Source organism: Phasianus colchicus, chromosome 5, assembly GCF_987193195.1.
Source record: "Phasianus colchicus chromosome 5, bPhaCol1.hap1.1, whole genome shotgun sequence".
In the NCBI taxonomy this organism is placed as follows: Eukaryota; Metazoa; Chordata; class Aves; order Galliformes; family Phasianidae; genus Phasianus; species Phasianus colchicus.
In genome coordinates, this window is record NC_143440.1 from 53,171,388 (window position 1) to 53,298,119 (window position 126,732).

The 126,732-nt window shown below is 43.6% G+C and overlaps 4 protein-coding genes across 23 annotated transcripts in view; 1 reads left to right on the plus strand and 3 right to left on the minus strand.

Annotated features, from left to right (window-relative positions):
* The window catches only part of CLBA1 (clathrin binding box of aftiphilin containing 1), a 16,195-nt gene extending 10,498 nt beyond the window's left edge, over positions 1-5,697 (plus strand). For 4 of the 10 annotated variants that reach the window (XM_090141751.1, XM_090141747.1, XM_090141752.1 and 1 more), the window contains 4 exons: positions 244-392; positions 1,374-1,503; positions 2,604-2,717; positions 4,106-5,688. In XM_090141751.1, the coding sequence (XP_089997877.1) occupies positions 244-392; positions 1,374-1,503; positions 2,604-2,717; positions 4,106-4,273 (561 nt within the window). In that variant the 3' untranslated portion in view covers positions 4,274-5,688. Of the gene's footprint in view, positions 1-243; positions 393-1,373; positions 1,504-2,603; positions 2,718-4,105 lie in introns of all 10 variants that reach the window. The other 6 variants (XM_090141754.1, XM_090141756.1, XM_090141753.1 and 3 more) reach the window with 4 other exon arrangements.
* A 1,732-nt stretch (positions 5,698-7,429) lies between these two features.
* LOC116236782 (SERTA domain-containing protein 2-like) lies at positions 7,430-22,568 on the minus strand. Of its 2 annotated transcripts, none has more exons than XM_090141759.1 (3): positions 22,423-22,568; positions 18,588-18,707; positions 7,430-12,058 (listed from the first exon to the last, which is right to left on the minus strand). In XM_090141759.1, the coding sequence occupies exon 3, from the start codon at positions 12,052-12,054 to the stop codon at positions 11,203-11,205; it is 852 nt and encodes a 283-aa protein (XP_089997885.1). In that variant the 5' UTR covers positions 12,055-12,058; positions 18,588-18,707; positions 22,423-22,568; the 3' UTR covers positions 7,430-11,202. The 2 variants fall into 2 exon arrangements, with proteins under 2 accessions (XP_089997885.1, XP_031461416.2); XM_031605556.2 differs by lacking the exon at positions 22,423-22,568 and adding an exon at positions 21,059-21,285.
* A 4,165-nt stretch (positions 22,569-26,733) lies between these two features.
* CDCA4 (cell division cycle associated 4) lies at positions 26,734-34,485 on the minus strand. 9 transcript variants are annotated; one of them, XM_031605557.2, is made up of 4 exons: positions 34,331-34,485; positions 31,028-31,108; positions 28,878-29,168; positions 26,734-28,733 (listed from the first exon to the last, which is right to left on the minus strand). In XM_031605557.2, the coding sequence occupies exons 2-4, from the start codon at positions 31,064-31,066 to the stop codon at positions 27,978-27,980; spliced, it is 1,086 nt and encodes a 361-aa protein (XP_031461417.1). In that variant the 5' UTR covers positions 31,067-31,108; positions 34,331-34,485; the 3' UTR covers positions 26,734-27,977. The 9 variants fall into 9 exon arrangements, with proteins under 9 accessions (XP_031461417.1, XP_031461418.1, XP_031461421.1 ...); XM_031605558.2 differs by lacking the exon at positions 34,331-34,485 and adding an exon at positions 34,113-34,229; XM_031605561.2 differs by lacking the exon at positions 34,331-34,485 and adding an exon at positions 33,605-34,089.
* Positions 34,486-46,154: 11,669 nt separating this feature from the next.
* Positions 46,155-121,170, minus strand: GPR132 (G protein-coupled receptor 132). Of its 2 annotated transcripts, XM_090141760.1 has the most exons (3): positions 120,905-121,170; positions 61,971-62,282; positions 46,155-49,991 (listed from the first exon to the last, which is right to left on the minus strand). In XM_090141760.1, the coding sequence occupies exon 3, from the start codon at positions 49,962-49,964 to the stop codon at positions 48,852-48,854; it is 1,113 nt and encodes a 370-aa protein (XP_089997886.1). In that variant the 5' UTR covers positions 49,965-49,991; positions 61,971-62,282; positions 120,905-121,170; the 3' UTR covers positions 46,155-48,851. The 2 variants fall into 2 exon arrangements, with proteins under 2 accessions (XP_089997886.1, XP_031461427.1); XM_031605567.2 differs by lacking the exon at positions 120,905-121,170 and having other exon boundaries at positions 61,971-62,816.
* Between the last annotated feature and the right edge of the window lie 5,562 nt (positions 121,171-126,732).

Here is a 126,732-nt window from a genome sequence, read left to right on the forward strand (position 1 = left end):
AAAGCAGTCCATAACGTAGCAGCTGTGACATTACAGAGGAAGGTTCATCAGAAACTCTTGGATTCTTGCTTTTCCTCCTCTAATCATAAGTAAATAATCAAAGCACTGAACTATGGGCTCAGTCCCCCTGTGTTATTAATATTAATACAGATTTTAAAAGCAGTTAATAATACAATCAGTGGAAACATCGTTCTGTTGCATGTTGTGGGGTTGCTAACATGGAATGAAACTCTTTTTTTCTAGGCAGACCTCTGCTATGAGGGTATATTTAAGTCAGGCTTTCCAGAAGTCCTTGTATTGCAGTCCAGCGAGAGCATAAGAAGCCTGGATCAAGTACTTGGTGTGAATAATGAAGATGTTGGGATTCCTGAACTTACAAATAATCAACTTTGGTAATGAGTTTACTGAGGAACTTTTTTTTTTCTGACTAATCAAACAATTATGTTGTTTATAATTTAAATATTTGTGGTACTGGCAGCAAACTTAAGAACCATTTTAATCACGGTGCTCCTTCAGTGTGTAGATCTTACCAATTATGTATTGTGCTGGTCAAGGAAATGGATTATGTTTCAGCCATGGGAAAGCAAGTTAGGGAATATATCAGAAGTACAAATTTCTGCTCAGAGTTTTTCCTGTTGTCGGTGCTCCTTCTTATGACTCAGCTTCTGGAATGCCAGAGCAGCCAGCAGGCAGCCTGTTCTTCCTGTTTGCTTGTCCTTTCTTTACAACACATCTGACTCAATTCTCCATCATCTGAAGTAGGAGCGTTGCTGCTCCTTCTGCTGACAACCCACGCCTTTTTTTTCCCTCCCCACTTCTCCCAGGTGGTGACCACTTTTCACATTAAAGTAGATTTTCTTCAGAAGCTGTGGTGCATCCGACTTCTTTCCTGGGGTTGTGGTAATGGCAGTTAGTATCGCTTAGCTTACTCTTAGGATGGCTGGAATGGTCTGTGTTTTGTAGTATGTATGTGTCCAGATCAGGTATCAGCAAGTTAAATAGTAGCAAGCTGCAGCAGTGAAGTATGACTGACATGGAGGAGAAAGGTCTGAGGGATGGATTATGCAAAGTAGAAAATTAATAGGGCTGAACTCTGTACCCACCTTACAGAAGCGATTGATTTGTATGAATTGTGGGTGTGTAACAAACTCGGACATATGCTTCTACTGCACTTCTTCTCTGAGAATATATGTTGGCTGTTTCCATTAATTATCATGGAAATTTATTAGTGTGTTGGGTTGATACTTAGAACGAATGTAGAAATAGCTTTAAGATAAAGGTAGGCTAGTACACAACTGCATGTACAGAAAGAATTACATGTCTGCTGGAAACTTTGCATGCCATCTAACCTCAACTTGTGTTTTCTTTCCTAGCATTGATTCTGGAAACATATGGAGAACTCTTAGAGACTTAGATAATACCTCCAGATTAAGACATCTCTGGAGTAAATCTCATTGCCAAGAAAATCTCCTGAATGTTCTTGGAATAGATGCAAATCAAACGGTAATTGAACAAAGGTCTGCCAGTATGCCAGTATAAACCTTTGGTTGCGGGTTGGATTTTATGTAAGCTATACATGCAGACACATGAGGAACAAGATCTGGATGAGTCGTAAGTTTCTTTAAAGAGAGGCTTTTCAAATGATGGTCTCACATTTTCTCATCATTGTGTGTCAGTAAGGATGAAATTGTGTAGGGATCAAATTTTGATCATCTTTACGCTGAGGTCTCAGTTCTGTGGCACCTGTTGCATTAGGTAGTATGTTCAGCTTCAGGTATGAATGTAGAAATAGCTTTCAGATGTGTGCGTACTGAATGGTCTTTTCTTCCTCGGAGCATGAAAAAGATGGTGGTCTCTAATATCTTTCTGTTAAGTGAAAATTGGATTTGAATCAGTGAGGCTGCTAAAGTAATCTCTGGGTGTTTTTATTGCATATGAACTGGAAGTGTGTTTTCACTTCCCTTTTCCTCAGAAGATTCCATCTGTTTTTGCAAGACTTGAGAGGAATATATTTTAAATTGAAACAAGAACAAACTATCAATATTGAAAATCTCAAATGTCTCTGTTTAATCTCTTGTTTTGGGAAGATAAAGGCATGGGGGATGGTTTAGTATTCAACCTGGTTATTTAGATGGCATGAATCAGTTGTTTGTGCTTCTCAGAGTAACTATTCCAGTTGATGATTTCATTGCCATGATGTGGTGCTTTGTGCAATTCTGAATTGCAGGAGTCATCTAGCAGGAGGAAATGGAAGACATTTCTCCAACACTCTAACTTCCCCTCCTGTCCTTTCCTTGCCCATCGACATGTTTGCATTGTGTTGCTTTTAACAATACTGATTTCTCAGATATTTTCTAGTTTAGGCTAGGGCTGATTTTATTCAGAAATACTTTAATTTTGAAATTACAATTTTTGAATTTTAAGTCATGATTTGGTTCGCATGTATGGGTCTCTTTTTTGCCAATGAATTCTTTCAGTGCCAGGGAAGGATGACAAATACAGCTTCAGAAAGTAGAATTTGGTGTTGTTATTTGAGAGGAAACTTCTCTTTAGATTAAGATCAGATAGTCATTAGTAAAGAAAATGTAAATTTGCTTTCTTAGGACTTTCCGGAGAGCCAGAATGACATTACTGAGGAATCAAATGCTAAAGATAATGAAGACTTCAGATTTGATGGGTTCTGTATTAATAACTGCAAAGCACTGATCCAGACCAAGGTAAGAACTGCTCTAAACATAAGTACCTGAGGGAAGCACGCAGCATATTTTACATGCTCATCTGTGCTGCAGTCAGCTGTTAGAGCATATGTGCTGGCTTAACAGCTCAGTCCTGATAGGACTGTATGTATGAACAGTTGTATTTCGCTCATCAAAACCCATTTGACTGCTTCAGAAAAGGTAAAACATAACATTCCAAATGCAAAACAATATAATATGGAGGATGCTGAAACGTGAGGTTATTTGCTAAGCAACCTGGTCTGCTGGTCAAACTATTTACTGGGTGGGAGGGGGCAACAATACCTAAGATACTGTCAGGGTGTATGTCAGAAAATGACAGAAGAAAATTAGTGTGTTAAAGGATCGACATGATGAACATTGAGGGAAGCTTGCGGCTTGCTTCTAAGATGCATTGCAAGGGAGACACAAGAAACAAAGTTCATTGTAAAGAAATTGCATTTGAGCTTACGTTTCACATATTCAGAAACATTCAGATTTGGTTTCTCTGCTGTAGGAGAAAACAGGAACTATCTAAAGAGGAAGGTAGAACTGATGTTAACAATTTCAGGGATATTTTTAAGTTTTGTTACAGAACATACAGAGAAACAAAAGTGGGAATTGTTTTCTGTGCATTTGCCTTCAATCAAGCAGGCATTTATAAGCTCAGTTTCCTTCATTCAGTGCAACCTGGAAGGACAAATCTGTCATTCTGCATTTCTTTAAAAAAAAAATTAAATTAATCAGTTGCATTCTGTTTTTACCAAAGTGTTTGGGATCAGCATTCTAACCTAAATTCCCATCTTCAACACAGAATTAACTTAAGCAATTGCTGTTGCACTTTGAGGCACATTTTCATTGCCACGTTTTATTTCATTTACTGTACTGGATGCTGTATGCTCTTCTGTACTTAGGAGATGTTAGGATGTAGGATTCAGAAAGGAAATCAGAAGAGACCTTTGAATGTGTTCCTTCCTAATTCAGTTCTGCAGGGACGCGTGCTTGGAACTTTGTTAAATACAGAGGGAGAGTTTATGAAAAGAAGTGGTTCAAGGTGAATTCAGGAATAGTAGAAGTAGAAAGATTCATGATACAACATTAAGGTAAATAGAGAAATTATTCTGAAGGGAAAGAACAAGCCTTGCTGCTTGGTGTCTCACTGAAGCTTATTAGAAAATGTAACTTGCTTGCCCTAATTTGGAAGCAAGTTAATTCATACAGTGAGATCTTTTCCATTTACTTTGCTAGCTGTGTCCTTTTTAAAAATGTGGTTTTTTTTTTTCCTTTATGCTGATTTTATGAAATCTGTCTTAAAATCAGATTGAAATATGCAACGTGATTAAGTTAATGTAGCATAGAAAACATTAACTTACTTTTAATTCTTCACTCAGCTTTCTGTATCGCCAGATTCCAGGCAGGATCAGCTTTTCACCTGTAACCTCTTTCTGAAAACCACATCATCAGATGGGAACATGCAATATATAACACTCCCAAGGAAGAAGCACATTTTCAGTACACCCAGCCTAAACATGAAATTTTTCAACAGCGATGTTTGTTGAACCAAATGGACTTTTTAATTGTTTTCCTTCTTTTTGAACTGAATGCATTTTCTTACTGGCTTTGTACTGGTGGCTGCAGATGTTCATTAGGAAATTAACTATTACTGTACAGGAGGTACCTAAAGCCACAGTATTAGAAGGAATTTATCCCATCTACTTATGAAGTCAAAGGGTGGAATTTTGTCCTGAGAGGTTTTGCTGCTGATTCATCTTTCTTACAGTAAATCCAGCTGCAATCACACTTCAAAGATCCTCTGGACTGCTCTCTGGAATTACTGACCTTTAAGGCCTTAAAGCCTCTGATGAAAAACCTGGTTTCCCTGCCAAAACCTGAGCATACCTCAAGTGTGTTGTGAAGTGACACCATCTCTTCTGTTTGGTCCAATCTGAATCGGCTGAGATCTGCTATTTTGCCACTGCTTAGCACAATGAAATGAGCCTTCTGCAACCTGTGGCTTTCATTGGGGTTGAGGAAGGTAGAGCTTGTGTGTGTTGTGAGAGCCTGCTGTGGTAATACAGGTAGTCAATGGCACGATCGGATTCAAAATGTTTTGTCCTGGCATTGGTTGCTAACTGAAATAAATTGCATCTCTGAAGCTGATTGTGTCAGGGCCTCTTGGATTCGTTCAGCACACATACCACGTATAATCCTGCTTGCCACAGCTTAACAGCAGGACTTGTACTGCAGTGCTGTAAACCATGTCCCTAAACCTGTTGAAGTTTACTGTTCTAGCCCCTCTCAGTATGGGAGAACTTTGTCCAACTTTTTTTTAAATTAGTTGTTAACTCATTCAAGCTCATCCTAAGAATGCAACACGGAGCAAACTCTGATATTCCTGAGCTAAGTTGGTTCATTAATGATGTGTCTTCTCTACTCTTGGAATTAAGAATACCACACAGTACCAGCAGACTCCAATTCTTCATCCAGCAAACTGTTCAGCAGGGCAATTACAGTTGCTCTAACTTAGTAAAGCATATGATACCTCAATGCTATTAGCATGAAACAAACTGTACAGTGGTCCTCTGTAAACAGTAACAGAGCCTTTGGAAAAGTGCTGTTTGAAAGCAGGCAGCTCAGCAGTTTCCTATCCTCTCAAAAGAAGTTCTGCAGGGCTGGGCTGAAGGCTCCAACTGCATTCAGCAGCAGGGTGAGCTTTAGCACCTAACCCTGATTTGAAATCAGTCTGAATTTCCCCTGTAAGTCTTTCAGAGAGCATAAAGGTGTATTCAGTGGTTTGTAGTAATAAACTCAGTAAATAATAGCAAATTGCCAATAAGTTGAGAATGTAAATCTGAGGTTGGTATTGAAAACAATTATGAGAATAAAATCTCATTATTTCAGAGAAGCAGGGCCCTGAAGAGGGTCCTTGAGAGGGCATTTTTTAGTTTGTTACTGTTATCTTTTTGCAGGCTTTGCTTTCACTGGCATTAGATCGATGTATCAAAGAATTTTTGCACCATTCCCGCAGGGGAAGGGTGAATACATAACACCTCAGTCACAGAAGCAGTCTTGCAGCCCTGCCTAAGGGACTGGGAAAGGGAAATTTCAGCCCTATATAATTTGATTCAGCATGGAAAAAACTACTGGGCTTCCACAGATGATGGTCTCTGTTTCAGCTTTTTCTTTTTTTGGACAGATGTTCTGGGCTACCTGAGCACTGCAGCACATGACAGGTGAGAGAAGACCTGTGACTCCTATCTTCAGTCTGAACTCATTTATTCAAAGAAAAGGACTCACAGATAGGAAATTGTAAAGCAATTCAATTCAGCATCAAGTTTGTGGAGTCCCAGCTGCCTGCATCAAAACTAGGACACAATCTATTTGGGGGATGCTCACACAGAAAGGGAGACAGGCCTCTCTAAACTTGTTAGTGGATCATTTTCAGCTGCAGACCAGCCTTGCCTTCTATTCTTATCTTTGGAAACAAGGGGTGACGGAAAAAACCCTATGATGCGTTTTGCACAAATACTCACTGTTCACTTCCTTTTGTCATTTCCTTGTTGCCTTCTCGGGCATGAAGCCAAGCCTGCTAACAATTGCCACTCACCAACTCCTGAAATACACAATTGTATGAAGTAGGAGCAGGTGTTCGTTCTGTGAAAATGATACAGGGAGGAAAAGCTTTGCAACTTAGCGTGTTTTAAGCTACAAATTTCATCACTTCCAATCTTACTTTTGAGCTCCCAACAGTGAAATACTCTAGTTTTTGATGATCTAAACAACTTGTCACTCTACTCTGTGTTTGTGAAAGATAAATACCACGGAACTTAGCATTTGCTCATGGTTTTGAAAAGATGAAAACTAAAGCAAGGTGAGAGTTTTACATTGCAGAGCTGGACTGAAATGCATTTTTCTTCCTGTTTGAAACTAGAGGGAAAATACATCCATAGAACAAAGTTCTACAAAGTTCAAATTAGCACTGTGGTTACAGAAATGGTTCCTCTATAGAAGGAAAGTTGTCTACAGTTTTGAGTAAAATAGAACAAAAAAAATCCAATCCCATTGTGAAAGACTGAAAACATTTCAATGATCCTCTGTTCAAAGCTGTAATCTCTTAGGGACCCTTATTCCAACAATCAATCCTTAGAGTTGAACAGAGCAGAGAGGCACGGTTTTGGGACGTTCTGTCTTTGAAGCATTATATTCCTATGGTAGACCTTATTTTTAAAAGTCCAAATTAAAATACATATAATTTGATAACATAAACAGCAATCCAGACCTTAGTATGAGTACACCTAAGTATTGGTGAGTATACTGTACACCCTCCATGTTAAAAAAGCTTTAGATGCTGATCTTGATCACTATAGATTTGTCTTCATATGAGGGTGCTCCTGCCCATTGGCCATCCTTGAGGCCCTACTCTAAACTCACTCCAAAATGCTGCAGAGTCAGAGGTGAACACAGATTACAGCATTTATAATATACAGCATTTACAGATTGGCCTTAGGAGTGAACATGGGAGTAGCCCACCAATACTTACTCCTATTCCAGTTAAAACAGCAGAGAAAATATGACTAAAAATAAGCTGCATTCAAATTAAATGTTAAAACCCCAAAGCCACTGTGAATTTGAGTTTACCTTGATAGAGTGAAGGGGGAAAAAAAAAAAAAAAGGCAAAAAACCCCACAACCATCCAGCTCAGCTTAAGTGCCAAAGCACAGCCAGTCCAGAACTTTGGCTCCGAGTGCTCTCTGAGTCCTAATGAGGGAAAAATGTATGGAATGAAGGTTACAGATTTTTTTTTTTTTTTCACTAAAGGCAAGATACTGATGAATACTAGGATATTAGGTAAATACCTGAAAGCCAAACAACTGCCCATTTCCACAAATGCTTGGTTTAGTAATACGTACTTCACTGACACACTGCTGCATCTTAATAGCTTAACTCTCCTAATACTGCTTTTTAATAGCTCAAAATTAGTTTGGGAACTAATTATAATTCATTTTCCTTGCAGAACTCATGCATAGGTTACCTTCTTGTGTGTACTTCCCTGTTGTGTGAGCTGGAAATTACTCTTGTTCCATCTCCCAGTACACAGAACATTGATCCAATCAGAGCATTCCGAGTATTGCCTACACCTCCCCTGCCAGCCATGCTATACCAGCACTGTGCATCATGTTGAAGCCAGATCCTTCAGAGTGGCTAAAACCGAGGTAAGCAAACAGAGAAACCACACTACATTTGAAGTCTCAGCGTGATCTGATCCCCTCATTTTCTTAATATGCTGCACTACTGTACCTTCATGAAGGAAGCTTTCCTATTAGTAAGTTTCAGGACCCATCACATGAGCGGGTCTGTGCTGCTGCAATGCTCTCACAGCCAAAAACACATTTCTGGGAAGTCACCTCCAGACTCACGTTGTTCAGGCTGTGCTCAGTAGCCTTTGTGGCCACAGGCAGGAGGAGTGCCTCACATATAAGCTGCAGTCAGTGCTCTACCATTAAGATGAGGGATCCCCACTCTTCTGCAGTGAACTTCATTTTAGTGGTTGACAACAGGAAGAGAACAGAGAACTTTAAACTTGAAGTCACTGGTGTAAACTGCAGTAGAGACCTATGGAAAAACATCACACTTTGAAAGGAGATGGATCAATGAAGAGTGGCAAGGTCATTCATTTATAAAAGAAATACTGAAGACTTCAAAATATAAATGGTTAAACTGCAAAACTGTGGCTTTTATTTCCAAACATACAATAAATAGGTCCACCACAACTAGCCTCTAACTTCATTTTACATGGAAGGATTTTAAAATTAGTTTGTGCATATTTAAAAAAAAAATAATAATAATCAAACTTCCCTTTGCACATAATTCCATACATAACCCAACGGCATTACATACCAGCTTACGGTCTTGGCACTGTGATGCAAGCAACCAATTAGAAACAGAGCTTTGTGGCAACAGATTGAACAGAAATCACATTTTGTACTGTTGATGAAACGTACCAACAATTTAATCTATGTCTGAAGTGTACAAAAAACTTTTAGCATGTAAATGCTGAAAAGCAAGTCTCCCTATGGGGACTGCAAGGTAAGCAGATTTATTAACTGTTTGCTATTTGCTACATGATATAATTTTCATACCAAAATACCTTTACTGCATAGTAACATTCCATATTTTCAAATGCAAGAAGAAATTAAATGCAGTCTTTTCGCTTTATTCCTCATCGCTGAATTTAAAGACATTTTTAACCATAACTCTGCTTCATCACAGTGCAGAAGGCCCTTAATATTTCAAGGATTTATTCAGGCATATCTTTAATACAAAAGTAGAGGCTGAGGAAAAGCCAGAGTAGTCTATACACAATGCACAATCTGTGTACATTCTGAAGCTGTACCTCTTCAAGAACTACTTAAACACTCTTCAAACAAATCCCTTTATCCAAAAATTCAAAATACTTTAGATCAGAAGTTTTATATTAGAATCAATACATTATATGCATATAAATACATTTATACCCTTCGGTTGCTGAACAACCCAGATGGCTGTGAGGATGTGACCTGAACTGGTTCTCCACTGGTCTGGGATACCAAACTGTATTGGCAGCTCACTGTTAACCCAAACAGTCACAGTAAGAAATGGAGATCTTTGCACAAGGTAGGTGTGCTACAGCATCAGTTAAGACTAAAAATAGTAGGTGACATCCTGGCACCTTCAGCAGGGCCAGGGCTCCAACTTTTGAGATGCAACACCTGGGCAGTGTTTTCTTTCTCTGCATATGCCCCGTTCATTTAGAGTCCCAGCAGAACAAAAACAAAACGAACAAAAAATAAAACCAAAGCAAAGCTTTTACCACTACAAAATTTCTTATGAGACAGGTGCTGCAGCTTTCAAGAGTAAAGTAAAAGTTCTGTCATTAAAAAAAACAAACAAAACTCCCCCCTCCCCCCCAAAAAACCCAACCACTAGTGTGCAAGTGTGTACGTCAGAAGACAACAGCAAGGATCAAATACAGACCTCAGTTCAAGCTGAAACACGGTAGCCAAACTGCCTTACAGAAAAATAGCTCTCACTGCAAATCTCATCTTCAATTAACGAGTGCGCTTATATATACTTATATACACACCTGCCACACGCACACAAACCCCTGCTTCCCCCATCCTTCAGTACAATCTGCAGCATAATCATCATTAGCAACCGCCAGAACGCTTTGGAAGCACACAGGCAGCCCCTGAGCTCACACAGCACCGCCTCGTCGCGAGCGTTTCAGGAGCATTCAGACCAGCACTGGTGCAGTGAGAAGCGTTCTCAACTTTGTCTCTCAAAGGATACAGCAAGGTTGACTCTTCGAGTATCCTCCAAAGGTGCTAGAAGTTTTAAGTTTGAAGCGTTTCTTTCTACAATGCCAGGTATACAAACGTGGATCTCTTTTAAATAATATTGCACATAAAAATCATCTTAAACTTCGTAGTGAAAGCAAGGTTGGAGGACAGTGTTTCCCAAAACAGATTAAAAAAGCTACCTGTACATATTAAGTTTTAATTTAAAGAACGCCAAGATTATTCAAAATCTAAGCACATAATACTGACAGAAAAATGTTAAATTGCACAATCTACATATAAATTACATTTGTAAATACTTAAAAGTTTTTAAACATCGAATACCCTTGATTTCACCAATCAGCTGGGTCACTGTCAGAGGATCAGCTCGATGAGTTAGAAGTACTTTCCCCCAGAAAAAAAATAGAAACAAAAAGATCTGCAGTCTTAGACGAAGCACTGGAAAGAGTTAAAGCATTTCAGCTCAGAGGTAGTGCTAAACACATCCAACTAGAAGTCCATTATATCTGAACTATGATGAAATAACGTAGTAAAATGTAGAAAGACTATAAAATTTACAAAAATAAATAGTTCTGAATGCTTTAGAAAATGCAAGAGACTTTGTTGACAAGTGTCTTGATCTGCTTTTCCAACCAAAAGAAAGCAAAGCGTTGTCTCATTTTTAAAATATACCCATCTCTAGTAATGTGTCTGCATCCATTCAATCCAACTACGCAACTTGACGTATGCTGACGTGGCATAGACTCTGATATTAAAAATAAAGTGGAGGCTTTGTAAAAGATCATCCCATATGAAATTTGTTTTGCATGTAAATTCTTCTGACAAATTAAAAATTGCACATAAAAAAGTTTATTGAAAGAGGCATGAGGGGTGATAAGGGTATGTGCCTATTGTTCCACATGTACCCTGGAGGGAAAAAAAGATGATTGCACAGTTCTGATAAATAAATATTTCTTAAAAAAAAAAAAGAAAAAAGAAAAAAGGACCACCACCTTCCAGGTTTATAAGTTTTGGAATTATCTAGGAAACCTCACTACAGACAAGTTATTTTTAGCTGTGTTTTAAATAATTCTTTACAACGTTTCCAGTGGCTTTTATCCTGAAACCAAATGAAAGCGGCAGTCAAAAAGTATCTTTGGGTAAAACAAATATCAGGATCCAACCAGAATCTCCATGATGTGGTCCAACTCACTCAGATCTGTTCTACATATTTGAATGTTGTTTGCCGAAGAAGAATTACAAGTTGGAAAGCTCTTCAATGGTTCTTCTGTAGCAAGAGGTGGTGGTCTGGGTGGCATCAGCGGGGGGCAGCAGAAGTCTGAATCATACATTGAAGTATCTATATCTTCAAAAATGTCATCTATTGCCAGATCCTTCAAGTAGCTGGTTGAATTGGAAATCTCAAAGGAACCAAACACGCATTCGGCTCCCTTCAAATCCTGTCTATCATCTTCTAGTTTTAGACCGGGATTTTCTGGAAACTTTGGCTGGTCGTCTCCAGTAGGAACCAGACAAGTAGGTGGGCTTATATCTTCTACAAAGTCTAAATCCTTCAGAATAGATGAAATAGCAGATGACATATCATCATCTGAAACTATCAGCAGGCTATTTTCAATCGGGTCCTCTGCAGACCTCAAGTCACAACAGTTAGACTCTTGCTGACTAATACCTGAAGGCAGTTGTAGGGAAATCCCAGATGACTCCATCCCTGTGTAGCTGGGAGAACTAGGAGTAATGCCAGTGCAGACGGTAATTGCCTGCTGATTACTCTCTTGTCTCATTTCCTCTTGAATTTGCCGCACTGTGTTGGCTATGAGGACAGAGCGGTGCAAGTTCGGTTCCACCAGCATTTTGTAAGTCTGTAGCTTGGTGAGGCACATGTTAAGCACCAGCTGCCTCTTAACTGGATATGGCAGATTTCGACTGGAATCGAAGGCACTAGAGAGACCAGCCATGTTCTCCTCATAGTCACTCAGTTTGCGTTTTAGGCCTCTCCCCAACATGAACCTGAAAGAGAAGAACTCTGAATTAACCTTGAGCAACATGGTCATCTCTGTAAGATCTCAACAGCCACTTTCAGAATTCCACAACCATCAATTTACCAGCTGACTTAAAATTGTAATGCTGTAAAAACACTGAAAGACAGTACAAAATCCTATACAAGATAATTTAATTCAGAAGATGCACCTTCCAACTGCACTGTTTCACAACATTTTTTCAAAGGAGAAAACATTAGAAATAGAGTAACTGCTGTCCAAAAAAGCAGCCTAAGAACTTCCAATTCCTATTTTTAATGTTTACTTTCAACTCTACTATGAGAATAATGAGAATAAGAACTTCATAGGTTGTCTGTGTTTTTTAACCTCTACCATTAAAATTACACAGCATATGAGATTCATTAATGAAGTTTAAAGCCTTACATCCGTATGAAATGAAATAGTTGCTCAGCAGTTTAACTAAGGGATGAGAGAAAATTTGACAGTGTCTCAGGGCTCGTGGACACCAGTTCACAACCTGCTACTAACCTAATTCTATGGATATCCAGCAGGAGTCTTTCACACAGAATTTTAGCAGTGAGCAGTAAACACTGGTAAAATACTGATTACACACATCTTGATGTGCTCAAGGAATACAGGGACCTCACTCCCAAACAATTTAAAAAATTAAGCAATTATACATTAGACACTCAGTGGCAGATTAAGGACAGATCCTGAACATACAAAAATCCAGACACTGCACAGGGCCTCCCAACTTCCTTTTCATGTGAGCACTGGGCACTGCCAGCAGCAGCTCAGCTGATGGCTGCAGCTGCCAGGTGCTAGACTTTTGGGAACAAGGAGATGGCAGCAGGATAAAGCCTCTTTTACTTGTGGGATTTCTCCAGATTTGCAGGAAGCAATGCAGGACTCCATGGCTACGTTCATGTGCCTGGACAAGGCTGCTGGAGAACTTGGCTCCTCTGGAGGAACAGAAAATGAGCAGGCAGTGTATGCTTCTCAGTTAGAAATGCACGTAAAACAGCGAGTAGAGCAGTTTATGTTTACAACTTCTAAATCATACCTACAGTTTCTGGGACACACGTAGGTAAGGTAAGCTTGTTGTAAGAATGTATTTTTGCTTAATGGGTAAGTAGCTTGAAAAATAAACACAATTAGCTATCACTTTTGCTATTAAAACAATATTAAGTGAATCTTTCACTTCTTGCAATTCTACCAAAGCTGCAATTTTTCTAAGCTTAAAATGTGAGTTTAAACTTTGTAAACTTAAAAATGTGTTCTACTCTGATTTTTTTCTGCCAAACTGCCAGAGCAGCAGCTGAACCTCTTGATAAAAATGAGGTGTCTGAATGCTGTGTGCCTACTTACATGCCCACACTGCCCCCAGCCCTGCATCCCATCTGAAGCAGAGCCAGGCAGTACTGAGCACTCAGCTACAACAAAATCAGCACCAATCCACATACAAAGTTCAAGTGCCAAACATTAAAAGGGAATGTCCACGTACACGTGATAGGCACTGCCTGTTAAACTATCAGCAATACTGCCTGCAACTGGTAACATCACACACAAACCAAGGGAAACTACAAGTTACACAGGCCCTTAGAATAAAATTGTTAGTAGGTATGCCAGTGCATGGCATACTGTGAAGAAATAGCATCTGCCTATCAGTGAAAAATCACGGAAATCACTAACTCTCCATTTTAAATAGCATTTAAGGTTGTGCAACCTAAGGCATGCCCACATACCCTTCCTGTAAGGAACAAAAGCATACATCAAACCAGCTCTGTGTCTCCTAAGCACCATCCTTCCCACACACCACACATTAGCTGTGTTGGGTTCCCTCCCCTCCCCCCCCCTCTACTCAAGCAGATCAAAATTCCTATTGCCAAAGGAACAAAATACAGAGCACGCATGGAACAGCGATTCTGATGGTTCATACATTCAGAATACTTGGTTTTGCCACTTTACAGCTGTTAGCAATCTTAACCTCTAACATCTCACACGTGTTAGTGTTTCAATTCTGTAAGCAAGCTTAAAGAGCATGCAAACGTGCACGAGGACACGTCATTTCACAGAACAACTTAAACCCAAATGTTTAACATTTCAAGTCATACAGTAGGCTAGACTAAATATTTTATGCTCCTATAGGAGACACCCTCCTTTCCCTTCATAAAGAACTGCCCTACAGTATTCCTGACATATGTAACAAAGCTTGGGTCTGACAGTACTTTGAACTATAAGAACTAAGTGCAAGAAACAGTATTTAGTCCAATTTCAAGTGTTTCTATTTTACAGACTCCCCATTCTCCAGATGTTGCAAAAGCTGTTTGTTTGAGGGTTTTTTTTTGTGGGAGTTTTCTGTTTATTATTATTTAAATATACTCCTATCTTACATTTCATTAATTCTGCCTGATCAGTTTGATTTTTGCCTAATTGCAAGGATGCTCAAGTCTGGCAAATAAAAAACAGTGCCACCAGTACAACGGATTTAGAAGTGACCAGTGGCATGGTTGCTACAGGAGACATGAAATTTCTTGTCAAACATACTCAGTTGCTGACCTACAAAAGATACAGAGTCCCTTTGTTACCAGCTAATCCACATTTTATCAGGTCTTTTGCTTTACATTTTAGCATAAGAATTTCTGACAGGGTCATATTCTTAACAAACTGCTCCATACTCGCATGCAATTTGTCCTCTTGTAGCACTGTGTGTTTAAACAGTGTGTTTAAACCCCAAACCAAAAATCACAACCAAACACCCTTTTATGATAGCACTGTAAGCCACTCTTTCCCTCAACATTAAGAAAAAGTTCAACGATCCAACTTTTAGAATCTTTTGTTATGGGGAAAAAAACACAGAAGTACAATAAGGAACACAGCATCTCAACAAATTTTCTGGTGTTTTCTCATCCTCTCTCATTACAGTAATGCAAACAGAGCCACAGACCATTTAGGGCAAAATACTCTTTAACTGAAGTTATTCTGTGGAAAAGAAAACAGAATGAATTCAATGTTTAGGAGTGCCAAACTCTCCATCTATGCCACCCATAGAAATTCTGCCCCTGACAGCATGCTCCTCATTTACTTTCAGTTCCACGGAGTCCATTTAATAGAAACTCCTCCCTGCTAAGAAGAGCAGAAGCCTCCATGCTCTGTAATCCTACACTGTACCCAAGTTGGAAAAAAACTTGGAGGGAAGAGGCACGTTATGGGTTGGCAGATCTGCAGAGAACAGCAAACACACAGGCCTGCTCAGAGCTTGCAGTTACTCAGAAGAAACATTCCAGGCTACCAAGAAAAATTCACATTGCAACGTGTCGCAGACAATGCAGGACTCGTGCCACCATTTCAGATGAAAAACACAGCTCCATCTGTCACGGGGTCTGAGAGTGCAGTGCAGCTGCCACTGACACATGGTTAGGAAGTGCAGCTGGAAACAGCCACAAAGAACACAGCACGTGAAAACTCTCCATTACTTCTATGTAAGCAAACTACCAATACATTTCTTCTTCACCTTCCCAAAACATTATAAGAGCGAGGTGAGCAACACGTAGAACGTGGAACTGCCCAGAGCTTTAATTTTTAGACAAGAGAAGAAAAGTTTCAAAAAATGAGTACATAAAAGCTGCCTGGCAAATCAAAATTGCATGAACACAAACTCGTCATGCAGAAAAGCAGCACTGCAGTTAACTACACAAGAATTACTGCTACCACTAAGTAGGTTTAAATGCCTAGATCACCAATAGAGTGCTTGGCCTGCACCACGCAGGAGGTCCAAATTATTTCCTCATCACCAGTCACTTCTGGCTTCTCTTCTGAGGTTATCATTAAATTCAAACTTGCTTAATTCTTCACATGCAGACAGTGTTAAGTTTTTCAGCCTTAATCTGTCTTGGGTGATAAATGACTGTTTCTCGTGAGAGAAATATTAGATTTGAACAGATGTAAGCACCTCCTAAGTGAAAGTTGCCTGCCTAGTTTCCAGTAGGACAACTGTACTACCTTGAATTTACATCAAAATTAGAGACTCCTCACTATTTATAATTTAGGTAATTCTCTTTAAAAGTCTTCTTCAGCTCATAACCATCCAAAACACCAAACGTACAGCCAGCATGAAATCTCTTTGGATTGCAGACTTCTGATAATGACCAACTAAAGCTGACTGATAACATGGTTTCCTGCCCTCCTTCCACAGGCACATGCCACAAGCATGCATCCATCTACAGGAAACACAAAGGAAGACAAACATCCCCACAGCCAATGGAAATCTCCCGGAACTATCCAACGTTTGCTGCATGCTGGTTCTAATGATACCTTTCTCCTACCACATGTATGTTTGAGCACAGGCAACACAATTTCATTAAGTTTTAATTAAGTGGTGGGTGGCGTCTTGGCTAGTATTGCATCTATCAGAAGCTGCAAAGGAAAAAGGTAAGACTGAAGGTACAGTTAACAGCGTAAATCCTTCCCCCCCATCTGGACTTAACACTGATCACTTCAACACGACTTACGTAACACAGTAAGCTGTCAACAGACTACACAGGGCAGCCTATCCGAGCTGCTGGAGATCCCCACACAGCCACATCCTGGCTGCGACTGAAAATTAAGAGGAAGCAGGGGCAGGAGGATTAAATGTCTTAAAAGATGGGAGAGTACGAAAGTAACCCAGACGAGAATACACTTTTAAAACACACAAAGATGTATTTAAGTCCCCCCCTCCCCGCCCTACCCCGTTTTAGCCAAGATGAGTAACTGCTAGAGGTGGCTAAAAATGTACATATAGGGAGGAGTGCAGTCCTACCAGCTTACTCCCATACCTAAAGTCCTATGTAACAGTCTCTTTACAGGAGTTAGAAATGACCAGAACAGAGCTGCTCAAAGGGAGAACTGAGGTCAACTTTGGGTCATGAAATCCTGATGTATAACACCAAAGTCTTTCTGCTACTACTCTGCCAACCAGAACACAAAACCAAGACATGCCACTGTTCAGACTTAAAAAAACCAACCAAACAACAAAAAATAGAACACCCCACACATGGTTGCACCTAGCATCTTTTCCTGTATTCAGAAAATAAAAATAGGCTGAAAAGTATTCATTAATTAAGAATAGGAAAGTAGTGAGAGGAAGACTGAGCTAAGCACAGAATTACTTTGTGGAATTCATAACCTTCCCACTGTCCTTTCACTATTTGTGGAAATGGAACAAATATCTACTGTACAGTAATATTTTAGGGACTGAAATTATGTTTACAAAGCACTTATGAGCAAGTTTTACTTTTATTTAGAATTTAGATGAAGGCAACCTCCCATCTATTTATATTATGTCTAATTATGTCTAATACTAATTCCTACATTTGGAGGACATCTTCCTAAGTTCCCTACTCCCTTCTTTGGTGCTGATAAGAGCTTTGCTTTAAAAGCTACACCACACTATCTAAGTTTCAGGGCACAACATTTCACTCCGGACAAGATGACCTTCCACTGTGATGTACATTTTCCCCAAGGTACAAACATGCAGCTCTGGAAGATTTACAACAATAAATAAAACACATTCTTAGCAACTGCTATCTTCCACTACAGATAATATAGATGTACTCAGACATTACTACTGTTAAGCAAATAAAATTCTTCATACTTAAGGAAAACCCAACAACTAAACAAAAAAAACCCACCAGCATTACTCTCCTCTTCACTTGTGACTGCAGCTCCACATACACAAGCAAAGCTTACAGGTGTGTATTTTTAATGAGAAAGAATCTAACAGATATTTTTCAGGAGTGTGGAGTGTGGTTTTTTTTTTTTTTTTTGGTTGGTTGGCTTTTCAGGCTTTTTTTTAAGCAGGAAGAAAGGCCTGGAATCATTTAAACTGGAGATCAATAGTAGATGGTAAGAGTAACACCTGATCAAGAGTTACTAAATCAACAAATTCCTAAAATAAAACTAGAACATAATTAAATGAGAACACACATGAAACCTAACAAGAGACAAACAACCACGGTTCCACCTAAGGAGAAAGGACTGGGGAGGCAAATGATCCTTAGAACTTCCAATGTGAGGACAAATCACTAATCAAGTGAATAATTATCAATCCTCTTTTCTTACATGATCTTTTACTTCAAATAGAGATACTGAATGTATTCACCTATTTAATACTGACATATTATAGGGTGATAGTGATCTAGATGTAGATCCATTAATAACAAAAGTTACAGCTTATTACCTATGTCAAATCTGCACCCCTAAATAAAGCCTTAAGCACTTCAGTTTATACTGTATCATCACAAAATCACAGAATGGCCTGGGGTGAAAAGAACCACAATGATCATCTAGTTTCAACGCCCTTGCTATGTGCAGGGTCACTAACCACCAGACCAGGCTGCCCAGAGCCACATCCAGCCTGGCCTTGAAATAAATATACTCCAATTTTAAACTTTATTATTCAGTTTACCATTCTAGCCCACAAAAACAATACCTACAGCTGATTATCAGAACATGGGATGTGCTCAGAAGGTAAGATTTAAAAATATACAAGCAGATACCCTTAGAAAAGAGAGAGGAGTCCAGGCAGGAAGATTCTGGATTTTGCATAAAGTGTGGTCATCCAAAGAGCCTCCAGCTATTCAGGGGTCCAGGCCATCCACAGAGGTAGGATGATGTGACTTAAAGGGAAAAACATGAAAAAAAAAAAATTAATTAATTGCTATGATATTTTTAAACCAGAAATATTAAGATCGCAAATCAATAGAGCTATTTGAATGATTGTACTAAATCCTACTAAAGAAATGAAAATGAAATAGAAAAAAAAAACAGGAGTTCATAAATGCACTGCAGTACAAGGACCTGGTAGTTCCACTTACAAACATGTGAAATGTGAAAATTATGTATTCTTCTATGAAATGACAGAAGAGTACTGATCCTCCACATGTTGGGCTTTTGGGTAAGAACATGCATGCACTGGTACTTCTTCAGGTTACTGAACAATGACTTCCAATTGCAGTAATATGAGAAATCACACATCAGGAGAATTGTGAAGTACATTTCAGAATTAAACCCTAACTTTTACAGGCTGCAAAATGATATCAGTTGTTATGGAATGCCCTGATTCCTCTCATTTTCAGCACAAACAGAACCACTGCAAGTAGATAACAGGCAGGATGCCCAGGGACTGCATGTAATCAGCACAGCATTTTCATCAGAACCCTGATAAAGCAACATCTGCAGTTTGCCAACAGACCACACGGATTAAATCATGGATTAGACCAAAGACTGGAAATTCAGGGGGACATGAAAAGGCTGAAGTGACAATGATCTGAGGAAGAGGCTGGGACATGCAGACGGAATTGTATGATTTGTGTTCTTGTGGTTTCAGCTCCACCTGGAGAACCCAAGTTCCTTAGTTTCAAGATGTAATGCCCTTATGACGGCTGGCAGCCTACTCTCTGCACTGTACTTAACGTGCTTGTGTGTATGCACACATACGTACAGATGCCCACCACAGCATTCCAACTACTTCACAAAGTCACCACAAGATCCAAGATCAGTTTTATCCAGATGATCACAAAGGACTGTATTGAAAGAATAACAGTTCATATGCTACTTAACTCTGCTTGAAATAATACATAGTGAAAGCTGGTATTATATTTAACCAGACAGAACAGTAAATGTGATTTTAGACAGCGACTCCTAGCCTGATGTTACCAAAGGGCTCTTCCATTCACAGGTTCTTGGAAGTGAAAAAGTGCAGTGAAACAGCAGAGAGGTGCTCGTGGCTGATAACGCTGCATGTAACCTCAGTAATAAGTACAGCAATACTGCCCTCCTACTTCTAGAAGCTGACTTCCTTATGAAGGAAGGTTTGGGCCGGAAGGGACCATTAAGATCATGCAGTTCCAACCCCCTGCTATGGGCAGGGACACCCCCCTCTAGAGCAGGTTGCTCACAGCCCCATCCCGCCTGGCCTCGAATGCTTCCAGGGACAGGGCATCCACAGCCTCTCTTGGCAACCTGTTCCAGTGAATCATGAGAAGACCAACATTATTTGTCTCATTTTTTTAGTTACTTATAAGTCATAGTCTTTTTCTTGTTCCGCTGCAAGAACAACAGCTTAAAAGGTCAACGTGGTGATCTACTGAGGTGTAGCTGCTAAGTCATGAGGGGTGGGGGGAGAACATTCACTGACTGCATTTTCTACACACCAAAGATGAAAGGACAAATGTTTCAGAGTGCAAAATCTTTTCAGTATTAAACATCCCTTTAAAAAAAAGCTAACAAATGTGCCGCAACATCTAAAAGTTTTGGATTCAAGATAAGAAAGGCCCAGAGCTCTGCCCGCTGTATTTCAGAAGCCCGACCTTTTGCTGGAAGGAGCCGGAGTCCAAGGAGTTATCAAATTTAACTCTTTTATTCCGCACTTTAAAGAGCCCCTTTAACGTTAACCGCTGAGGTTACAGCTGCACGATCTCACGGAGCGGCAGCACGGAGGGAAGGTTGGCGGGTTCAGATCTTACAACACGTAGCAAAGGAGCGGCACGCAGCGCGCACAGCAGCCGCACGGCGGGCGCTCGGAGCCGGGCGCACAGCGGTCAGGGCTCCCGCACGGCCCGGGCCCCGCCACCATTTGGCCTTTGTGGCAGCAGGCGGGAGCCGCGCCGTTACTTCCTGCACCTCCCCCCGGCCGTAACCGGAGCCGCCCCCGGGCTCCCCGAGCTGCGAAAAGTTGCACTCCTCCCCCTTCCTGCCGCCGGCGGACCCCGAGCGGCTAATTATAACTGCGCGGCCAACTTCCAGCCCCAGGCCCGGCGGCGGCCCGCTCCGACCCCTCGCCCCGCGCCCGCCCGGCTCCCCTCCGGGCCCGCCGCGCCCCGCCGCCCGTCCCTCGCGCCCCCCTCGCGGGGCTCAGACCGAGCGCCCCAACCCCCCCCCCCCGCACGGTCGTTACGCCCCCTTACGGCGCCTCCCCCAGCCCCTCGGGCCGCCGCCCGGCTCTGCCCTGCCCTGCCCGGCGCCTCACCTGGCAGCGGAGCGGCCGTCCCCGTTCCGTCGCCGCCTGCCTGCCTGCCTGCCGTGCCCTCCCGCGCCTGCCGGCCGGGCTCCCTTCGGCGGGGCTGGGACTCCGACCGGGAGGAGGCGCCACCCCCGCCGGGCCCCGGCAGCCTCCGCTCCGCCCTTCCCTCCGCCCGCGGCACCCACAGCGGTGGCGGCGGGGAGGAGTGTGTGGGGGGGGGGAGGTGGAACGCCGCGCGCACGGCGCCCGCCAGCTGGCCGCCTCCCTATTGGCCAGCGGCCGTCACAACCTGCCCAGCAACCATTTTCTCACTGGTCCGCGAGCCCGGAGGGGGTTGGGCTCCGGCTGGCCCCGCGGCGCCGCCCAATGAGACAGCCGGAAGAGCTGAAGTGGGCGGGACTCTTCGCAGGCTTCGCCCAATCGCGAGGCGGGCGCCGCTGAGTCCCCCCCACCCACCCGTCTCCCGGCGCGGCGCTCCGGGTGCCGCGGGCGGAGGGCGGGGGGACGGGAGGGCAGGCAGGCAGGCACGGGGCGGCACGCGGCACGGCTGCACGCCTCGCTCCCCGCGGAGAGCGCCGGGCTCCGCCCGCAGCGCTGGGACCCGGCCGGAGCCGTACCGCGCCGCCAGGCTCCGCGCGGACCCCGCATCTCTGCCCTCCTTTTATTGCTCTTACTAAACCTAAATAAAGTACAATTAAATAAAGTCGCTGACCGAAATCGCCCTGTTTAAAGGAGGGGCTCCCACAGCTGCGTCCGCCTCGGCCCGCTGATAACGCTGCGTCAAACGCTGCGAAACACGTTTTCACTTCAATTTCTGTCTCCCTTTACAAACGAGAGCTTTTTGGCCACGCTCACAGCCCTTTTCTATTTGCTCTCCGTGAGCGTTTGGGTAATCAAGTGACAGCGGCACGGCGCTTGTGCAAGGCCGATTTCAACACCTGACTTCCACGTAGCGATGGGTTGGGGCCGTCGTCAGCCCCAGCAGGGCCACCTGAAATCCCAACGGCCCGGCCCAGGCCAACCCCACAGGGCCACGGGGCCTCCTTCCATTCCCCACCCCCATTCACGACCTAACGTTGACAGAAGCCCGTATTTTCTCTAGGGATAGCACGTCTTACAAGTCCTCTGCGCTCTCCCATTTTACTTGAAACCCAAAGGCAAACAGAAGACTTAAGAACATGAATTTTTTATGATTCAAACGCGGCCTTTCAGTCTGACTCCTCTCCCAGCACACGGCAGGACGCTGCTCTCACAAGCGGCGTTGTGGCTTTCACACTCAATTCTGCAGGAGGCAGAAAAACCACACCCCAAACCCGGGTTCTGTATGTAACACGCCTGAAAGGAGCGCTGGGCTCCGCTCCCCCGCTTACCTTAGCGCTAGGCTGCTAGTTGGTAACAGCCCCAGAAGGCAGGAACTGATGCAGACTGCTTTCCTATGGATTTACGTCTGTGATTAATTGACCCTGCGTCTAATGCTCTAATTGAAGTTGGTCTTCTGCCTGGAAACTGAAAAATGGCTCTATCTTATCCCAGTTACTGGAGTCAGCACAATAGTTTTCTTCTGGTCTCTCTTTCACCCGCACACTTCTCCACGAGGCAACTACAAGACCTGGTTGCAATTAATGAGCTAATTGAAGGGGAATTGCAGAACAATCACGGTATGCTGTACTTCCACGGCAAAGCGAGGAAGAAGAGTGCACCAAGCCTCGTGAGTTTCACCATCTCTTTCTGTTGGTTACGCCTCTATGAGCTACTAATTAACCATATATTTAATGCCGGTCCAAAAAAGAAAAAAAAAAAAAAGCAGAACGGTAGAAAGTTGTGCTTGCAAACACACATTACACATTATTGAAGATTTTAAGTAAACCATGATTCTGTTTTGCCACAAAGAACAGCTAGAAGTGCCTTCTCCCTTTCAAGCAAAGCAGAGGCGCGGAAGCAAACATTTCTGGGCACAAAAGTGAATTTGCTCTAAGTGCTGTTTTTCTCCTGTGAGTATTAAACTCTTCTGGTGTTTTTTAAACAATATAAGCCACTCTTCCTTAGAGTCTTGTTTTGGAAGCTTGCACAATCAGAGACTGAAATTACATTTTCTTGATCTCCAAAACTTGTCTGTGAGGGGCACATGAGAATTGCAATACACTGCTCCTTTGTTGTAACACTTACTCCTGCAGTACTTACTTGCTGCTTCCCACATGCTCCTAGGGGACTTCCAAGTACAGCCTACATGTTCTTACAATTTCTTTTTAATTCTGTTTTTGCAAGAAGTCATGTAATCACCTGTATCTTCAATTATTCTTCCCTAAAAAGATGACAGCTGGAATTACTGCCTGTTTTCCCTGCAGTGGAAAGCTGCCCCTAGCTATATATTTTCCCGTTGACAAGTTGGTCGTGCATCAACATTTACCACAATAATTTTTCAGGTCATAAAGCACTCATTTTTAGCAGAATCTTAGTTAAGCAAAGGAATAATTGTATTAAAAAAAAAAAAAAAAAAAAAAAAGCTACAATTCAGACAAAATATTGCTTATTTTCCACTGACTATATAAAGAAGTCAAGCCACTACATGCAACTGAAATATATCTTCCTTGGTAACCTGAACTATCCAGTGATTTTCAGCTCTTTTTGGAACTTCCTTGAAAAAAATAGAAAAAAAAATTGTTGTTTTGTAAGAGACACCTAAAGGAGCTGGAATAAACCCTGCGAGACCTTATTGTTGAATTTTTAAGATGTACACTTCATTGCTATGGAGTATTGGAGATAAGTTGGTGTTTTGGTACTTTTAGTATTAATCATGTTTCCTATACCGTGAAATCACACTCATTTAGGAATTGATGAGCAATCAAAATTTGTCATGATCAATCATGTTTTTTTTGCATAAGGGACTATACATCCCAGGCCTGAGACATAAGCATACTTTCACTCTGAACGCAACTCACTTTTGAAAGTGTCAGCATAAGACAGGATGTTTTTTTCACACTGCCTTTTGACCAAGTTTGTTTGGTTACATGGGAACATACATCAGCAGTCATACACTCGCATCAATATCCTGAGACATGAGACATCCATAATGGACTGATAATTACAGTATAAAACTGTACTATCAAGCAGTTTACAGTAATGCTTTTTGAAATGCCTGCTAAACCAGTCTAGACCTGAGACTTCAAGAAATGACCAAAGGACAGCCTCCAGCACAAGTGAGTGCACAAACTCCTGTCTGAGTCCCTAACCTGCTAAAGGATGAAATCCACAGCTGTTGCTGTACCTTTCAGACAATCTGCAATGGCAGTTTTCATCCAAATAAACGATCCCCTCCTTGTTTATCAGATTTGTCCTTTATGCAAACATGGCTACATTCAGAGAACTATACCAAATCTTTTCCAAAATAAATTCACAGAGCTGTGGAAGAGAAAGGGGTTAAGAAATAAAAATAGCAAAGTGGTAAGCAAGCCATCTCAGCCTCAATTCTCACACATCTTGCTGAATGCCCTGACTCCAGAAGCTCCGCATATCCTGGGTTTTCTTGAAAGAGGAGACACAAAACTACATATAAAGAGGCAGCGGGGACAGATATTCAGGGTTACCTGAGAAGGGAGCAGATGTGTGTTAGCTAGGAAGTACTTTCTTTTATGCTAGTCTAAAGCAGAGTTATGTCATTCAGACAAACAGCTTACTTTGAGACAGCACAACTGTCATGCAAGTTTTGTGACTCTTTTCCCTAGGGAGAAATAAAAGAAAGAGGCCACAAGAAATGGTAGGAGAACCTTAAAGAAGCCTTAACAGAGGTTCAATTAATTTCCATCTATATGTAGAAATTAAGAAAATTGCCATCAGCAAGTATTACATTTGTAATAAGAATTCACAAAAAAGAAAGCAATTTAAAGTTCACCAACTTACAGGCACTCTGTCATCCCTGCTCTCTTTCTTTATCAGGGAGGAATACAGAGCACAATATTTTATTAACCTTTATGTGAAGCATATTTAACTATGACCTATTTGGACTAACAAAGAAATGACAATATGAGCACGAAAATAAAATTAGCTTTTTTATAAAAGAAGTGAAGCTACAGAACGAGCAGCAGTTAGTGTGAGGCATATCAAAAAGCAATAGGCTGACTGTACACTGACTTGCAAAGTCAGAGCAGCTCTACGTACACATCTGCAGAGTGACTGTGCAAGTTTCAGCAAAACAAATTCTTAGACCTGCTCAATGCTTGAGCCAAGACATCAGACATGTAAGGGCACATAAGATTTGGCATAAGTCTTAAGAACATAATAAAGCAGAATATATATTTCTGTTTAAAATAGTTAACGACATAACCACATACTTACCTAATACCATTCCTGTTAAGCCAAGCAGTCTCTACAAATTACTCTTTGCTGAGTATGGCCTCCCCAGCAGAGGAATGCAGCTGACTACATGTTTGGTGCAATCATTCATATATGTGTGTATTTGACACACACAGTGTAAAAGCCATGAACACTCACACCAATTCCCACCTCATACACAAAGACTGAAGCGTACTGAAGAGGAAAGGGGAAAAAAACTAAATATCTAAACTTGTAATTTCTCATTTAACAAAAGAACGGAAGGGGAAAAGGAACAGCGGGGTACATCCACAGTTATGCAGTACTTGGAGCTTTGAACCACCAGAGTTCAGAGCAGTTTGGGGGAACTTTCCAGAGGTATGGAAGATATTCATTTATTCAACTCATCACTCCTGTTCTATTTTTAAAACTTTGAAGCAGTCTGACTACTTTATTCTAAGGCATCTGCTGTCTATCCAGATAGAAAAGCATCAAGCATATTTTCTTGAGGATTCATCATTTTAGAAGTAATTTCCTATACTGTAACACTGACAAATAAAACAGACTATTCTTTCCCTGGGAGATATGATAGTTACATCAATATTTGTACCCTCTTGGACTACAATATTATACTACCACATCTTTCAGTTATTGGTGACGTCTCTATTGTTTAAGATGTCCAGTAGTACTCTGTGTTTCTTAGGTCCAGCTGTATTACAGATTGAAATTGCCAAGTGTCTATATGGTGTTTCGTATTTAATATGGCTATTAATGAAGATTTAATTGAGGAAGCAATGTTTGACTACTACAGCAAGTAAAGATTAATATGAATTCTGCTATCAAGTCTGAATAATTTAGCAAGTGATGTCATTTTTCCCCCAAACCAGATGCTTCTGAATCACTTGTTGAAAACCTAAGCAGTGTATTCTTGCAGAGGTGACACCAGAATACCCTTCACATCCTCCTGCCCTCACCTTCTCTGCTTTGGGGACGTTTGAGAATCTGAAAAAGGCAGTATGCAGTAAGATCACTTGTAAGAAAGTATAGGCTGACAGGTACAGAAATGCATTCTCTTCAAATTCAGTGACGAGCTGGATTCAAATCTACAGAAAAATGACTAAGTGGTGTATGTCTTCCTCTTGGCTAAAACATTCCAGAAACAAATCAAACAATCTTCTCCCCATTGCCTACCTCGCTGCTCGGTCAGGCCTCTTGCCACATTTTATCTTTTGCAACAAAATCATAAAGTGTATATACTTTGTATCCTTCCCCTCACTTCTTCCCTCCACCCCAGAAAAAGTCTCATAACAATACACTTCATTATGTACACTCACATGAATGTGAGTATTTGAAGAAAAGAACACCATCCCATGTTGTATTATCTTTTGTTATTTAAAAAAAAAAAAAGCAAGAGGAAACTCATTTAAGAGTGGAGCATACTAATCATGACAAAACATGGAGACATACCAGTTGAGATTTAAAGGCCGCTAGTAACACTTTTTGTAGTAATTAGTGCAAGATAGTTAACTCATATAAACAAATATTTGATGGTAGATTTCAGCGACAAACAATTCACTTGATGACATTTACATATAAATACACATAAATAAAATCCTATGTAATTTAGGTTTGTAGTTAAGAAAAAATACGGTCTGAAATGAATTAAATGTTATTGTCTCTAGTTGGATCAGAGCTCTTCCTCTAATGACAACCAAGTATATGGGGTATAAAAAGCATAATAGTACAATTCTCAATTTAGTAAAGTACTACTCTATAAAACAGAATCATGAAAACAGCTCTTACATTTTAATGTAAAGTATAAAATTGTATATTTACATTTACATACACTTTACTGAACTACATCGGGTAGCTCACAGTAAAAAAAAAAAAAAATCCCTTTTTGAAAACCTTTCAAAAAATACATCAACTGCAGATATGATCAAAAGTTGCTAAGTTAGCAGCTGACACAACATCTGTAGTAAAAATATATTTTAGGAAAATACCTGGAAAATTCTAAACACCAATAAACACTTTAAAACTATCTTTAAAGTAAAAAAATGTAGCAAAAACCAGAAGAAGCTAGCTAGAATAATGGGAACTATTGCATACTGCTCTTTAAGAGCCATGTAGCGACTTAGAACAGAAGCAGCAAATATTATAGGAGTTATGTGGTGTAGCAAAGTGGAAACTGGAGGAAAATGGGAAGCCAGTTATCCAACTTCTCACTGTGTTTGTTACCGTTTTCAGTGGGAGAACGATAAAAAAAAAAAAGAAGGATGAGAGAATCCTTCTCACTAAGCATATCCTCTGTCAAAGGCTAGAACAAATTTGTAGAAGTAACCCAAATTTGAAAGCCTTGGACCACATACTTAAAAACATTTACCGTATCTACTTACAGTTCAGTGGACAAGAGATTGGATCATTACACTACAAGTTGCAGGTTAACTTCAGGAGTTAACGCTATTTTGCAATATGAAGTGCTTTTTTAATATATATATCTATATAATATATAGATATTTGTAAAATACATGTGCAGATTTGATAGAACAAACTGTGGAAATAGCTTTCTTGAGTCTTTTTTTCCATTAACAGATCTTTATCTCCTACACAAGGAGTTTCAGGATTCAACAAGGATTTCTACAATATGATCAAGCTCGTTAAGATCAGATTTACAATTAGAGCTAGAAGTTGTAGCTGTTGGAGAAGGAAACGGTTCTAGCCCATCACAGTGTCCCATTTTTGTGTTGCTCATCATGCCTGTTAACATAGTATCAAGATCATAGTAAGAATTGTCAACTTCTGAAAACAGGTCTTCAACTGAATTAGGACTTTTGTTCTCCAGTGTCTCAAATATTTGATCTAATGATTTTTGAAAATTTCCTTTATTTTCTTGTGAATTCTCCATTTCCCACACATTACTTTGCAGGTTTCTTAGAGCTTGCACTGAAGAGGCTGTTGACATAGTTTCTGAACTATCTTGTGCCTGGTCACCCTCAAAGTCTTTACTGAAAGTACTGTAACCTGGAACATGCTTTCCCTCAGCTTGCTCCCTAGATGAGCGACAGAGGATATCTGTTGAAACAAGGCGATCCACGGATGCCTGGCCTGTATTCTGCATATTTATCATCTGCCAAGTCCCATCTTGGGTCATTTCCTCTTGGATCTGGCGTACCGTGTTGGCTATAAGTACCGAACGACAAAGGTTAGGTTCGACCAGCATGTGACACAGCTGAAGTTTAACCAAGGACATATCTAAAAGTGACTGTCGCTGAAGATTATATGAAGGAATAGCCTTAATACCAGCCAGAGTTCCTTCAATATCTTCTTCGCCATCAAAACATTTTCTTTTCAGTCCTCGCATAAACATTGTGTCCTGTTAAAAAAAAAATAATTAAAAAAAATATTGTACAACATAAACAGCTCAATAGACAGAAAAACAAAAGACTAAAAAAGTAAACCGAAACAGAAAAACTAAACAGCAAATTCTTTGAAGATAAAAACATCAGAATTATCATACCAGGTTATAGAATGGCCATTGTGGTACAACAGGGGTCAGGAACACATGGACAGGGTCCCAAAGACGACACTCAGGAACCAGGAGTGAGCAGGTCCATGAGTCATGGCTTCGCAGAGAGGCACCTGAGAGAGGCAGGGGCTCCCAGCTCCTGGTTCCCATTAAATGCCAAACTTGATGGAAGTCAGGAGCCGCTGCTCTGCACAGAAGCGACCATCTCAACACTTGTATTTCACCTACTGGAGAGGCAGTTTCTCCTCGCTCCTCCTCAGTTTCTACTGGCATGCTTAACCTCTAATTTTGGAAATAAAAATACAACCTGGCACACCATCTTTTAAATATATGACCCCTGTGGAAAACCAATATGCCTAATGTAGTAACAAAAAGAAGAAAGATATATCTCACAGACGGTGTACTAGAAAAGGTTAAGTTTAGTCACTTGGGGTGTAACACAGATTCAGTTCATATAACTCAAGCATTCCTTCATGTGCCCTTAGTCAAGTGAGTAAATGAATAGCTCAGTTGCAATATGAATTGTGCAATTCCAATAAGGACAGACTCATCCTCTGTATGGGCTTCTGTACTTCTTTCCCAACTGACTATTAAAAAACTCTTGTATTCTTACTTTATGTTCACTAGCTAAAATGATTGGAGCACATGCAGGCTTCTGATTATTTACCTCTAAAAAATCACCTGCAGAATTAACCAAGATATGAATTTCAAGCAGCAGCTCCCAGATTGTCATCTGAATTGCACCGGTTTTTATAGCAGTGTTCCAAACAAGTGAAGTAGTAAGCTGACCTCTTCAAACACAGTAACTGTAAATGCAATAGATGTCGCTTCACTTAGTCTTACAAAAGTTAGGATGCAAAAAAAAGCCAGCACCTAATCTTCATATTTATGCACCTTTATTATGTCCCTTTCAAGTCTTCTCAGAGTTCTTTACCTAACATTTTGGGAATTTTATACACTGTGATTCAAATAGAATGACATTTTTCAGCTCAAAGCTGATAAGACCAAACCGCTATTGCTGCAGTATGGTTTATTCTGCTTCTCTTGGTAAAGCCTAATCTCTACCTTGCTTTTTGGTAGCTACTGAATGGTTCACATGTTTTCAGAGAGATCTCTTTCAGCTTTTTCAGCCTTAGTAAAAATGCATCCAAGTGAGACTACATTGCTCCTTTTATCGTACATTACACTCTTATCGACTCTGAAAATGTGAAGCTAGAACAGAAGCTACATAAACATTTGCTCTACCTCTGTGCAACACTTCTCACGTTGCTGTCCGTATCTAGAAATTAACATTTTATTGAATTTGCTGTCTCTTGAAGACTTCCTTCCAGAGGAGGCTCTTTAAAAATCACAATGCACACAGAATACAGTATAGAACATGTGAACTTTGTCTTAAGGTCATGATTAACAGGCTTCTAAAAAGCTACATACGGACTACCAGTCTATTAAATGCTTTTCAAGTTTCATTCTAAAGTTTTTTCCTGTAACTCAACATATCTGTATTATTTCCAATTTAAAAAAACAAAAAAAACAACCTGAGTTCCTACTTGATAGTGCCTTTTCCAGACCTTTAGGCATTAAAACTTTTTATCTGGTTATATCCTGTATTATTTTTTATGTAATGTTATTTACAATGTTTACACATACACACCCTGTGTGAAACAACCTCTAGGAAACACCTTTTGTGCCTAATGATCATACAGGGTTGGTTATGTCATCAGACTTTAAATGCTCCACACAGAGTTTCAAATTTATGTTCATTTCAACTTCTTTTCTTGTAAAAGAATAATAAAACTGTAATTGAATGTTAACCTGATTTTTAACCATCTACTGCTTGACAATTAAATACCTTCTAAGGCACACCAATGGAATTAATGAATGTAGCACAGAACTTGAAAACATCAGTACATCACACATGCAAGTTGGTATAAGACCAACAAAAAAAACAACAAAATTCTTAATTCTTATTCTAAAGCATTTCACAGAATTCACTGGAATTTTCAATCACTTTTGCCATTATAATATTTACTTCTAATAGGTACCTTACATCACAAAAACAGCAGTTCTTTGTCATCTTGTTTCTGAATCTGCGCAAAATACTAAAAGATTGCTGTTTCATGTAAGGAGGAAAAGCTACATACCAGTAATTGTGCTTGATGTAGTCCTTCCTCTTCTCCCATGCTACTGAGCAAGAGTCCATACAGTAACAGTTAGGGCAGCACCTACCAAATACCAGGAAGCAAGGCATCAGGCAAGTACAGGAGATGCACAGCAAAACCATTTCCCATTTCAAAAACGTACACAGCTCTACTTTTTCAATTGCTTCAGCATCTCTATCCTCACAGCACTCCCGTGACACTATAAAACCCGATTTACAACTGAAACACAAAGGTGATTTGCTGAACAATATGCACGGAATCTGTGATAGGAGAAGGAAACTGCCAATTTAAGTCCAAGTCCTGGGCTATTACGCTGACCTTTGGACCAGCCTCCCCCTTATCCCTGTGCCTTTGCCATTTAAAGAGCAAACAAAATCTTTAGCCATCATCTGAAAAGCATAAATGTGTAGCAAGGCATAATGAAAACAAGTTTATCACAAAAGCTTGCAGTTTTCATCTTTGTCGTACAGAACCATACATCTCCACAGCATCTACAGGAAAAGAATATGCATGCACAAGTATAAAACCAAAAGAGCAAAGGTGGGGAGGATTTTCCTTTAGCAGCAGCGCAGAAACCTCATGACTAAGATTTTCTTTGCAAAATGACAAAAATGAAAGTAATGACAGTAATGAAATTGTTTTAGCTAGGAAGGCTGAGTTTTCAAAACATATTCGAGGCAAAACAAGATCGAATATACCAAACACAACTATCAAATACATACAAGAATTCCTTTAACAACTAAAGCAAAAAAGAATGCCATTTTAATGGGCTACAAATACCTTATAGGAAAAAACATGAATACAATTCTGCTACTGTTCTAGACATGTCTGACTGTACAAGTCAGTTCAGTGTCTGCAACTGAAGTTGACCTAGAAAATAAGTAAATTAACTGGATGCATATGTACACCTTTGTTTTCTGTTGTGGCTGGTAATTAAAATTGTTGAAAAAGCACTTGTTTTTGAAACAGGGGAGAGGGGAAGAGATAGTTGACAAAGGCCTTTTTTTTTTTTTTTTTTGGCAGAAAGCCATCGGTTTTTCTCCAGGGGTTGCATACTAAAATATTGGATTAAAAAAGCCGCCACAAATCTTTTGACACAACCCCAAAATAATACGACTCAAGCACTGTCACATCACAAAAACTATTTCAGCCAACTCATTCTCTTACAGACTGAGTTAACAGCAGAGTTCGAGAGATGGTGGTGAGGCACCTGAACTACAGCTCCAGTGAGACATCACAGCATCTAGTCACTATTCCTCATTTCTATCAATCACCTCATAATGCTATAGAAGTTCTGAAGCTTTTGCTCCCTGGGTATATTCTCAGCCCATTCTGTAAATGAAATGCAGGCTCTCCACACAGTAACCATTTGAATCTCTGAACAGATGCTTTGGGTAAGTGACAAGGACAAAGCTTTTCCCATGCAAAATAAACAAACAAAAATGCAACTGCAGGTAGAGATGCTACAGTCATGAGAACAATAAATGAAAAGATTTTCTAGTGCTATTTTGGATATTAGACAGTTTTAGAGGAAGAGAGCATGGCCGTTTGCCTGCTGGAATGATATGGGAGGGGACCCTTGATGAGAACACCTGGAGAAAAACCACTGTGACATCCACAAATGAAAGAACACCAGGGATGCTGGCAGATCAGTCTAGCCTGTGACTTTAGCAAATTAAAAGAAGGACACAGTTTTCCCATGCAATGTGTTAGTAAGACCTGCTACATGTGATTCTACGTTCTTGCCTACAGCAATAAACAAACCACACAGACCTCTGCTAGCATAAATGTACTGAAGAACTTGTCCATCATAGCAACTATTTCTTCAGATTCTCTTCCCTGTCCAATGAGTGTGCCTCAGAACCTAAGTTCTTAGTAATTTTTTAACCTTAATAGCCACAATCAAATTCAATTAAAACCTTGCACATAAACAGCCGCCCCCTGACTTTTCTGCACCATCTCCAACAAGTACTCATCTCAGGAGAATGCTAACCTTAAAATCGAATTAATTAAAATGCTAAGTATGCTTCTCAATTGATTTACATATTAATGTACTCAAAAAGGTATCAGCTGTTACATAAAACCTCCTGGTACATGCCCACAGGATTGCTGCTGCTCTGGATGCAAGGTGTTCCAAGTCCCCCCCCGCTTTCAGGCAGGATTTGCCTCTATTCAAGAGGCAATATCTGGACTGGCTGTATCCTATCATCTCCCTTCTGCTGCTGCTACCTCACAAGTCGAAACCTACTGTGCCAAAACCTTAACTGTTGTTTGAAACAGCTGTAGGAAAGAAGTTGTCAAGGAGACAACGTCTATTTGTAGGGTAACTAAGTATGAAAAAAGGGGGAGCTGCGTGGCTTTTTGTTTGCTGGAATAGTAGTGCAGGAAACACAGTGCTATGTCATTCACAAAAAATGCTGCTTTTGAGTTTGTGACAAACTCCCAGCCTGCTTTACAAATAAGGTGCTTGAAACCTGATCCAATTCTTGCTGGAGCATCAGCTTACACATTCCAGAACCACATTCAGATGGAGGTGGTAACACCCCGCAAAAGGCATACCGGCTGCTTCAGAGCAAGGCATTTTCTAACAGTCGAGCTAACAGAGAAGAAGGTGATTCTGGCACCGTTCGCTTTTAGGAGGAAGCGGACATAAGACGCGTAAATCCGAAGAGAAGCTGGAAAGGCAGCGACTCCTTTTCGGGCCCGAATCCAGGGTGGGCTCCCAGGGCGGGGAACACCCCGACGGGCCCGAGACAAAGGCAGGAGGAAGGCGCTGGGGCCGGACGCCCCCGGGGCAGCACGCGAGGGCTGCGGGAAGGGAGCCAGGGCGGCGGGGACGGGGAAGGCGGCGGCGGAGGCGTGCCCGGGGCGGGGAGCGAGCGCGGGCGCACGCAGGCGAGGGAGGGAGCGCGGCGGGGGCCGAGGCGGGGCCGAGCATCGGTGCGTGCGCTCGGGGGGAGCCGGGGGAGGGCCCGAGGAACCGCGCGACGGTGAGAGGGCGGCGTAGGAAGGGAAGGGGCCGAGGAGGAGGTGGCCCCGCCGGGGAAGGGCCCTCAGGGGCTCTCACCCGCTTCCCGAGGAACCGCGTGCGCGGCGGCCGACGGACGCCCGTTCGTCGGCGTCCCGCGCTCCCGGCGAACCGCCCGCCGCCATTTTGGATCCGCTCCCTCCCCCGCGGGCTCCGCCGGCCCCGACCCCCGCCCGCCCCCTCCCCGCGTACAGCCCCGCGGGACGGAGAGCGGGCGGCGCCGCGGCCCCGCACCCCGCTCGGCTTTCCCCGCTCACCGCTCCACTGCCGCCGCCGTCGCCTCCCAGCGCAGGAGCCCGGCTCCCGCCTCGGCGCTCGCTCCGCGCTTGAGGGAAGGGGCGTGGCCAACCGTAGCGCCCGGCCCCGCCCCCCTCGCCCGCCATCTTATTGTCAAAGCCCACAAAGGATCTCGCTCCCCGCCCCCGCCCTGCCGCCGGGGGCGGGGCTTTGGCCTCGGGCCACGCCCACGACGCAGCCGCAGGTCTCTATTGGCTACCGCCGAACCGCGCAGACGGCGCTCGCCTTTGCGATTGGTCGCGCCGTCGCCGCGGCACCCAGCCGCCCCCGCCCCTCAGGCGCCGCGCACGGGAGGCTGCACGGTTGCCGCAGCGCCGGGCCCTTCCCCTCGGCCGTGAGAGGCTGGGAGGCGGGGGCTGAGGCGGAGCCCCCATTTCAAACGGCAGCCAAAGCCCCGCGGCGCGGCTGGGCTCCCGGCCACGGGCTCCGGCGGGAACAGGTTGAGACCTGGCCCGGCGGCAGCCCGCGGGGCCCTCGCTCTGGGAGGAGCTCCGCCCCCGGGCCGCGCCGCCCCCGCCGGGCCGCTCCGCGCCGCCGCTTCCCTCTGGGCTGAGAGTCCGCGACGCCTCCCGCCCCCGCAGCCCGCGGGGTGCCAGGCCTCGTGACTCCATTAGCAAGGCCTGTGGCATTTCCTGTCTGAGCCTCGCAGGCGGAGGACGGGCAGGCCGCTTCCCTCGGGCGGGGAAGGATGGAGCCCGGTGTCCCGGCAGCTCCGACCTTCGTCTGGAGCGAACGGCCCAACGCTTTGGACGCCTCTCGCGCTGGCTTGGTGCTGCGGCACATCTGCAAGCGCTTAGCCCCAGCGCTCAGCTGCTTTCCCGGCCCTGTCAGCAGCCAGGAGGGGGGGAGTGAGCTCGTCCTGGCTCCAGCCGCTCGGCACCGGCAACTGCGGCCGAAGGTTGGGCAACGAAAAGCTCTGCGGCCCCGGGGAGAGAAGAGAAATGGAGAGAAAGAGGGGGCTGGGGAGCAGAAAGTGGGCCTGGGAGTGAGTCGGTAGGGAGGGCTGTGAAACAGCTGAGAGCTGCAACTCGGTAGGAGAAAGCAGGAGAAAATAGTGCTTGTACAAGCAAGGTCGCTTTTGGGATGAGATCTGTTAGGAAGTGCATTATCTCCCCATGTTTTTTATGGTTTCTCATACAGCACATTGTGACACCACGATGCAAATGCACACGTGAAGACTTTGAAAGAGCAATACAGCAAAGAGGAGTGTTCCCCTGCTCTTCATCTCAACACTGACTTTTTCTAGATCAGCTGTGATGAATTCAGTATGTAATCTCACTTTAAGTCCTGCACAAGCCCTTGAGCCTTTCTGTTGTTCCCTGCAGGATCTCTGCCATAGAAAAGTGTGGTGGTACTGCTTGGACTGGTGGTAGCATCACCTCCATATCCCCTCTTTCTTTTTTCCTCTTTTAGCTACAATGAGAGTATCTCAACTTTTCCCCCAATAAATTCCCCAGGGAAATGAAGGAAGAACCATTGAAATAAGAGGATAGCTGATAGATTAAAAGGCCTACGTTGTTTGAAAAGGAGAACTATGGAAAGGTTCTCAGTGCTTTCTTTGAAAAGCTGAGAAAACTTCTGCATGCTTAGGCAAGATATTACAAGATTTGATTACTCACAGGAGAAAACAACTCTTGCATCTCGCATATGTGAAACATAACTTGACAAGTCAGAAGGGAAATATCTGGACACACTGATGCAAAACAATACAGACCAAAGTATTTACTAGAAAGCAATCTCTGATAGTACTAAGATAGTATTATAAAGAAAATAAATCAATTGTAACCACAGTGTGATAAAGATATCAATTTTTAGCTACATGCTGATGTTTTCTATCGACCTACTGGTTTCAGTAAACTGAATGTTAATGCCAGAGTTAAAAAGAGCAAGTGATAAATGCTAGTTGAGAAAGCTGTGTCAGCACATGAAACCTTAGCAGGTAAAGTAGTCTGCAAGCAAAAGCAGAACTGGTGCATAGCAGTTGGAGACAAAGCACAGAGCAAAACTGGAAATAAATGTCTACTGAACAATCTGATCAGGAAGCTGAAATGAAGATGGGAACTGCTATTAAAAAAAAGAAAAAATAATTCTACTGGCTTGAAATGGCAGGTGATGAAAAGCAAAAGGTATTCAGAGCTGCTGGAGTAATGTGAGAGCTTACACCTGGTGAGACACTGTGGTGAGCTGCTTGCTGATGTAATGACTACCATGTATGACAGGAGAAAATGATGCAAACCAGCTCAGCACATCTCTCATTGGAAAGTGGATCAGCACTGGCACCCGGCAGAAACTTCAGAATGGTAGACGTGAGGAAATATAGAAGCCCTGGCAGCCCTCTGAAACTGTAACCGTGTAGTTTAACCACAGTAGGCTTCACTGTGGCCTCACTGAGCTGGACCATGATACAGGTTCATCTTTAGCATGCCGCCCTGACCCCCCATTCCTCAGCTTGGCACACAGATGCAGGACAGACCCGGCTTCAGTCCGCGTGAGCCGCACGTGCACACCGGCTGTGCCCATGCCACTGCTCAGCGGCTGCCGGAGCCGTGCTGGCAGTCGGCCCTGGCTGTCCCCAGCCCTCTGCTCCAGCCAACAGCCAGCTCTCCCAGGGCCTCCTTCCCTGGCACTGCTTGGTACCGGCTGCGTGAGCTGCGTGCCGTGCTGCTCTGCAGGCAGCCGCTGACCCTCCCAGCCCCCTTCCCGTGCTGGGCTGCGCTTGATGCCTCCCGAGCTTTGCTGCTCCTTTCTCAGAGCCCCTGCTGGGCTGGCCAGACTTTCACACATCAGCAGTGACGGGAAGGCTGCTGTAGAGTTGGACAGTGTTTATAAAACCGCAGGAATTAATAGGAACTCAATGGCTGAGAGCAGGGCTGAATCTGTGCTTTTAAAGACAAAAAAAAAAAAAAAGTGTGATTTCCAGTTTATTTGTGCAGCCTTGAGCTTTGCAAAGGATCTCAGATGTGACATTTCCACACTGCAGATGATTCTAAAAAATGTGTTTTTATAATAGTTTTAAAGGGTCAATGCTGTTACTACTTATGTAGGTGAACCTGCATTAGCAAGGAGTTGGACTAAATGATCTCCAGAGGTCCCTTCTAACCCCTACAGTTCTGTGACTGTAGAACAAGAGACAGAAATCCATGCAGAATGAAGTTCCTCACTTCTGTTGGGTCACTGTGCTGGTATGATTTCTAGCCCACAGAAATGTCTTCCCAAGAGAATGTTTCATTTGCACTGACAGTCACTGTCTCTCTCTGGGTGTTTGTACGGGGCTTACTTCCGTGTTTCTCAACCAGTGGGTTGCATGGCTGCAGATAAAGAGGTTAGGAAAGTCAGTCATGAGGTTGCTTAAGCTTTGAAGCAAATAGTTTAAGAGAGATAGGAGTGAGTCCTGTCCCAGGCCCAAAACTGTGACGACAATGAAGCATTTTCCACTACCCTGCTGTGTGGCTGCAGCATTTTCTGTCTCTCCTTCTGGGGCCCTGGGGGCCAGAAAGCTGGGCGAGGAGAGCAGGAAAATGTGCGCTTGCACTGCCGGTGCTGGGAGCCAAGCAGACATGAGTCAGCCTTGAGCTGGAAGCTGTGCAGCTGTCGTCAGTGCAGTGCTGCTGCCGAGCCCTGTCGGGAGGCAAGGTGTGCTCATCCAGCTCCGTGCTGCACCAGCAAGACCCTGTGTGGTTGGGGAAGAGTTTGGGCTGTGATTCAAAACTGGGACAAAGCTTGCTTGCCTCTGCCTGCCAAAGACAACGTGGACGTGCTCTGAGTCTGCGTTGTTTCTCTCATAATAAATGTTTGATTAAAGCTTGTAAGTTCCGTGTGTCTTTCTTTAATTTGGCTCAGGAGTAGGGCAGGAGGCCCATCTGTAATATACAGTTTCCTTTAAGCCCAACCTGGCGAATTCTGACTACCTTTGAAATAAGCAGCATTGCAAAACAGTCCTGAGTGCTTCTGCAGACGAGCACATTCCTGCAGCAGAGCTCAGCCTAGAACTCCAGGAGCAGATGGAAGAAAGGCTAAGGAAGATAATTAAATGTGGCTGTTCCCTGAGAAGTAAGCCTGTTGTAGGAGCTCAGCTGAGCCCTGTAAGCCAGATACAGGCTACAGCCTCACTTTGTGCAGTCTGCAGTTACAGCACTCCAACTTTTGTAAAGTCACAGAATCAGTAGAATTGGAAGCAACCTTTAAAGGTGGTCTGATCCAACTCCCCTGCAATAACAGGGACACCTACAGCTCAATCAGGTGTTCAAAGCCCTGTCCAACCTGACCTTGAATGTCTAAAGTGTCTGTTTCCTTCTTTCTTATAGACTTCCTTTAGATACTGAAAGGCTGAGAAGGTCTAAGAGAAAGTGTTTTCATGTTACTGTTGTGTGTTAATGTGTGGAACACAAAATGTGGCCAGAAGTTCTGCTCAGCCTTCAGTAAAGTCTTTGTCACTGCCCTGAGCCTGGAGAGCTGTTACCTCTGTCTGTAGTAGGGGGGTGAACAAGGAATGGGGTCATTCAGTGCCTGTGGAACAAACATGGAGTTTGGAGTGAGTGAGTGAGGAGGAAGAGGAGAATATATCTGAACTGTGCATTGATGAGCTAAATGTAGCTTGATGTTGGGTGATAGTGACACTGGCATCAAGTATTAGTGGTTTTGAAAATGAGCATAGTAGTCAGAGCACTCATCGCATCAACTATTACATGCACCAGCCAACAGGTACTTGACGAGGGCAGCGTTTGCTGTGTTGGCTCAGCTGTTGAACCACTGAGGAGCTGTAGCAGGCAGGTGATGGGAGGGAGGGTGTGTGGCTGTCAGCGTGAGCTGTGGCGAAGCAAATCCATTCCTAGGCAGAAATTTGTCTGCCTCAGGCCACCAGCCTCAGGCCTTAGGTTCTGATCTGTCTACAAGAAGGCCAGGAAGATTAGGAATTACATGAACCAAGAAATGAGCAGAGATTGAGATAAAAAGAACTTTAGCAGGCTCAGTTGGGATAAAACAAGGAGAAATGATTTCAAACTGAAAAAAGGCAGATTTAGACTGGGTATAAGGAAAAGGTCTTTTATTACTATAAGGGTGCTGAGGCACTGGCATGTGTTGCTCATAGAGGTGGTGTATGCCCTGTCCCTGCAGATACTCAGTCAGGCTGGATGTGGCTCTGAGCACCTGATGGAGCTGTAGGTGTCCCTGTTCATTGCAGAGAAGCCAGATTATATGGTCTTTAAAGGTCCCTTCCAACTCAACTGATTCTATGATTCCGTGGTCTGACTACGAAACCCTATGTGCTAAAACCACCACCACTGTTATCAGCTAGTAGCTCTCTGGAACTGATAACAAATTGTTAAGAAGAGGTATTAACGTGTTCCGACTGCAGGAAATAGGGAAAGGAGAGGAGAGGAGAGGAAAGGAGAGGAGAGGAGAGGAGAGGAGAGGAGAGGAGAGGAGAGGAAAACAGAAAACTGTTAGGCTCATACTAGTCTGCAGACTCTTTTAGCCTGCCTTTCTAACATGGTCATATTGGACTTAAGAGCTCTTCACAGAAAACTTTAAAAGTTAGTAGCCATCAGTTTCCTCTGCTGATCAAAAAGATGAGAAAGATAGAGTGCCTTAGTATTACATTACTTGTCGGTGGTCCTCAGCCACCAAGACGTCACAAAATAAAAGGAAGTGTCTTCATCAAGATTTGCATCTGTCAGCTGGTTCAGAGGAAGTGATTTCAGCAGTGGGTGGTATGCAAAACTACACAAGCTGAAGGAATGACAAACTGAGATGTTCCAGCCATAAAACACGAGTAATGCATGTTATATGCAGGAGGCAGCAATAATACATGCTTCATGTTGGTGGTAGAATATTTGCAGTAGGAACAAAACACAGATGATGAAAGTTTTCCAAAAAAGAGACTTTCAAAGTGATACCTAGCAAGGTAGCACTACTGTGATAGAAACCTTTATGGCAAAGCTCAGTGCTTTGTATCAAACAGCAGAAGTCTCCAAGTTTTGCAGTAGCAGTCAGCAAAAATAGATTTTAAAGTGCTGAATGCTGTTTGGGGTTTTATTTTAAGGCTTCTGAGCCCCCTTCTGGATTATCATGGCAGTTATGCTCCATGTGTGTGAGGGGCAAGATTGTTTTGCTGTTGCAAACAACAAATAGGTGTGCTCTTCTCATAACTGGAGCAGCACACCTATTTACTTTGTAACAGGGATTTTATTTTAAACATACATTTTGGAAATTTGAATTACATGTTGTCTGGTGCTGCCTAAAATATGTTCCATATCTATGCATAAATACCATGGAATATGACAGTTGCTATAGTAACTAAGCATCTACTATTAAATAGCACCCCAAGCTCATAAAACACGTGCAGCCTGTCACTACACAAGGTATTCCTGTCTTTGCAGCAGGCTAAGTACCATATTTTCTTCTTGGAGTTAGCCTGATACTGATGATGTGTTTGTGCTGTGCATATGAAGGTCTTTTCTTCTTCACTAGCTCTACCTTCCTTTGAAAACTGCAGCTACTGTAGGAACAAAATAGCCTGAAGCAGTTGCAAGCTGAAGAAGTTAATGAATAATTCCTTTTTCAGATATTCTTGAACACACGTTAGAGGATGGCTTTCAGATCCTTCAGGTCAGATTTGAGGCTTGCACCTTTGCTGTTCTGCATCTTTTGATATGGTAGTGTTATTCTCTTGGAATCAGCCTTTTGGGAGGCATTGTGCTCTTGTGAGAATTCGTGTCCCTGAAAATTACAGTGACAACGGGAAACCAATTTCTGCAGTATTGGCAAACCGGAGAGTTATGGTTGAAGAGCATGGGTAGAACTAACAGAACTTTTTAGAGTATTTAGCTCAGTTTGCCTTGTAGTTTTGAGGCATTTGGCTTAGTTCTGCTAGATGGGACCCCAATAACAACCATTAACAGCATTCGTAGTCTAACATTTTCCAAAACAGACATGGGATTTTCCTCTGGCCAACAATTACTAAGGATAGTAGAACTCTAGAGGTAAGAGAGCTGTGGATAAGCCGGTTCAGAAGTAGTGCTTTATCTGCAAGTTAAATTGACCCTTCCCTGACTGGGAGAGTAAATGAAGGCTGTGATATATGCTCAGATTGTTTCCCAATTTTGCTCTATAGTCTAGTGAATTGATAGGTTAAACTGTAAAACATTCTATATCCACAAATTATTGCCAATGTTGATTTGATGGTGGCTTATCTGAATTTCAGTCTGTAAGAAAAAAATACATCTTAAATTAAATAAGAAGATAACAATTATAGTTTAGAAAGGGTATCCAAAGATGAACATACAATGTACATGAACTCATGAACTAGGGCATGGAAAGTCATATTTAAAATGTAATTTTTTAGCTTTTTTTTTTTTTCTTTCCTAAGGGAATGCTTGTGAATGCCTGTCTGACTTATCTGGTTAAGGGGTTAACTCAATTAGAGTCATGAGCATGAACACAGATAAGAGGCTGTGAGCAAGTCTCCTTCTCTGCTCTGGGTCCTGTGCCTTGATGGGAATGACAGCCCTGACTTTGTAGCAATAAAGGAATGTTAACTCACGTCTCCTGCTGCTCTATCAGTAGCCAGTGACAGCCCAGCAATCATTTCAAAATGTCTTAGGTTAACAGAGTAATACATGTTTAATTGGCCTTACTTAATGTGACTAACAAACACCACCGAGTGCCAGTTGATGTGCAATAAAGGCACAGGAGCTGCGTGGAGCAGCAGTGCAGGGCAATGCACAGCAGTGCACACACAGAGGGGCTCCTGAGGCTTTGCTCACAGCACGCTGGGTGTGCAAGTACTGCAGCAGCCGGCTCAGCTGAGTGCAGGAGGTGGTGCATTTCCCTCTGACCCTAACATCATCTCCAGGGAATCATGGGCAGATCCTGGCAAACCCCATCGCCCTCTATTTTTTATCGTTTGATGCAAGGCTCTGTTCTTTTCTTTGCATGATATTTCTTGTTTTCACTTCTGTTTTATGCTTCTCCTTTTTCTTTCTGTACATAGCTACCATTTGAATATGGATTTGTGTTTCTGCCATAGCTGGGTAAGCACCATGACCCTTTCTTTTTTTCTTTCTCTGAAGTCCACCACGGCCAGCAGGGCAAATAGGTGAGAGTGTGGTGCCCTCTGGTGCCTGCACTGAGCTCCTGGAGAAAAAGCAGCTGGTGCATGGAAAGGATGTGGGTTTGAATTGTACAATGCAACAAACCTGGCCAAAATAATAAAAACCGGAACTATAGAAAAGAGAATTAAATCTCGGTGTCATTTCTGAAATCAGAAACTCCTGCTGCGTGGATCGTAGTAGAGCAGTAGGCTCATGATCCGGGGTTGACTGATGTGTTGATTGTTGGAGTATGTTGGGTATAGAAGCTTTTCTTCATGTTAGCCAATTTGACCCGTGATGATGAAACAATAACAAGTCAGGATTATACATTAACATGGCTTTATGTTATAATGGATACGTCCAAGCTATATTTCTACATCAAAAATATTTCCTCTGAATCCAGGTGGTTTAAAATTGATATGAAATGGAAACCCAGGCCAGCAAAAAAACCTTCAGATTTGCATTCAATTCATGGTAGGAATGCTGATTTCATACATTTGGTTTAACTTTGTTTTGATTTATTTTTAATGGTTTTTGGTATCTCCAGAGAATACAATGCTTTTCTGGGATATTTGCTTTTACGGTATCATTTTTCATCTTGGAATTTGACTAAGAGGTTCTAGTATCTGAAACTGAAAGGCAAGAAACCAAAGAGACAAAGATTTAATACAGTTTCTAGCTTTTAGTGAAGGAGGAGTGTTTCTGGCTGGAAGAGTGAGTGACTTGTCCCCGAATGAAGCAAACAGGGCCCACAGCTCTCCTCAGAGCAGGTGGTGCTGTAAGATCACAAATCTTCAATTCTGCTTTTCTGGAGCACTGAAGTTAACCTGCTGCCCCTTCCTACCTCCACAAATCTTTTCCATTATTACCTTATTACCTTTCAGAATTTCCTTTACAGTTCAGTGTACAAAGAAAGTTCCCCCATCCCTCTCTTTTCTTTGTTTCTGACAGGAACTTTAGGTTCATTCTTGGCTTAGCTCTGATCTTCTGCCTTTTGTTGAGGGGCCATTCCCACAGTAAGTCAAGAAAGCAAGAAGTAAGTCATATCCCTGAGATTCTTTTTTAATTTAAAGCATATTTTTCTTCCTTTTTGCACACAGCAATATGCATTCAGTCTGAGTTCAGCTTGAGAAGTATGTTTCTTATCTTTGGGACACAGCTATTACTACAAGTAATGAAGTTAAGCACATCATTCCATCAAGAGCTGTGGACTATTAGTTTTCATAAGCTTTACTTTGCTTCAGAAAGATATGAAGAAAATAATTAGAAGTAGACAGGAACCATACATGCAGCTAAATGGAAAATTACAGGACTTTTTAAATACCTTATCAAATGTCCTGTATACAACATACTGTGTAGTCACTGGTAAGTGGCAGGCATACAGTAACAAAATCTACCTGTAGTGGGTAGTGTCATCCCAGTCCTGCCCTCACTATATTTAAGAAAACCAAAAAAAGCAGCCCTGAATCAACCAAATGAGTGCTGTTGCCTCAAGCACATTGTTGTTAGATTGTCAGAGAGACATGTCAGAAATCTGCTGCTAGGAAAGTGCTTCCCAACCTACAAAAACTTTTCTAGGAAGGAAGGATCTCAAGAGAGGCAGTGTCCACATGGATAGATCTTAAAGCACTGAGGATTTTAAAGATAATTACCAGCAATCTGCCATATACGTAAACAGCAAGTGCAATTAGCATTACTGATGGAGAGATGCTACAAGCCTTGTGAGTGCTTGGCCTTGAGTATTTTCAGTCTGGACAACAACTCTATGGATCTGTGCTACTAACTTTCTCTTACCTTCAGGAGACAGCCAAACTCTAAACTCCAAAGCATCCTATTAAGGATCAATCCCTGTGAAATCCCCAAGGGTCTAGCAACCATGTCACTAGCAGGGGGGTTAAAGTTAAATGGACGTCCTCTTTTTTTTTCTTTTTTTTTTTCTTCCCTGAAGCTTACGAATAAACAGAAGCAATTACAGAGCTTCAAAGCTGTCTCTGAAAGTGCTGACTCAGTAGAATTTGTGTTTCAGTCGCTTATAATCACCTCCACACAGCTCACTGCCCCTCTGCAGTCAGCACTGACTATGCATACATCACGCACCTGATCACTCTTTCTAGTATCTCATGCAGGGGCTGTGTTTTAAGGAGGCAGACAATGCTCAAGGGAAGAAGTGTTCCATTTTACAGAAGGAGAACTGTGATTCAGACTGAAGAATTTGTAAGCAACAGTTTTGAATACGTAGGTATTTGCATACTTGTTCAGAACATCTGTGACTTCAGGTTTACAAGGCTTTTCAGGACTTTGTATATCATACAACATCCTTTTCCCACACTTCTCTTTAATTCTTCACCTCCCTCAAGAAAGCATTTCAAGACAGACCTTTGAACATGCAAGAGATGCTTTGTGCTCATAGATTGTGATGTACGTGCCCCACTACAGACTGAGGCTGCCAAACAGGATGGGTTGTCTGATGGTGTACTGAGAAGGCATATTCTGCGGTTGCTCGTGCAGACAATATACATATGATGTTCTGTGAAATTCTTACCACATAACTTATTGCCCCTCCTCAGCAGACTTTCTATCTGCCTACAAGGCTGTTTTTTTTTTTTTTTCTTTTTTTTTTTCTTGATTATCTCTGAGCATTTCTTACAGATGGAGTAAGAGGGTGAGACCCTAGAATTTATCAGTGATCTGAAACACAGAGATGAGACGTGAGTTTAGAGTCCTGTCTTACTAATGGCTCTTGAGAACAGCAACTAACATCAATTACCAGGACATCAGCGTTAGCCTAATTTGGGATAACAGATTTCCCTTTGTTATTCACATTCCTTTCACCTGAGAACTGCCTGTCAGGAGGCCTCACTGCATCCCTGGTGCAAACAGAATACAAGAAGCGCCCTCTCCTGTGCAAAGCTTAATTGTGCAGGGAATGAGAAGGAACTCTGGGACGTAAAGCACCGCAAAAAAGAATAAAAGAGGTGGAGAGGTCAGGTATGTATGATACCCTCATCTCCAGACACAACTTGCAGAAGCCGTGCTGGAAGTTGCTGCTGCCCATATGCTTCCTTTGCGCACCAAAGAGGTTCCAAATGCGACTGCACTTCTCTGATACAATCCCCCCACCCTTATTTGTTCCATGAAAATAAGATAGACAGGCAACTTTGCCTTATTTTTCTCTATAGAGGACATTTCCTAAAAGACCTATCCCACAGCACGACCTGTAGGACAGCAATTCGGTCTTGATGTGAAAATATAACAGCTTGAAACCTTGGTTCTAAGTTAGGTTTCGTCACTCGCTACCAAAACTTTGACATTGAGTTGTACGTGATAGCAGGGACTGAATGAGAGCAGCTGCAGGGCCACCAGCTGCAGATGAAACTTTGTCACGCTTAGAGTCTGACTTTATTCATATCTGTGTTTGCCTGTTTTACAGAGGAAGAATAATTGTGTTTGTGAAGCAAAATTTAATATTGAGCATATTGAATATTTCTTAGAGAGTAATGGAGAATTCTAAGTGAGTTATTGCCAGCAAAGATGTAATGCAGCATTTGTAGAATTGATGAGTAAACAAAAAGATATATTATATGCAAAAGCTAGTTTGTCCAGCTCTAGTTGATATCCAGAAATTACTCACTTTATGCTTAAAACAATCAGCAATCCACTCATATCCCAAGTACACTAGGAATGTCTGAGAGACAGAAGTAAAATCATCTTTTATTATCTTGGATGACAGCAACAGGAGGTGAGGGAAAGGCATGGAGCTGTGTCAGGGGAGGGTCAGCTGGGGGTTAGGGAAAGGCTGTGCCCCAGAGGGCAGTGGGCATGGAACAGGCTGCCCAGGGCAGTGGGCACAACCCTGAGTGCTGGAGCTCAGGGAGCGCTGGGACACCTAACCCTAATCCATACAATCAGTTGACCTTTCAGATCTGTTCTGACATAAGTAATGTTATTTAATAGGTCTCCAGCAGGTATCTCAGCATTGAGATCCTTCCTTTATGATATACCATGTAACAAAACAGTGAGCTCATATGCTTCAGTTTGTGGCGTGGGAGCAGAGCACTCAGTGTATCTGATGGGCTGCTCTGACGATGTGGAAATAACATTTCTTGGTGTCTTCACCTGGCCCCTGTAATCCCTTCAGTATTCTGTCACAGGATAAATTAGATTGGAAAGGATCTCTGGGGATTGTGTAGGTCATCTTCAAAGTCACATCAGGTTGCAGAAGAGTTTATTTCAGAGTGTATCAGAACAATGATTCTCCAAGGACTTATATTAAGAGAAGATGCACAATGATACAGTAATTTGGAAAGGCAACTGTATTAGACAAGGCAAAAGGATTACTGATGTTGTGTCAGATCTTGCTAATTCCTGTCCCCTGCATCGATGGCACTGGACTCCAATATTGTTTGATTTAAATACACTTGCTTTTTCTCACACGAAAAGTATCAGAGAGATTTCTAAAATCTTCAGGTTGAATATCCGATTTGCAACCATTTCATTCAGCTCAGAAGTCTGAAGTCCGTCTCTTTGGTTTCTTCCAAATTCACTGCCATTGTTCACCAAAGTTTTACATGTAGGCTGTGAAAATCCTGAGGCTGCGGCAGTTTGCATACGTGTCTTCAGAGATTAATCAGCAACCCTCTGGCTGACTGCGGCTGATCTGAGCAACGCCTGCTGCTGATTTTCTTAGTAATACAAAGCTTGATTTTCAGCAAAGTTACAGATATTCAGCACTCTCCTTTTTACCTCAGAGCGTTTGAGCTCTGAGATGCACGTGAAAATAGAAAATTACAATTTGTTAATTAACATCACAACACAATTTCACATTTTTTCCAAGAAACAATCTTCTATTACATTCAGAACTGTGTGATCTCCCTTTGAAAAGACAAACATTTCATAGGAAGATGTCAGAGGACTCATTAAATAATACAAAAATTAAATAAGTCATAAATACAATAGCTTGAGGAAATGCCATTTGGGAACAATACTTCTTCCCCAAAGTGTGTAAGAATGAAGTATAACATGCAGAAATATCTAGCACAATTTTAAAATATTAACAAATACTTAAAGTAGCCTTGACTATTATTAGTTCAATTCAGAAATATGGATATTAATGCCAGTTTTAAACTGAAATACTGAAATACAACATTGCAGATAAAGCAGAATGGCACTATGGAATACTTTAGAAACTCGTACTGAAATAAACATGCAGTTGGTTCACTACTTTTGTGATGTTTTATTTTGGTCGCATAAAAATATGAGAAGGTTTTTAGATAAGTCTTGCCAGGTGGTAGAGTTAGATGCTTCTTATTTTGTGATTTCTAGTTTGAAGGTACAGGATACTGCCATCAGTAGTTTATACACAGCAAAAATGAGGCAGAAACAACGAAATCTGCCCAGCACAGTCTCAGTGTGCACAACCAGTGTGTCTCATCCACGAGGAGAAGGCATTGTGTTCTCCATGCTGCCATCCTTCCCTGCCAGAAAGGCTTCCTTGGCAGAAAGGCTACACTCTTGTATAGATCCTGCACACTAAAATCCAGATTGATACAGAGAGGGGAGCATTACCGTAGTCAGAAATGAAACACAAGTTCAACAAATATTTGGAGATGGCATAAAAACAGTCACCGATTCCACCTGAAAATGCCTACATTTTCTAAACATTTCAGTGCATTCCAGAGTTAGCAACAAAACGAGGAAAATCTACCAACTGTAAAATATCAAGCAGTAGAAGGGTACATTTTTAAGCATTTCAAGACTGTTTGGTGCTGTTTCCTGACGAGTACTGTGGAAGTACCGTTTGTACACTTTAGCAGACACTGCTTTGCCCTTTACTCAGTACATGCAAGGTAGACTAAACTGCATACTGAAGCATTAGGAACATTTTCAAGGCTCATGAAAGACTTCCTCATTTTTTACATTTTCCACTGGTTAACCACAAACTTTAACAACAGGATACATGCATGAGAATCTGAACGTGTACCTCCTGAACCTAGTGATTTTAACCAGAAGAATGGGCCTCACGTTGTTCTTCCAGGTTGGGTGTTTCTTTTTTGTTCAGCTCAGAAGAAGAAACTGATTCTCATTTTGTAAGAGTCCAAAAAATAAGCTTTGAGTCAAAGTTGATTTCACAGTTTATTCCACATGTTCTTCACAAAGCAAGGTTTTCACTGATGGTACTGATGGGCAAACCTCGTAGAAGGAGAGAAACAGAAATAAGAAGTAACGTTCCCATAATGTTTTCAAGGAGTTGCTGGCCCACGTACTGCAAAAAAACCCACAACCCTTCCTTTGGACATCAGCATGTAAATATTTGTGTGCTGCACTGTGCAGTCTGCAACTCACATTGAGAACTTCTTTGCTGTCAGCAGCCAGCTGCAGCCGCAAACTGCTAGCTACCACCTTCTGGGTCTTTGCTATTGTGACTGCATACGGTCTCCTGCACGTGTGATGAACTTGCTATCTCTTTGTTTTCTTCCCCTAATACTCCTTCTTGTGATTCTTTCTGCATTTTCAATTTGCTACTGTCAGTCTTATGATTAATGGATGAGTTGAGCCTGGATGAGTTTGATTTCCACCTTCTCAGGCTTCTGTAGAAATCTTTCCTGACGTTTTCACTAGTCAGCACATAGATGATTGGATCAGCAATGCCATTTGCAGTTGATAAACACAGAAACACTGTAAAAACTGAATATATACTTTTTTCAAATGGACACGAGCAATCCTGATGAAACATAAAGTATATGGCTCTTATTAGGAGTACCACATGGTAGGGAGCAAAGCACATCAGGAAAATGACAATGATGGCAATTGCCAGATACTTCACTTTGGCTTTCTGGTGACAAGTCACACTGTCACTTGTTTTTGTTCTTTGGAAAATTTTGTAGTTGGTGAAAATGAGAATTGTGAAAGGTATGACAAATCCAAATAGGAATCTGGCAAAGCTGAAAGAAGCCAGTGTTTTGTCAAGGGGTAAGGTCTCAAAGCAGTTATTGTTATGTATACTATCCATTTTAAATATTGGACTGTGGATTATTGCAACCACAGCAACAAGAAAACACACTATTATGATTGCCTTTTTGCGTCCTCTTCTCCCTCTTGATTCCAGAGCATACACCAGTGCCACATAACGATCCAGAGAAATACAGCATAAAAGCAGAATGCTGATGTATATGTTGCAGAAAAATATGAATCCCGTTAATTTGCAAACCTGTTCACCCATAGTCCAGTGGTGATCATGTTGCACATAGATAATCCAGAGAGGCAAGGTACTTAAATACATCAGATCACACAATGACAAACTGAAAATGTAGATGGCAATTGCATTATTCCTTTGGATTTGTACAAATGCGAGCAGGGAAGTCAAGCAATTTGCTGGAAGACCAATGGCAAAAACAATGCTGTAAACAGCAATTAGAAGTATCTTGCTGTCTTTGTAGGGAATGTCTAGGCAAATAGTGGAGTTATCCTTTTCAATTGTGGCACAGGCTGCATGATCCCCCATTATTTTTTTTTTCCCAGCTGGTGTTTTCTGTGAATCAGAAGACAAGATGGAAAGTTAGTATTTGCATCAATTCAAAGTGTGTCAGTAAAGGCTGCAGTCCCACAGATGCTAGGGCATGGCGGGGTGCTTGTCTTAATCCACCTAAGAGAGGAGAGTTTTCCAAGTCCTCCTGGTGTCCTCCCCAGGGAGCCAGGTTGCAGTTAGTTCCAGGAAAAAGGATCTTTATTCACAAGGAATTTATTGACTATACCATGCCTATCCACTAAGATGGGGTAGTGGGGACCGACCCTAAACCAGGCCGCCTAATAAATAGGACAGAGCTGATGATCAGTTACTAAAATCACTTTGCAGAGGAAATTAAGGGCATTAATCTTCTTTTTTTTTTTTCTTCCCAAACTCAATAGTAAAAAATGCAAACTATAGAGATTTCAGAGATGGGCTTGTAGAAGAACTTAACATTTCTGATCAGATGGGCGAACATCTGAACTGGGTGGAGGCAGTTTTGTGTCAAAAACTACCCAGCATACAGGAAGCAGAGTGTGTACTCTGGCTGCTGGTGTGTACTCACATATAATTCACACCTCTCTCCTCTTGATGAATAGCTGCAGATGAAGAACACAAACTTGTAGTGCTGTACAACATTCACCATTGTAATTCGACGGAACTGCCTACCACACCTATTTGATAGCTCTCAGAAAAAAAAAAAAAAAAGGCAGGAAATAAGGGTAGTTAAAGGAAGTAAACAAGGGAAGAACGTTTGCACTTTTAAGAAGTGGAGGTGAAGAAAATGAATGTTCCTTAAGCAGGAGTGGCTACTAAAAATACCACCTTTCCAAGGCAACCATGCACGAGAGAAGACCTGGCAGTTGATTAATGTAGAGCTAGGAGAAGCATTTCTTGCAAAGTGACGTGATGATTTCCACACTGAAATGTCCAATTGACTGAAGAGAGAAACATGGAATATGCCCCAATGGAATTGAATTGTCTTAAAAATTGTACTTGTATTTATGAAAGTTTCCATCGCATAATATACTTCATAAAAAGAGATCTTGCCTGGACTAATCCTTTGAACATTCACTTATGGGATGGACACCTACTCCAATCAGGTAACTGCCAAGAGCAGATGCGCTGATAGAAGTTGAGTCCTATCACCCTGAGGATGGGCGTGTGCCTTCCTGATCCACTCTGCGTGAGCCATTTTTCAACCTGTGCTCATACAGGGAAGAAGGTACCTTTTGTCAGCCTATGAACATTTATTTGTTGTTTGCTTGGTCCAGTCTCAAGAAGACCTAGGGGAAGCAGTCTGCTCCCAGTTCAGTGAGGACCTAGATTGTCTCATGCATCTCTGGCAGGGTGGATAAGCTGGTGGGGCCTTTCTTTCCCCTCCCTGGGATGTCAGAAGCAGCTCTACTCTGAATGCCTAACAGAATGCCTACCATTCAAGTCTGAGGGGCATTCAGGTTCCCTGACTTAGTTTAGTTACTGTAGGATGAGTACGGTATGAGAAAACCAACACAGGGTGCAGTAGGCTGTGCAGTCCTCCCAGCTGTGAAATGCTAGCCATAGCCATAAGCACCAGGAGAGATTCTCCTGGTCCATGACAGGAGGTGCTCATTTGCTACAAGTACCCAAACACAGTCAGAGCCTACTCAATGACAGCAGCTTCTGACTGAAGACTCATTCCCAATCCTGGCAAGAAGGCAGATATGGCAGAAGCAACGGTACCTGTCATTCCCAGCACTGGTGGCAGAGAAAACTTTTTCTCAGGGTGACATTTGGAATAGGGATTCTGTATGCAGACAAACTGAGAAAGCACTGCTGGTGTGGAAGAAGTATAACGGAGTGTGCGACCATGCTCTGTGACTACCTTCCACTTCCTCTTATGGCAAACCACGCTCTGCTTGCTTGCTGACATGTTGATGAGGTTAGCAAGTGGTTGCCTCACTAGTTGGGCCAAAGTACCCTGTTGCTGCCAAGTGATGGAGGGCCACATCTCTCCTTGTCTGAGAGCTGGGTCATCTGGAACCCAATGGATATATTCAGGTCCTCTCAAGGAGCCCTTAGCTTCAAATGCCCCAGCTTAAGGATGACTGAAGAATGGGATCCTCACTGCTGTGTGTGGGAAAGACGGCACAGTACTCAGCTGGGCTGTTGCAAAGTTTTTAAATTTATTTCCCTTTTTTGCTAGCAATGAAAGTGTTCTCATAGCTAGTATCATAGCTAGTATCAATATAGAAAACTGGTAGTTGTAAGAGATGGTAGTGACATTAGGTTTTTCTGCCTCTACCACCCTTGGTCAATGAGACCACAGACCTTACCCAGGCCACAAACCAAACAATTGCATAGAAGGATAAAAATGTGTTTTGACTTCTGGGTCAGCAGAGATTCTGTGCCAGATCTCACCTGGCATGTGACATAGGAGAGCTTATCCTCTGCTTATGTCCAACCAGTATGAGACCTCCAGGAACCCACGTAACACAAAGGCTCCTTGGAGACCTCCCCTTCCAAAGTGAAGCAGAGCAGATGAATGAAACTGGTTCATAATGGAAATAGTAACAGTCAACTTGAGTATGTGGCACTGTTGCATGCTGTCTCAGCTACAGACCAACAGTCTACCCTAAGAGTGTTGCACACAAAACCTTTCAGAGAGATTGAAGGTGTGTTCTCCTCTCCTCAGGCTTCACATGTGTTTCTTGGCTCTCTACTTGTGTTCAAACACTCCTTCTTGTACTTCCTACACCTGTTCAGTGCTGGCTGTGCAAAGCCCTGCTTCCCCCAGAGGTACCTGCCTTAACAGTGAGCAGCAGCAATGGTACAGAGCAGAAAGTTGCAGGCTTACTCCATAGACATATGGTTTCCAAAGGAGACTTATTCTGTAGACACAACTCCTATCGTTTCTTTCTCTTGCTTCCTTCCTTAGCCTCCTCTCTTCCCACTCTGCTCCTCCCTTTCTTCATGTCCAACACTCCAGGGTTCTTGGGTCTCTGGCCTCCTCCTGCATCCTTCATATGTATATACACACACGCATATATATGTATGTATGCCAGAAGAGGTTCAGGTTGGATATTAGGAAAAATTTCTTCTCAGAAAGAATGGTTGGGCACTGACACTGGCTGCCCAGAGAGGTGGTGGAGTCACCATCCTTGGAGGCATTCAAGAACCATGAAGATCACAGAATCATAGAGTGACTTGGGGTTGGAAGGGACCCCTAGGATCATCAAGTTCCAAAGCCTCTGCTACAGACAGGGCCACCAACCTTCAGATCTGGTACTAGACCAGGTGGAACTGGGGGACATGGTTTAGTGAGCAATACTTGTGACTGGTGGACACTTGGACTAGATAATCTTAGAGGTCTTTTCCAACCTTAATGATTCTATGATTCTGTGAAAATTATCATTACTGTCATTATATACATACGTAAATAAAATTATCACGACTGTTATTTCCTGTTCCATCTTAGTAAATAGACTGTATCTCAACCCACGAGTTTTAATTCTCTTTTTTTCCTGTGATTCTCTCCTCCATCCCACGGGCAGGGGGCATGAGGAAAAAGCTGTGTTGCATTCAGCTGTATGCCGGGTTAAACCACAGCACTGCTTACTCTCTGCATGGCAGTCTGCCGCAGGAAGGCCTGTGGGTGCTGCTTGGGGCAGGAAGAGGCACGAAGCCTGGTCCCAACACCTCCCTTCCGCACCAGCCAGACAGCAATGGGAGGCAAGGTTCTGCCTCCAGACTACATCTCTTTCCTGTGTCTGGCTCCTGCAAGTGAGCCTCAGAAAGGAGTTCTGTGTGACTTTTTAAAGTTGCCTGCATCAGGCACACTTTTCCTTTCTCGGTTTGTCAGCATATTGGGTTGAGGAGATCGACACTCTCGGCAGCCAGCTGCCAGCCACCAGGTCTTGACAAACAAAGAGCACAAATCTATGCTTACAGAGAAAAAGCATGTGCTTGGTGTTTCTGGCCAAGGCCTGGGCTGTCAATGATGAAGCCTGGATCTTTCCCAGCAGCAGTGCTTCCTACTGTAGCCCCAGGCCAGGAGGCAGGAGGGGAAGGAGGCCATTTGCTCCACTCCTTCCCTTCCTCCTGTTTCTCAGCTCCACCTGGAGCAGCCTTCCAGCCCTGAGCGACACATCCAGCTCAGTCCTGAATCTAGCAATGCTGTTCAGCTCTCTAGGCCTGGGGAGGGGCTTCCTTCTCAAACTAAAGATCAGAAAGCAGCACTTGGCAGCCAGTTAACGAATATTCTCCCTGTAATGTTGACTCTTATCTGCCCTGTAGCTTTCAGCTGTGCCGATCCTGTCCAAAGTAGTTGTCCTCACCTTTCTGCAACAGCAGTGATTCTGCTTGGGCTCACCATCCACCAAAACGTATTACACTGGATCATGGTTTTGTTTTGATTCAACAGCTCAACATATATTTAGCAGCACGCTGGGGCTTCTTGCTCTCAGAGACTCAAGAGCAAGACTCAAACCGCAGTCAGCACATGTATGCTTCTCACCTTCCTTTAAGATTTGTAAAACATCTCATCTTCCTTGTTTGCTGAAAGAACAGAGACAACATCTCTGACTTGCAAAGCATCTAAACACAAATCACAGTAAAATAGGATAATGCACTACGGAAGACTTGCTATGCTCCTGCCCTGAATTTGCCCTCTTTCTTGGATGTCTGCTGTTGGCCTAGGTTATACATTATATATAGGTTATATATATGTTAGAGCAGGTAGATCTCCTGTAGAGTTTAACACCTGCTAAACAAATGGATCATTAAATTTCTTACTCCTGAAATGTAGTGCCTACCTGTGCTAATGTATTGAGATCTTACATAGAGAAGATCCTAGAAGAAGGTAGAAGGAAATGCTCAAGATAAAAAGCGTGTGGACAAATAAGGCAAACTGGATGTGAAATCCCACTTTCTTGAAGTGTGGTGAGAAAGCAGCAGATGTGTCTTGCTGCATGCCCACTCAGTGGGACAACAAAACCGTATTAGATGTTGCCTACTCTTCCTTCACTCTGTCTTTGATCCACTGCACCTTGCATTTCTCCTGGCTGGCAGTCTAGGTTTACCAGAGGGAATGGAAAGAAAAGGTTCTCAGGCCTTTCTAAAGAGCAGCAGATTTCAGTTCGAACACCAGACTGATTAAATTCAATCTAGGAATCAGATCTCCTGTCTTGTGGGCAGGGATGACAGCACTGTCATGCAGGGGATGGACACCTGTGTGGTGGTGATCTGTCCTCTTCCCTACCGAGCATGAGGGAGCATTAAAGTCTCCTACAGAGATGCTCCACACAGCTCATGGGAGATGAGGCCATGAATCTGGGATGCCGTGAGGATGTGGTTTCACATCACAGCCACAATAGAGCAGCTTGGCTCTCATTGTTTTATTCTCCGCCTTGTCCCTGACCAGTACATCGTCTGACCCTGCAGTGAATACGTGCATAGTGGTAAGCTAGCAGAAAATGTGTCCCCTTTCTTATCTGGGTCAGCTGACCACTGGTTTATCTTTCTGAATTGGTTGATCAAAGTCACAGCAACACCAAGGCTGGTGTGAGGCCATTGGTAGTTGCAAGTGGTCAGGAGCAGAGCAGACAGAGCCAGAGGAGGTGTGAGACAGCAGCTTAATCTGGATGTGAACTGTACCCTCCATCAGCCACCAGAGATGCTCCTGGTCCTTGCAGTTGTCTTATTGCTTTAGCAGATTTAAAGACCTTCGCTTTAAATCTTCACAGGAATCTGGCCCTGTATGAAATGGAAAAGGATCCTGGGAGGTGTGGAAACTTGACCAGCTTCACTTGAGGGCTGCTGCTGCACATCCAGGCTAGTTTTGTCAATATCTGATCTTCCCTAAAGAGTCTGAAGTGTTTTTGCTAACATTGAGATGTAAAGAGGGAAGTGAAAACAAGGGAGAAAGTAAAAGGCTTTCTTTTGCAGTTGTCTGATGTTTATTAGCTATTCATGTAAAACTGTTTTGATTCCCAACAGAGAAGTGATAAAAACAACCACTATTAGGAAAAGAGAAAATGTCAGATAGAAGAGGAGGAAGTAGAAAAAAGCACAACAGTTGAGTAAAGCAGTGGTGAAAAGGCTCTGGATTAATTCACCTTAGGTACAGAAGGACAGAAGAGAAAAAAGGAGACAGTGAAATCTATAACGAGTACAGGTACCTCAGCTGAGCATGATATTTATCTGTTTTTCCTTTTCTAACCATTTTCTAATCATCCTTCTATGCCAAGGTTTATTGTCAAAGCTGAGAATTTTGAAAGGCTTATGTGGACATTAAGAACAAGGTAATATCTCTGTTAACTAATGCTGGTTAAAATAAGCTGTAGAGCATTTGTAGACTACTGCCACTGAAAATAGTCTCAGAGAGGAAGCAGCACAACCTTGGGATTATTTATACAGCCTTGGTTCATACTGCAGATACAAGAGGTCTTGAAAAAAAAATAGAAGATATTCATCATCTGCTATTCAAAAGGAGCAACTGTTCCTAGCGAGAGGAAGGTGTTTGATTTACCTCATGATACTCTCAGCAACTAGATGTTTTAAATACGTGTGCAGAGGCATGTGAGTTTACATATACTCACATATCTACTTCCTTATGTGTATTATTTTGCCCAAATAAGCTGTTGTGGGGACAATTAAGTGAAACAGTCCCATAATTCAAGTGGATGAAGGACCTGGCTTGGAATTGTGATCCTTCCATAAACAGGGCATTCTGGGCTTGTGTTACGTTGCCTGGTGAGGGACCGTAGATGAAAAAACAATGTCAGGAAGATAGACATGCAAATGAAAGCTCCAGCTACAGGGTTTAAAACCACTTCATTCAAGGCAGTAGGTAAAACCATGTGCACTTCATACGAGGTGATGGGTGACTGGGTTAATAGGGGAAGCTGAAAAACAGACTTCAATTCCCCTATACTGATCAAGTTTTCTTCCCAGTTTTAAATCTGAGGTCATGAATAATGATTTTGGGAACTTCATAACCAGTGACTGAGAAAAGTCCTCCTTGAGAGCATCAGAGAATGGCTTTTGCAGAGCAGATTTATTCTACAACACCTACTAGATTGTCTAGAACCACAGTTCTAGACAGAGACATTAGATTGTCTCTGACCACAGTCAGAGGAATTGATTCAGTTTGGAGAGCCATCAGAACCCCAGAAATACTGTCATAAATTTGAGGATGAACTACAAAGCCAGTCAGGTCAAAAGGTTGAAGGAAGGTTCAAGGTTGTGGAGCAGATGTAGTGAGAGTGAACAACTGAGAACAACCCCAAGACTGCAAGTTTTGTACTTCTGATTCACACCTTTCCCTGACAAGAAACCAGAAAGCATTTGTGCCTGATATCTCCATGAAGCTAGAACAGATCTAACACATAACCTTGGTGGCAGAGGCTATTCAAATAAGACTTCCCTTACTTAAGTGATCCATGTAAAAATTGAGCAGGTAACACCTCCTTGCTACTTCATGCTGAAATTATCAAATCTTGGAAGAATTGAGAGGGGATTCCCATGTGCAGCTTATTCGGAACCCCCTTGAAAGCTCCTGGATGTTCAGAACAGCCAGGTGCCTTCAAATTTGACACTGAGGTCTTATACAAAGATGAATACTGCTCTGGGTTCTTAAAAAAATAGGCTGGTATACCAAAGAGTTGGCATTGGTGGTATTGTGGCCATGTGAAGCCATTATGACTGCTACAGGCTGCCTTAAGCTTCCTATTGTGCTGCTCTGCTTTGAGGCCCAGATGGTTCATGAGGTCCATTTTCCAAGCCTCAGCACAATAATCTTTGCTCTCTCCTCCTAGCTCTTCAATGCTCTTTGCTTACATACTGGGCCTCTTTCCCATTTCTTGGGTGGGTATCCAAGAGATGATGCAAGAACGATGACAAGTATCCCACTGCACTGTCACCTTCTCATCTTAGGATCTCAGTACTTATGGATGCCTTCCTCCTTCTTCTGAGCCTCAGTTAACTAGGCCTGAATGCAGAAGACTCCTGCCAACACCTCCATTGCCATGCCTATGGCTTATGGTAGCCTGTAGCTGGCACCCATCTTCTGTGCTGTTGGCCTCTCAACACTGAGGCCAGGCTCTGTCCTCCATTGCAGATCAGGTCAGATCCTGCCAGCCTGTCATCACCTGGGTCTGTTTTTCTTTAAATATGATCTGTGCATTGCCATGGTTTGCATTTGCCTTTCACCAACTTGCTGTTGCTTTCCCCACCTCTGTCCCGAGTCAATCAGTGATTTGCAATCCTGCTGACCTAGGAGATCTGCAGCTGGTAATTTGTACCTCCTCTGTCATTCAAGCTCCCTGGGAAACCAGAGGATGCTGACTGGCCACTGTCACCAGGCAGTAATATGTGAAAAGAATATTTATTCATAACCAAAGACATCTCCTGCTCAAACTCATAAATGCACAAGCTTCCCCTCTTCCTGCTCTGATATCTCCATTGTCATAGGTTGTCCCTGCATCCCAAAAATGTCTGTCTCTTTCATCCCTCTGAAATTCTCCAGTCTGAGCACAGCAAGGTAGTGCTAAAAAGAATGAGTAGGTAGTATGACTTATCTCTGCCAGTAGTAGGAGAACACATAGACAGTGTTCAGCTTACAACCTCATGATGCTGTGTGGGATTTAGTGATCTTGGCCCTGCCCTTGTGCGTCTGCACAGGAACCACTTGTGGGAGCTGCACTGGTGCTGGTAAAAGAGACTAAAGGGGAAAACTAGAGCAATGCCCAGAATAATTTTGTGACCTGCTAGATTTGGGGTCACTGACAAATTGCTTGTCTCTGGGAATTCTAGCTAGTTTCTGCTCAGAAGTTTTTTACTTTAGCTGAAGTGAATGTGTCTCAGCAGGTGGGATTTGCAAAGCTTCATGAAAACCACAGTGCTTTCTATTCTTGAAACAACGCTATTTTTAACAGAAAACTTAAAAATGGTACTCAGAGCTCAGACATCAATATTTCCTCCTTTTCCCTTTACCCTGAAACTCATTTTCTTTGTTCCTTCTTGTTCTATGGTTCACTCTCAACTAATTGGAGAACTACTGATTTCCCTTTTTTGCCAAATGGGTCATCTCCTGTAGAGCTAGCTCATGTACCCATGACAGGGTTTTCCTCTTAAGACTTAAGTTATAGCACCAAAACTGTCGTGCTCAAAAATTCCTCATTGCATCTGTGTGCATCTCTGATGTGTTTGTGAGCTCATTCTTCTCTCTGCTAAATCTCCTATTGTGTTTTGTCCATTACCTCAGCTGCCATTTCTTCCAACCCTTTGTACATCTCATTAATGGCTAACCCTTTGAGCATCTCATCTCAGGGCTGGGAACCTTACACTGGAATGCATGTGAAAACACTGGCTACTAAATATTCCCCACAGTGTCCTTTTTTATGGATAGGGAAATCATGCATTTTTTCCAATAGATCATATTCTGAATTTCCCACTTCTCTTCATCCTTGTCACTCCAGTGAGACCCTACTTGCCTATGCAATAATATAACACACTTTACTTTCCACATATGAGACTCAATACCGAACCCTCTGTGTTTATGGACTTCAGGTCCACAGTGTGATATTTGTTTCCTGGAGAATATTTTTGTCATATGCTCTGCTCCACCAAAAGCATCAACAATGGCTGAACCTTAGATGTGTCTGACAGCGTGCATCTGCACTGAACCCTGCTATAAAAATAGTCATAATTCATGAAATTGGATAAGATTCTGTCAAACCTGATGTGCTTTACAGAAGACATCTGTAAAGATTATGGGATTTCTGCCCAAATGATCCTTGACTACTTCCTCCTCCAATGCTTTGATATATTTCCAGCACAGGAGACGTTGTTAAGAAAAATACTGTCCCTTATGTACGACGTCCCCAAAGTGATTTAAAGCAGTGATTTTTCACATAGTGAGGCACATTCATGGAGGAGGCAGTAACATGTGACAGAGGGACATGAGGAGGTGTCCCATCTGCTAAACCCAACCCCAGGAACCTTAGAGACAACGGCAATGTAGAGATATTCAGATGCTTTTGGATAGGCCACCACATCTGCACAGGGAAGGAAAGGGGCTTAAGTCAGGTGGGAATGGAATAACACATATCAGTTTCAGCACAGAACTGCTCATTGCTTTAGCTAACTACACCCCATAACGCACTGAAAACACAAAGAGTATCAAGAGAAGGCAAACAAAACTGGAGCTTTTCTGAGCTCAGGCTGCAGTCATGAACATCGGCCACAGAAATTTGTCCTCCTGTTGCTGCAGCTGTCACTCCAGCCATGCTGCTGCTGCATTGGCACCACAACTGCTAACATGATCCCCACAAATCATGGCTGAGTTTTGCCATTGCAGCCAGAGAGACCTGAAACATTGCCCTTGACAGCAACGCTACCTGTGTGCTCGTGATGAGGCTCTAAATTAAGTTTCCCCCTAAGAGGCATGGAAAATGCAGAACCTGAAAGAGTCATCTGCAGTTTCAGGCAGAAACCTCTACAGAAGAGGTGCTCAATTCATACTCTGTTTAAGTGCAGTGTCATTTGTACAGACTATGGAAAAGTCCTCAGTAGAAAACAAGCCTTGCCTATTAGCTGTGAAAGAGCAGAAAAAGAGTCTTTTCTTCAAATGAAGTTATTGGAAGCTGAGGAACTGCTTGTATGGATGTGGTGTTTGGTCTAAATAAGATCACAGGAAAAATAGGTTAAAACTAAGTCTTAACTAAGGTTAAAACGCACATTGGTCTATGGCAGAGTATCAAGATTTACATCAAAATTTCCATGGGAGCCTGTATCCATAACTTGTGGTGTTTTCTCTTGCAACATAAAGGAAAAGAACACCTGGAGAGAGTTACCAGAAAGATGAAAAGCAACCAGGAAGACTCTATGAGAAACTAAATCTGGGAAACAAAGTTCAGTTTGATCTAGTCAATAGGACAGCCTGGCACTAGGATGCTCACCCTTTGCTAAATGTGATTTGGCATAGGAAAGATCCACTCAGACTTCAAAATCTCTCAGAGCAAAATTGATTTCCCTTCAAGTCTTACAGAGAGGAGCTCAAACTGATTCATTCTGCCCACATGCCAACATGGTGTCAACTGTTACCAACTTGTGACTTAATCAGAAAATTTGTGGTCTCCTTAATGCTGCAGCTTCACTAAATGCAATGGCAGAGCAGCTTTCATTTCAAAGCAAGAGAACAACACTGAGCCTGATCTCAGCATTTTTAGTGCCTCAGGAAAATAAGGCAAATCTCAAAATATTTATTGGAAAAAGAATTATGTCAAAGTTTTGTGAGTTAATTTTAAAATACGCTTAAAAATAACTTAAGGCTTTATACTGTTCTCTGAACACTATTGGTTCCACTCCAGACTGGGGTCGTCTTTTAAAAATAATCTTTATTCATCATCTTGATATTTCTGTGTGCCAGCAATCAGCAGAACTGTGTAAATAGGAGATGGAGAAAAGAAAGAAAGTTTGTATACCTGATCAGTCACTATATATCAGCAGATAAACATGATAAAATGCCTGTCCTGCTTTTCTGTCTGAGAAAGAATGAGAGGAAGGTCTGGGTGTGAATTCTGGTCTACCAAAAGAAGCCCAGCAATGACGATGGTGCTATTGGCATTTCTAAAGTAATTCAGAATTTATGCCTCATGCACTGCAGTGACCATCAAATCTCAGCAGCCTGGATCCTACCACAATATTTCAGTCTTACTTATCACTTATTTCTGATTGGAACTAATTCTTTTTGTACGAAAGGACTGCGTTTTGTTTAGGAAAGGAAATCTGTAAGGATAACAGGTAGCAAATAGCAAAGACTCCATTAACTGCAGTGAACTCTAACTAATACAGACCCAACAGAACTTTATCATATCAATCACATGGAGTTTTAGGCTGTGAAACATCAACAAAATCTACATCTCTGAAATACAAATGCACAGTATGGAGAAGCAGCAACAAAGCAAAGAAAGCAAAACGCTGCTGAGCTGAAGCCTTGTCTCAGTGCCAGCAATCACTTACTTCTTTTCTGTTCCCTGGCTTTCACAGAGAAGATGGTAAGGCGCTCTGACCCGTGCTGTACTCACAGGCTGCTCTGTAGGGACTTCAGGAAGTTGCCTATGATACTGCGTAGTCATAAGAGTCATGGGCTTAAAGAAAGTACACTGCTGATGACTTCATCAGGGCGCAAGTGTCACTTGTAGTTAGGTGCAAGGTTACAGACAGTGAGTGGAATCCCCTAGCCTTTAGAGTCTTGGTCGTGTCATTACTTGAGGTCGTTGTAAAGAGGCTTCTACAGTAACTGCACTGGGAAGTTCTGCTCCTGAAAATATCCTGAAAGACAAGAGGTAGAATAAACTATTTACTACTTACTGTAAGTAGAGGACATCAGAAAGGGGAAAATACAAATGGTCAGGACAGAAAAATGTGGCATTGGTGGGAAGCTAAAGGAATAAATAGCATGATGCTTGTGGGTCTGTGTCAGCACAGCCCCCGGATTGAGGGCTGCGACATTTCTACTGATCAGAGCACACAGATCATGGGAGTTTCTACAACGCTGCTGCAAATGCAGAGGTTTCAGAAAGTCCTCTGAAGCAGTCTGTTCCATTGGATGTCCTCTGTATTGCCTTCAGACACTAAACAGCACCCACACACACTGCTGCGCACCCACTGTGGCTCTTGCATGCACAAGATCCGCTTTGCATGGCTGCTGCCTTTTACCAGCTAGCAGCTCAGAAACCACAGCTGCGTTTTAGCAGGGAGTTTGTGAGAAGGGCACAGCTTCCTGCCCTGCTGTGATGAATGAGGCAGCACAGCCTTCTTTGGAGGTGTTTGGGCTGTTGCTTTTGTCTTCAGCCTCCATTTACTCCATCCTTCTTGTTATATCTTGTTATGCCTTGGGCTCTGCTGGGAACGTGTGACTGTGGCATGAAGAGCTGATGGCTGATGAAGGAAGCAGTGACCGACCCATGCTGTCAGGAGAGAAGCCAGGATAAAAGAAAGCCTTAACAAAGGAATTAATTTCTTTCAAATTCAGCCATTTGTAAGGTGGTGAGAAAATTTAGGTTTATCTCTTGTAACTGCTAGGCTTCATTTGTGACCAGGAGCATCATTTCTTGGACTCCTGTCCTTGGTGTATACCCAACATGCCATGAACACTACAGTGTTGGGCTCTCAGGCTCTGGCAGAGAAACAGGCCAACTGCAATAGGCTCTCATTTCTTATATATATGGTGGAGATAATACATATCCAGGGTGTTACAAGTACATTCAGTTGTATACGTATGAAAAAAGTTAGGTATTTAGTTAGGTATTTAGATGAGAAGCCCAACAAAGAGGGTGGTGATATGAGGAAAAAGCTATTCTGTTTCCAGTAATGCTAGAATGGATTATGCTACCTGTGATGCTTACTGACTCCCACCGACATAGATGTGAGGATACCCAAATAAAAACACACATGCAACAATATCCAACAAGATATTATGGTGACACACTGAAAGTTGTGTGGTTCTCCATAGAGAAATGGAAGACAACACCTCTCTGTGCCCTTGAATATTCTATATGGACTTAAAAAACATTACTACTTAGAATCACTGCTTCTTCATGTATGGCCCAAATCAACATTAACCCACAATTATTACCCTAGCAAGTTGAGGTCAGATGTCAAGATTTCACATTCAAGAAACTTTCAAAAGCTTTTGACACGATCTTCAGTGACTGGAGATGAAAACAGAGACATGGGTGGCAAAAACAAACCAAACATTTCAAGTAAGTTTAGTCTGTATTCCATAGAGATAACAAAAGCAGTACAGCAATATAAATTTTGGCCTCAGATGTATAGCACTGCTGTCGTATCCAGGCAGAATAAAGATCTGATAAAGAACCATTTATAGCAGAAAGCAGAAACCCTCTGGCCTCTATCTAAATTCAACTGAAGTAAATGGAAACATTTCTTTGCATCTTGGTGAGTTTAGATAGGTCACTTGGAGCTTATTTCTTTCTGTCTTTTAATTGCTGGGTGCTATTAAGACAGGCACTATGTTTACACAGGTTGAACTTCATATAAGGTGTCTTCATATCATCTTCCTACTGGTGTACCGAGGCTATCCAAAGAATAGGGAGAGAAGAGTCCAGCCTTTGTTAGCTCACTGCTGCGTAGCATAGAACTTTCTTGAGGGTTTTGCAGTACCACATTAGAGAAAATGATTGTGCATCTTTGATCAGAAAACAGAAATAGCTATGTGAGACTGGTGGGGTTCAGTGTCTCTGAAGGACTTTCAGGCTGAGTTATTCACTCCCCGTTTTCATTCAGAAACTCCTGAGTAGTTTCTGGTAGAATATTTGACATTTCTCTGTTCCACTGCAGATGAAAATGTGCATTGTTAGTGTTATCTTCCCCTCGTCATGACCTAAATTAAAAATAGCAAGAACCTATGAATGAAGAAGACTTCAGATTCCCTCTCTGTTCTACCTCCCCATGAACCACTCCAGGATAGCGATGGCCAAAGTGAGGCTCAGAAGCACAGAGGGCTGCTGAGCTCTGTGTCTCTCTGACCAAGCACAAGGTGGAGATCTCTCAGTGAACAAGTCTCCCTGCACAGATGTGACACATCTAATATACTTAACAAAGAGCCTCAGCAGCTCCAGACCTGAGCCCAGTTTAGACATGACAGTGGCTGTGATGCCACTGGGCATCACAATCTGTGACAGGGACAAAACCCAGGAACGCAGGCTTTTTTGCACCTGATATCAAGATTGATCACAGGTAGGATCCTTCAAGCAAGATACTGTGAGATGGGCAGGGCAGCTCCACTCCACCTTGTCAATCAGGCCAGATAAGTGGCAAAAGAAGTAGTGTGCCTTTCTGGTTTCTTAGTCACATGCACACAGAAACCCTCCTGTAGTGCTGATGGATGTGAAACACAGAAGTGCCAGCTGCTGAGATTTCTAATGCACTGATTTCTTTTTTTCTAAGCGTGATGTGTGCTGCGCTGTCATAAGGTGGGATGACATTGATGAATTGCTTTTGTTTTGTCAATCTGCATAAATGCCTGCATCCTACACCTGTGCTTTAAAGCTCTACTGATTTTGACTCACCTACTTCTATAAACTGTAGAAATCTGCCCTTCCTCAGCCTGCACTGATGCGGCAATGTATGCCTGGGGGGTGGAAATCTGTAAGTCCTGTGCCTGATCATGACCTCCTCAAGCAAAAGTCTCTCACCCTGAACAGCAGAGCCCTGTTGGTTTGGCAGTCCTATGTCTGCAGGCACTGGGATTAATGTATGCCATGGCAAAACTCCCTGGCAGTGTGCAATTACTTGTCACACAATGCGTTTTGGAGACCTTTAGCTTTACTTTTGGCTTTACTTACTTCTCCGGGGCAATAAGAAGTTTGTCTTTCATACGGTCAGAGTAAAGAGTGTCCGTGGGGTCCTCAGGAGATGATAGGATGCATTGCTACCTTACAGTAGGTAGTACAGTAGGTATAGCACAAGGAGACACTACTGCAGCCTAAGCTGAAGTTAGTGAGTGTGCTGCAGCAAGAATGGGTTTGGCTGCACATTCCCAGACCTTACAACCCACCCACATCATTATTTCCTATGGCTTGAAGTGCCATAAAAAAAAAAAAGAAAAAAAAAAGGCAGCTGAAAACTATAATAGATGTAGGTAGCAGGTGGGGACTGCAGCCCAAACAGCTGAGCTGCTGCATGATGTTGGTGCTGCTGCTACACTTGTAGATGGGCTGGAGCCCTCTGACAGATACGTCTAGGTTGTTTTTTTTTCTTATTGTTTTTATTAAACACCTTCTTATTCTAAGAAATAACACCCCCAGGGTGAAAAAGGTTGCTGCTGTCTGTGTTGTGCTGCAGAAGGGTGTGGCTCAAAGCATAGGCATTTCTGATATTTTTACAAAGACACAGAGGCAGCACCTGAATTCTGCTCAGCCCTGGCGGACACTCAGGGAAGAACCAATTGAACATCTATGACACGGTCTGATCTGAGCAACCAAGTTTATCCTGTGGTGTAAATACAGAGAAATTCAAGCTGTTGTTGCACCTTCTATACACTGTGTTGTAATTTCAAATCTGTGTCTTCTATTTTTTTTGTGTGTGTTTGTTTTGTTTCTCCTTGGAATCCATGAAAGAGCCAAATGATGAACCTGCAGTATGTGAGTACCACTCAAGGGAATGGTTGATGATAAGGCTGGACTTTTTCATGTGGCCACCCAAAGCTCCTCTGTGGTCCTTTTATATTTGTTTGCTGTATCTTAGGTTATAGAAAAACTGTGTCAACCATGAAATCAGTATCATCAAACTTGTCTACTGGTTTGAAAACTCCAGGGAGGTGAACAGCCCAAGGACACGCAGAAGGGATCTGGGATCAGCGACTCAAAGACCTCAGCTGTATATCCCAGTGGATTTTCCCTCCTGTTGCTGATCTGCAGCAAGGCTTGGCATATTATAGACACTTGATTACCTCCTCCTTGTGTGCTCAGGGAGCCTCCCTGCAGCCTATCTATGGCAAAGATCCCATCAAACCACCTCAGAGGGCTGTTCTATGTACTCTGAGGGTGAGTGGCTTTTAGGAAGCTTGTGCCCCGTCAAGGGAAATTGCTCCTGAGCTGACCTGCACATGCAGGCTCCCCTGGCACATCTGTGCTGGGACTTCACTGCTGAGGGGCATCTTGGAGAAATGCTGCAGGCAGGAAAGCAGGAAACATTCTGCAGGGCAGAGATAACACTGAAAATAGTAACCTGCAAATGGTTTGATTTACCAATTAGCATGTGCAGGAGCTGCAGTGTAAGTGTCACAGGAAAAGGAAGTGGGATGGAGGAGAAGTGGGAGGAAAAGGGCATGGGGACAACAGATCCGTGGATTTCATTGGGCATAAGACTTCCTGTCCTGAGTTTTCTCCTGAGCGTGATGCATTGTGGACCTCTCTGATCAAATATGAACGCCGAGGATGCAAGTGCTTTGTTTAAAAGGAAATGTTCTTATTTATTTACCAAGAAGGGCAATTTGCATCATCTTGGTGTTCCACTACACTAGGAACTCCCTTGAGCATCTATATGGTTGGGAATGCCATGGGTACGCTAGCTCTTATCTAAAGCAAACAATTCCCTGAGCTGAAAATCTGAACTTCAACAGCTCCATGTAGTGGAGAAGTGGTTGCAGAGCAGGCACATGAAGTAGAGTTGTTCCCTTTGTGCTCCATTTCTCAGACTTTCTCATCAGCTCCTTTTGCAAGAAGACCTCAGAGGTCTCTGTGACTTTCCTGCAAGGCAATCCCTCCAATAATGTCAGCCTTAGGAGGCAGCAGGGGACATATCTCTGCCAGCAGCATGTAGCTCCATAAGAACACCATGGGGAACCTGCCATGGGAGAAACCCTTTCATGTGCACAGTCCATACAGGGAGCTGGCAGCAATAAACAGATACATATGAAACATGAATATGGCTGAGGAGGGCTCAGCCATCCCAGAAACCTGGTGTATGCAAGAAGAAAGCGTCAGAGCTCTTGTCACAGCACAGTGTCTTGAATCATAGGATCATAGAATCGTTTGAGTTGGAGGGGACCATTAAAGGCCATCGTGTCCAACCCCTCTGCAATGAACAGGGACACCCACAGCTCCATCAGGTGCTCAGAGCCCCATCCATCTTTACCTTAAGGGATGCTGGTAAATGGGAGAGGCCCCTTCCTGCTGCTGCTGAACTGTCACAAGCAATTTACTGCCCTGAAGAAAGAAAAGAGCCTAAGCCAGAAAAGTCCCAGATACTGTCAGAAATAATAAGTATGGACTGCCTTGAGTTTTCTAGGTATGCATACACACTGAGGAAAAAAGTCAAAGCTTTTCCCTTACTTTCCAAACAGTTTTTCAGTTCCTTTTCCTCCATCATAAAGACAGAACAGAAAAATTCACTGGAAATCACCCTTAAAAATGCTGACTTTTGGGCTCTGGTACTTTTTTTTTTTTTTAGTATAAATAATTCTTCTTGTAGATTCAACTTCCTGAAGACACTTAGGCTCAGCAGTTTCCATTCACTTAAACAATGAATTTATAGCCTTAAGTTCCTAACATGATTTCCACAGCCCACTTGGTGCTGGGATCTTATTTCTTTGAAAAAAGCAACAATGTTACATGGAAAGACTCTTTAACATTGCAAGGCATCCATTCCATCACCTTTTCTCTTAAGGTTCTATCTAAGAACTATTTATCTATCTAGATTCTCCTAAGCCTCAGTCACTTTGCAAATAGAGAATTTGAGGAACAATAAATGGTGTAACTTCACACTGTGGTGGGATGGTACAGGTGTATTTTAATGCATGGTCCTGGAAATGGGAAATCTGGCTGCCCTGCAGCCTGCAGTGCACAGAAGTGACATCTGAGTTTGCTTTCTTAGAGTGAGCTTGCAAAGTGGAAGCAAAGCTGTTTGCACTCCAGGCACAAAACATATTTGCATTAAACTTCTGTGCAGCCTCAACGTGTGGAGGAATGCAAATATCTGATAATTTTCCATCAGCTTTGGTACAGTATATGACCATGAAAATGAGAAGGAAACAGATACAACTCAGTGCTGAACTGATCTTGTGGGCTCTTTTTACCGATCTCATCTCTGCATCAGCTGTGTTAACTGCTTCCCTTGGAGATATTTGGAGATGAATAGGCAAAAAACCACTGTATAAAACTCAGATTATTATTGTATGTTAAAAAAATATTGAGATATCTATGTTTAAAGAGCACGCAGAGAACTCTCAGAATTCTGCAAGAATCAGTAGTAGGGCTCCAGCTGACTTGGCTGGGGGAAGGAGTCACAGTGTGCTGCCAGTGTTGCTCAGACCCCCGCAAACAGAATCTCTTGTAAAAGAAAGGCAGCTTGCACTCCAGCTGCAGAAATGGAACAAAATAACTCATATCAGGCTTCCAAGTGCCAGATACCAAAGAAAACATTAATACAAGCATACCTACCAAAGTCTGATTTTCTTTTTGCTATAAAGGCCCCCTCATGCTTCATCACCTCAGGTCACAGAATCACAGAATTGTAGGGAATGGAAGGGACCTCTGGGGATCATCCGCTAAATCAGGTTCCCTACAGTAAGTTGCACAGGAAAGTGTCCAGGTGTGTTCTGAATATCTCCAGAGGAGATTCCAAACCTTGTTTCAGTGCTCTGTCACCCACAGAGTAAGGAATTCCACACAGAGGGTGATGAGGCACTGGAACAGGTTGCCCAAGGAGGCTGTGGATGCCCCATCCCTAGAAGCATTCAGGGCCAGGCTGGATGTGGCTCTGGGCAGCCTGGTCTGCTGGTTGGCGACCCTGCACATAGCAGGGGGTTGAAACTAGATGATCATTGTGGTCCTTTTCAATCCAGGCCATTCCTATGATTCTATGATTCTATGAATTTCTTTCTCAAGTTCCCATGTTCCAGTTTGTGCCTGTTGCCCCTTGTCCAGTTCCTAGGCACCACCAAAAGAGCCTGACTCCATCCACCTGGCTTCTATCCCTTAGATATTTATAAGCAATGGTAAGAAGTTTTCAAGTGCCCTGAAGAAATCTGATTTTGCCTCACTGCAGCCAGGCAGTGCCTTTCCTCAAAACTTCTTTAAAGGCCAAAGAAACCAGCAGATGCAGCAGAAGCATTAGCCACCAGCCTCCAGTTTCCCCATCATGTGTGATTTCTGTTGTCAATCTTTTACTTCGTGTGTAAACTGATATTTGTGGTCTCAGCCTGCTGCCTCGCAGACTTAGTGAGATACACACCTGTCCTTGTGGTTTCCAGTATTATTTGTAGTGTTGCAGTTCACACCCTGCTGTATGGATCTGATGCCCCTTGCTATGTATTATGTGTAAAACTAACATAAAGGGACACCAGGATGCTACAGACTCCAGTTTAACATAGCACCTAAATGCTAGTGGGGACAGCTCCAGGAGGAAGGGTAATCTGGCATCAGTCTGTCTCTGTTCAAAGGAGAAGGTTTAGCTCTTTAAAAAATAAACAACAGGACAATTTTCTGCCATTTCAGTGAGAAGAATTGGCCCAAGCAAGGGTCTGACTAATGCCAGAGATGGCATAAAGTCTGTGGCAGAAATTTGCTCTTCTGTCTCTGCTGCCTACAGCTTAGGTCAGGCTGAATCATGTGCTTAAAATATTTTGTGACTTTGTGAGTAATCACAATGCAATTAGATCTGAGCCACTTTAGAAGTAGACCTCTGTTAGAACAGAGTGGGATCCCTAGTGGCTGTTCCTGCTAGCACCTGGTAGTGCAGTTTCAAAAAATCTGCTTTCTTGATCTGCTGCTTGATGGAATGGCAGCCTAGGATGCTTCTGCTAATTTTGTTACTTTGAAATTTTAATGCATAGAATCATAGGATCATTTGAGTTGGAAGGAACCCTTATAGGCAGTCTGGTCCACCCCCCTGCAATGAGCAGGGACACACACAGCTCCATCTGGTGCTCAGAGCCCCATCCAGCCTGACCTTGGCTGTCTCCAGGGATGGAGCATCCACCACCTCTCTGGGCAACCTGTGCCAGTGTCTCACCACCCCTATTGTACAGTGGATACTTGACCTAGAATTCTTCCTCCCACTAAAGCAGATTGCTCACAGCCTGGCCTTGAATGCCTCCAGGGAGGGAGCATCCACATCCACACACATTATGAGTGTGTCACGATGATCTAAAATTTTTGCACCTACGCCTACCAAAAATGTTTCCTCCCATGACACCTTCTTTTACTTCCCTGTTAGAGAGAGGCCTTAATGGAAACATCAGTGGACAACAAAACATTAAATAATCATTGAATTACGCCAAAATCCTTTTGAAAAATACTAGCAGCTTGGTGGTATTTACTCTTCAAAGTCTAATCCATTATTTCAGAGTGAAGAGAAGCAACCTATTGTAGCTAAGAAACTTATTGAGCTCAATCACAAAATTACTTGAAAGGCAGCATGTATTATTATTATATATATAAGGTGAATTACTTCTTAATCCAATAAGTAATTTATAATAGCCTAAAATAAAAAATCAGATTCAATTTGCTGTTGGCCTTTTTTGGTAACCACCAGTTTACAAATAGCCCCTACTTCCAAAAGACTATTCTGTGTCTGATGCTAAATTTCAGTTCATTTTATTTTGGCATATCTGGGAGGAGTTTGTTTATTGTAAAACTGCAGGGAATTTCCAGATGGAAAGGAGGAGTCAGTACTTACAAAGCTGGACTTTGAGCTTTTCTGCTTAGCCTTGTTTTTTTCTGAGAACTAAAAAAAGCAAAACAACAGTTCCCTTCTACTGGTGCTTTTCATCTGGCTGTGTAGGTGGTGTGTTCACGTAATAGTCTGATGGAGATTAAAGGAAGTGAGAGTGCTACATATCTTTTATCAACAGGGGGAATCCCAGCTCCTTAAAGAGCGTGTGCAACTAGACACGAGTAGCATTATTACAGGGTTCAAAAGAAAAACCAGCCCAAACAAGCTCCTTCTCCCCAGACCTTCTCTAGAACTTCAGCAGGCATAAAACTGGGGCAGGTCCTTGACTGGGGATGTTGATGCTGGCTTTGGAGTGTTGGTCTCTGGGCCTCACAAGCTGCTTGCTTCGCTCCGTTGCTCTTTGTTGAGCTCAAAGGCATCCTGCTGGGTTGGAGCATCTCTTGCAGAGAGCTGCATGGAGACATAAAGAATGAAGACCTCCAGTCCATGGTGTTTTTGGCCGTTGTGTTTTGTTCCAGTTATCAAAGAGTGTCCCTGAAAAGTGCCTCCTTTATTATAGTCAGTGTGTCTGGACTCCGCAGAAGAATCTGACTCCACATCATTCATATGTAAGGAGTACACTTGTCTCATACCAAAGGAACACCCCTATTTCAGCCTTCTCACCTAATGTAAAGAAGTTTTTAGTTCCTGGTATTTTCTTCACAAGTGAACTCCAGGTATAACTCTTAGAATGCTTTCTCAGTAGAAACACATACAGCTAACATGGACCCAACTTCTGCTGAGCCCACCTCTAAACCACATAATTTCCTTAGAAATCATGCTTTTTGGGGGGTTGGACTCAATGATCTCTACAAGTCCCTTCCAACCCCTACAACTCTGTGATTCTTTTCAACGTCTGAGATTCAGGAAATGAGGAAGCTTCAGCTAAACCCCTGGTTGTCATCTTTTTCTTCAGCATGTAGCTATCCCACTACTGTAGTTCTTGTCCTCCCATCCAGTGGGCAGTATCCATTTGTGCCTTTTGGTTCCTATGAGGTTTTGGATTGTTCTGGAAAAGGTGTGGTGAAGGGATAAGGGGAGTGTAAGAAGGTGAGGTTTCTGCCTCTCCCATCCAAAGCGAGGCCAAGTGTATGGAAAATGCATTTATGGTTCAGAATGAAAGTGGCTGGGGAACTGACCCCGCAAGTGGGGAACTCAGTGCTCAGCAGGAAGTCCCAGACCCTGGTGCTGAGGCTATTTTTGTCCCCTAGCTGTGCCAGATCTAACAGAGAACAAGACCTGACAGTGGGGCCCAAAGCACAACTGCTGCCTGCGCGCCCACCAAAGGCTAAAGGCCATGCTGGGCTGTTAGCTAAGGATGCAAGAAACAAGTCTTTTTTTTTTGCAAATATTTGTGCAATCAGCCTGCACACAGTCACAGAGGGCTGAGTGGTGATTTAGCAGTGATGAACAAGGACTAAAGCAATAAAAGGCTGAAGAGAAGACCAAGCCCTCAGCTTCGCTTGCGCGGGTGGCTGTTTGCTCTGGCCTATGAGCTGCAGGTAGCTCATGGATTCTCTTTATCAGACTGTTCTGAAGGATACACACAAGAACTGTGGAGATGTGGCACTGAGGGATGTGGTCAGTGGGGCGGGCTGGGATTGCACTAGGCAATCTTAGACATCTTTTCCAACCTTAATAATTCTATTAAATTTCTCACTTCTTCAGCCATCATAGCTCTTCTTCACTGAAGGATAATCTTCAGTGTTTTACAGGATACTGGGTTGTTCCGTGGAACAGCAACCAATGCGTTTGAAAACAGATTCCACCACTTCTAGTCCGGTATCATAAAGGTTGGAATCAGTTTGGTAAATGAATAGTTCGGTTCTTCAGAAGATGCCGATGACCATTTTCCACATTCCCATCCTTAGCTCATTAGGTATGTGCATCTGTCACTTCTGTTTGCCTGTACTTGCACAATTCATTCTCTTTACACTTTTGGAGTATTGATGCATTATGAGTATTTCTTCCTTCCTTACTCTTCTTCTTCTTTTTTTAATGTCACTATTAATTTTACTGCATCCTCCTAATGGTATTCCTGCAAAATCTTTAATTTTCTTTTGTTCTTCATAGACATTAAAATATAATCTTTCTTTGCTCTGTTTCTGTTTCCAGATAGTTTCAATTTCACTGACCCATTTCTTACATTCAGCTACTTCTATTTTATATCGATTGGCTCATTTCTCCCTTCTACATGTGATCGATTGTTTTTCTATTTCATATCGATTCCTTCACTTCATTGCTGAACCAGGATGCGATTTTTAGCATGTTCTATGTGCACTGTTGACTTGGAAATCCTGATTTTTTGACCACGTGATAAACTCTTCATCAAAAAATTCAACTGGCATTCATATTTTTATGCCCACATTTTTTTCTATTAATGAATCTGGATAATAACTTCCCTTGAGTAGAAGAACTTAATTTCTTAACCGTGAGTGATTAGAGCACCCAGTGAGCAAACAGTCAGGTCACAATCATGGTGACTGATATTTGGAGGGCATCAAACTTTCCATCCAGCAATTAAGGTCATGATAATGAATGATCTCACCAGGGACTTAGTACCTGCTCTGTTAGAAATTTCATCGTATCACCTGAATGCTGTTTTTCTATTGGCTGCATGCATCTTTGGTATACCTCCCACTCTGAAGCCCTCTGTGCATACAGAATTTTTATTTCCACAAACTGGACAAGAATTCAATGAATAATGGGTTTAAGGAATAATTCTTCTTGATCTTCTTCCCTTGCCTGACATCAGTAGCAGATTGTTCTCTAGATATTCTTCCTCTTCCACTCAACTTCTTATAAACCTGACTTAGCAGCAACTCACAAGCTGATAGTGATGACATAGAAAACCACCACTCTGCTTTTCTTATGAACAATTTTATTACTAAAATTGGGAAAGTTACTTCACCACCTCTGAAAGGCATCAATTGCATCAAATGCCTTCACAAGTAACGGAACTTTCTATTTGTCTCAGTACATATCAGCTTTCTAGCATTGATATAAATGACTAAAAGTTCTCATTTTTGTCCTCACTTGGTCCTGTCGAGTTGCTGTCTGCATGCAAAGTTGTGTGACAGCTACCTTCTCAGTCACTGTCTCTAGTGCAGCTCTGTATTTGCTCTGCTGAAAACAGGTAGGTATGTGACAGCCATTTCTTTTTCTATTCCTGATGTAACTATTCTTCCTAAAGAACAAAAGACAAGCAAAACAGAACCAGATTGCCTCATACCTAATGTGCTGGCTACCTACTGCTTATTCTCAAGTCATTCTGCTTTGCCTTCATGTATCAAACTAACACTCAAAATCACCACCTCTTTTTTGCGTTCACACTATTATTTCCTATCAATTCCAGGTGAGTGAGAACAAGAAAGACCTGCTTGTTCATTGTGAGAATTGCTAGTTTTAGGAATTTTCAGGATCGATTTTGATGATCTGTAGGCATTCACATGAATATCTACAAGTGAGACTGATTCTAAAATGCTCATGAGTCACATCACTGTTACAGTAATAAAAAATGAAATGTCAGCTATAATATCTGGGTTAAGGGAAGGTGCTGTGGTTTTGAGTTTGGGTTTGAGTGCCTTACAAGAAGGTGAGAGGAAAAGGAGGGCAGAGCACTAACAGTGATTGAACATGGAATTGAGAAAGGGAGAAATACAATAAGCCACCAAGCCTCACATGTAGGAGCTGTGGTGGCCACCAGCGTGGTCCTGGCTGCCAAGTCCTGGCTCTCATTTTGTAACAGGATGGTCAAGAGCAGTCAGGACTTGACCAGATTGAGAGACTGACCTTTCTGTTGGTTGCAGGGGACAGTACAGGATGGAAGAATGTAAAAGTTGTGAATACAGTCATCATCTGCGTGAAGGCAAAAGGCTACCCAGGCAGGTGGCTGCTGCAATCCCATGACTCACAGCATGGACACTGCACTGGATGGAATTGGATGGAGCCGCCTGGGAGCAGTAGGAACTTAAAGATAGAAAAGTCATTGCTGCATCTCTTCTAAGAAGTCAGGAAAAGATTTGAAGGTATTACAATCAGACAAGGTGCAAAAGACAAGACAGGAAAAGTTGAGGGAGGCAAAGGGACTTCTTTAGTGGTGATATTTTTGGGCAGGCAGTCCAAACGGAGGAGAGGAATAATAAAGGTTGGTGCAGATAAAGAAGGTGTAGATAGGAGATTTTACTGTGAGAATGATGAGAAGAGTCCCAGAATCTGGCAATCCCTTGGAGAAGTTTACAGATATAAAAACTCCACAACCTATGGAGCTCAGGATCACTGAATTGCATGTCCCTAGACAAAACTCTTCACACAAACTGCTGCCCGTGTGTGCCAGCTTCCTCAGCTGAGGAATCGCTGTTCAACATAGGGATCCCATGCTTTGGGGCTGAGCAGGGACCTGGATTTAGTACTAAAGAGTACCTTTTCAAGACAAAGGTTTGGAACAGGTTGTCCAGCGAGGTGGTGAATGCCCTGTCCCTAGAGACACCCAAGGTCAGGTTGGATGGGGCTCTGAGCACCTGATGGAGCTGTAGGTGTCCCTGCTCACTGTAGGGACTTGGACTGGATGGCCTTCAAAAGTCCCTTCCAACTCAAACAGTTCTGTGATTACATGATCGCATAAGACATTGTCTACCTACTTTTCTCAACAGCGAGAGCATTGTGTAGACAGTTCCCATAAGAAACACAAAAATCTTTGCACCCAATCTCCCTTGAATCCTCCACGGCCTGAAGTGAGGAAGGAGAGCATTAGTGATGGCCAAGAGAGCTGCGGGGCTTTTCCTCCACCTCTTGGTTTGGTGGCACCCTGTGGCCTTCCCAATGACTCAGAAAATTTCCTGTGCTGAAAGTCCTGTCTTTGCAGACCTCAAAATTTGAATCACACAGGGAGAGTTTCAAAATGAAAATGAAGCTTTCTAGCTTCTCTCTGCCTGACTGGGAAATAGAGTAAGTCACTGGGAAAGCATGTGTCAGAGGGGAACCTGTCACCTGTCTGCGTCTGCCCCTCTGTGCCCAGGCAGGGCCCCCTGACTTGTTGGAGTGCCTGCACCAGTCTGGCCTGCCAGGGTCACCAGGTCCGAAAAGGGCACACAGCCCTGTTTGTGACAGAAAAGACAATTTTCACTTCTTAACCTGGAACTGGTGGATAACCACAGCAGCCCTTCTTAGGGCAGGCGCCTCTGCTCCCCTTGGTTTCCATGGCTGAGAAGCGCAGCCGAGCCCACGAGGCCCCAGGGAAGGAGGTCTCACACTGGGCCAGAAGCAGCTCAACAGAGCTCCCTGCTGCTGATAGCAAGCTGCTTTTAATTTTCTACTTGTCTATTTAATAAAGAGGCCCTGGAGCTGTGGTGAGGAGCCTGTGCATGCTCTGTATGCGAGCACCAAGGCGGTGCTCATTTACATTTCGCCCACGTTGTACTCGATAAACATCTCCAAATGCTTGTTGCTTGTGCAGAGCTATTCTTGTTCCTGCATGGCTGAAGGGAGCTCGTGCCTCCTCATGCAGAGGGCTCAGAGGTGGCACAGAAAGGCCGTCACAGTCTACTGATCTGATGGGAACCTTTCAAAGCACGCACGCTCAGGGAGAGCTGCTGCTCTTCTTCTTCTTTTTTTTTTTTTTAGTTATTATTTTTACTTTTAGGCCATTCTTTGTAAAACTGTTTGAGTTACTCAAGGGTAGAGAAAATTATCAGAGAGTTTGAGAGAGGCAAATTCAGACATGTCTGGGCTTTGCAGGCTGTACCTTGAACCTCTATTTGCGTAGAAGGAATTTAGTTGCTTCCATGTTGGAAAGAAAACAATGTGACTAAGATATAGCACATCTCAATAACAAAGAAACCCAGTTTGTGCATCACTGAGTGCTAAAAGCAAGACTCAGCTCACAATAAGTGGTTTTGAAGTATCTTGTACTTCAAAGATCAATTAGGTCATTTATCATCTAGCTGATAGATGCCTTTTGCTATGAACGTCTCAAACCAAAGGAATTTAGGACCATATTTAATGGTCCTGAAGATAGAATGTCATCCTGAAGATATGTCCTTTGACAAACCTCCTGCTATGCCATGTCCAGAAGAAACCATCTCTATAGGACAGGAGGAAACTGTCCCATCCACCACTGAATACAGGAGTGGTGAAATGAGAACTCACAAGAGATGATGCTTCAGGTTCTGCAGAGCACACGGTCCCTGTTGAGCACTACGGAAATTTCATAACAGTGCTATTGCCATAACAGGAATAACAAAGAACTCCTCTATGAAATGGGCTATGAAAGGTAGAGCACCATTTGTTTTTTAGAGCCTAACCTGTCCTGCCAGTTGAAGCAATGTAAGCATGAGGCTTCATTTTTTGCCCTTTCTCGGCTCTCCAGAGTTATAGATCCCCTTGATCTTGGAAAATGCCCCATTCTGTTGAGGAAGATGTCTGAGCAGGGGTCACTTGTGAGTATTACCATGAAAAGAGTGACACAGAGAAAGGATTCACATATCTCCATGGTTATCATCTGAGCTAATGAGAAGAAAAAGTTGTGACAAGCACTGCCAGGATTTAGACTTTGAAGACATTTGATGCTCTCCTCTGATGCATTGAAAATGATCATTGCTTGGGCTGTTCATACCTTTCATTAACATTTTGGTGACTGCTGAAATATAATGGATGCAAACTTAATGGGGGAAAAAAAAAAAAAAAGAAAAAACGAAGTTGTGAATGACTGTAGGAGGCCACTTTAAGCTGCCATTAAAAAGCTTTTGGACAGATGTTCAGCACTCCCTGGAGAGCAGTGGCTCCATCTGAGCAATTGGCACTGGTTGTACCAGTGTGGGCTGGTAGGGACTGCATCTCAAAGACTGGAAACTGCTTCCATGGCCCATGGACAAGCTGAACATCACAATCATACATAATCTTCCTATGATTTGTCCTAGGAATTTCAATACAGAGCTGGTAGATGCTGTCATCCCACTTAACATTTGTAGAGACTTTTTTTTTCCCTACTCAACCAATATATTTTCCCCAAACCAGCAGCACCGCCAACGTGAAATAAGTAAAGAATCTTGAATCCTAAAAGCAAACCAGCTTTTCAGGGTGCTTCCTAAGTAAAAAATCTCTCAGCGGTGACATTTAAGAGACTGTGGCTCAACTTCTTTGCAGTGTCATGAAAATTTCATGCTCGCTTGGCAAGGAAGTTGGTGAGTCAGGTGAATGAGCTCTTGTGCTGTGTCCCTGACCTGGATAGCAGCATGCCCAGCTTCAGATTACTGTTGTGGGTGTTCAGCTCAAAGAGATAGAGAATGAAGTGCTTTTAGACCTTCAGCATGCAACTGCACCCTTAAGGACTTTTGATAATTCCATCCCTGGTGCCCCTAAAATACACCACTTTTACAGCTGAATTCTTGGCTTCCAAATGCAAAGGTTTAAGTCAAGCACAGAGTATTCATTTGGGAGTCACTATTTTGCACTGGCAGGGACTTGCTATTGTTTCCCAGCCAGCAGCCCTGTCCCACAGCTGTGTAATCATTTCCACTTCTCTGCTCAGCTGCTGCCACCCCGGGGATGCTCAGCCTTCCACTGGAGGCCCCATTCCACCTCTCACCAGACGATGTCATGCTAAGCCTGCAGATGCCCCACAGCCCAACCCGCAAGCATTGCAGCACAGGCTGCCTTTTGCTTGTTGCACTCCTGGTTTGACAACACCTCCTTTTTATACCGATCAGGCAATCCAGAAGATACCATTAAGGCTTTAAAGTTTAATGAGCTCTAATAAAATCTCTTGCTGCAATATGCAAGCTAAGCAAAGGCTGTGCTGCAGGAAAGCTGTACTTCTGGTAGCATGCGTATACTTTTACATCTTTCTGTTAACTGTACATGCCCAATCACTTGGATAGCATTTCTACAGCTTAGTGATATGCTCTTATTGTGGAATAACTCCATAAATGCAGGTAGGTATCTTAACTGCTGCTTTGAGACTAACTCTACACAGGGGTACCTGGCTGCATTTCTGACATGTTCCTATAGGCAAAGCAGCCCAAATCTTGGCTTGGATGGGCTGATCTTGCCTAAATCTGCATGATGACTTCCTGGCCCATGTAAACAAATGGGAAGCCTGGAATTTCTTCTGATGTGCCTAAGATTTAATCATTCAAACTTATAGGGCCAATGAAGGTCTATAGATGGCTGGGTCACATAAGCGTTTTCAAACTCATCAGTAATTTACACCAAATAAAGATGACACTGGTTTCCCCCTTCTCCCAGCTTGGAAAACTAGACCGAACCTCCATTTGATGGTTCTCAGTTCACAGATTATCCCAGTGGTCTTTTCCAATCTTAATGATTCTGTGATTTCTATGGTTCCTATGTCCTGGAAAAATGAGCGCAATCCAACTGATAGATTGTCTGGAGTTTGGTCTCAAAGTCTCCTGCAGAAGCTGTACCATGTTGTATAAATAGTTAAACATTCACTGGACCAGAGAGAAAAAGTGAAAGATGGACTCTCCAGCCCCAAAGCCAGGACACCCATGTGTCGTTGTGGGAAAGCCTGGTTATAGGTTCCTGCTCCAGTGAACAGCTAACTAGCAGCACAAACTGGACCAGCTCCAACAGGAGAGGCTGAGCCCTCTTCTCAACTCTTGCAGAACCTGCTTGTTTTGGGCATGTTCCTGAAAGAGGGGAGAAAGGACACCAAGGGCCACCTGCAAAGTCTGCAAACATCTTAACTGCTGATAGAAGAGCTGAGATGTCCATGGGGGAAAAACTAGAACTACCTCACATGATGCTTGAAACATGAGCTGGGTCAGAAGGCTCCATCCAGTCCCATGCCTGCCTCTGGGATATTTTTTTTTGTAGTCTTAGATTGGATCTGACCTATTTTGTAAAAAGGACAGGGGAAAAGAAAAAGCCTCTGAATAGTTAACTTCCATGCTCCGTCAAAGGATCTCTTAATTCCACACTCTACTTAATTCCGCACTAATTTTAAAGTGGAGGCAAGGGGTAGGAAGAGTGTCAGTACAGTTTATTAGTGCCTCCAGTATATTTGGAGAGAAAGAAAAGCATCCAGACCTTGGCTGGTCTGAAATAGAAATCTAAAGGCTAAGCTTGGGAGCTGCTATTTCAGACTTGAAAAATAGTGGGAGTCTCTGAATTTGTCTAGGTCAGAGCTATTGAAAACTATTTCTATGTAGACCTTTCCCAAAAAGTATCCTCAGATCACCTCAGCTATAGTGAGACCCAACTGATTCAAGAGGAGCTGCACAGATGGTAAAACAGTAATGGAGAGAATGCCAAAGTTTTGATGAAGGCTTCTCATTAGGAAGATTTTTAAGGACCTTTAGACATGTTTGCAGATCCCCTGACTTCATGTCAAGCTCTGTGCTTAACACATTAAAAGGCAGAATGACTTAGCTTTGGAAGACCTAGAGACTTCGGGGAGAAGTTGTTTGACCTCCTTGTGTCTCAATCCATCCAGAAAATGAGAGCAAAAAATAAACAGCGCCTCATTAAAAAAGAAATAGATAGTGTGACTGACCTGAGTTTGCCTTGGTAAATAAATTACGAAGCCATAAAACTGCTTGAGGAGCTGCTTTGTTCATCTGAAACAACACCCACTTGAGACACTCTCTAAACACATCATGCTGGGGGTGACACAGAGTAATCGCAAAGGAGCTGTTATCATTACCTACCTGTCAAGCACCCATACATTCTCCCTGGGCTTGTATCTGAGCTAAGGAGAAAGTACAAACCAGTGAAAGAGGTCCTGATAAACACCAAATGAGAAGAATTTACCCATGACTGCTCCCAGCTGGTCTTGCCACACGAGAGTGGCCCAAACCCAAAATTATTCCTGCCTCCTTTTCCAGACCCAAGGGGCTCACGATGACCATTCTGATCTTGCTACCAATGCTGCTTACTGGGATGACCCTTATTTCATTGGAAATAGTTTTTTTCTGTGGGGACCTAGCAAGAGTAAAATACAAAACAGGCAGGAATTGCTGGGTGAGGGACCCTGAAGGTTAAAATAACTGGGCAAGCAAACAATTCTGGTGCTAGTATATGTTGATTTAAAAATGGAGATGACAAAGAGGCTCTGAGAAGAAGGCACTGCCTTGCTTCCTGCCCCAAGTCTGACCATGGAGAGGAAAAGTCCCATGCCTGCAAAAGCAAAATATGCCTCAAGAAAGGGAGTCCAGGGAAAGTTAAAAGTCTTTCTAGTACTTATGAGTAATATCCTGTCTCCTGAGAAAAATGGGAAAGCCTTTCCCTGGATTCCCACAAATCCAAGATTTCATCAGAGGTCTTTGCAGTAGATTTGCTACACATGCTCAGCTATTTTGTCCTTATACAATTCCATGGGATGTCACATAAGAGACCTGGTTAGAATTGGCATCATTTTGTAGTAGATAACAGGCGGCGATATGTACCAATGTAACAGGATTCCAAGTAGGGAAAAGATCCACACATCACGTGGCCAGATGCAGCATGATTCCCTACCACCACATCCACTTCAGAAGCAGACTGAATGCACAGGATCCGGCCAAACCTAGAAAACATTCTGCCCCGATCACCATCCTGCATGGAACTGAAGCCCTCACCCATAGCCATAGCCTCTGTCTTTGGGAACACAACCTGCCATGGGTCACATGAAAGCCTTACTGTGGCCTAGATATAAGCTGTATTAACAGGTGTCCCCACGCTATGCCCCATGGATAGGTTAGGGTGGAAACAGAGTTTCCTCCTGAACGTAAAGAGAAACCTTCTCAACAGACCATGGTCTCTTTGAAGAGAAAATGCAAACTTGCTTTTGAGTAGTTGCAGAATCAGTGCTTAAGTAACACAGAACTGGTAAAGAAGAGTAGAGTTTCTTGGCATGGCCTTTCTATGCTGCCTTTAAATTCTTGTTTAATTAAAAAGAAGCAAGGAAAAGTGCCCAAACCACAACAAGCACCACTTTTTATTGCTCCCCTAGTGCTTAATGAAGTCTTAAGGATTAGGGAAGTGTAGAGACAAGACCACTGAGCATGGCACACCAGAGCTTATGGGCTGCATCCAGCCCACTGCTGATACTGAGCAAAGACAACCACAGCATACAGCTGCAAGAGATCTATAAGCAATTCAGGTCACTTATTCTTCATGACTGCAAGGCTTTTGTACAGCCAGTGAAGAAAAATGACTGTGGCACTTACATTAGGCACCCAAATGCTCCTGTTTTTTCAGCAGGAGGTGTGATTTTACGGGTCGTGTCAGCTCTTCTCCCTCCTGCTTAGCTGAGCGAAAGCTCCATCACCATCAGACATTGTGAGATGAGGATGGAATTTTGCCTTCAGTATAAAATAGCTCAGCAAAGCAGCAAAGTGGTATCTCCACTAGGCAGGATCATTCAAGGGGAATCACACTATTTAATCTTACTATTTAGCATTGCATAAATGGTGGTTTGTCTCGTAGAGGAGATCTGTTGAGAGAAGTACAGGAAGAAAAGCGCAGCATGCCAAAGAGAGGATTGCTTCCATCTCCGTGGTATAAATAAATATCCTATTCCTTCCAGCTCAGAGGAAGGCACTGGTTACTCAAGATGAGCTGCAGCTCTGTGCTGGCCTCCTATCCTGGCAGCCCTTCTGAGGCCAGACCCAGCAGGGTTTCTTGATGCTATCAGTGGCAGCATATCTGCAAATGCCTTGGGGCCACAGACTTCACTGGCCAAGCCATCCTTGGAGTTACCCCGACATGCACTATTCTGAGCAATCTGGATGACTTTATGGGCAGATTCCCTCAGGCTTAGACATGCTCAGCTCTGATTACCTAATGGGACATCTTGGAGAGCAAGAGGCTATTCTGTGTAAGTGGGAGCTCAGCACTGGCCGTGACTGGGGAACATTGCATCCAGTTAAGCCCTGCACACTCCAGTGCTGTAGTTAATGCAGTTAAAGTCAATGGGCTGTGTTAATTTACCTCAGCTGAAGTGCTCAGTGCCTGCATTTCACATGGCTTTCCAGGGCTTTCTTTAAACTCCATTAATTCGAACGTTTAATTGCAAACAAACCGGCTGATGGATCAGTTAAAGAAAAATCAACTGTGAAGGGTCAAGGATTTAACCTGTCCTATCTCTATTACTCCCACACAGATCTCTCAGACCAGTTATTTGCATATGTTAAAATCTAATTTGAGTTGTTCATCACATAGAACTAGGTAAGCTTTTTTTTATATATAATGAGAGATGTAACTTCAGGGCACTATTAAATTCTAATTAAAAATCAGTCGAAGGCACCCTTCTCTTAGTGTTTGCGCCTCCAGCAACACTTCTACTGTGGTATCAAAAGCTCAGTTCATTACTTCTTAATTAATTTTGCCTTGAGAAGCTCTAAGTTCTCAGAGGACCTGTAGGATTTTCAGAGCGTTGTCTACATAGCATTGACTTGTAGGCATCAACCACAGCCAAATGACATTGAGATCAGGAATTCTTCTCCATGTAATCCAATTTGATACAATGGCTGCAGCCTTTGGGAAGCTGAAAGACCCTTGAAGCCCACAGCACAGAGAATATCCTGCCTGGAGCTCCTGATCTGGTAGGGATTTTCCCACCTTCCTGTTCCCAATGTGCATATTTTGCAGTTGAAATGGTTGATATTACAGGTTATTTGGCTTTTTTTTTTTTTTTTTTTTTTTTGTGAAGAAGATCCTGATGAATAAGAAACCATACTTGTCTCTGACCCCCCCAGAAAATCTTATTTTCAAATCCCTAAGCTGGCGAAGGTTTCTTTTGCTCTGCCAGGCTCTGTGTAGCTCCTGAAGATTTGCACGTTCATGTTCAAGATAAGAATCCTACAGTCGTGATCACCCATTACAAATGATTCATTTCCTTTCTTGGCCTGGTTGTGCATGCACGTGTGCGAGGGTGGTGAGCCAGGGGCTGACCAGTGCCCTGGAACAAAGAGAGGAAAAGAGGGAAAGGGGTGGAGGAGAATAATCTACCCAGCCTCTCAGGGGAATAGTTCTAACTGATGTAGGACTTTTCACCTGAATGAGTTCTGCAACGAGCAGAGCATTAAGGGGCCCTGGGTGGCATGAACATCCATGCTCTACACAAAGTTCACAAGATAGGTTTAATGAGAGAGCACAAACTTGCCACTGTCTTTCTGAGCTGAGACTACAGCTGCTTTTCAAGCCAGGAGAGACTTGAATTGTATAAACCTCTATTAGAAGCTGTTTTATTGTGCCTGCGATCTCACAGCCCCTAGTAGCAGGGTTATAAGGGGATGCACAGAAATGGCTGGAGCAGAGCATGAAGAGCCCATAGGTCATATAGTAAATGGATGTGAGCAGGCACTGCAGTAGGGCAAGGTGTCTTACTCTTGTTAAGTATAAGTAGATTGACTTACTGCTTTGTGCCTTCCTGGATTGACTGTTTCCCCTCCGCACTCAGTGCTGATGAAAAGGGACACATTTGCTCAGGGAGTCTTGGAAGGTATTTGCCAGAATGCTGGGTGCGAGGTGAGCAAGGCTGCAGGCCAGTTTCAGCAGGAATCCCCTATATATTGGAACCTACTTATCTTTTCCTATCGAGAAGATCTGCCTGCAGGGCTCTAGTTGCAGACTGCAAGAGCTCCTGGCAGGGAAAGCAAGTCACTTGTGAAGGACTTCCTACGGGAAATGCTTACATCCAGTGAGCTTTAACATATTGGAAAATGTACAAAAAGGAAAAATTCCTACATTAGACAGAAGATGGCCTAGATAAGATAAGCAATCTTATCAGGCTCTGAAAATCTAACTACTTACACCAGCCCGCACTGAGTATCCTTCCAGCCCACACCTCCCAGCATATATCAACTATCAAGAAGCCTGATCAGTGTGGTGGTCCTTCCCCATCCATCACACTCTCATTCCCTCCTCTAGCATCCTGGCAACACCTCCTGCAGCTGGCATCAGGCAGAGCACAGCCCTCAGAGTACGTGCCTCTGACCACCATGCCTTGAAGCATTTTCAAAGCCACACACTTCTGTGCTCTGGGATTGCCAGGAGTGAGTTTCTAAGGAATTCATTTGTCATTACTTGCAAAATAAATGGAGGCTGATAAGAATCTACATTCTGTTTCCATAAAAACCTATAGGTGCTGGATCTGGTGCCTAAATAGTTTCTCACAAGAACGCACAAGTCACTCATTCTTCTCCATAAAAGCCGGAAAGCACTGCCTGGATCAGCTGTGGTAGTTAATGGCTGGGAGGGAGGCCTTTGCGCTCTCATTATCAGCAGTCACCATGAAACGTTGGGCAGGGAGGGCTCAGCAGCACAGCAGGAAAAGGGTTTCGTATCTGGAAATATCTTGCAGAAGTCTCTCCTAAGGCTGAAATTCTTGGCAGGAGCCTTTCATCCAAATCCCCTGGGACAGCAAGGCAGCAGGCTCTTCTCCTTTAGTAAAACTTGGCAGCTTTCATGTTTTTGAAAAGCAAATTCAAATCTTTAAAAAAAAAAAAACAACCCAATGGCAGATACTGTACCAATATAAAATGACACAAAAAAAATCTTTTTTTTTTTTTTCCTTTTTACAATGAACATAAACCAACATATTCCACAAGTGACATTTAGCACAGATCTTGCTCACACCTCCTGAGAGGTCAGATCTTCAGGTGCTCAATAGTTGCTGAAGCCATTGTGATTTACTTGGTCACTTAAACACTTTTTTTTTTTTTTCCCCCAAATTAAGCCTACTTCAAAGGTTGGCGAATGGGGGATGTAACCCACAGCCAGATTTTCTGAAGAACTTGGTCTAAATCACAACACTGAAAACCTCACCCTTGCAATTCACCCCAACTCTTGGAGGGGACTCACAATAGTATTCACATCAATGCCTCCAGACCTGGGCTTCACAGGACAAAACAGGCATAAGCTAGAGCTTATCTCCAGTTGCCTTTTAATTTTCTATTAATATCTGTATTTTTTCCATTATAAAAGCATCAGACACAGGGAGGGCTGGGTGGGAGAGACTTTTGTGCTTCAAATAGGGCTTCACAAAAGGGCTAAAGACCAAACTCACAGAACATCCAAGATAGCATTGTCATCCGTAATATTAGTAACGTGCCCAGAATGGAAAGCATACTTATTGTGAAACCCTCTTGTTGCTGTTTTGTTTGCTCCTTGTTAAGAGTTAATAAACAGAACTGTTTGGGTTAATTTTGTCATGTGTACTACGAGTTGCTAAGTAACGTGGCTCCGCTCTGCCTGAAGTCTGTGTAGCGAGACAACCAAGAGAGGCATTAAAGTGCTATAAAATAAATGGGATGGATCACGTTAGAATGAACCAGCCCCTGCCTTGGCATGTGGAGTGTGATTTTTTTTTTTTTTTTTTCTCCTTTCTTTGTCTGAGGTAGAGGAAAAACTGAAGATACAGAGTCCACCTGGTGCTCAGAAGGCAAAGGAAAGGTTGTGCTTTTGGCAGGAAGGAGGCTTGGGCACCCCAAGAGGTGATGCCTTCAGGTTGGACCCAATTTCAGAAGCGGGGCTTGGAGAAGAGAAAAGCTGTATTAAGTGGTGATAAAGCAAGGTGCTCAGAGCAGAAAGCTGTCTGCCTTTGAGAGATGGGGAAAAGGCAGTGATTTTAATCACGGCTTTCAGACAAATGGACTCCTCTTCAAACCAGTGCCTAAAACTGTCATATGAATGTAAATTGAGAATTATTTTCTGCAGACAAGTACAAAAAGAGGTACTGTATGTAAGGTCTGATTTCATACTGAAAGCAATGAGCAGAGAAGGAGACATTTTAATAGTCATAGAGATGAAGCACGTTGCCAGGCTGGGAATTACTGGGGAACATGCTGAAAAGTTTTATCAGATCTGCTTTGTTCTAGTTCGCAAGCATTGTTTGGCTTTTGAAGAAACCCTAATTTGGATATGAGGGATTTCAGTCTTTCAAAGGAGTGTTCTCAGCAGCGTAGTCAGTCTCTGCTTCAGCCTCCTCCAGGGACAGACTGTCAGAGAAAGAGTCTTTTCTATGTGGGGTACAGATACTGAAGGAAGTATTACAGCCATGTTCTTAGGACATTTCTGTTACAGACTGGAGATGCAGTTTGAATAAAGCAAATGTCATGGAAGAAGTCTTACATTTATCCATCTGTATTGTGAGCCACAACTTCCAGGGCATGTCAGCTTCGGGAATGCTTACTTTGGTGTGAAGAGTAGAGGTTTCAGAGTACAATTTTTCAAGTGTCAGATTTTCTCTTCAATTCAATGACCATAAATAGTGGGAACGATGCTGCAAATCAAACAGGCCTTAGGGGAGAGAGGAAAAGAAAAATGAAAACTCTGAACACTGATCAGCCAATGGCAGATGCTGAGGGAAACATGAACAGTGCAAGTCTCAAACTTCCAGAGCTTCCCAGATTTCTCAAAGCAAAACTACTAATTGTCAATGTGGAAAAAAAAAAAAAAAAAATCCCCAGCTTTTTGGTCTTGATGACGTGTGGGCTGGATTTAGAACTCGATTGATCTCTTCTAGGACATACCAAAAACCATTTCTTTCCAGCAGCCAGCCTCCCATCCTCCATGTGCATGCAGACAAGCAAAGAGTGCTCCCAGCACTGTCTGAGGTCACAGTTAGAAGTACCAGGCTGGCAATTCCCAAGATCCTACCAAGAATGTCCTAAAGGATAGGCAGAGCTCATTTATGGCTTCTTCAATCAACAGGAGGGCAGGGTGCATTTCATATGGCTTACGTGTAGAACATATATAGATCATGCATACACAGACTATTTTCTTTTGCCTGCAGTGCTTGACATAACAGTGTCTGACAATGAATCATGCAGATTCAAACAGTTCACAGTGTGCCGCAGATTTAAACATGTAAGTGTCATTTCCTATTGTCCCCAGTCCAAGGAGTTGGTGGAACATCATGTTAAAATAATAGGGCTGCTATTAATAAAGCCATTAGAGTCTGTATTTAGCACTGCTACATGACAAAACACATCAGCGAGGCAGAAGTTCCCATCTGCTGATACAGTGTTGAACAAAAAGCTGAACCCAGCCTGCTAACATGCTTCTCAGTTTCACTGGAAGCCCTGTAGAAATTCTGAAACAAATAAGAGCAGAACAATACTGAATCACTTCTTACAGATGCTGTCCTGTGCATTCCTGCTGATGGAAGGCAGTCTAGCTTGCTGGCACTATTTCAGCTGGTCACCTTATTTTATTAAGCTGTGCCAAATGAACATCTTCCCAAGAGAGGGCATGGAGAACTTCTTTAAACACCAAGAAGAAGGGAGATAGGGGACACCTATTTCAAACAGGAGTATCTTGCAGAAGCAGCAATCCCAGCAGGTTGAGACAGTGTCAGAGCATGGACAGCAGACCTGCTATCTCAACAGGAGCTGAAGGTGTAAGTGACAAAATGCAACACAGCTGAAGGGTCATTTGAACCTCATCAGTCAACCAAAGGTGTCAGGTGGATCATGGATATCTCATATTGTAGAAATCTATTATAATTAGTTATATCTGACTGGAAGGGACGTTTGGTGCCACAGATCGTGTTTGCAAGGCTGAGCTTCACCCGAGGAAACATAGAAGCTGCCTGATGATCGCTTCCCCTTCAGGGAAGCCAGTCTCTTCCCTAGCATTGACTTCCTTCCATGTGCCTGCCCACCTCCCATCTGAACTCTGCTTTTTGGTTATAGAATCTTAGTATTGTGGAATCATTAAGCTTGGAAAAGGCCACTATGTTTATCTAGTTCAACCATCAAACCATCATTATGATGCTTGCTAAACTACATCCCTCAACATGCAGCCCTCCTCTCTAGAATGCTGACTCAGGAATACTAACACCAAATCTTTGAAACAGGCATTTCAAGATTAGTTCTTTCCCTTCCTGTCCATGTCAGAAAAAGCCAGCAGCTTCTATGCCCCTCTGATTATTTGCTTACTAAGAGACACAGCTGTAATACTATAACACAAGGGAAAGCACAGCAATGACAGGATAGTAGCAAAGTCCTAGGCTGCAACAAGCAAGGATACGCTCAGATACAGCAGCTGTGGACATAAAAACAACAGAAAGAACCTGCTTACCTTTATAAGGCCTCAAGTACACAGGGATCTCCAACAAGATACCCTTACCTCCAGTGCCAACCCTTAAATGAGGTCTGGGAATGGGTGGATCTTGGTTCCATCCCTTCCATTCACTCTGGTGCATTGGTTGCACCTGAGCTTCCCTGTGTGGATCCTGCTTTCCCACCAGGTGCTCAATCACTGGTCCAAGCCATGACTGCATTTCCACTACAGTGGGCAACCTGCAATCATTGTTGGTCTGACTGTCTGCTCTGTCCTCATCTTGCCATCCTATTATAGGTGGTCATAGAATCACAGGATGTCTTAGCTTGGAAGAGACCTTAAATCCCATCTGTCTCCAACGCTCTGCCGAGCACTGGATGCCCCCACCAGATCAGGCTGCCCGCTGCTGTGCTGCAGATAGGTCACATAGGCACAAGCCTATTTAATTAGGGATTGAACAATATAGTAAGAGGCACATGGACCTCTCAGGGGCCATTCTGAGCCCAACTGAATTTCAGTTCATTGAGAGAGAAGATTCTGAGAAAACAAGAGAGAATTGAATGGGGCTGTACATGGCAGTTACGTTGATATGGCAACAAAGGTTCTAAAAATGATGAAACGCAAATGATATTCCCAGCTATATAAATAGCTGTGTCAAGTTGTTATGGAAACTGTCAAGTAAACTGGGTTAAGAAGGGCTACTTTCTCTGCTCTCTCTAGCCAAGGATCTCTGAAATAGTTTGTACCAACAATCTACAAGAACAAGGACCTATGAAAACCAACAATACACTGATTGGAGAGGCCCTAAACACGAGGTGGGACCACAGTGCAGCCTCTGGCTTGGGAGACCAGGACTCAAGGTCAGGCTGGACAGGACTCTGAGTACCTGATGGAGCTGTAAGTGTTGCTGTTCACTGCAGGGGAGCCAGTCTGGATGGCCTTTATAGGTCTCTTCCAATTCAAACGATCCTATGATTCTATGACTCTCCCACAAGAAGTGCTGTATTTGTTCCATTCCTTACAGCACACTGATGGAAGTTGTAACACAGTCTCATAAGAATCCCCTTCTCAGGGCATGGTGCTCTGAGGAGACACTGTCACTGTTCAAGGCATGTCTAGGTAGATTTTATTTTTCTGAAGATGCAGAGCAAACACTCAATGGGTGAATGCCAGGTGGAGTGGCATTGCAGGTGTGAAGCTCTTAGGGCAGACAGGTGGAAGAAGTTTCTATCATGCCTAGAAGTAATTCTACTGGCTTTGAAACCAATGTGCCAGCTGTGGGTTGAAGAGAGATTCAGGTGCCTTTGATGGAATATGAAAAAAATAGAAATCAAAGCAAAAATGTTGAATTGCACCTTAGGCACAAATCTTTTGTCTTAAAGATACACCAAGAGCAGATAGAAACAAAACATTGAAAACTTCTTGGAATTATCATTCTATTTTTCAGCAGAGAGATGACTTTGACGTCCTATTTTCAACCCAACCCCTTTTTTGAAGTGCACAAAGGCACCACTTAAATTAACTTCTTCTTGTGAGATTGTCCACTGTGTTGTATTGTCAGATGGAAGATTCTGAGATAATGCACTTGTTCTTGATTAGGAATTTTCCAGCAATGAAATGCAACCTGATCTCTTTGAAAGATACCAGGCAGGTAATTTAACCAATCACTCTATTAACACTGTCCTGTTATTGTCACTGTGTCTGTCTTAGAACATAATTCAGGCTATGTAACTGTTGATGGGATGCACATCCTTCTTATCTTTGTTTCCACCAATGCATTTATCTGGCACCTATCCTTCTCAACATGATGTAGATTGGAGTCAGAGGAATGAGGCTGTTGAAAGATTTTCCTTTCATATTTCCGAAGATATGATAGCAAAGAGAATTTTAACAGGCTATTACTGTGCTAAGATACAGTGGGTATTCGATCCTTATAAAATCTCTCTGTCATATATTTGATTCACCTTTCTAGGGCTTTAGTGAACAGGATGTTAAGACAAGGTGATCCTTTTTCTCTGGAGCTGCATGGGAAAAAAACCCCATAAAATTCACAAATCTGTAGGAAAGAAAGTAAAAACACAGCGAGTTGGCTTAGTGCCAGCATCACAAAAGGGCAGTAAAAAGGATGGGAAAAGTTCCCCTTTCTCTCTGGGAGTAAATTTTTGCCTTTATCCCTTCAGTGAAGAAAAATGGCTGTTTGCTTTGCGAAAGAATGGTGTGTGTGCACAATGGGGAAAGGCTGCGACCCAAAGGTCAAACGGTAAAAACTGTGCTCTGCAAATCATTTTTGAAAGCTGAATGAGTTGCAGTGTGCTCATGCTGGGATGCAGCTCCTGTGGAGGATCTGACCCTGCAGCAGGACAGGAGGACAGTGCTGCTGGGTGGGTTGGCAGGGAGAGGGCTCCTCTTGCCCCTCCTGCATGCAAAGTGAAATGTCCTGAGATTGCTTAGTCTGTAGGAAGATCATGGGAGACTTGATCACTCTCTACAACTCCCTGAAAGGAGGTTGTAAGGAGTTGGGGTCAGCCTCTTCTTCCAGGTAACAGTGATAGAATGAGAACCTGAAATGGCCTGAAGTTGCACAAGGGGAGGTACAAGTTGGATATTAGCAAACATTTATTCTCAGAAGGAGTGGTTATGCACTGGCACAGGCTGCCCAGGGAAGTGGTGGAGTCACCATTCTTGGAGGTGTTCAAGAACTGTGAGCACTGAGGAACATGCTCAGTGGGCATGGTAGGGATGGACTGAGGTTGGACTAGATAATTTTAGTGATCTTTTCCAACCTTCCTGACTGTGATTCTATTATATTGTCAGTGTCATTCTCCATCATCATGTAACAGTCAGGGGCGAGGATGACACTGGTGTGATGCAGATGAGGAGTGCAGGCATGGTGGTCGATCCCTCTGCGTGCCAGTCCTCCATCTGCCATTGCAGTCACTGAGTCCTCAGGTGATGGGCTGTTTCTCCTTGCAGTATGTTTCTGGTAGAGATTTCTGAAGCTGGTGCTGTATAAATTAGGGGTAAGTAATAAAGAGAAAAGCGATAAGGAAGAAGATCAGGTGCTGCTAGATGGGCAGCAGTAAAAAAGACCTGAGGTAGATTAGTAATGCAAATATTTCTGCTGAGGGGTAAATGCTTCAGAAGGAAGAAGTAGAAGATAAAAAAAAATAAAACAGAAAATGAATCAAGCACACAACTGGGAGAAGGTAAGGCTTCTGGTGAGTGGCTCCCAGCCAAGAGAATGTGCAGACAGAGAAAGGAAGGGAGCAGTGCAAAGTGTTTTGAGGTGGCTTTTATGAGATAGAATTAGTGACCTAAGGAAACCCAGAGAGGAAATATAATTCTTTGCATTGCTTGCCCTCCTCAGGGAGCTACAGCCCTGACAGGGAGTAGGGGAATGAACTCTGTGCCATGCCTGGGAGGCTCACAGTCACCCCAGCATAGATTCCAGAGGCTGGTTGCTGTCTCCTGTCTCCTATGTCCATAGGGAACTGACAGATGAGATCTGGATGGTCTTATGCCCCTGAGACGTGATGAGCCAGGACTGACTGCACGGTGTTTTAAACAGGGGAAATGCTCTCAGAAGTAATCTGTTCTCACTGTTGGAAGTACCTGTAGGATTGTGTCCAAATGATGGGCTCTCATAAGCTCTGTGTAACAAGGTTACAAGTTTCTATTCTGAAGGAGTCTCACAATCTTGGAGTCCATCAAAATTGGAAGTCTTAGCATTTATGACACATCTCCAAATGGAGACGAATGCAAAGCAGAAGAAGAGTTGAACCAAACAGCCCTACTTTCCCTGTCATTTTTCAGATCATTTTAGAGGAGACCACAGTGGAAGGAGCACTTGGTGACACTTAGTTCTAAAGCAACTCCAGAGGAAAAGAAACAAACAAAACTCCCTCTGCATATCAAGGCACTTTGCAGTGATTTTCCAGCCCTTTTCCAATTACTTCACAATACGTGGGCTGAGCAGTGGTTGGAAGCTCGTACATTTTAATGCCAAGTTTTAGAAAGATCTTTCTCAATGTCTACTCCACCTTTGTTTCCTCTTTTCTTTGTGGTTTGGGTCCACCCAGACTCAGAAGCCAAAGAAAAGTGGATGTACTGACTTACAAGACTTTGCACTTAACAGCTTCAAACATTTTTCATTCATTCCAACCCTCCTTGGAGGTATTCATAACATTTTTGCTACTTTTTTTTTCCACAGCCTTACATGTATATACATTACACCAGATTTCCACTATCAGATAGGGTAATAACCAGCATTAAAAGAGTGTGCTCATTCACGTCTTTTAGGTGATGTAGGACAGGAAAGTAGCCCTCAGCTCCGCTCCCTTCAGCTCTGCAGCTGCTCACACTGCCCATGACAACAACTCTCTTCCCCAAGCCTTGTCATTTCTTAATGTCAGGTCCTTCCATTGTTTCTCCTTGAGATCAGGATGCACATCCCAGCTTTCTGCTGCTTTTATTCCCACTCAGTGCATCTCAGTTTAGGTTTTTACTTCTGAACTGAAGCTGTTATCGGGTATGTTCTCAAGCATACTTTGTGGTCCTCACAGGGAATGTTGTCTGAGCTTCTACAAGGCTAGAGAAAGTTGGCTCTAGAGAACAGATCCACAGTGACTTCTGTTTTCTTGCCTGGTGGGAGCTAAAAATTCCTTGTAAAATCCTCCCGGGAGATACAATACCTTTCAAGATTCTCCTCCCCTTCTTTCTTCTTCCCAACAGTGGAAATGCTTTACATACTTTGCAGATGTGTAAGGCCGTTACGTAAAACATCACATGAAGGCAAGGACTCTTGCAAATAATAAAACTGCAGGCTAGTTGAAACCAGCCCCCTTTTTTCATTTTCCTTAACAAAATGTAAATCTACACCCACACAAACTATGCACGCTCGGAGCAAAACAGTATTCCACATTCTGCAGCAGGGAGGGAGCCATCTTCCTGGAGGGACACGCTCCTTCTCCACTGGGCTTGTGCTTGGTTTCCACATGAGGTCTGATCAACTGTTCATTGATCCAGGTGCCAATGGGGTCGTTGAGGTGAGGAAGAGGGCTGCTGCTTCATAACCTATGGGGCAGTTTTCCTGGAGCATCTGCCCACCCCTGTGGGTTTTGCAGGATATGAGCTGGAAAGCACTCAGCCTGTTTTCCTTCAGGCACTCTTCCACATGTCCAGGCAAAATTCCTGCTGGATGCACTGCTGCTGGCCTGGGCACAAGTACAAGGAATAAGAGAAAGACCTCTATCCAGCTGATATGCAGGCTGCCCATTTCCATTTAACAGCATGGACCTTCTGCCCTCTTCTCTCCTGGTTCTCAGTGGAGAATCATAGAATCATTTGAGTTGCAAGGGACCCTTAAAAGTCTGCCCTGCAATGAATGGGGACACCTACAGCTCAATCAGGTGCTCAAAGCCTCATCTAGCCTTACCTTGGGTTTCTCCAAGAATGGGAGTTGTCCCACTGTCACACCAGCTTGCTTTCACACTGCCCCTGGCTCTGGTTTAACTATGGAATAATGATAACAACTCTACCATCTAACATCCAAAACAAGAAAGGACCTGGCAATGCAGGAGGAAACATCAGTTGGCATCTCCAAACGACTGTGAAAGAAATAATCGAGTCACAGGGCAATCTGCATCGTGAGACATTTTTCAGTATGATATCCTAAGAAACATGACTAGCTTCAGCCAAATTAATTGCATGTTATTCAATTAAAAATAAGAAGAAACAAAACCTTATTTAATTTATTTCTGTCATCAACCTATGTAATCTCCAGTATAACGAATCTGATGGTCTGCCTTCACATGAATAAAGAATTTTTCCTCAGGCCACCTACTCCTGTCATCACCGAGGGATGGGGAAATCTCAGATCCATTAACAAAGGAGAAGTCCAAGGATGCTGCTCTGCAGATGGGACAGGACAATTCCCTGTTGCTATTAAAGTGCCTTAACTGGAAAGGGCACATTTGGGCTTGCAGAGGGATTTTCTAAGAGCAATGACTTCCTTTTCTTATATATTTATAAAAAAATGTTTCCCCTCCTCTTCCCAGAGTTGTTTTATATGCAGGTTTTTCATCATTCTCTGCTAAGAAACTAACATGGACAAAAACACCTTGTGAAGAATTCCTTCCTCCGAGCACCAATGCCCTGGCATGCTTTGCCTGCTGGAAACCCCTGCCCAGAACATGGGCCATCCTGCAGCAGAGACTTGTTTGTGCCTCCCCTTGGCCATGCAGCACACACCCAGGCCTAAACCTTCAGGATGCTGAAGTGGAGCTGCAGCACTGACAGAGTCCCTGACAACCGCAGCCTTTGCGGGGATCCGTGCTCTCTCCTCCCTTCCTTAGCCTTATATAATGTTACTGCTCAGCTGCAGCTCATGTGACACCGCGTCCTTTGTGCGATTGTAAGGCTTTTGCACATCAGCCAAAATGCAATGCTAAACCAATCAGGATAATAAGCGTCCGGCTGTTAGCATGTGGTTTCCAAAAGGGAGGTTGTGTAATATTTCATTTGTTGCTGAGAGAGCCAGGGAAAGGCTCTGCTCCCAGAGGGCGGTGGGCATGGAACGGGCTGCCCAGGGCAGTGGGCACAGCCTGAGCTGCTGGAACTCGGGGAGTGCTGGGACACCACCCTCAGTCATATGGTCTGATTTTTGGGTGGAACTGTGTGGGCCAGGAGTTGGGCTCAATGATCCTTATGGGTCCATTCCAGCTTGGGATGTTCTATGCTTCCTGCTGCACCTTTAACACAAGTCTGCGAGGGCCATAGAAGGAACAGCTTTTCTTATTCTGATCCAAAAATAAAACAGAAATGAGGCAGAATGAAAAAATAAATAAAGAAATAACTGAGACAAGGAGGGATTGCTTGTGAGGCCAAGTTCCAAGCCTGAGGAGTGAGGTCAGAGCACGCAATCAGAAATTTGGGGTGCAGATGACAAATTGACCAATAGTCCTTTTAATCAACATCCCTTTCCCAGCCAGCTCTCTGGCACCTGAATTGCTGCACAAATACAGATAATGTGACATGGCATCCTGTTGGGAAGCTCACTAATTGTTTGGGGATGAAATGCCCCGAGATGGATTTGGGGCTGGGGAGGCCACCAGCAAAAGCACTGCAGCTGTGGGGCTGTGGCTGCCATTGCCCAGTGTGTGGGATTTGGCTGCTCTTGGGTGGGCACCTGGGCCTGGGTGTGTGCTGCATGGCCAAGGGGAGGCACAAATGCACCACGGGGGCTTGGGTTGACTGCAGGATGCAATCATCCAACTGATATAATGTTGGCCTAAAGCATATGATACTGGTTATCTTCTCTGAATTAAGCCAAATACTGAAAATTAAACATTTTTTTTTGTACAGTCTAGAAAGACATGTTCCTGACTGGCTATGGCTTGGCACCTAGTTTTGTCTCCTAGTTTTCCCAGTGGGAAATGTACATTGCCAGTAAGCCAGCATGACATATCAAATTCTGCTCCCTGAATACAGCATATTAAAATGCAATTTTTACTTCCCAAATTATATTGAATTATACAGTCAGTTACAATTTTGACAGTAACACTGAACAGAACGCATTTCATATGCTAAGTAAAACAGGCTTTTTTTTTTTTTTTTGCTAATTTGCTGGAAAAACGTCCTAGTATATCCAGGACATTATGTTTCTGGGAGTGAAAAGAACCTCAGCAGCAGGTATGTGGTCTGTGATCTTTGCCTTGGGTGCTGGTGGTAATCACACACACTTCTCCAGATGAAGTGACAGATGCTTCACCCAGTATTATTAAACCACCCCACTTCATGACACACTGACAAACTTCAAGAATTTGCACATAACTCTGTAAAAATATTAGCTTACCTAGCTTTCAACAGCAAAGTGCAATAGAGTAGATCAAAGGTGTGACCCTACTTTGTACAAGAAGCACCAATGGCATGCAGGGGGTATCAGGCATGCAGCAGTGCTCAGAAGGCACTGAAGCCCCATGTCCGCTCTGTCCACGCTCAGCAGAGGCACCCAGAGGCTCCCAATCCACGGCCCATCTGCAGCTCTAAATTCATTTTGGCACGTGTCAGGCCAGCGATGCACGATAAGAGATAATTAGTGATTAAATTGCAACCTTTTATCTTGGAAAATGACGGTTACTTCCTCGTAGGCTACCTACAATGGTTGTTCAGGACAAGGCGAACAAATGTATTTGCTTTGATCCCCAACAAAGCTCTGCAGAAGCAGCTTCCCTGTCCTGAGGCGGCTCCGGCTCTGCAGCCCCTAGGATACTCCAGTGGAAGATTTGCAGTAGATGGATGTGCACCCGACTATCTGCTCGATCGGGGCTGTGCAGCAGCAGAGGGCAGCAGCTCAACACGATGCTTCCTCCACTGCAGGCAACTACTTTTCATCTCCCATCAGCCTTTCCTACCGCTTTTTGCAGACTCCAGGTAACTATGCGTGCTATCAGTGTCAAATTACACCATTTTAAAGTAATGCAAATATCCTCTGTGGGGAAGGAAGAGCGCTTGCCTGTACCCCCAGCCCCTTGGGAGGCATCTACGGGTGGTGGAGTGCGTGCAGGTGACACTGCAGTGGGTGGTTCAGTGCTTCCCCATCAGCTCAGGAGGTGGCACCTGAGGCTTAGGGCACTGTGTGGGATGTGTAGGGTGCAGTGAGCACCCTGGGAACCAAGTGGGTTGCTGGGCTCTCCTTTTGTGATGAGTTTGGACCTCACAGGAGAGGGCTGAATAATGCAAAGTAGGATCTCAGCAAAACCTACATGCTGGCCATAAGACCTCAGTCAGTGCTGACTTCTGCAGAGACCTGGGTGTCAGTCTTTGGAAACAAAGCCAGTTCCTATGCTATTCAAGTTTCTGATCTAGCACAGAGCACCCAGACCTTGCCTCAGCAGTATTAGAAAAAACACTCACAATCTTCTTTCTTGTGGATACTACAGTGACCTTAATGCCAAAGGCACTTCAGACAGAGCCTCACCTAGAAAAACAGACAGAGGCACAAAAATATGATTCCCTCTATCAGTATAAAAAGCCTCTTCAGAGGCTTCAGAAACCCCAGCAAAGAGAGGGGAAATAAATCATGGAAACCTCTAACGAACCCCACCCTGAACATACCAGCGTGCCAGTAAAGCCAAGGCACATGCAGCAACATGGCAGGCGGGCGCTCACCGCCACATTTTACACAATCCAGTGCAGATATGCGAATTATTGCCTAGTGCCCTCCTTCCTCTCCGAGACATTCACAGAGCTGCACAAACATGTTGAGGGAGCTGCGGGTTATATCTTTACCTGCTTTGGCAAGCTCTGCTCAGCCACGTGCTGGGTGAAAGCTTTACCCCACAGCAGATCCTGAGAGCTGCAGCCCTGGGTTGTGCATGCTGGCATGTGGATTTGTTTCCCAGTGCTGCTTTGCAAGCTGCAGCTCTCCTCAAGACAAGGGGGAAAAGAGGGAAAGGTATCAGTTAGATGTTAGGAAGAAATTCTTCACTCAGAGGGTGGTGAGGCCCTGGCAGTGCTGCTCAGAGGGCTGTGGGTGCCCCATCCCTGGAGGTGCCCATGGACAGACTGGATGGGGCCCTGGCCAGCCTGAGCTGGTGGGGGGCAACCAGCCCACAGCATGGGGTTGGAGCTCAATGATCTTTAAGATCCCTTCCAACTCAAACTGTTCTGTGATTCTGTCATTCTGTGGAGAGCCTACAAACATCTTCACTTTGGTGCACTTTGGTGCCCTTTGGCTCTGCAGTTCAAACACCGCAACCAGATTTTCCGTCTTCAGCCACTTGTACTATGTACAGAAATGCAGCATTTATTTTTAACCTAAAGGGAGTCACCCAGGATAGAGTTTCACATAGGGACCTCAGAGCATTCAGGCTGTATCAGATTTTTTTATATGTTAGCACATTATAAATCAATACATTCCCAGTCTGCTTTCCTCACCTCTACTAAAAGAGAAGATCCAGCCAGTGCCATGAGGTTCCAGACAGAGTTTAAATACCATCAGGATTTGTTAAAATATGGTTTTTGCAATGTCTGAAAAAAAAAAAAAGAAGAAGTAAATGGGTTCCCATCAGCTTGATTGTCTCAAGGGGGTTCTTTCCACTGCCTGATCTGCAAACACAGACAAGTACATCCTTGTGCACTTTGTGTCCAAAGACTGCTAAACTGGCATGGACAAGACGTAACTCCAAACACTGAATCCTAAACCTAGTGAAATCAGTAGAAAGTTTTAGGGTGATCCTAAGCTATTTTTATTCCTTTGCAGGAGAACATCATTACTCCTCTCTGTCTCAGAGGACTACTGAAGTTAAGTGACATGACAGAGGGTATGCGACCACTCCAGTTCCTGTCTGTCACACTGGAAGTGCTGGTGTGCACAGAAATGTCTCTGAACAGGTCGCTGCTGACAGTTGAAGAGTATTTCAGAACCTGACGTGGCAGGCTGAGAGAAGCAGGGCCATATCCCAGCCCAGTGGCAGAAAGGGCTGTGGTCTATGTCTGACTTTTGTGCAGTTGGTAATAACATAGAAAGTTCTCATCAGTTCGGTAGGTGAAGATGACAGACACTTAAGTAGCACCATAGTAACAGTAAAGGTCATTAGCAGAATTCAGATGTTTACCTTGAAGCCGTTCAGCTATGAGGACTGCATCTGCCTGTGGCACAGGCTGCACAATGCAATCTGGGTTGCCAACGCTGCGGTGATGGCTTCAAGGACAGTCTTGGGAGAGAAAACCAGCAGACCCAGCTGCCACCAGTGCTTATCAGAGCTGGAGAAGGCACTGATCATTAGGATTTAAAGAGGAGGATTTGGAATTAACCGTCTGTTAATAATCCCCAGGCATTACTTGTTGCTTGCTCTGTAGATGGCAGCACAAGGAAGCCAACCAACTTGGTGAAGGCAGGGCAAGGCGAGAGCGTGGATCTGTCATTAACAGGGGCAGCCTAGAGAGTTATTTCACCTGGGACTTGAACCACGTTCAATTTTTAACAGCAATGGGTTAGGAAAACAAGAAAGAAGCCATAGCTGCAAACAAGTAGTAAAATTAACTTGAAAAGCAAGCAAGGTCCCATGTCACGCAGAAATAGCTTTGAGCTCACAAAACCCCTGATGGTTACCACATAACTTCAGATCAAGAAAGCCACCTGAATGGATTTGCTAAGAGTCTGCTTTCTTTTGGGCACAAACCTGACCTTTAAGCTGTGTTTGAATAGCAAATAGGGACTTGTTGTCTCAATCCCCAAATGTCTCTGCAAAAAAGGCTGGTGTGGCAAAATTTATCAAAACACAACATGTTCAGAGGAGCTTGGAATTTCCATTTGAAAAATGTGGGTAGCTAATAGTCCCCAATCACCTCCACCGTGTATCTACCCTGCAATCTTTGTTTGCATTGTGATAAAGCTTGGCTTTGCATTTTAAAAGCAAAATATGCCCTCCTGAAGGGCTTTGTTTTCCCTTCCATGGGGCGTGTTGGAGAGGCAGCCTGGAGGGACCTTCATCTGGTGAACTCCCAGGGCTGCTATTTCTGAGCATCGATTTCCTACTTGGGATGTAGATCTTGACCTCTGTGCCCCAAGCCGACTGGTTTGCATAAACAAAACAGCATCGCAAAGAAGTCAAAGCCGGATGTACCTACAGCAAATAAATCTCTTCCTCTCTGACAAACACAGAATGAATTGACCTCTTGCACGTCATGTCTGCTTGTCTGACCAAAACTGTCAGTCACAGCCTTCCCTCTGGAAGCCATGGATGAGACAAGGGATGAAAGGGACATAAGTGGCATCGGTAAAACCAAAGCAAAGAATGATAGGATTTCCTTTACCATCTCCATTACTTGATTCCTACAAGTTTTCCAATCACTGCTGGTCAGATCCCGGCCAGTGTCTGTGTGCGTTTGATCCATCTGAAGCGAACGAACAAACACCGCCTGTCGCTCCCTCTGTGTGACCCAGCCCCATTTTTGCATTCGTTTTTCTGGAAGCAGTCCAGCAAACAAGTTCTCCAGCAAGAACATATGGGTCGGAGTGAATTTTAAAGCAAACATCTGTGATCTCTGCAAACAGGAAATCCACCACACTTACGGGCTGGAAACATTTCTAGCTGAAAACTGGGTTCTCTCTGTGCTTGGGCCATGAGGTCTTTGGAAGACACCCTGTACTCCCCACACCCAATCAAACCCTTGCCGTTCTCCTCAAATTTCAGATGGTGAATCCTAGAAGCACAACGTGAGGAGACATACCACAAATTACGACAGGAATTACTGTATCATGAGTCATGGGAAATTAATCTGTGAGTGCTGGACATTGCTCCTGGGTAATTTGGCGATGTCTGGGCTATGGGGGTTGCAAGCACCAAGCTTCCTCTCTGGCCTCACAGATGGGATTCTCCCCATGGGCAGCAGGTCCTGTGCCTTTGTCCCCATACAGAGGAGCACACTCATGAGTCCCATGCTAACTCTGTGAGCAGCAATGCAGCTGCATTCATTCCGTGGACTACTTAGCACAAGTTATTTGCTCAGCTTTGCAATGAGACACACTACAGAAGGTTGCAGACAATTGCCTCCCAGGAGGATTTTCAGCCCCAGTCACACAGAGACATATTCTCTGGTCTACACCAGCTGACCTATTGGACCTGCACGTATTTATGGTACCTAAACTCTGGCCCAGTAATCTCAGTAAGCTGTGTATGTAAAGATTGATCATAAAGCAGTTAGGGAGGCTGAAGGGCCAATAGACAGGGCAAACCATATTGAGAGGCATGCATTAATCATGAAATGGAAGTGAAGGGAAAGAGAGAATTTCCACATCACACTGAATACAAGTGCTGCCCTTTAGATGGTAGTGGGATCAACTCCTGACCTTCCAGGAACTGGTGAGATATGGAATTACCAGATAACTCCTCCCCATGAACACACCGTGGGACTAACAATCCCTTGCCAAAGCCTCCTTCCAGCTTGGAATGGGGAAACTGAGACAGTGGCTGTTACCACAGAGAGAAGTATGGTGGTATGGTCCTGCTTAGGGCCCTTCTCCACCCCTTTGGTTCTGGGCTGAGGCACGAGGTGCAGAAATGTGGGACCAGGCTCCTGGGTGTATGCTGAGCTCAGTTCTCATGTCTGGTCTGACCTGGTGTAAATCTAGGCTAATTTGGGCAGTTCGTGTGGGAATATTGCCTGGAATGCACATCTGTATCTTTTTTTTTTTTAAGCCCTGTCAGATTCCAGGCTTGTGAAGAAATGGCATGTCAGGCAGGAAAGCTTGGCAACCTTTGGTCAAAACAGAGAGGGGCAGCTGCATTGAGAGATGCTGAATTACCTCTATTTTTTGGAGAGGAGCTCAGTCTGGAGACAGGGGCCGTTTTCTCAGAGCCCAGAAGTTAAGCTGGGAACCTCTGGCTGAAGCCCCTCAGCTCACATGGGTGCCTCTGGATGTGCCTTTCCATGTAAAAAGGATTGTGGCTTAAATTAGGAGGCAACAGGACAAGTTCATTCCTGGTCATTCCAGTTGCTTTACCTCCAAAAAATGCTATTTACACAATTATTTCCACTCTTCCCTTTCTCCTCATGCTTCAAGAGCTAAAACATTTCCTTTAGTAATGTGGTGTGTAAAAAAACAGTGTGTAAGAAAACAGGGCTGCAGTGCTGGGATGCCCAACTTGTTTCTCCAGAACATTCAAAGGAGAAGGGGACAGGTTGGGGCTGATGGGGAGCAGAGCCAGGTGCTGTGTGCAGATGGCCATGGGCCATGGTATGCTCCCTGGACAGTCCTAGTGCATCCCTAGAGCTGAATTCTAGTCTCACAGCTTTCCTCCAGCTCTACTATGATTTGCTGGAAAGGGGGGGGCAGGTTGCAGGGAAGAGGAGGATGAAGGCAAAAACCTGAAGGAATGATGAAAGCTCCACCCTCATTCCAGCTCAACTGTGTCATCAGCCTTCCGTTTTTATGGATCTTGCATGTAAAAACTGCTTCCACCATAATGGAGGCTTCTGATGTGATACAGAAGTAAAGACTCCTCATTCCCCATTACTTCAGTGCAGTGCTCCCAAGACAGATTCCTCTGGCAGTCGTGAGCACTGCTTCAGGTGGCAGAGAAGTGTTTCATTTATTTGCTCATTAATTTGGGTGTTGTTATAAAAGAAGTACCGCATCTTGTTCTGCTGCCCTAGTGACAAAATCCCTATACCAGCCTCAGCTTTATGCTGCCAGAAGTGCTTGCAGCACACACCCTCAGGCACCCCAGATTTTTCTACAGTGTGTCTGTGGGAAGGGAAGTGCTGTTAGTCCCTAGAGAACCCCAAAAGGACTTGGACAAAAATCAAAGGGAGGTGAGGACCAGGGCTGTGTGACTTTCCCAAGGGTGGCACAGGTAAGGACGTGGATCTGGGAGCGTGGAGGTCCCTGCAGATGTCAGACCCCAAGGACAGCAAATTGGCATGCAGGCTGGGTGCTCACCCTGTATCTGAGGATGCAGCTCAGTTGTATCATATCAGGCCAGGCTAGAAATCACATTTTCTTGCTGAGTTCCCAAGATAAAGCTGCATATAATATCTCAGTAATTTTCCATCCATCCATTCAGTCTCATACATTCAGCATTTACTATCAACTTTACTGTCTCTTCCAATGCAAACAGCCTCACAGCGCAGCCCTTATCTCCACCTCCTTATCTCCAGGCTTCCAGGCTGGGGGAGCCCTTTGGAAAAAGTGAGAGTTTTCTCAAAGAGCAACATGATTTCAGGCAGTTCATTCCAGATAGTCCCTACTGCTTCTTTCTCTTGTAGTGGGGAGGCATGCACATTGGGATCCCATTATTTAAGTGTAATACTTACACAGCTGGGAAAAAAAGCATGTTGGAAGTGTGGGAGATTCGCATGACTCCAGCCAGCAGAAGCTAGGGAGAAAATGTGTCATTCTCTGCATTGGTCAGTGTTTATTCTGAGTGGGACTTTCTGATAAGGCTTTTTGCTGATCAGATGCTGTCTTCCTGACTGTGCTATGCACTCCCAACAGCCAGGACACGAGAGAGCACCTTGCATTTTTTCCAGATAAAATTAGACAGCAGAGCACACGGGGCTAGGAAATATTGTGGAAGACGTGTGGAAGTGGAGCAGAGTCTCCTCTGGCCACAGCTGTGGCAATGAGGGTTTGGGGAGGATGCAAGGCACTGCTTGGAGGAGGCTCTCTGGGCATGATGCTCGCAGAGCAGAGCCTATGGGCTGTACGTGCTGGAGATTGTATCAAGCACTCTATCTACTGAGTTCAGTTTCTTTAAAAAGTCATCACAGGTATTTGGAGAAGCTGAAAGAAGCCTTGACTTGAAAAAGGAAGTGTGGATTGAAATCCTAAATGCCTTCAATGCACTTAAGTCCACATGTGAAGCATGATTTAAACTGAGATATGTGTTGCCTAACTGAGATGCTTGTAGGGACAGTTACATTAACCTCTTTGGCACCAGACAGAAGTTCACATCCCACCAATACCAGTGCTAAACAACAAAACACACGCCAGTAGAAACACTGACACGCAACTGGCATAATCTCTGTTTTCAATCCGGCCTGTGCCAAGATACTCTTTCCTTACAAAGATTTGATCCAGCTCAATTTAGCAAAAATAAATAAATATATCAATCCCCCGAGTGTGAATCCCAGCCCTTGGCATGTTGCAGACTGGCAGGCACACTTCTCTAAGCAGGACATGTCTTGTTCATTGGAAAAGCTTAAAAACCAACACCTCAGGGTGCATTATTGCAGGAACTTTTCATCACAAGGGAGCAGTTTCCTGAAGCACACAGAGCAAAGGGTGCAGGAAAGCACGGAGCTTTTCTTCAGTTGTACTCTGGTGGAGAAGTCTCCTGCAAAATCCAGATTACTTGCTCACAGGCTAAACTTGTGTTGCATCCCTCTTGTTCTTATGGGCATGCAACATCATGACACAGCACTGAGGTCAAGGGAAGTGAGCCACTTGGTACCGTGCTGGGAAGAATGCTTGGAAAGAATCATAGAACAGAATCATAGAATCACAGAATGATTGGGTTGGAAGGGGCCTGAAAACCCTCCAGTCCCAAACCAACCCTTCCTGTGGGCTGGTTATGCCCACCAGATCAGACTGCCCAGGGCCTCATCCAGCCTGGCTTTGAGCACCTCCAGGGATGGAACATCCACAAAGACAGTTCAGCAGAGTCTGAAGGCTGAGAACATCCCCACAGTCTGAAGAGTGGCGGGACCTCAAGAATCAGATCCTGCGGAAGCAGAGCTGCCACAATACGATGCTGAGAGGTGCTATATAAATATGTCATTTCCAGTGATTCACTCTTCCCACAGATTCTAGTCTGTGCCATGTTTCTATTAGTGTTATAAGCAATTTGTGGGTGAGATGGTGTTTTACCAAGGACAGTATCTGTGATTCAACACTTTCTTCCATCCTGGCAGTTGTAGAGCTTGCGGAAGAGACTTTGGGGTATGAGACACATTTCACAGTTCCTCCATATGCTGGATGGTGTGACTGCTGAATTTTCACTTCCCCGACCCAAACCTTTTTGCTTATTTGTAACATGGCTGTGCGTAGATGCTCCAGCAAAGCACAGGTGGTGCATGTACAGATATTCCCCAGATCTTGCCCTGTAGGAGCAGGAACTGGCTGAATGCATGTTTGAAAACTCCTCTTCCTATCACGCCCCTTCCCTTCCCTCCCTCCCCACTTTTTTGAGGTGGAAATGTCCCCACGGCTTGTCCCTCACTCCCAAAGCAGAACTATTGATATTGCCTGAAATGAAGCTGTTGCTCTGAACAAGTATGGACAGATAGAGATTGCCATAGCAACAGAAGTTATGTGTGAAAACCTTGGAAACTGTTCCTCCTCCCCCATCCATTCAGGCTCCTTTTCAGATTTTTTTTTTCTTTTTTTTTTCTTTTTTTTTCTTTAAAGGTGCTTTCATTCCTGTGGCTGAGCACCTAGGGAGGTTCTTTGAGAACAGCCCATCAGGTTACAACAGCATGCCACCAGTGACTGGGTCCAGGCCATCTTTGTGGAGCACTGTATTGGAAAAATGTATCCTGCTGGGTCCAGGGAAGATCTTAATAAGGTGAACTGAAAGAGAGCAGATAGTGGGAGAGTGGTTTCCTGCATGTAAGACGTCAAGGGTATATTCCAGATTTGGTCCTGATCAAATCTGCACTGAACTATTTACTTTTCGAGGTGCTAAGTCAACAGATGTGCATCAAAACAAATTAAAACCATTTAGCATCAAGCTGCTAATGGTTGGAACCACACAAAATAATGCAGGTTATTAACCCCATAATAAGGAGCTCATTAAAATGCGAATTACCAATTAGGTTACCAAGGAGAAACACAAGCAACAAAAAAACCACTGACAATTTGCCAACTGCTATGCGTAACCCCCAGTGAAGACCAATGGCCAAGGAGAAGGTCCCAGCTGGTATAAACAGGCAGCATTGCCAAGGGCTGCAACACAGCCCAACTGTCTTAAATTGGGGAAGGACTGAGTTCAAAAATCTCATGGACTCATCCTGACCTTGAGGAGGAGCACATTATGGAAGAGGTGCTGGGAGGTTCATTGGTATCAGGTGTTGCAGAAACCATTGCTGCCATTCATGTTGTGAGACATTTAGTTTCACTTGGGTATCAATGCTCCCCTTGGTCAAAAGGGTATATTAAATATATTAAATGCTCCCTGAACACTATGTTCAGCCCTAAATTTACCAAAAGCTCTTCATGCAGTAGGCTCAGGCCAGAGGGATACTGAATGGGATGGCTAACTGCAGCATGACCTTGCGTGCTGGCATCCCCACTCTGCTTTGGAGAAGAGTTTTACTGTTCAGGCCTGTGTTCTGCATTTTACTATTTCATACAGCTCAGGGATTTTAACTTATTCTCTTCAGGTACAATCAATTTGATGTGTAGGGAGCTGGCATCCTCCCAGATCTTGCTTTGCTTTGTATATATGTGTGAAAATATATTTTCTCCAACATACTCAAAATGGCATGCACAGAGGAGGCATCTAAGCTTTATTTTTTCCTGCTTAAAAGTGGCAGAGAAACATGCTCATGTTGAGATCACCACTTCCCAAATGGCTTCCTTCTTGTTTTCCCCACTCACGCCTCAGTCGATGTCAGATATCTCAGGAGAATATGAAAGCAGCAAGTGCCTGGCAGGCGAGCTGAGTGTGTATAAAGATTTGAGACAGAAACGTGTATCAGTTGCTCTGTTTCCATCAAACATTTAACTCAGAAATCCCAAACTTTTTTTGAGAAGAAAGAAGATGGCTAAAAGAGAAAGTTTAAAGTTCCCTCATACCTACATCCTTATTCTGAAGGCTGTAGTTGGCCACCCCAGAGTAGCAAGCACTTCCCCAGGTGGGAGAAGGATGAAGGAAGATGGGAAGATGCCCTAGAGAAAGCTGGATGGTGTCTGGGTGCATGAGGAGGGGGCAGGGAGTACAACAGATGCGACAAACCCCTTTTGTTGCAAATCTCAGTCTCACACAACAGGACATTCATTGCAGTCAACCAAAATGACTGATGTTTCTGGAGGAGATCCATGTAGTCAGATGCATCACCTTCCCCTTTTGACATCACTCCTCTTTGTCCGTACTCCAGTTTCATCAGCCTGTATTTACTTTATTTTCTTGTTTGATCCTTCTAGTTTCATCAAAGTAATTACTGTCCATGTTTTCTGTTAAATCAGTAAATATAGACAAGTCAGGGGAGGTTCAGGTTAGGTATTCGGAAAAACCTCTTCTCAGAAAGAGTAGTGATGCAGTGGCACAGACTGCCCAGGGAGGTGGTAGAGTCACCGTCCCTGGAGACATTCAAGAACCATGTGGATGTAGACCTGAAGGACATAATTAATGTGCATGGTGGGGGTGGGTTGGGGTTGGACTAGATGATCTTAGTGATCTTTTCTAACCTTAATAATTCTATGATTCTATGATATATCCCATCCTGAACTGCTGCAAGTTTATACAACGCTGCCTAGCACCAAGAGGAGTTTAGCTGGGAAAGTGCCTTCTGCTGTGCTGCTCCCACAGCTGGTACACACTGCTGGGATTTGGAAGCTCTGGTTCTGCCTCTGCTTGGATCAGCTTACAATCTCTATTGGGGGCCCTGCTCATGATGGCCATGGCTTTCATTCATGGTATCCAGCAGCTGTCCCAAATACACTTCACAAAAATGAACCCAAGGTGGGAGAGGACACACTAGGGTTTGGTAGCTGCCCCATCCCAAGTGCTCCTAGTCCCTGACAAACCCCTACAATATCCTGTGTGCAACATCAGGGAAAGAAGAGATCACATGAGGGATCGCCACTGACTGGTGACTTCAGGCAAGTACTAAGCTTGACTGATGCAGTAATTTACATGAGGATAGGAGAACACTGTGTGTATACTTCTTTTTTATATAGTTAGACTGGCACTTCAGGGGAAGGAATGATGTGAGATTATCAGTAATATCCTCACGCAATCCAAGGTGAACATTTGGAAGTCATTTAATAGACAGAGCTTCTTTGAACAGGCAGCAAATCAGGATAATCTCATTCAACAGAATCACAAAGAACAGCAAAAGCATTAAATCAGTCGAGTCATGTGTTTACAGTGAATAATTTAAACAGCAGCATTGTTGAAGCCAGAAAGATTTGTTTCAACACTTTGAATTTAGCTCTGTTTTCAGAACCACATAAAAATGGTAAATTATGATCTTCTGTTCCACTGGTCTGAATGAAAATTAGTCTCTCCCACCATGACTTTGCAAAGGATATTTGCCTCAAAGATTGAGTAGGGGCAGGTCCCATTCTCTTTCATCCTCCTCAAGATGCTGACTTTTACCTGTACGTTTTAAAGAGGACAGAAACTGAGATAAAACAGGCAATTTTACCAGCATTGTTCAGGAATGAATTAAAGAGACGTGAAGTATATATTAAACTAGAACTGTGCTGCAATCTCAGCTGGTATAGACTGACATATTTCCAAAGGTATAATGCACCGATGTCAATTTGCATCAGCTGATTACAGCAGAAGATATTGAAACCAATTGGAAAAACTCATCTGATATTTAAAAGCAGCAGATGGGAGCAGAAGAGACTCTGTGAAAACGTTTGTATATTCTACTATAACGTGGAAATAAGTGAATTAATGTGTATTAATCTGAATCTGTATTCTATTGAATGTAATTTCAATTTAAATCTCGTACATACCTCTTCATGTTTTAACATTCATTGTCATGGCTTTTGTGACACATGAGGGGAAAGTGAATGGTACATTGCTGCATGTGCCTGTGGAGTCAAGTAGTGGATGTGCTCAGCACACCAATACTCAGCAGGACTCGAGGACAACCCAGAGAACTTTGCTCAGCCAGGGTTTGCCTTGCCCTTGGTTTATATGAGAGTTCAGCCTGCAAGTTTGTCAGTGATCCACTACACAACCCATGCTGTTTGTGGAACAGACACTACGAGAAGATGACACAAATATGGGAAAAGCATCTGTTTTCTCACTCTCCTTGGCAGCAGGTTTAAGAGCGCAGTGCATGTTTTGTAGTGATTCAGCATTTGAATATTTTTAAAAAATCAATATTTCCAACTCTGTTCCCCTTATGGTCCTTTTATTCTTTAAAGAAGCTGCAATAATGAGAGCCTCACCTTAAAGACCAGAGTAATCTACAAATGCAGTGTAAAATTGTGAATTTTGTTATAAAATTTGAGCTTGTTATTGCTGCAGAGTTTTGAAAGAGGAAAAAGTCAGTCTCAGTGAAAAACTTGGAGCATAATGTTAAAAGGTGTTTTGTCAATGGAAGTACAGCTGAAGAAGCTCAAAATTTGACATGGCTTCCCAGCCTGACTGAAAACCTTGTGCTTTATCAATATACCCAACAATTCTACTCAGTGAGCTCATCAGAGAACTGATAAATCCCATGGGCCTCAGTGTGCTCTGTCTTAGGTCACCTATGACTGCTAAGAACTGAAGCAGGAAGCAACACGTATCGGATATAAGTGAAAGTGGAAAATCAGCATTGCCAAGAACACCTGGTTTGCAGTCACTGCAACCTTCTTTTCCATCCCATTTACTAAAATAAATGTTTGCTGGTACAGGTAAGCAAACACTGAAATCAGTGTTAAGTTTTAAATTTTCCTTCTCTTTATCTTGCAGGAAGAAATGGGGAAGAATTACTCTCAGAAATATCTGCAACTTAGACCCTGCAGAAGGCTGAGTACATGGACATAGGATGTTCTTTAAGCTTCTATGTATGGACTTGCAAGCTATTTATGGCCCTATGGGGATGGCCTGGGTGGAAGCACTTAGATCCCTATCAGGCTATTTCCTTGTAAGTGCATGAACACCAGAACAGCTGATAGATACCCTGAACCTAATGGGTGCAGGAGCAGTTATGTGTTAACCCTTCTGCTCCCTGGTGGAGTTCTTTCCTTATCAGATTGTCACATTGTGAAAATACCTTCAACAAAAGGGTTAATTTCCCGCAAGCATGATTGCTCTGCAGTTGTCTCTCCAATGGCCGTGGAGCTGAGTATAGAATAAGTTGCTGACTTTCAGGCATCTGATATTGTATGAGATGACTTCCGGCCTGGATGTGGCATAAGTATCCTCAGATGCTTTGGAGAACAACGCAAAGAAAGCTAGCAAGGCAGCAGAGCCTTCTCACCACCATCAGCACTGCCTCAGTCCCATGGCGTAAGAACACTGTATTCTTAGCCTCAGATAAGAAAGAATTGTCAAACAGCAAACCATATACTTTATGTACAACAAAATGACTATTTTATACCATTATGTTTTTATTTCCTCAGGAAAACTAGGACAATTAAAGGCAGGAAGGAAGATCATAAATCTGAAAGATGACAAGGGGATAACCGCTCACCTGAATAGGAAGTTGTAAATAGTCTATCACTGACTCTGGGCTCCTCAGTTCAAGAAGGACAGAGAACTTCTAGAGAGTCCAGAGGAGGGCTGCAGAGATGACTGAGCCCTGGAGCATCTCCCTTATGAGGAAAGGCTGAGAACCTTGGGGCTGTTCATCCTGGAGAATAGAAAACTTAGAAGGGATTTCATCAGTGCTTAGAAATACCTGCAGGGCAGGAGTCAAGTGGATGGGGCCAGGTTCTTCTCATTAGTGCCCAGTGACAGGACAAGGGGCAATGAACACAAATTAGAACACAGAAAGTTCCATATGAGTGTGAGGAACTTCTTTACTGTAAGGGTTTCAAAGCACTGGAACAGGCTGCCGGGACACGTGGTGGAGTCCCCTTCTCTGCAGATACTTAAAACCTTCCTGAATGCTCTCCTGTGCAACCTACTGTTGGGATCTCCTTTAGCAGAGGGTTGAGCTGGGAAATCTCCAGAGGTCCCTTCCAACCCTAACGATTCTGTGGTTTGTGATTCTGTGACTCAGCATGATTAGGAAAATGGCATACCTTACACTTTTCTTCTTGCTTGCAAAACATGGAACAGATATTGGGCAATGGATGAAAATGGACTTTTATTGCAGTTAATACCCAAACTGATCAATGATCTATATTAGTTTTACATACTTGTGTTACCCATTCATGGCATAAACATCTGGTGAGTAACAGCTAGTTCTGGGAGCCATTCCATGAAGATGAATAATTGGTCTTCAGCCTTTCAACCACAAACAACTCTCCATCACAAGACCTAGCCCCTTGTAAATACTCTAATTCCTTGCCCACGCATACATACATACGCCTCTATAAATCACAGAGATAGTCCCATGTAATAGCTGGTTGGCCATGCTGTATAACACATGTTCTCTGCAGTAATCTTGCTCTGTACAAGAGAATATAATGGAACAGATGTCAAGTTGAAATTAATATGAGTACCTTAGGCTCAGGACTTCAAGGCTAGAACAGGGGATTGACCTTAGATTACATGTCCCACCATCGCTGCCACAAGCTTCCACTTCCTCTCATTTAATAAAATTGAACTGCAGTGAGATTTGAAGATTAGACAACATAACATTTCCTTTGAAAATATAATATTCATTTTTGGTTCTTGATTACCAGTCCCAAATCCAACAATTGTTCACATATCTGTTTATTCCCTTCACGATTGTTTCTCTGAAACAATGCTTATGTAAGACCACATTGTCCAGTCAGATTAGCAATCCTGGAGCCTTGGGATGCCCCTTAAAAACTGTTTTCTACTGCTCACAGTTGCTATGCATGCATGGCCTTTCCTTGTTAACCGTGCTCAAAATGCAACTAACTCACAGCCAGCGTTTGAGCAAGATGGTGCCTTTCTGTGGCTTCTGTGCAGTAAAAACATACTTCTGAATCTGGTACAGTAACCAGAGATGAGCAGATCCCAAATATTTTGATAGACACAGCCCTATAAAACATCAAATTAGAAACTTGGCAGCCCACAGACACCCATGACTTCAGCGGCTGCTTCAACCTGTAGCTAAGCAGCAACCCATGAGTCAAGTGGTGGGAGTGAATTTCTCATTCCTTTCCTTCAGAACTTCCGCTAGCATTGCTACGGCTGCTGTTACGGGCACTCAAGTGATTCTGTATGATTATAATGTGCTGTCACTCTCCCAGATATGTAGGTGGATTTCATATCACCTAAATTACATGTAGTGAAAGCCCTTCTACCAAGAAAAATTGCCAGTGAGTAATGCAGCCTGAGCACAGAGGTGAAGAGCTGCTACTCCTGATCAAGATCAGATAAGAGTAAGATGTGCCTCTACTGGGTGCAAATCCAAGAGCAGAGGGCCTCCTGCAGACAAGTCCCGCCATAGGCTTTTGAAAGCTCCACATAGACAGACTCTGAGATGATGCATGCTAAAGTGAAGAAGAATGTGGCAGGTTGAGGAGCTGGACCTTGCCCTTTTCAGGGTTTCTAAATCAAAACCTGCATTATGAATCCCAACTGAAAGTTGGTGGGCTGTCAACACAGAAAAATGGAGACAGTGGTGGAATGTATGGCCCATCTATTTTGTAAAGTGACCAGTGAAATTCCCACTAGATTGTCTTATCTTTTCCCAGAGAGGACGTGGCTGTCCACAAGCAGAGACACTGAGAGATGGTGGACAAAGCTCAGGTTCAAATGTAGGATTAATCTTCTGTCTGTTGAGAGTCTGGTTGAGGTTGTGATCAAATTGGAGTCCAGTCCTTGAGGTATGGAAGCAGAGGGTAGCTTTTTCTCTATTTCCTAAATTTGAGAAGCAGGGTACTGCCACAGGGGTATCTAGAAGAGGGTGAGATTTGTGTGTCATTTGCCCCATGTTGATTAGTCTCCAAGAAAAAAGAATAAGTAAAACTCTTGCCAAGGACATTTATGATCTTTGGGATGGGGACATGACTTCTCCATGTGATAGTTCATGTCCTTTGCTTTGCCTATCACAGATTTGCCATGCTCTGTCTTTGGCTGCCCAGACCTGGAGTGATTTAACCCCATGCTGCTGGGATTTCCCACCTCTTTCTTTAGCTACTTTCCTTCCACTCACTGTGTCATTTTTCATCAGTACGTTGATTTTGTTTCCATTTTCATCTCTATTGGCCTAAGGAACATTGTTGAAAGTTGTAAGTATGCTGACCACTTCATGTGAGTGGAGACCAAGGCTATTTGTTCATACTTTACAGACTATTTTTCTGGACAGTGAAGACTTTTAAGCCAGTTCTACTAGATGTTTTGACATCAGATCACCACTCTCTTTCCTAGTTTTGAGTGTGGCCCTGTGGTGTGTGTAGTTGCACCATTGTTAACTGATGAGCCTTGTTTCTCCCTCCTACTCAGCAGCATTCTTCCATGGGAAGGTTTGTCTCTATATCAGACCATACCTTGCTGCCTCCTTTTTTTTCAAGGCTATGTATGTCTCTAATTCCTTTGATCTTTACAGTAAATAGGTCATTGTTTCCACCCTTGTCTATACCAGTTAATCTATAACATCACCAGTTCACCTGTACTCTTTCTGGTAGGCTCTGCCCCAACTGGTATTCTATTAGCACTTCAAAAGTGGATGGATCTGTTTTTTTTGTAATGAATTGCCAGTTGTAGTTTTCCATGAACATTTGCATCCAGAGGCCTTTTCTAAATTACTACCCTCCACAGCCTCTGACTTACTGTTTTGACCTCTCTTCAATGACAGTTGTTGTCCTATGGTTGTTTCTGTGCTCATCTCTTGCTATTCCCTCTATGTCCCTATCTTCATTTATAGAAATCCCTTCAGGATGATGCTTCTAATAAATGATTTGCAATTCACACTCCAGCTGGGTGTTATCTTTGAATTTGATTGACATATTTTTCTACCCCTTCCTCAGTGCTACTGCAGATGAATACAATGTCCAACACAGCAGGAGTCCCCAAGGAGCACTGTGGGAATATTTACAAGCATACACAACTTTCTATTGCAGGGGCAGATTTTTATCTCTTTTGCTACTGTTCTTTGTATCCACCCTTCATCATTCTTGTTCTGCATTGGGCCCAGTCCAACCACTGTTGAAGTCAACTGTGTCTGCACGGGATCCTTTAGGGATGAATCAGGATCTACAGGAACAGTATGTCTGAAGAAATTAAATGAAATAACCTCCTGAAATCAAGGAACTGTCATCAGGAGAGGTCTCTGCACAAGCAGAGACGAGTGAAAGGGCAAATTTACTGAATGACTAAAGGGAATGCAGCTCCCTGCTCTTCCCACCAGAGTGCTGCACTATGGTGTATACTCCAGCCCACACTATGGAGAAGCAGCTCCTTACACTGCACTCCCCTCACCCAACACACACACCCTGTGGTTTTCCTCCTCCCATCAACAATGTGGGTATAATCTGGCTGTACAGTCTATCACTCAGACGCAACTGCTTTCCTTAGGGTGATCTATCTTTGTGTGTGGTACCTCTCAGTTTCCTTCTTCCTCCATAACGTCTACTAATAATTTCTGATTACTAATAATTTCTGACTGAGTTTCTCCTGAAAATGATGTAAAGTTAATTGATCTGCAATTCCCTTTTAGGAAGAGGAGTATAATGTTTTCCCTCTGCCAATCATCAGTGGCTTCCTCAGTTCTTCAGGAGCAGCTGAATATAATGGATAATGGGCCTAAGAGTTTTTCAGCTAATTCCTATAATACCCTTGGGTATGTACCATCTGGCCCTGTGTGCTGATTTGAATGCACTCCTCTCTTAATATTTATCATTGTATTTTAATGATTTTAGTAACTGAGTTCTTAATCTCTTGGCTTTCATTTGATTGTTCATTACATGCACTTGTTTCAGAGGAAAACTGATATAGGAGATGAATGTTTCAGCCAAATCCTGCTCAATGAATTCGTGGCACAAATGAAATCACTTTTCATGAAATTCCCATTTCATGAAGAAGCATGGACTCTCAGAAGCCTGAGCTACAGCTGTTCCCTTGTACTCTACCCTAGGAAGGCTGTATCTGCAGAACATTTTCTGCTCCCTGAAAGGTCCCATGAAAGACAGTTTTCTCTATGACCCTACACACAAGCCTTATCTTCTCTTAATACTGGTAGGGAATTTTCCCTTATTCTAATACGTCCTATTTTTTCTCTAAGTGTATTTATCTGACCCTGCCTGCATCATTCAGATACTTGTAGACTTATGTCTCTTATTTTCTTATCTCTTCTCCAGCTTATATCTAAGCATAACTTAATTTTCATAAATCAAACCCACACTGAGTGATCTGATCGTGTCACTACTCCTCTTTGAGGTCTCTGACTTTACAGTGTTTGGCAATGGGATGGCAAGAAATTAGCAGCAACCTTCCAACTGTATCTATTCCAGGTTGGTTTGTGTGATGCCCACTGAGAATGGCACGAGCTTTTTGCAATTCAAGTAGGCTGCCAAAAAGTTACATGTAAATTGTACCCCTGTATCACTCCTGAGCCTTTCCGTATATGGCTGCTTCTGAGTGTCCTTTGGGGTTATTTTTTCCTGAATGTCAGTAGCCTATATTATTTTGGTTTTATTATGTTATTTCCTGGCCACATTGCTAATCACTGTAGGCGCCACAGGGTAATTTCTCTGTTCAGTAACATTAAAAACTCCTCCCAACTTAGCTTCATCACTATCTTGCTTAACTGTGTGTTTCCCCTGCTTGCTTGTTTGTGAATTGCTTTCACTTTTTTTTCCAATCTTTTCTTCCTCTTCCTTTATGTTCTTCTTGGAATATTTTTCCTTTAAAAAGGCATCTATAGGATTTCCCCCTTTTTTTTTCTCCTTGAGAAAACATCCTTTCTTCTACTTTCTACATATGCTTGTTATATGTAATAGTTTTATGCTGGGTTACATCTAATACATATTCTCAAAATGACTGCTGGTGCTGATGAGTTCTCCCACATGCTGAAAGATGCAGTAAAAGGTAAATAAAATTCCTTAGCTGAAACAGAAAGCAGGCAGTACATGTTTGTGCTGGATGGGAATCATTCCCTGTACAATCCACAGAAGTCCTGGCAAACAGGGGACTGATCCTAAGTCCTTTGCGTGACACTGCCAAGGGGACCCTCGGGAGCCTCAAATGGACTACTGGCCTCTTGAGAGGCTGCTTGGATAGCATACAAGTCCAGTAATTGCCTTCTGTTCACCCTGACTCCTAAAACTGCCATGCCATGGACTCCAGTATTCAGCTCCCTTGGCACCTTCTGCAAGGTGGTGCTGGGGTACGGATTAATCCGCACATGCTGAGATGCTGCAGGAGAGGCAGAGCACGAAGGGACACTGGGTAACTGCCCTGAGCCTTCAGGCTCCAGGAGAGAGCTGACCACTCCTTTTTCTCCAGAAAAATCAAAGATTTTCAGAGACAAATAACAAAGGACTGCATTACAGCCTCTGCTTGCAGGAGGACATGTAGATTTCCGTGATACTGCATGCCACTGCAGGAGGAGGGATTAACAGTATTACAGGACAGATCTACAAACCCTGGAGAGAATAAGTATTGAACGGAAATCTTTGGCAATCCCATTGCCTTCCTCTTCTGGGTCGCACCCTGACTTCTGGTAACACTTAGAACAAACCACCACCTCTTGCTTTTTTTAGTGTATTCTCTACTTTGCCCTGAACCCGAAGGAAACATCAAAGCTCTGGCTCTAGCACTTGCAATTAAAAATAGCTCTCGAGCCAATATGTGTAAGGCCCTCAAATGATATCTCTGAAATAGTTCATCCTAAGCCCATGAGAGGGGGAATGGTGTTGTTTGTTAAAGGAATGCGTGTTGTGCTGATAGTGGGCAGCATTGACATGTGAAGAGCAATGAGTGATACTGCAAAACGAAAGGAAGGTGAGAAAAGGGGCATGAAGAATGCATTGCACTGTGTTGTGAAAGAGGAGTAAAATATACTTAAGATAAAAGCCAGTTTCAGGCTGCCTGTATTTTCTCTTCCATTCTGATCCTTCTCTTTCCTTCTTAGAAATTCAGATTTGAAAGTGTCTTTCTTGGTACTTGAGTGTACCATACATCTTGGTACATCAGGTTCATGAGAACATGGCTCTCTATCTCTCAGTGTAGTGCTGCAATTTTTTTTACCATCCAAGATTCATTTATTCCCTGTGACTATGAAAGCATCAATCACAGCCCTTTTAGTGTGCTTGTATCAGCCTTTTGTATCTACGTTTCTCTTTTCATCTTCTAGAAAATAGGTAAATGCTACTTTGCAGTCATTATTCCTTCATGCATTTATGTCTGCAGTTCCCCGCTGATCCCCAGAAACATGGGCAGAGGCAGCTCAAGCCACTGCAATAGCACTGCCAGATGGGATTGTTGGAAGAGATCAGTGTAAGTCCAATCTCCCTAAGATCTGATGTTTTCCAGCAAATCATTCCCAAATGCAAACTTTCACATTAGTTTCTCTCAAATACCACCTATGGGTACCACAGACTCTTGCCCATCACAACAGACGATTTAAGAGATCCCTCAAATTGTGCAGAAGGCTTCCTATTAGCAGACGGCACTCATAAGAGGTTGGAAAGAATATTTGTTTTTAAGCACAGGCAGACATGGCTCAAAGTGCCGCATAGAGAAAACTACTGATGTGAGCATATCCTTACAGCTCACCTGTGAAGTACATGAACATGACCACATGTAGCAGATGAAACTTTAAAAACAAAGCGTGCAGTCATAGAATCACAGTTGGAAAAGACCTCTGAAACCATCTTGTCCAACCATCCATCTACCACCAGTATTGCCCTAGCCTTGTTAGCTGAGCCCAGAGAGCAGGGGAATGGGCAAAAATGGCCAAATATAAAGGGACAAATGCTGGAGGGTGTGAAAAAAGAGACTTGTGCCTTGCAGCCCTCAAAGCTTCTCTATTAACACAAGGGCTCGCTGCATTTACTTAAGCAGGATGAACAAGATAAAAAGAGCTTGTTGGTGTTGGATGCTGAGGCAGTGCTTAAGACATCCCTGACTCACAGCTCACAAGCTAGGACTCGTCTTGCAAGTTCAGCCCATGTTCAGATAGGATCAGGAACTGTCTCTGGGCTGGATTGCAAAAGAAGCAGAGTCTTGCCAAATATGCTCTGCCCACAGCACCGTCCAAACCCGTCAGATGATATTTCTTCTAATTTTACTAATGTATGCTTGGCCCCGATTCCGTGCTACCTGAGGCTACAGCCGTAACAAAAACATGGCACACATGTCGTGGGTGGAAGCATGCAGCTGGTGGGAGTTGAGGCACGTGAAAACGAACAACACAACCCTTTCTTAATTGCAGCACAGAAATTAAGAAGTAATATTCTTCTGATTCCCTGCCTTCTCCCTCTCTGTGGCACAGCTTTACCCATAGCCTTGCTGGTTGCCAGAGAAGATGACAACAACTTTTCTCTATACATAGTTTTCTCCATATCCTGAGCAATGCATTAATTTTGAGGCAGAAGTGGGCTTGTATGGCCCACACACGACTTGTGTTTGGGTGTGTCTCCATGCTAGGACCATCCCACACTCTCAGCTCGTTGGTGGGGAGTTGGTGTTGTGATCCCTACCTGAGGATGTAGCCATCAGGCCATTGTCCTGCCACTTCAAGACGTTGCTCACAAAATGGTATGAAAGAGCCCTTGGGACACACTTGTCTTCCAGCCATGAGCTTCTGCTCGGGTAGTCAGGGGACATGGAGAACCTACTGGCTTTAACCCAGAAAATGCTGAGCCTGGGCAGGTCCTCAGGTTGTTCCTGACCAGGTGTGCTGCCCCAGTGAAAGGTTTGTTGTGGGGCAGCATCCCTCCAGCTACCCATGCTGAATCCCTCTTGAAAGGGAAGGGGAAGAGAGGAGCCTTTTGATTCAGCTTTTATTTCTGCTCTTGAGATCTAAAATCAATAATTAGATGGATACTGCAACAAAGGATCAAAACACATCAAGGTACAAATGTGCCCACAACCAAAATCAGTCAGCCATCACAGCTCCTGGAACTCTGCAGTGACTTTCCACCATCACATAGCCCCAGAGTAACTTATGGGCCACACTATTCTCTGATGGCTTTTCACACTGAAATAGCTTGCAGAAAGTATCAGCATAGGTTAAAGAAACCCACGGAAAGTGCACTGCAGATAGTACAAGCATTTTCAGTCTAAAAATTTACATTCATCACACACAAACTATTCTTGCTGGGTTTCAACAGCAGTGCTTTGATAACTGATAGTTTTTCTGCTGGCTGATGTTCAACAACTCCACCTGCTGATACCCCCTCTGCAAGTAAAGATGATGCAAGAAACAGAAAATCATTGCTTCCTTCTTGCACTTCTCCTTCTGACTGATTTCCCATAGTCGGTATCTGTTAATGACCACCTTTCTTCACTGGTCTGTGCTGTGGTTTGTCTCAATGCCTTAAAAGCATTGCCCAAGCAATGCACTGTCATATCTGAAAGTTCCTTTTCCTCACTCTCTCCAGAGGAACCTCCACCCCTCTCTAGGCAGAACACACGAGATGCTAAGGCTTAAAATTTATGGTGCCTGATTTAAAAGCCAGGACATCTCCTGGTCTCCAGAGAAGGGAAATGACCCTTGGCTATTTATGCAGTCACTCCTTTTTGGAGAAGGAAATGCTAATAAGAGCTCACTTGAAGCACAGCAGTTTAGAACAAATGAAGGCCAAAAAGCAGGAGCGTAATTGATGTGAGTGGGAATACAGCAAAGCCAAGGAGAACACGTGAGAAGTTTCCCTTGTGAGCAGTGCTCTGCAAGTGATAGAAATCAGCAGTCATGCTCATGTCTGAGGCTGGAGCTACTGAACACCCAGGGCCATCCGTGGGGGCTGCTTTTTCCTCTAAAGCAGCTCTGGAAGAATTCAAAAAATCCACATGGACACCAGTGGGAGTTAGGGGTGGAGAGAGAGCACACTGCACACCCCATAGATATGTGAGTGCTGCAGCCATCTGAGAACAGTGCTGGGACTTGGTCACACTCACCCAGGATGCTGAGGGGAAATCCAAGGGATTTCAAAGCACGGCATCCTCAGGCACGTGCTCATCCTACTCTGTTCCCCATGTTCCCCCCTCTCCTGGAAGGCTCAGATTCATCTCCCAGCAGTCACCCGTCATTAAGGAGAAATGGATCCGCACCCTGAAACAAAATGCCACGTGTGCTGGGCTGGTACCATCGGTGGCCCAAAGGTATTCATCCAAACTGTGATGGTCCATCCTGCCCCGGGGGCCACCATGCACACAGAACCATGCATACCCAATGCACAGCGCTGCTGGAATTCAGAAGGAGCCTTTCAGTTGACTTACCTGGCTTGGTGGGTTTCAGATTTCACGCAAGTGTTGGGTCCGGTGACTTTGTTAGGCAAAGAATCTCAGCCCTCTCAAAACAGTGGGGTCTCAGATAAAAGAGGGTTGGGATGGACCAATCTTGTTCTTGTCTGATGTCCGTAAGTGGCAGAGAAGGGCTTGGTGAGCTGTGCCTTGGTGACATCAGTAGTCAGTCTGCAACCCGTTGCTGCAGAGGCAGGCAAAGAGACCCCATCTTCATGCTCTCTGAACAGAGACAAAAACAGTTTTGGACCTCAAACCTAGAAATTGCTGTGACCCTTGGCTGATGAGGGTCAAGAGGCACAAGGGGATGTGACAAAACTGCTTTGTACAACTGTTGCACCACTTTTCTTGTTGCACTTCCACTTAATTTGTTGCTCAAGCATGGCACACAGCTCTCTGGCCAGAATCTGCCACTGTTATTTTGAAATTCAGAGTGATAGTGTATAAAATCATAGAATATCCCATGTTGGAAGCAACCCATAAGGATTACCGAGTCCAACTCCTGGCACTATGCAGGACCATCCAGAAATCTTCATTTAACTGTTAACAGTGTCCATACGATGCCCAAAGTGAGAAAAGCAATTTCTTAATGGAAGATTTGATGCACACAGAACATTGTGCACACCATTTGAATGCTATCGATAACTTGCAAGAAAATCATTTATCAGGTAATAAATCTAGGAGTCCTGGGCAACCAAATCTTTTGTGTTCCTCATTTATACGTCCTTGTCTTGCTATGATATACTATAAAGCTTCAGAAGGGAATTTGCTCTCATGTATGTACGTAAACACACATTCCAACCAGGTCTTTCTGAGACCTGATGATGCCTTTGTGCAGTGTCTTTGTCTTACAAGTGAGGGAACAGCAGCATTCTCCCCAGGAAGCACTTCATCTTTTCTGATAAAGATCATAGGATCATAGAATTACAGTTTGATTAAGGCTGGATTGACCACTAAGATCACCCAGTCCAACCATCATCCCATGCCTGTGACCTCTTTAGACCATGTCGCTCAGTGTCACATCTACCCTCTTCTTGAAAAGCTCTAGGGATGATGCCTCCACCACCTCACTGGGCATCCCTGGAGGTTTCCCCTTGGCCCTCCACAGCTGGCAAAGACCCCTACTTGCCTTCCAAGGGGCACCCACCATGAAGGGACAGATTGTTCAAAATGAGTTTGTGAGACAGAGCTGCTGAAACAAAATCTTCCATCCTTGCATCCTAATTTGGTGAGCACACACAAGAGCATCCTGCAGCTTGGCTGCCCACACTGGAGCTCCATCCTGGGGAAATGACACCTGAGCACTTCCAGTAAATGCTGCTTCTGGGAACTGCCAGCTGAATCACCCAGCACTCTGCAGGCAGCCACACGCTTCCTGCTCTTTGTTGCAGGAGCAACCAATCTGTGCACATGTGAGGTGCATAGGCAGGGCCACCCAGGGGGTATCAGCCAGACAGAAGAGTATTTTCACGGTAACTTCAATCTGAGGGTCTTCTGCTGTCGTACTGTGAAATGGAAACACCCTGAGTCCTCAGAGGAAGGTGGTAAATGAACCAAAAATACTCACTTAGAATGCATCTTTGGAAGAATAAATTCCTTCCTGACTCCTCTAGGAGACATGAGGTTGTATTACTGTCATATTCTTCTGACAGAATAACTGCAGTGATGCCCACACTGAGGACCATGGCAACTGGCCTCTTTATGCATAATGTCCAGGCAAAGGAAGAACAGCCCTTGGATTCAGAGAGCAGCACATCCACCACACCGTGCAGCTGTCATCCAGGTGGATCATCCTTCTGCAGCAATTAAGTCACTTCTCAACCTGCTGCCTGAGAAGCAAAAGGCATCCTGATCCTCTCACCCTGATCCTCTCTGCACAAAGCTCATTTTCCAGCAGCAGCCTTACTCCACTGATCCTCCTTTACACAATTCATTGTCTATACCCTTTCGCTGCCCTGGCATAATCATACCTGCAACAGATGCACAATTGCTTTCCTGTTTGCACGTCACTTTACATTCCTCTGGGAAGGAATTGGACTTTCCTGGTCATGACACCGCAGGGAGAGCAGTCACTCATCCCATAGGCAGACCTGGTGTTTGCTTGGGAAGGAGAGCTTGGAGCTGTGCCAGGCTTTCCAGATAGCATTTGTCAGAGCACTTTCATATTAAGCAAACAAAAGTGTATACCCCTACACTTCGTTAACCACGTTCTTCTGCACAAGTTCCCCAGTAAAATTTCCAAACGAGGTCAAGGCATTTAACTCATTATCATCACAGAGTTCCCCCCAGACTGAAAGTTGTCCAGACAGATGTCAAACTCTAAGTAGTATGGATCACCAAAACCCACTGCTGCTGCACAGCTGCTTTGGATGGGAACACAGCAGCTCTCCCAAGCCAGGAGTTACACAACCACTGCTCAGAAAGAATGAAATCCACAAAATTCTTCTCCATTTGAAAACTGCAGCAGAAATTTAAGCATATTAAAATGGTGCTTGGCCAATAACATTCAAACTCCAACATCTGGGATCATGGTGGCTAAAGGGATCACAAGCTACCAGGAAATTAAAGTAGCTTTCTATCTGTGAGGAGGGACACCAGCAGTGCTGCGGCCCTACCAGCACTTAGTCCTAGGCTGACCCAGGCTGACAGCACGTCCTGCAACATCTGGGTTGTCTTTGGACATCTCCTCCAAGTTGCAGCTTGTTCCAAGCCTGCTGAGTTCATGCAGCCTGAAAACATGCAGCTGGCTACAAGCGAGCAGCTTCAAAGGTGAGAAGCTCACTCCCTCCTTGCCTGCAGTCACGTTGGCATCTGTGCAGATCAGAGTGCTGCAGCCTGCACGCAGGCTAGCAGTCCCACCGCAGGTGGCAATGCATGGGGACAGACACATCCTTCCTCCATCCCTGCCCTCTGGCAAGCTGCAGCAGGAGCAGTTGGCAGGGAGGGATTCACCCTCCATTACACTAGCTGGCAGCGGGCAGGGTGAGTCACAGCAGAGACTATGTGCCTCCATCAGTTGGAAGAGAGCACAGCCTGTCCTCTCCGCAGCCCCTGGCCAAGCTGGAGGCATTACCTCCAGATGAATGCTCCCCGTTTCTCATGCAAGCTTACCCCCAAGTGGGATGCTGAAAATTGCAGTGCCCTTTGTAACCCACAGAGCACCAGCAGAGCAACTACATGTTTGAAAATCAGAGTGGTCCTCTCAAGCCCACAGGCACGAGGACATGAGTGCTGAAGACCCGGTGGGAGCCCAAGGCTGTGGGGCCATGGCAGCTGTGGGGCCACGCCGTGTCCGTGCTGGCAGTGACCCGCATGCATTACAGGTGTTTCCTCAATGACGTGGCCGCTGGGGCTGAGCTGAATTTTTGAAGAAGAAAGCAAAGCCTTGGGTTAGTGCTGTTGTGCACGTGGAGGGTGTGCCGCGGAGCCAGAGTGTCTGGAACAGCCACGGTCAGAGGAAGCCGCTGCGGCCACTCACAGAGGAGGAAGTCTGCGTCCCAAGGATGGAGGCAGGGCAAGCAATGAGCTTTTGCGGGGGGAGCTGGAGAAGGGGGAGTCCAGCCTGGATGTGTCAGAGGAGACATGGCTGGAGGAGGTGGGGAAGTGCTGTTGAGTGGAGCCAGGAAGCAGGGACTGAGACTAGTGAGTGAACAAGGAGAGAGAGACGGTGACATCAGGGACCAAGAGCCATTGTGCAGTGCTGCCATAAGGCCCAGGCTGAGATACGTGTAAGCTGGGAGACATTCTGGAGCAGCCAAGGTGAATAAAAAACAGAATGTTGCCTTCGGGTATCTGCAGAAAGCACATGATCTGTCATACACTGTACACCCGTAGCTTCATTTCACCATCGTTTTTGTTTTGCTCAGCTAAAACCCCTAAGCTTTACCTGGCACTATTTAAATCTGTTGAAAGGGAGCAGGCAAGGGGCATCTGTTATCTGCTGGAAAATCCCACGTGCCTGCACACAAACAGAGAGCAGACCCAAGTCATGCAGCCAGGAACAGGCCTGGAACCTCCAGAAGAAGTGGGGCATGTTCTGTGGGCATCTCCTCTGCTGCATGGAGAAACCAAGCCAGAAAATATCAGAGCACACAGCCCCCAACAGTCATGGAGAAAGGCCAGGGCAGGATTTCTCAGAGATGGGCAGGACGAGAGGTGTGCTGTGTTGCAGCCAGGCAGCAGGGCTCCCCAAAAGAGGGTCAGAGAGTGGTACTTTCCAGCTATGGGTTTAACTTAGTTCTGCCAAACCAGACCTCTGTTCTTCCTGCCCAGCCCAGCTCAGGACTAAATCTCGTGACTGTTGTTGGATGCTAACGCCTGTATTACTTGGAATGTACCCTAGAGATGTCCCAAGGAGAGATTGAGCAAACTCCTTACCCAAGGACAGAGAAACTTTTAGTAACAGCCTTCAGCAAAGCTGGCAGCAGCCAGGGGCTTTCCAGCTGTGGCATCCCCTCCTTTACTCTGGCACTCACTGCCACGGAGGGTCCTATGCAATTCATCCTGTGAGTGATGGGAGATGGCTGATCCCACGGCTTAGGAACAAGAAGGCAGATCTGCAGTAGCTTTGAATTTGGCTTGAATTGATAAGAGATCAGCAAAGAAATGTGTTATGTTAAGATGAGCACCTTGTTGCTGTGGTTCATAAATTCTGGGCTGCGGACTGAGCTCCTTGTTTTGTACCCAGAGGTCTGAAAGCAAGTAGTTCCTAGAACAGCCACAGAGACAGAGCGAAGCTGCCCAGGCCTTTGTGTCTTATGGCTGGAGACTGAGAAACCCAATAAAACATAAGGTGTGGCAGTGACTGGGCCATCACAACATCTTCTGTAGGCATGCTTTGTGCCTGCTGTGGTTGAGATCATTTTGCAATTCTTCCCTGTGAGCTAATGAGGTTTCTTTCTCCTTGGCGTGGAAACAAGCATTCACAAAACTTCTACAAGTGTAGGGTATCTGACAGACCCCTACTGCCAAATGTTCATTGCAAATGGCCAAAATTATTAAAAGTTTATCTAGAGTGAGAATACATACAGTGTTTTTCCTAAGAGCAATATCTTTACATAGTGGCATTCTGTGGGGGGAGATTCCTGATGATATGAAAGTAGAGCCATGCACTGGGATAGTCTCAGCAGCATGGAGCTGGCCACGGTGAGTGTCCAAAAATGGCTTCCTACAAACAAGATCTCAGTTCAACATTTCTGCTCTTGATTATCAACATTTCTGGGTATCTTCTTGATTTTCAGATGTGACTTGGAGCATGTTTATATTAATTATGAGTACCAAGACCTTTGCAGGTTCTGCCGATTTGGATGGAAAAGCAAAGTAGACTCTGTCTCGTTTCACAATTCAGTCTCATAATCAGTGTGTTCAATTCTGATGGCAAAAACACCACGGTAGTAGAGATGCAGGAGTAGTGAGCCTCTGTCAGATTCCCAACCTGATCTTCATTGTCTGAGCTGTAAACCTGGACCTGTCACAAAATAAAAGCTGTATCATCTTTTTTAGCAGACAGGAAATTTATAGAACACAATGTAATTACTCTGCAACATATATTCCTTCAGTTAGAGAGAGCAAAGTCTGCCACTAGAACTTCCCATTCAGGATCAAATATTTGTCACAGAAAGAAATATTGGCAAATATATATGTACATATACACATGTACATATACATATGTATGCTCTAACACACATACACATTTTCTCACTGCCAGAGCCTTCTGTTAGTGCTGAGTGCAGGTGTTTGCCTGCTAAAAATAGTCTTTGCATGATGTTCAAGCAACAGTTCTTATCAGCCCTGCCTGCCTGTGG

Bases quoted from the DNA above. Each gene is read 5' to 3' on its own strand.
- LOC116236782 (XM_090141759.1), bottom strand. From the start codon at position 12,054: ATGTTGGGGAGAGGCCTAAAACGCAAACTGAGTGACTATGAGGAGAAC.
- CDCA4 (XM_031605557.2), bottom strand. From the start codon at position 31,066: ATGGGAGAAGAGGAAGGACTACATCAAGCACAATTACTG. The intron at 29,169-31,027 runs GTATGTAGCTTT...TTCCAAAATTAG, and splicing joins TACATCAAGCACAATTACTG to AGGTTAAGCATGCCAGTAGA. The intron at 28,734-28,877 runs GTATGATAATTC...TTTTTTTAACAG, and splicing joins AATGGCCATTCTATAACCTG to GACACAATGTTTATGCGAGG.
- GPR132 (XM_090141760.1), bottom strand. From the start codon at position 49,964: ATGGGGGATCATGCAGCCTGTGCCACAATTGAAAAGGATAACTCCACT.